General features: G+C 35.8%; 9 protein-coding genes, 2 long non-coding RNA genes and 2 pseudogenes across 15 annotated transcripts; 8 read left to right on the top strand and 5 right to left on the bottom strand.

Annotated features, from left to right (window-relative positions):
* The first annotated feature begins 41434 nt into the window (after window positions 1–41434).
* LOC115983936 lies at window positions 41435–44069 on the top strand. Of its 2 annotated transcripts, none has more exons than XR_004090308.1 (4): window positions 41435–41596; window positions 42124–42197; window positions 42418–42566; window positions 43722–44069. It is a non-coding gene; the product is annotated as an uncharacterized LOC115983936 (long non-coding RNA). The 2 variants fall into 2 exon arrangements; XR_004090307.1 differs by having other exon boundaries at window positions 42119–42197.
* Window positions 44070–46190: 2121 nt separating this feature from the next.
* LOC115986718 lies at window positions 46191–61628 on the top strand. Its single transcript, XM_031109986.1, has 7 exons — window positions 46191–46391; window positions 59977–60084; window positions 60178–60232; window positions 60331–60462; window positions 60550–61158; window positions 61258–61404; window positions 61516–61628. The coding sequence occupies exons 2-6, from the start codon at window positions 59981–59983 to the stop codon at window positions 61312–61314; spliced, it is 957 nt and encodes a 318-aa protein (XP_030965846.1). The 5' UTR covers window positions 46191–46391; window positions 59977–59980; the 3' UTR covers window positions 61315–61404; window positions 61516–61628.
* Window positions 61629–61797: 169 nt separating this feature from the next.
* On the top strand, window positions 61798–63149 carry LOC115986125. The gene is made up of 4 exons (XM_031108982.1): window positions 61798–62514; window positions 62617–62790; window positions 62879–62982; window positions 63074–63149. The coding sequence occupies exons 1-4, from the start codon at window positions 61798–61800 to the stop codon at window positions 63147–63149; spliced, it is 1071 nt and encodes a 356-aa protein (XP_030964842.1).
* On the top strand, window positions 62837–64997 carry LOC115986719 (ubiquitin-like-specific protease ESD4). The gene is made up of 8 exons (XM_031109987.1): window positions 62837–62982; window positions 63655–63739; window positions 63825–63911; window positions 64060–64161; window positions 64233–64376; window positions 64475–64584; window positions 64674–64743; window positions 64830–64997. Exons 2-8 carry the CDS (start codon window positions 63671–63673, stop codon window positions 64962–64964), a joined length of 717 nt encoding a protein of 238 aa, XP_030965847.1. The 5' UTR covers window positions 62837–62982; window positions 63655–63670; the 3' UTR covers window positions 64965–64997.
* Window positions 64998–65436: 439 nt separating this feature from the next.
* Window positions 65437–67238, top strand: LOC115986124 (pentatricopeptide repeat-containing protein At4g31850, chloroplastic-like). Its single transcript, XM_031108981.1, has 2 exons — window positions 65437–65493; window positions 65751–67238. Exons 1-2 carry the CDS (start codon window positions 65437–65439, stop codon window positions 67113–67115), a joined length of 1422 nt encoding a protein of 473 aa, XP_030964841.1. The 3' UTR covers window positions 67116–67238.
* Window positions 67239–71628: 4390 nt separating this feature from the next.
* On the bottom strand, window positions 71629–73379 carry LOC115986123 (pentatricopeptide repeat-containing protein At4g31850, chloroplastic-like). The gene is made up of 2 exons (XM_031108980.1): window positions 72972–73379; window positions 71629–72255 (listed from the first exon to the last, which is right to left on the bottom strand). The coding sequence occupies exons 1-2, from the start codon at window positions 73377–73379 to the stop codon at window positions 71629–71631; spliced, it is 1035 nt and encodes a 344-aa protein (XP_030964840.1).
* Window positions 73380–75165, bottom strand: LOC115986122 (protein FAR1-RELATED SEQUENCE 5-like). The gene is made up of 2 exons (XM_031108979.1): window positions 74544–75165; window positions 73380–74440 (listed from the first exon to the last, which is right to left on the bottom strand). Exons 1-2 carry the CDS (start codon window positions 75163–75165, stop codon window positions 73380–73382), a joined length of 1683 nt encoding a protein of 560 aa, XP_030964839.1.
* Window positions 75166–82782: 7617 nt separating this feature from the next.
* Window positions 82783–87406, top strand: LOC115986120 (cyclic nucleotide-gated ion channel 1-like). Its single transcript, XM_031108978.1, has 8 exons — window positions 82783–82811; window positions 83212–83635; window positions 84194–84394; window positions 84469–84764; window positions 85100–85211; window positions 86077–86322; window positions 86407–86801; window positions 87217–87406. The coding sequence occupies exons 1-8, from the start codon at window positions 82783–82785 to the stop codon at window positions 87404–87406; spliced, it is 1893 nt and encodes a 630-aa protein (XP_030964838.1).
* A 9794-nt stretch (window positions 87407–97200) lies between these two features.
* LOC115986119 lies at window positions 97201–97979 on the bottom strand (annotated as a pseudogene).
* A 98-nt stretch (window positions 97980–98077) lies between these two features.
* On the bottom strand, window positions 98078–98374 carry LOC115984332 (SNF1-related protein kinase regulatory subunit beta-3-like). Its single transcript, XM_031107334.1, has 2 exons — window positions 98348–98374; window positions 98078–98275 (listed from the first exon to the last, which is right to left on the bottom strand). Exons 1-2 carry the CDS (start codon window positions 98372–98374, stop codon window positions 98078–98080), a joined length of 225 nt encoding a protein of 74 aa, XP_030963194.1.
* A 26305-nt stretch (window positions 98375–124679) lies between these two features.
* On the top strand, window positions 124680–127367 carry LOC115988088 (annotated as a pseudogene).
* Window positions 127368–128445: 1078 nt separating this feature from the next.
* On the top strand, window positions 128446–134368 carry LOC115987928. 4 transcript variants are annotated; one of them, XR_004091257.1, is made up of 6 exons: window positions 128446–129027; window positions 129621–129674; window positions 130749–130866; window positions 132224–133461; window positions 133663–133712; window positions 133818–134368. It is a non-coding gene; the product is annotated as an uncharacterized LOC115987928 (long non-coding RNA). The 4 variants fall into 4 exon arrangements; XR_004091258.1 differs by having other exon boundaries at window positions 130749–132283; window positions 133254–133461; XR_004091255.1 differs by having other exon boundaries at window positions 130749–133461.
* Window positions 134369–136713: 2345 nt separating this feature from the next.
* Window positions 136714–140870, bottom strand: LOC115986118 (putative receptor-like protein kinase At3g47110). Its single transcript, XM_031108977.1, has 3 exons — window positions 138176–140870; window positions 137055–137527; window positions 136714–136740 (listed from the first exon to the last, which is right to left on the bottom strand). Exons 1-3 carry the CDS (start codon window positions 140868–140870, stop codon window positions 136714–136716), a joined length of 3195 nt encoding a protein of 1064 aa, XP_030964837.1.
* Between the last annotated feature and the right edge of the window lie 3309 nt (window positions 140871–144179).

The following is a 144179-nucleotide window of genomic DNA, read 5'->3' as shown; positions in this document are numbered from 1 at the left end:
AAGCATGCTGTCAAGTTTCTTAGTGGAAATGCGCTCAACTTTGACATTTTCTTGAATTATTTCAAGTTCAAGAAACTTGATTTTAGAGTAGGTATTCAGCAACTCTTCCTTCAACTTTTCAACTTCACATTTAGCTTCCTTAAGTTGCACAAGATTGGACTTATGCTCTTCTTCAATTTTCTTCATCTTTTTAATAGCACTATTAGCAATTTTGGCATATTTGCTACAATCTTAAAGCAATGCATCGTACACTTCTTGAATATTCCCTCGTTAAGGTACACACCTCATCATCTGAAACATCAACTTCTTCTCCTTTGGAATGTACACCAAGATCATTAACCAACTCGCTCAATTCATCTCTAGAATCAACAGTGGTAATCTCCATGAAAGCTAAATAGTTTCTGTAAGGTTGAATTTATTCAACCATCTTATTGGCTTTATTCCGTGCCAAATTTGCTTGTAATTCAGCATTTAGTAACCCTGTATTTAGGTGGGTTTGATGTAAGGGTAGTGAGTGAGATAGAGTGAAGTTTGCTCAAGAGTGTGCAAGAAAACAGAGTGTCGCGGCTGGGACTCGCGGGTGACTCGCGGCTGCAAGCCGCCAGAAGCTGCACACGTGCCAAGCATGCTGGAAGATGAACAGTCATGCTAACTGGAGCACTACAGGACAAAACAGGACAACTGGCCATACGGTTATCTCGCGACTGGATCTCGCGACTTAGTCAAGCCGCGAGGTCAAGCCGCGAGCCACCCCTGTTTTGTAAAAACCTGACGTTTCACATTCCTCTCCACTCCAGTATAAATACCCTTATTACCCACGATTGAAAGAGAGCTTCCAGAGAGAATTTTGAGAGAGAAACCCTAGAGAAAAACTAGATTGATTCACACACAATCTATACCTTAGAGACTCTTCAAATTCCTCAACTCTCTTCCTCTCCATTGTCAAATCCTTGAGAGGCTTTATACCAAACCAGGTTCTCACCATCATCATCATTGTGAGACTGCTGTTTTGGATTTCTGGGAAGCAGTTAGGAAGGAACCAATCTTCATTGGTTAATGCTACGGTCTAGTAGCGGAATCCGGGAAGCTAGAAAAGAAAAAGGTTCGGCGTAACCTCGTTGGAGCAAGAAGCTTGGAAGGCTTAGGTGCACTGGGTAGATTAGGCTTGGAGGGTCTATTGCTGTCCTTGTATCCCAACTATATTTTCTAGTGGATTGATTACCGCTTGGAGGGCGGCGGAGAGGTTTTTCGCCGAGGGCTTCGGTTTCCTCTTCGATAACACATCGCGTGTTGTCTTTGTGTTTGCATCTTCCTTCCTATCTATCTTTGCCTTTTTATTTATCTGCTGTGGATATTAATCTGTTATGGCTTAGATAGTATTTAATCAATTTCGTTTGATAGCATATGTTAAGTTTCCGCACACTAGTTGTTTGACATATTGCTTGAATTGATTAAGTTGTTATTTGGGGGTCTAAACGTTCAAAGGTGTTTTTGTACACGTTTTTGAACTTTCAATTGGTATCAGAGCAGGTACACTTGTTGTGGTTTTATTACCTTAGTGTGATCCTAGACCCCTGTGTTGTGATTGATTGTTTTGGTTTATACCATGCTGAATTGTAGCTTAAGTGTTTGTGAAAATGACTCTATGCATATGTCTGAAAGGTGTCTTACTGATGTGTTTGTAGAGTTGTTAAAAACTAAGAAACATGCTAGAGCTTTTGTTCACATGCTGGAATATCTAGAAAATCATAATTATGTCTTACACAGGAGCATATCTGAATCTAAATCATTGATTAAGAAATATAAAAGAAAGAATAGAATGTTGTGTGAGATGATTGAGAATCTGAAAATGAAAAATCAAACTGAAAGAAGCATAAAAACTGATGATGAGTTTGTGTTTGAAGGTCAAGAATGTCTATCACATGTGAACCTATTTGTGCATACCTCTTTGAAGGTGTTTAATGCGTGTTTGTGGTATCTTGACAGTGGGTGCTCTCGCCATATGACAGGGGATAAGTCTCTGTTCAAGATACTCAAAGAAAAGGTTGGTGACTATGTGACCTTTGGTGATGGAAGCCATGCTCAAGTCCTAGGCAAAGGAACCATTGAGATACCTGGTTTGCCGCTTTTGAAAGATGTGTTGTACATAAAAGGGCTGAAGGCGAATTTGCTGAGCATCACTCAAATTTGTGATGATGATTTTCTGGTACAATTCTCTAAGAAGGGATGTTTGATCATCAATGAAGAAGGGATTCAGGTCTTGGAAGGAAATCGGACTACTGATAACTGCTATGGAATTGTTCCCACGGCACCCATATCGTGTAGAAGTGCTCGTGTGGATACGTTGGAGTTGTGGCATCACAGATTTGGGCATGCCAACTTCAAACAAGTAGCGAAAGTTTCAAAACTTGAAGCAGTCGAGGGACTTCCTAAGTTTGGAAAAGTGAAGAAGACCGTTTGTGGTGCATGTCAAATGGGGAAACAAACTAAGGCAAGTCATCACAAGGTGAATGTGATAGCCACCTCTCGGTGCTTGGAGTTACTTCATGTTGATCTAATGGGGCCTACCAGAACAGAAAGCCTAGGGGGTAAGAGATACATTATGGTTGTTGTGGACGACTACTCAAGATACACTTGGGTTGATTTCCTTAGAGAAAAATCAGAGGCTTGTGAGAGGTTGGAGATTCTATGCAAGAAACTACAAAACGAAAAAGGGATTCCGATAGCCAAAGTTAGAAGTGATCATGGGAGGGAATTTGAGAATGCAAAATTCGAGTCCTTCTGTGAGAAGAATGGAGTTAAAAGAGAATTTTCAGCTCCCAAAACTCCACAACAAAACGGAGTGGTAGAGAGAAAAAATCGTGTGATTCAGGAGATGGCAAGAGTCATGTTGCTTAACAAGCAAATACCTCAAAGATTTTGGGGAGAAGCTGTCAACACCTCGTGTCACATTGGCAATAGGATTTTCTTTCGAGTTGGTACAAAAAAGACTGCCTATGAGATATGGAATGGGAAGAAGCCAAAATTGAAGTATTTCCGGGTGTTTGGAAGTAAATGCTATATCCTAAATGATCGAGAGAATCTTGGGAAGTTTGATGCGAGAAGTGATGAGGGTATTTTTCTTGGCTACTCTACTACAAGTCGAGCGTATAGAGTGTTTAACAAGAGAACAAAAACTGTGATGGAATCCATAAATGTCAAGATTGATGATGCCTTACCTAAGGTGGAAATGATTGATGATGTAGAAGGGCCAAGCACCAAAAAGGCCGATGTTGAGGTAGAAGCTTTAGATATAGAAGGAGAAGAACCTATACTAGAAGTAGAAACGACTCCCATCAACCCAAGAATGGAAACGAGATCGATGTCTAGAACATCAAGCCCTCTTACTCCTCCGGAAGTCCATCCTCCTATCTCTCGTAGTGATGAAGTTTCCACTTCAAAAAGGCCATCTTCAAGAGTTATCAAGAATCATCCGGAAAGTAATATCATAGGATCTCTTGATGACGGTCTTCGCCTCAGGAAAGGAAACGTTCTGCTAGCCAATCATGTAACATATCACTGTTATCTTGCACAATTTGAACCAAAAAGGGTTGAAGAGGCTCTTCAAGATGAGAATTGGGTCGAGTCAATGCATGAAGAGCTGAATCAGTTTGTGAGGAATGATGTGTGGGAACTTGCTCCACGGCCCGAGAACGTTCATGTTATAGGCACAAAATGGATTTTTAAAAACAAAACTGATGAAGATGGAGAAATAATTCGAAACAAATCTCGGTTAGTAGCCCAAGGATACACTCAAGTTGAAGGAGTGGATTTTGATGAATCTTTTGCTCCGGTGGCAAGACTCGAATCCATTCGTATCCTCATGTCCATTGCGTGCACCTTGAATTTCAAACTTTATCAAATGGATGTAAAGTGTGCGTTCCTGAATGGATATCTAAATGAAGAAGTATTTGTTGAGCAACCAAAAGGATTTGAAGATCCTCATTTTCCAGATCATGTACTAAGATTGAAGAAAGCCCTTTATGGCTTAAAACAAGCGCCTAGAGCCTGGTACGATCGTCTTACACATTATCTTCTAGACAGAGGTTTCAAGAGAGGGTATGCAGATCGAACTCTGTTTGTCAAAAATGATGAAGATTATCTCCTTGTGGCACAAGTCTATGTTGATGACATAGTGTTTGGGGCAACCATCGAAGATCGCGCTACTGAATTTTCTGAAGAGATGAAGAAGGAGTTTGAGATGAGTATGGTGGGGGAGCTCACATTTTTCTTGGGTCTTCAAGTCAAACAACAGAAGGAGGGTATTTTTGTATCTCAAGAAAAGTATGCCAGAAACATTGTCAAGAAGTTTGGACTAGATTCCAAAAAACACGCCTCCACCCCCATGAGCTCTTCCACTAAACTGAATGTGGATTCGTCGGGAGTTGAAGTAAGTCCTACATTGTATAGGAGCATCATAGGAAGTTTGCTCTACCTTACAGCCAGTAGACCGGACATTGCCTTCAGTGTGGGCGTATGTGCCAGGTACCAAGCTAATCCGAAAGAATCTCATCTGACTGCTGCTAAGAGAATCATTCGATATGTGAATGGTACTGCAAACTATGGTCTGTGGTATTCAAAAGACTCAAATGATTGTCTTGCTGGGTATTCAGATGCTGATTGGGCTGGCAGTGTAGACGATCGGAAAAGCACTTCAGGCGGCTGTTTTTATCTTGGTAACAACCTTGTCTCGTGGATGAGCAAGAAGCAGAATTCAGTGTCTCTATCTACTGCAGAAGCAGAATACATCGCTGCTGGAAGTTGCTGCACTCAGCTTCTTTGGATGAAGAAATTACTTCATGACTATGGAATTCCTCAAGAAACGATGTGTGTCTTCTGTGACAACACCAGTGCCATCAATCTCTCCAAGAATCCTGTCCAGCATTCAAAGTCTAAACACATAGAGATACGCTATCATTTCATTCGGGATTTGGTAGAGGAAAGAGTTGTGTGTCTTGAGTTCATACACACCGACAATCAAAAGACGGACATCTTCACCAAGCCTCTCGATGGTCCACGGTTTGAATCACTCCGTAAGACCATTGGTGTCGGTACAATTCCTTGATCCTCTTGTGTGTTGTGTGCTTCACATATTTATAATTTGATATGTTTGCTTGTGATGTGGCACACACTTCTTTGTTAGCCTTTTGTGCAACATGTTTATTGTTTGTTTGTCCTTCTGATTAATTCTGTCGGTTCCTTTCTTTGATTGTTATATCATATATTTTTTTTATGTCAAAAATCCAAAAATCACATAAAAAAAATAGAAAATCAAAAAGCTTGATTGACTTTGTTGAGCTTTTGTCTCAAAACTTGTTTTGCCTTGTACCTTTGTGCTAATGGCTTTGTGCATTTTTGAGCATTGCTTGTCTTTATGCACTTATATCACTGTGGGAAAAATCTTGAAATCTTTGTGATTGTTGTAAATAGATCTTCAAACTTGTCATGAATGATTAGTGAATGGTTTTGTTGATCTTGAGACTTGCATAGACTTGTGTCTATATATCTTCCCACTCTTTATTTTTGTTTTGCTAAAAAGAGCTCTCCAAATGTAAATCTCCAAATGAAAAGAGATATTGAGCTGCAAAAGCCTGTCGCACACTCTAGTATTTGACTAGGAAAAAGGGTAAGCGACCTTATATTGAAGTGATTGTTCATTCAAAAAGCCAAAGGCCTATTCATTAAAGTGAAATATCCTATATCACTCTCACAATGAGAGGTGATTGACTCAAAAGATCAAAAAGGTCAATTGTTATGTTTGAAAGTGGAGTCAAATGTAAAGCTCCAAATCATGTTATCAAGTTTTGTGGGAGGTCATATATACATACTTCTATAATTGAGATAGGTCACATGATCTAGTGCTAATTGTGTATGCCTTGGTTGAATTGATCATTGAAGCTTCATATCAGACGACGGACTATCTCATTGTTGTTATCCACACACAACACACAAGTTTATGTTCAATAAATGCCATATTCATTTGTGTGATTGTACTTGATGAAATGTGTTTTCACATGCTCAATCTTTGTTATTTCAAGCACAAAAAGATTTTTGAGTGTTTTAGGTGATTTTGGAAAGTATTTTGTTTGAAAAATCTGAAACTTTCAAAATTCCAGTTTTGCCCTGTTTTGGCGGCTCAGTCGCGGGTATGTCAAGTCGCGAGCCTCAGTCGCATCTTCGCTGGTCATTTTTGGCGACTTGTTCGCGAGTGGAAGGTCCAGTCGCGAGGTTCACTCAGAGATTTTCGCGGCTCAGCTCGCGACTTACTCGCGGGTAGACCTTCCAGTCGCGAAAAACACTTAGAAAAATTTTCAAATTTTCGTCCTAGGGTGTTTTGGCGGCTCGATCTGGCGGCTTTTTAGCGACTCGTCTCAGTCGCGAAAATCGCGTGTTTTAGACATACAGGGGCAGTTTTTTTTAAAACTTTTTGTTTTTCCCTCGATCTTTTTGTGACTGTTCATTGTCTTTCTCATTTGCTCTTACCCTTTCTCACCGTGCCTCCATTTTCGATCTCCGTTGTTTGCCTCTTGTCAGCTCAAAATCGTCGACTAACAGGTATGTTTGTTCTGACTTGAACTCTATTTCACTTGGTGTGATGGTTTTCCCTCTGGATTTTTCACATTTTATTGTGATTTTGTGATGGGTTTTAGCTCAACTTTTACTCTTTGTCCTTGTTTAGCCTTTGGTAGCTTGTGTTTCTGTTTTTTGAGCTAGTTTATTTTGGGTGATTTTGTTCTTCATCATGTGCTTAGCTAGGGTTAGCTAATATTTTGTCTGATCTGCTGTTAATGACGTGTTTCTCTATGATCCTGTGTAGTATCCTGTTGTTGTGTTGTTGAATGTGGGTCCTTTTTCAGCTGATTTTGTGGTTCTCTTTGGACTCCTTATTCTGTGTAGTTCAATTTGAGCAATTTGTGTCCCTCATTACAATTTTCTGTCCATGTTCATCCAGCTATTAGGGTTTCTACACTGTCCCTACATTTCCCCTAACCCACTGCTAATAAAGTTTGTTGGATTGTGTTCTGTCGTTTCCCCTGTTCATAATGCAGACTGGTCATGTCACCATTCAAAAAGGCTGTTGTAAAAGGAGGTAGTTCCAAAGGGAAGGAACCGGTAATAGATGTTGATGATCTCTCTCCTCAACCAAAAGGGACTCGCTCTTCATCAAAGAGATTCGATCCCGACAGGTTCAGATCATATGCAGCCTATCAGACTTATGAGAATTTCTTTCTTCATGCCAAACCTCTACTAGAAAGAGCTTTGGATCAGCCATCACTTCATGACACTGACATTCCGAAATGGTTTGCTCACAAGGATTGGAATTACCTTCTCTCTGATCCGGATGACGCGTATGAAGAGTTGGTAAAAGAATTTTATGCCAACGCTATTGTGGAAGGAGATGAACTTAAGTGCTGGGTTCGGAAAAAGAGCTTTTCTGTCTCTCCTGCATATCTGGCAAAAATTCTTCACATCAACAGACCCATTTTTCGACATTCGCCGGTTTACGATGATCTCTGTCCTGATGAGGAGCTTCTTAAAGAAAGTCTTGGTCAAGACTTGGAGTTCTCGCCAAATGGCAAATCCATCAGTGTTTCCTCTCTCTCTCCAAAGCTGAGAGTGCTTACAATTGTAATGTTTCACAATTTGTACCCTTTGTCAAGCACTGGGTATATGAACCTTGGACGGGCTTTATTTCTTCATGATCTAATCTCTGATGTGGAAATGGACATCTGTGCTCATATCTTTCATGTTCTGCGCAAAACGGTTCTTCGAACTGAGTCTCGGATATGCGTTCCTTTCTGCAGTCTCATTTCCCTGATCTTGAAGCTCAAGGGAATTTATCCAATGGCTGATGAATCCCCTATGCCCAAACCAAGTCCAATCAACATGCGTACATTCAATGCCAGCATTGGACATAGTCGGAAGAGAGCCAAACCAGAAACTTCTGCATCTCACAATGACTCTCAGTTTGGCACTCTCTCCCTGGATGAGAAACTTGATCGCATTGTCTCCTCTGTCCACGAGTTGAATACAAAGATGTCTGGACTCACTGCTTCTCTTCACCATCAAAACACTCGGTGGGATATGAAGTTTACTTCTCTTCAAACTCAAATGGATCAAATTCAGAGAAAGCTGGAAGAGGATGACTAGCCTATTCCATGACAAAAAGGGGGAGAGATAGGCATGATCAAAGGGGGAGTGTCTTTACATTCTTCTTCTCTTTAAGTTGATGTTTTGTGTTTTGTACCCATGTGCTTATGTAAGCTTTTAGGGTTTTGTTTTTATGCATATTTGTAGGCTTTATGGTATGTACCTTGCTTAATGCAGCCTTTATGCTATGTTGAAATCAGTACTTTAATCTAAATGGTATGCATTTTGGTTTATGTACTGTCACTCTTGTGCCCTTGTAGGATTGTTCCTAGATGCATATGACTTGTGTGATATGCATTGGTTGAGTGTTGAGCATACAAGTGTCTTGCCTTGTGCTTGTTAACTTGTATGTCCTTGTGTTCATTCCAAGTGTGAATGAGCATTGTGATCACTACCTTGTGGTGTTCACTTGGTTGATCAAGCCATGGTTTGTTTCATAACTCCATCTTTGCTTGATCACTTATTGCCTGTTTCATATGCATTTTATAATTCTCTGCTTACAATGATCATGGTGTATTGTTGTGTTTCAGGAGTATTATGTTCATATGATTCAAGTGCTTCACAGCTTCTAGAGTTAGGCGTGAGTGAGTTTTGTTCAACTGTTCCCAACTCACATGTTAAGTCTAGAGTCTGTTTTAGGGTTTTGTCACGGAATAGCCAAAGGGGGAGATTGTAAGGTTGAATTTATTCAACCATCTTATTGGCTTTATTCCGTGCCAAATTTGCTTGTAATTCAGCATTTAGTAACCCTGTATTTAGGTGGGTTTGATGTAAGGGTAGTGAGTGAGATAGAGTGAAGTTTGCTCAAGAGTGTGCAAGAAAACAGAGTGTCGCGGCTGGGACTCGCGGGTGACTCGCGGCTGCAAGCCGCCAGAAGCTGCACACGTGCCAAGCATGCTGGAAGATGAACAGTCATGTAGCTGGAGCACTACAGGACAAAACAGGACAAACTGGCCATACGGTTATCTCGCGACTGGATCTCGCGACTTAGTCAAGCCGCAAGGTCAAGCCGCGAGCCACCCCTGTTTTGTAAAAACCTGACGTTTCACATTCCTCTCCACTCCAGTATAAATACCCCTATTACCCACGATTGAAAGAGAGCTTCCAGAGAGAATTTTGAGAGAGAAACCCTAGAGAAAAACTAGATTGATTCACACACAATCTATACCTTAGAGACTCTTCAAATTCCTCAACTCTCTTCCTCTCCATTGTCAAATCCTTGAGAGGCTTTATACCAAACCAGGTTCTCACCATCATCATCATTGTGAGACTGCTGTTTGGATTTCTGGGAAGTAGTTAGGAAGGAACCAATCTTCATTGGTTGATGCTACGGTCTAGTAGCGGAATCCGGGAAGCTAGAAAAGAAAAAGGTTCGGCGTAACCTCGTTGGAGCAAGAAGCTTGGAGGGCTTAGGTACACTGGGTAGATTAGGCTTGGAGGGTCTATTGCTGTCCTTGTATCCCAACTATATTTTCTAGTGGATTGATTACCGCTTGGAGGGCGGCGGAGAGGTTTTTCGCCGAGGGTTTCGGTTTCCTCTTCGATAACACATCGCGTGTTGTCTTTGTGTTTGCATCTTCCTTCCTATCTATCTTTGCCTTTTTATTTATCTGCTGTGGATATTAATCTGTTATGGCTTAGATAGTATTTAATCAATTTCGTTTGATAGCATATGTTAAGTTTCCGCACACAAGTTGTTTGACATATTGCTTGAATTGATTAAGTTGTTATTTGGGGGTCTAAACGTTCAAAGGTGTTTTTGTACACGTTTTTGAACTTTCAGTTTCCATCACTATCACACTCTCATTCTACATCGGAATTTAAGTTCTTCGAGTCACTAAGGGTAGTAGCCAGCACTTTACCCTTTTTTCTCATGTAGTTTGGACATTCTTTCTTTAGATGCCCATGCTCATTACATTTATAGCACACAATTCCTTGAGTTGATGATGATTCTTTCCCATCCTTTTTCTTGAATTCTCTTTTATCATTTTTGGATGATGAGAATCTCCCTTTGCTGAATGACTTCCCATTATTCTTTATCTTAAGAAACTTCTGGAAGTTCTTAGCAAGATACACCACCTCCTTTTCAACATCATCTTCATCGGAGGAATCACTGGTTCTCTCATCTATGGTTTTGAGAACTAGTGATTTGCTTGACTTGTGGGAGGGCAGTTCGAGCTCCTAGGTTTAAAGAGAGCCAACAAGTTCTTGAATCTTGATCTTGTCCAAATCCTTGCTCCCCTCAATGGTAGTTACCTTAGCCCAAAAACTCTCGGTTAAAGATCTCAAGACTTTCCTCACCACTTTGGTGTCTTCAATCTTCTCTCCAAGATTTAGCTTTGCAATAACAATCTCGTTGAGTCTCCCATAAAAGGAATCAAATGACTCATCGTCACTCATCTTTACTTTCTCGAATCGAGTAGTGAGCATTTGAAGCTTGGTGTCCTTAACCTTCTTGGTACCTTTGTAGGTTGTCTCAAGAATGGTCCACGCCTCTTTGGTGGTCTTCACATGTGATATCTTGTGGAATTCATCATAAGAGACATCACAAAAAATAGCATTAATAGCTTTGGAGTTTGCCAAAGCAACAGTAGCCTTATCCCATTTGGATTTGGGTGTTGTGGGTCTTACCCAACCATTTTCAACAAAATCCCACATTGTCTCATCAATAGCACAAAGAAAAGCATGCATACGCACTTTCCAAAAAGCATAATTACTCCCATCAAAGTAGGAGGAGCATTAAGGGATTAAGATCTATCCATCTCACATGGGGTCTTGTATCACACAAGGATATTGAAATTCGACAAGTGTACCCACTCTGATACCAATTGAAAGCTCAGATTTGTGCTAAAAAACAAGAGCTTGTTCAGGATCCCAATTAAAAATTACAGCTAGATTACTTTTACTCTAACTTAAACAAAGTGTGAAACAAGAGTAAATATGCACAATGAATCGATAACACAACTCTAAGCCATATCCATCCACAATAAACAATTAAATGAAAGCTTAAAGAGCAAGGAAGAGAAATGCAAACATAAGATAACACCAAGATGTATTATCGAAGAGGAAATTGAAAAACTCGGTGAACCTCTCCGCGATCCTCCAAGTGGAAATTGATCCACTAAAGAATAAAGTTGGAGTACACGAATAACAAAAGACCCTCCAAGCCTAGTCTACCACATGTACTTGAGCCTTCCAAGCTCCTGCTACCAACGGACTTCATGAAGTCTTGTCTTCTCTAACTTTTCGGATCTCGCAATTCAGCTTGATCGCATCTGCCAATGAATGGCTCCTTCCAAAACCTCACTTAACATTCAGATCTAGAGTGGTAAGTGTTTGGGCTAACAACCTCTTAAGGATCTAGAGATGGAGAGGTAGGAGTTGAGGAAAACCACAAGAAAATGTGTAGATGGTTATGGGTATAACAATCTCTAACTCTCAGGTGTATTTGCTAGGGTTTTCTCTCTGAAAAGAATTACTTACAATTCATGGGTAATGAGGGTATTGACAGCCTGGCACGACTCTTCATCTAATGGGAAATAAGTGTGCTAAGGTTTCATGAGTACTTCACTCGCGAAATTGACAGCTTGGCACGACTCTTTGGCTTCCAATCATGTACTCCACACGTGGCCTTTTCGCAGGTTACTTCTTGCGAGCTACACATGATATAGTCGCGAATTCCACTAATTCATCTTTGGAAGCTTGATTCTTTACCGATCTTTCACACTCATCTCTTACAAATACAAGGAAAATGATTGAAGAAATTACAATCAAATTTGGCACGGAATTAAAACACAAGTTAGTTAGAGATAACAAGTTTACACCAAAAAAATGAAAAAAGCAAAAAGAGACAAATAAGAGAATTTTAATATGATAATATTTGTAAAATGTCTTTTATATGTTCTAGAATCCTAGTGCACGAATTCCTAGAAAGACAATCTTGGTATCGAGATAATTTTAATATTTAGTTTTCTTGAATTTCGATAGATCAAGCATGTCGAGCTTAGTATCGAGATTCATTAACTTTTGATAGATTGACAAGTATCGAGTCAAGTATTGAGACTTGTTGATGCAGTTTTTCCTGAGTAGTTTCTTGAATAGTTTTGTGTCTTTAATAATACTACTTGTTGTACTTTTTTGAACACATCATAAATTAAGACTTAATTAAAAGTACGTTTTGATCTTGGATATGAAAATACAAAAAAATATGACCCTTACAATTAGAAGACAGTAGAATCCATCAAGTTAAGTCTCTTATTTTAAGATTCTACCATAGTTTCCAACTAACACTTTTTAGAACAAATTAAATGAATTTCAAATCCTTTTTCATCCATGTAAGGGACAGATCACATGTTAGTGGAAAATATACATTATTACTGGCTTTAACCAACATTAAAGCCATTTCAAGAATTCCTATCCCACGGAGAAAGAGTCCTGACAAGCTAATATACACTAAGGATCACAAAGGTATGTTCTCAGTTAATTCTGCCTATAGTGTAAGTCTAGCTCATAAAATTGTAGTTGTGGTCTGATATGCCATGAGTCTAAAATTAGTTGTGGTATATAAATAAATAATTAGCCTCTTTCGTGGAAACTAGGGGCATAAGATTTGGAATTAGTCTAATGCCACATATTTTGGCACAAAAAATGCCATAACTCTGTACGTGGTGAGTTATGGTTGGTGGAAGGGTGATGGTAGATCCTTGTGAGGACATTCCTTTACCAATCACAACTCACCTGATAAGTTGTGGCATTTGTTGTGTCAAAATGTGTGACATTAGACTTATTTTAAGATTTGTCACGGGTTGAACAACCTCCATTATACGGACGTGACATGACTATTCATGGTGATGTGAAGTGAAAAAAACAAATTTCTTATTGGATAAGAAATGAACGGTTGTTGCATGATTTTGATCATCTTAAATGAATGGTAGTTCCAAGGCCTACATGGGGTAGTTTGGTGTAGGAGTCTGTTGAAGGCTAGCCTGAACCCTTCCTACTCTTATATATTTTAATTTAACGTGAATTTTAAAATTTTAATTATTAGAATGTATGTTTTTTATTTTATCCTTAACATGCATATTAAATTTTGTTCAAATCAAATATTATTTACTATTTGAAAACTAAACTTATTTTTTATAAATAATTTTAGATCAAAAAAACTTTAAATTTAAACATCTTTTGATAAGATAGCTATTGATCTTTGAATTTTTTATTTTTTATTTTGAAATTTTGCAAACATAGAGGATATAATAAAAACATGTAATCCAACTGTTAAATTTTTAAATTTTATATACAACAAAAATATATAAGAGGGGTTTGAAGGGCTTCTTGTTAAAAAAAAAAAAAATTGGACAAAATTTGGCAACAAACTTTGGTTGTTGTCAATATCATTTTATTAGTTACATCTCTACTTAATATCATTTTATTGGATGTAAATTTTGACTAATCCATCATTGAATTACATTTTCTTCTTAAATATATATTCTATGCTTGAAAATTTTCCAGAAAATCAAAGACCAATAGCTATATTATCAATCAAATGTTTAAATTTAAAGGTTTTGTAATAAAAATTATACATAAAAAATAAGCCAATGGATTGTATAATAAACAACATCTGATTGATATAAATTTTGACTTGTGCGTTAAGAACATAAAAAACATACAGTTTAACAGTTGGATTTTCAAAATATGTTAATTTTATTAGTGAAAATTATAATCTTAAACTACAACCAAATTTATAGCCAAATTTTATTACTATTTTAATTTGACTAGTCTGTAATTGGTCCATGCGATACACGAGGCTTTTTTTATTAATACAATTTAATTTACACTCCCCTCACTTGAGTTTTGGAAGAATGACACCCACACCTAAACTTAAAAGGAAAAAACACTCACATTCCTTGAGTTTGAAGAAAATGGCACTCACCCCTGCCCCCTCCCCCACTTCCATTAATATCATTAATGGAATATTCCAAATTTTTAACAAATTCATTTAACCAAAGTTTAACTATGGTTAGTAATGAAAGCTCGAAAATGTGTTAAAAACACAAGAGCTTTTTAGACCCCCAAATTAAAGTTACGGCTCGATAGATTTTACACTAACTTAGTTCTAAGTGCGAAATAGTGTAAATGTGAGCGGATAAACAAACAAACTACTCTAATCCATAATCAAAACAACACAACAGTAAAATGGAATGTAAAAGAGTAGGGAAGAGAGATGCAAACACAAGATAACACGCCGATGTGTTATCGAAGAGGAAACCGAAGAACTCAGCAAAAAACCTCTCCGCCGCCCTCTAAGTGATAATCGATCCACTAGATAATCAGCTGGGATACATGGGTTAGCAAGTGACCCTCCAAACCTAATCTACCCGATGTACCTAAGCCCTCTAAGCTCCTACTCCAACAAGGCTTCTCGGAACCATGTCTTGTCTAGCTCTCCAGATCCCGCAACAAGCTCCATGTTGCATCTGCCATCTTTGTCTTCTTCTAATACTTCCCAGCAGCACCAAACTATCACTTAACACTCTGAAAGGGTGTGGTAAGTGTTTGGGCTATCAACTTCTCAATGGTATTGAAATGGAGAGGTAGGAGTCGAGGAAAATCCATAAGCAATTGTGTAGAGGATTGTGGGTATAACAATCTCTAACTCTCAAGGTGTTTGGCTAGGGTTTCCTCTCAGAAGCACTCCTCAACATTTGTGGGTAATGTGGGTATAAATAGTGTAGGCATAAAAAGTGTGTATCAGAATTGACAGTCTGGCAAAACAGAATGTCTTGCGGGTGTCTCGCGGATGTCTTGCACAAAGGCCTTACCCGCGAGATACTCCTGAGACACAGTTGTCTCCATCCTGTCTTGACTCTTCGCATTCTACCATGTGCAAGTCAGATGGGTCACTTTGCAGGATGCTTAGTCGCGTGATACCTGCGAAAACTCTTCAGTCTTCAATTGCTTGAGTCTTCACGCTCTCTCTTTATCACACAACCCTTACAATCAAATCCAACAATAAATACAGGGTACAAAAGATTGAATAAAATTACAATCAAATTTGGCACGGAATTAAAGCAACAAAACACATATTTGTAAATTACGACTTTAAAATCTCCCCCTTTGGCTATTCCGTGACAAAAACCCCTAAAACAAACTCTAGACTTAAACGTGAGTTTGGGAATAGTGGCAAAACTCACTCACACCTAATCTAAGTGAAGCACTTGCACGTATATACCTGTAACCTGAAACGCTTGCACACAAACAAAATTTTCATTAAGCTTATGACAAGTTGAAATCATGGTACGTATATGAGCAAGTAAAATGTAATCAAGTTAGGAAACACAATAGAACATGTAAGCATATCTTGATCAAACAGGATCAGTCATTAAAGAATGACTATAATGAACATTTGGCAAGTAAATACTCATCTGGACATGCAATGCAATTAAGAGCAATCTCACGGATCAATTGCTTGTCCAACACTCAACCAATGCAAAATACATGAAGCATTTGCATCTAGGATACAAAATCCTACTAAGGGCACAAGAGTGAAGTACTCAAGACATAATATCAATATCTAAAAGTACTAAAAAAAATGCTACAAAGCAATAAGGTAAACACAAACTCAAGTACTGAATATAAGACTGAATTAATAAAAGCAAAGTGTACTGAAGTTTCAAACAAAAGCAGTAAAACCATAAACATAAACCAGCTGTTATAAAAGCTAAAAATAAACAAAAGTAAAATGCCTGTGGACCAATAACCAATGTTTCTAAGCCTAAACCTATGCTCCCCCTAATACTGTGCAAGCTCCCCCTCAAAATTTTCTCCCCTTTTTTGATCGGAATGGCCAAAGAGGCTAGAACTGATCGGACTTTGAATCTGATCCCTGGTCCATGGATAAATCATCGATCTATGAGGATAAAGCTATGATCTAACCCTAGATATAAGCAAACTAGGCCACGGTGTGCTACACGTGGGAGTTAAGCATGGTGTACATCTGCTCTACTTTGGCTAGAAGACAATCGAATTTGTCTGGTCCTCATTCGAGTGTTAAGGATGATGGTTGAGCTAAGGGCTGAGCTGATGGCTCTGGAGCAGTAGTAAATCTCTCTATCTCATCCTCTGTATCACCTCCCTCCTCCTCAACTCGGGACTGTGGTATCGTGTGCACACCTGTTCTGGAGCCCTTGATGTGAGCCGTGCTCCTAGTGAGTGTATCTGTACCAATGGGATAGTCCCTCTGAACTACTTTGAGGCCACTTGGAATTTTAAGGCGCTCCTTTGCAATGAGGCCCATAATGAAAGAAGGAAAGGGCATTATAGTCCTTGAATTCTGCTTCATAATGCTATTTTCAACAAGTAGAGAATGTGTCCACAAATATCAATTTCCTTGTGGGTGAAAAGATCGTACAAAAACATTGTCCTTAGAGCTAACAATGTAGTGAGGTTGGTGACTGGGTACAAGTTATGAATAATCACATAGGCCAAAGTCCTCATCTCTGGTGAAAATGGTATTGTGTTCATTAATGACTTCTTTGGTGTACCCCCGAGCATTTGCACCATCTCCTCAGTGGACCCTAATCTGTCTTCATATTGGACTGAGATTGGCTGAGATAGAGGATGAATCTCCAAAAAGTCTTGTATGATCTCCCTTGTAATCACAAATTCTTTGTGCCTTACCCAGCACTCTATACGATCTCCGTCCACAGCAGCATTGGAGAAAAACTCCTTTATGATCTCTGAGTAGACAACCCAACCGGGTTCAACAGCTTGGTCCAAGTCCTTTCTTTGAACACCTCAGGGATGAAGGTGTCCTTAAGAGTATCCAACTGAACCACCCTTTCCATGATAATGGTGGCTTTGTTGTAATAGTCATTGTACTTCATATCAGCCTCAGCAGACTTGAAGTTATCAAAATCAGTGTGTGCACATTTGGAAGTTGGTCTCTTGGTGGCTGCATGCTTAGTAGGAGCCATCTGTGCAAAGGAACACAAAACAGAAAAGAACTAAATGTGGAAACACAAAACAGAACACAAAACATGATTAGAAACATGTTAGGTCAAAGTATAAGTAAAAAGGGCTTAAAAACATAGTAAAACCAACTTAAAACAGAGTAAATAAACTCAAATAGCATGCTAAAGTGTTAAACCAAGTAAGCATAAACACAATGCATGAATTAAGTGACTATGTCTGTGTGTGCCTAGGCAGTGCATGTGTGTGCATCATGAGATGCATGAGGTGTGCTTAAAGGGCCCTAGTGTGTGCCTAGTGTGTGCAACATAAACTCAGAGAAACATAAAGAAAATGTTTTAGAAATCATACCTTGAAATTGGAAATGTAGAAAATAAGCTTGAGAGTGATGGGGTTTTGAAGAACAATGAGATTTGGGTTGAAGGGGGTTCGAGAGACTTTGCGAGGGAAGTGAAGTGATTTTGAAAATATGTCACATCTGCTACAAAAAAACTAAAAACACGCGTTTTTTGCGGGTTAGGCAATAGCGAGGCACTCGTGATACAATCACGAAATGGACCACTGAAGCTCAAAAGCTTTCACAAGAAGCTTTTAGTTATGAAACAATCGCGAGACAGTCACAATAGCCTCTATATGAACTTGAAAAAAATTCCAGTTTTTGCCTAAAAATATTTTGCAAGAAGAGTTTAGTCGCGAAATACTCGCGAGGCAGTAGCGAGATTTTCTATATGAAAATGTGACTTTGTAATTTCCCTTAAGCACATTTTGCGGGAAGCTCTAAGTCGCGAGCTTCTTGTGAAAAGACCTCTGAACCAGTTTTTGAAGAAAAACACAAAAATTGCATTTTGAACAAAAACTAAAGGCACGAAAGTATAAAATCACTTTCAAAAACAAATAAAACACTCAAAAATATTTTTGGATTTGATCGACAAGTAATTGAGCATATGCATCACATTTGAACATGTACAATCACATAAATGAGATAAGCATTATTTGAACAAATTCTTGTGTGTTGTGGGTGAGTATCAAATGTGGAATAGACCTTAGACCAGAGTGAAGTTTCAATGATTAATTCAATCAATTCATACACAACTGGTACAAAATCAAGTGGACTATCTCAATTATAGAAATGAGCATATATGACCTCCCACAAGAGAATGATTACAAATCAAAGAAGCTTTATTTGGCTTTTGCATAAATCATAACATTTGGTCCTTTTTGGATAATACATCTCTTTTTGAGATCGGTGCTTGAAATTTTTGATATTTCAACTTTTAAATTTAGCCTTTGGCTTTTTGAGCACCATACATTATAATACAAAAGTCGCTTTCCCTTTTTCCTAGTCAAATACTAGTATGTGCAACAGGCTTTTGCAGCTCATTATCTCTTTTCATTTGGAGATTTACATTTGGTAAGCTCTATAGCAAAAACATAAAAATAAAGTGAGAAAAGATATAGGCACAAGTCTATGCAAGTATCAAGACCATCAAGACTATTGACCAATCATTCATAACAAGCTTGAAGATCTATTTACAACAATCACACATAATTTTCAAGATTTCTCCCACAAAGATATATGTGCATACATAACAAGCTAAGCTCGTAAATGCACTACGCCATTAGTACGAAGGTACTAGGCCAAACTCATATGTGATATACACAACACAAGCGATCAAACTTTTTGAAGATTTTTCAATTTTTAGGGGTTTTGAATTTTTTGAACACACTAAAAATAGAACAGGAAAAGTAAGATCAACAAAAATAGGTATAAACCAAAACCAAAAAAAAATGCTAATAACTAGAAGTAGTAGACACAAATAGAATTATGCATGTCAAGATGCATGAACAAATGTCCCTAAGCATAGGAAGTATTAATGCATGGACATAGGTGGTGATCATGCATGAGTACCCTTCTTCACCCATATGGCACATGTGTTTGGCGTGATATCCCTATAGGATTGGGTACGAGTGTTATGGCCTTCAAACCTTTTGGAAAAGCTTGCCAAATAGGTGGTGAATGCATCGATCATGTTCATCACATCCATCACTCCAGAATCACCATCTTGACCTCTTGATTGCTCAACAGCCTAATTCCTTTTGTCATTTCTTGGTCCACTTGACCTCTGATCACTTGCATTCTTCAATGCCCTTAGCTTATGACAATTTGGTCTGGTGTGTCCTTGAAGTCCGCAATGATGGCAGAAATGGTTCGTTCTAGGACCTCTTTGTGATCTTAGGAGTGATTTCCCTCTGGCTTCAGACCTAACCATAGATAGGTTACGGGGCTTGTTCAATACCTGTTGGTCAGCCACATTCTTCTTTTTCTCAACCTTTGCCTTCTCCACAGTAGGGGCAACTACAACTGGCTCTTTGGCCTTCACAAACTTCACTTCTTTGAAGATTCACAGCTGAACTACTTTCTCTGATGTATCCTAATCCGGTTTTGTCGGAGAAGGGTTTTTGATGAAAGAGGACATCATCAAGCTTCTTTGTGGATACTTGCTCTACCTTGGCATTTACTTGAACCACCTCAAGCTCAAGGAATTTCACCTTGGTGTAAGCTTCGGTTAGCTCACCATTTAGCGTCTCAATCTCACACTTGGCCTCCTTATATCTTACTAGGAGACTTCTATATTCATCCTCTACTTTCTTCATCATCTTCACAGCCGCCTTGGCCACCCTTGCATACTCTTCCGACTTCTCAAGGAGAGAGTTGTAATTCTCTTGAAGACCGGCTGTATCTTTGTCTACTTTAGCATTTGATTCTTCTACAATTCCCATGGATTTCTTATCACTATGCTCCCCAAGTTCTTACACAAGCAAATTCAAGTCCTCTGAAGATTCAACATAAGCAATAGTCATAAATGCTGAGAAGTTCCCTTCTTCATCATAGCTATCCTCTGAATTTGAATTGGCAGAGTCCGAATCACTGAGAGTTGTGGCATATGCCTTGCCCTTCATTCTCAAATAATTATGACATTCTCTCTTGACATGTCCATGTCCATTGCACTCGAAGCAAGTGATTCTTTGAGTAGATTGAGACTCCTTCCTATCTTTCTTCCTAAATTCCTTTTTATCACCCTTGGGAGATGAAAACTTTCTTTTGTTGAAAGGCTTCCCACTGTTGTTCATCTTAAGAAATTTTTGGAAGTTTTTTGCAAGGAATTCTACTTCTTTCTCCACATCATCCTCTTCGAAGTAGTTGTCCATTCTCTCGGTGATGGTTTTGAGAGCCAGCGATTTGCTCGATTTATTAGAAGGCAGTCTCAGCTCATATGTTTGGAGAGATCCAATTAGCTCTTGGATTTTGATCTTATCCAAGTCTTTACTCTCTTCAATAGCTGTGACTTTTGCTCGGAAACTCTCCGGTAAAGACCTTAAAATCTTTCTCACCACCTTAGAATCTTCAATCTCCTCTCCAAGATTGAGCTTGGCAATTACAATTTCATTGAGCTTTCCATAGAAAGAATCAAAAGCCTCATCATCTCCCATCTTAAGTTCTTCAAATTTGGTGGTAAGCATTTGAAGCTTCATGTCCTTGACCTTTTTGGTACCCTCATAGGTCGTTTCAAGGATCATCCAAGCTTCCATAGCTGTCTCCACGTGCGATATCCTATGAAACTCATCAGGGGACACACCACAGAATATAGTATTAATGGCCTTACTATTTGCATTAGCTAATGCAAGAGTTGCCTTGTCCCATTCTTACATGGCAGTTGTGGGTTTAACATACCCATTCTCAACGGAATCCCATATGGACTCATCTATAGCACACAAGAAAGCCCTCATTCAGACCTTCCAAAAGGCATAGTTGCCTCTATTAAAGAATGGTGGGGCATTAAGAGATTGTGACCGGTCCATCATAAAGGGTCAAGGAACACACTCAGGTATTTAAACCACAATGAGTGTACCCACTCTGATACTAATTGGAAGTTCGAAAATGTGTTAAAAACATAAGAGCTATTTAGATCCCCAAATTAAAGTTACAGCTCGATAGATTTTACACTAGCTTAGTTCTAAGTGCGGAATAGTGTAAATGCGAGCGGATAAACAAACAAGCTACTCTAATCCATAATCAAAAAAACACAGCAGTAAAATGGAATGTAAAAGAGTAGGGAAGAGAGATGCAAATACAAGATAATATACCGATGTGTTATTGAAGAGGAAACCGAAGAACTCGGCGAAAAACCTCTCCACCGCCCTTTAAGCGGTAATCGATCCACTAGACAATCAGTTGGGATACATGGATTAGCAAGAGACCCTCAAAGCCTAATCTACCCAATGTACCTAAGCCCTCCAAGCTCCTACTCCAACATGGCTTCTCGGAATCGTGTCTTGTCTAGCTCTCTGAATCCCGCAACAAGCTCCATGTTGCATCTGCCATCTTTGGCTTCTTCCAATGCTTCCCGGCAGCACCAAACTATCACTTGACACTCTAAAAGGGTGTGGTAAGTGTTTGAGCTATCAACCTCTCAATGGTATGGAAATGGAGAGGTAGGAGTTGAGGAAAATCCATAAGCAATTGTGTAGAGGATTGTACGTATAACAATCTCTAACTCTCAAGGTGTTTTCTCTCAAAAGCACTCCTCAACATTTGTGGGTAATGTGGGTATAAATAGTGTAAGCACAGAAAGTGTGTATTAGAATTGACAGTCTGGCAAAATAGAATGTCTCGCGGGTGTCTCGCGGGAAGGCCTTACCCGCGAGACACAGCTGTCTCCATCTTGTTCTGACTCTTCGCATTCTAGCATGTGCAAGTCACATGGGTCACTTCGCAGGATGCTTAGTCGCGAGATACCCGCGAAAACTCTTCAGTCTTCAATTGCTTGAGTCTTCACACTCTCTCTCTCTATCACACAACCCTTACAATCAAATCCGATAATAAATACAGGGTACAAAAGATTGAATAAAATTATAATCAAATTTGCAACGGAATTAAAGCCAACAAAACACATATTTGTAAATTACAACTTTACAAGTAAAAACAACATTCACATAAAAAAAAAAATGAAAAGAGCATATTATACAGCATGTTGCTAAAGTAGATTTTTTTAGTTGCTTTTTGTTGCACCTTACCAATTAATATATAAGTTTGCAGATTCTTGAATTTTTTTTAATTGTACCCCTCACCAATACTTTGCATCAAAATTTATGAAATAAACATGGAGGGTAATTTTGGGTTTAGAAATTTTTTTAAGGATAAATGGGGGATAATGTTGGAAATTTGCCCTTAACCAAAGGGCAAATTAATACAACATTTTTAACTTTAATATAACATAGTTTGGTCAAATGAATGTTAAGGGGGAAAATGTTTTTTTCTTTCAAGTTTGGGAGGGAGTATCATTTCATCAAACCTCAAGAAAAGGTAGTGTAATTTGCCACATTTTTTTTTTTTTTTTTTACAAAATCCTGATATGGTAGGTTGTTATTAGTAAGTGAAAAGATAAAATTAGAGGTTGGCTCAGATTAGAACTAATAAAAATTTATTATATTAATTGTAAAAATATTGTAAAATAATTTGTAATTTTATCATTGATAGATAATACCATTATACCCATGAAGAAAAAAAATCCATGATTAGTACAACCCAATTTTAATCTGATAGGATTTAGACTGGAGTATCTTCTTCTTCTTTTTCGAAAGATAGATGGTACGATTTCAAACGCGAATGGGCTCAATTAACTGAGAAGACTTTGAATTTATGTTAATACTAGTCGCTAACCCGTGCGATGCACGGGATAATTTTTATAATTTGGCTCAAAGCATATTATAATTTTTTTTTTAACCCATAATAGTACAGAATGTTAAACCAAGAGCAAAATGGGGGAAAATATAAGGAGAATACAAATTGACTAAAAAAGGGATGAGAATCTTAACAAATTTAAGTTAAGAATAAGCAGTTGCCAATGTAAATCCTTCAATTTAAGAACTTTCATGGCCTTGCAATTAATGCCCAAAAACCAAGTCTTGTCTGGTTGAAAATAGCTACGGAATAAATAAAAAAATTTAAAAAGGGGGGCTCTCTCCTTTTCTTCTAACCTCAAAAGTGTCAAGCAAGGATCATAGGATGGATTATGGGCAATAATAAAAGTCCACAACACAAATTTGGGTAAAAGAAACCACCTGCAACATTTAACATTTTGTGAGGCAAAAGATATGACAATCCAACTACAAATTTGAGTTAAAAAATTAATTGCAAGTAATATAGAAAAGCATGATTCCAATCCAAAATTTGGATTCTAAAACAGTAATAGGTTCAGGAACAAAATATGATCCAACTCAGATTTTCAACAAAGATGAAAAAATTGATGTGTAACCCCAAAGTCTTAGGGCATAAAGTTCAACTTAAGCAATCTATAAATTAAACTCTAGGAGTTTAAACTTTCTTTTTCAGTTTTAGATGTCTTTGTGATTCTCATTAAAAAAAAAGCTTTAAATGTAAATAATCACCCTTTCATCAACATGTTTAATATAAACACAGGCTAGGGAAAAAAACCATAACCAAAAAAGAAAAAAAAAAGAAAAAAGAAGAGAATCCTATAGAGTTGAGAACAATTACATCTCAGCGAAGAAGCAATTAACAATAAAAGTACTAAATTTCTAAACTTTGTTTTATCAACATAGTACAACTTTTTCATTAAAAAAATTAAATTAAAAAAAAAAAAACATAGTACAACTTAAAATGATGAACCATAGAACAATGGAGAACTTTGTTCTGTTTTTTTTTAATAGTAGAAAAAGGAACAAAACGGAATAGTAGAAGAATTAAAACCTTCTAGGTTGTGTTCCTTGCAATCCTCCAAAACCAAAGGAAACCCATCAAACAAAAAAAAAAAACATGAAAAATAATCAAGCAATAGGGAACCAAACGAAATAAAAGAAAAATCCATATGGAAAAAAGAGAGGAAAAAATAGGGATGTACAAAGATTCAATGGTGGAGTTTACAAACAAATAGAGAGACAAACGGATATAATTTAGGAAAACAAATTTGAAAAGAATTGGGAGAATTACCTGACATGAGAAACCAATCAAAATCTCATCCTGATTGTATTTTTGCTGAATAAAACTTTGGATGCTGTACTTATTTTGCTAAATCTTGTCTTTGCCATTGCAAGGTGAAAACAACACAACTTTCTTATATCCTTTATGCAACATAAATTTCAATGAGGTTGATGGCATGCTAAGCATGGCTGTAGCTCTGTACCTGCAATTACATATATGTACTTACATATTTGTATTGTAAGAGTTCCAATTAAAACAAATTAGAGATTAATTATAGTAAAAAGTTTCTCCTCTATGTGATAAAAAATCAAATGAAACATAAATGATCATAATGCATCATGAAATGGTACAGCTGAAATTCGTGCACTTCAAACAACTTATAAGAAGCTGTCCAATACATAGCAAATAGATTAATGACACAAACACATGCAGTGCCAAACAACCAATGCACCATTCCAAGTCAACCAATTCACCATTCCAAGTTCTCTCCAAATCAAAATCAAAACAAAATAAATACCCAAAAGACAAAAATCCTCAGCAACAAATCTCAACAGAAATCTAGGAAATTAAACAGACCCACTTCCCAAATCCCATTGATTTCACCTCAATCCCCAGAAATTGGAAAGAGAAATTGTTAGAGATCATGAAGTTCATGAACAAAAGCTAACATAAAATGCAAACCAAAGAATACATTGTTAAGTTATAGTAACTCATTTAACACAAACCCAAAACTTAATCCATAAGTTTATTTTTTCCATATGTATTATATTAGGATTTGGAATTAGGAAAATAGAATGATGCAAAATGCTTATCTGAATATTATTGGTCACTATCATCTGATTATATACATCAACAGAGTACTTAACCAACTAACTGAAAGATAACTAACTAACTTCAAAGTCACGTGCACATCACATGCTCACTTAATAGACTAAACTACTTGCAGCATATCTACCTAACATTGAACTACATGTAGCACAGCACCCTGCTTATAGCTCTTCAACAGCAACATCAGTTTCTGCATTAACTGCATCTGCAGAATCCTTCTTCAACATATTACATAATAGAAGTAAAAGTATTAGGACATACCATATGCATACTTATTGCTGGTGAGTTTTGGGTCGGGTCCAATAATGTGAAAACTTTGTGCCAAACCTATATATAAATAGATATATAAAACCCAAGTATACAGATATCCCCAATTAACAAAGCAAAATTCACAATTCACAAAGGTATCTAAAAGGAACCTTCACAATTGATTGTGCTTCCATTTACTTTTGCTTCATTGTTGTTTTTTTCCTCAACACCCAAACAGATGCTCAACTTGGTTAAGTTTGTCTGATTGTGAAAATACTTTGGAAGCTTTATATCAATATTTATCAAACATTGAATCTTTTGCTGGAGAGAAACAAAATGGAGAAGATTCTAGGGAGGATGGTAACTTGGCAACTTAGTGCCAATTACTGATGCTACAGTCAAATATTATAAAGATCACAACTCTTGCGACATCAAAAGCCTTGTCTTTGTCTCTCTCTCACACTCGCTAGTAGATTTTTTTTTTTTTTTTTAACAAACAATAAGGATTTATTAACTGAGACCCATCATCAAACACCTACCACGCACTATAACTGAAATTTTGAAAACCCTAACTTTAAACTAAACGGATTAAATTTAGAATGAAAAGAAGTTGGAGAATTACCAGAAAAAAAAAAGTGTCAATGTAGGACTGCAAAGCACAAAATAAAAGAATTTTGAAAATTAGAGAGAGATTCAAATAACAATGAATGAATTTGAAAGAGAGAACAGGTACCTGCAGCAATAGAAGGGGAGGCGCTTGAAGGTGGGTGCGAGACTCTTTGTATCTGATCAGCTCTACCTTTGATCGCTTACTTGTTTCTCATCTGAGTTTTGGATTTTGATTTTGGGGGAAGGAGAGAGTTTTGTTTTTTGGGTTTCTGAGAAGAGAGAGCAGGATGGGGGAAGGAGAGAGTTTCGTTTTTTGGGTTTCTGAGAAGAGAGAGGCAGAGAGCAGGACGGGTTTTAGTTTTAGAAGAGAATTGGGTTTTGTTTTGTTTGGCGTAGAATTTTTTTTAAAATATATTTGCTGTTTTGGAAAAATATGTTTATGAGGGCTACTCTGATTTTGCGTTTAAGTATTTTTTGGGATTTAGAAAAGTTTTTTTTTTTTTGGCTTCTGATTTTTTTTTTTTTAATATTGTGCTGATGTGGAAATTTGTGGGAGCTTCAAAAGCTTCGGTTTTATATATATATATAGATTAATACGTGGATGTGAAATGTCCAGACACCTTTCGAAAAATTCTAGGTGGTTGTTTACCGAATGTGATACATTAATAGCAGGTCAAGTCTAGAACAAGAGATTCGTCTTTCTTTTCTTTAAAAATAATAAATGTTTTTTTTTTATAAGATAAAAATAATAAATGTTGATAACCACTTTATGTCGAGCAGTTGAGGACTTGGCTAATAATTTGATTCCCATTTAATTTGATTTGGATTTAATGTGTTGGCTCTGTGTGGTTTAGGAGAAACTCTTAAATGTTTCCTGTACATGTTGCCTCTCTCTCTCTCTCACAAGAGAGAGGTAACATGCACCAGAAACATGTAACACCTTCTCGTCGTTTAGAATCAACGTACGTGTTGCATGGCTTTTATAGTTATGTCCCAAACGTTTAATTTGTTTTGTTTTGTTAGAAAATAGAGCACTCAGTAGCTATAGGGTGAGCTGCCATATCAGCTCATGATTAGCATCATGACAGATCTTAGAATCTTTCTCAATAATAACATTCTCGGACTCCAACTCAACAACCAGTAATAAAGCCCATCTAACATAAAGGGTAGCCACCAGGAGTTTTTCTTAGAATAGTCAATAAGGAACTTTCTTAAAAAAAAAATAAATAAATAAAATCAGTAAGAAACTTAAATTATACAAATTTTATTTTAAAAAAATTTGAATATATTAATTTAAATTTTTTTAAAAAAATAAAAAACCTATAAATACATGAAATTTTACAATTTCCGTTTACCAACAAAATGAAAAAAGAAAAAAGAGACAAATAATAGAATTTTGGAAAAAATGCAAAACTGACCCTCTAACTTTCACTGTTTTTCATTTCAGTCCTCTAACTTTCAGTTTTGTCAATTCAGTTCTCCAAATTTCAATTTTTGTCAATTCAAGGCTCCGTTAGTGTTGCTGTTAGATATGCTTGAAACGACGCCATTTTACTCTCTTTTTTCTTTTTTCTTTTTTATAAACTCGAAATTAAAATAAAATAAGAAAAATCTAAAAAAAATAAAAAATAAAAAATTAAGGGAACGACGTCGTCTTTCCCCTTCCCTGAATCAAAACAAAGAAAGTTCATAAAGAGGGTTTGAAACAGAGAGTATTAATCTTAAAACAGAGAGTAAATTAGATAGAACTACAACGTTTGATGCTCCTATAAATCTAAGTTTTAATACTCAACAGAAAAAGACACCAAACACACAGCAATTCATTGTTCTGCTACTACTTATACCCAAAAAAACACACTAAAAAAACTGGGTTTTCATCATACCCAAAACTTGGCTGGAGCTGGAGCTACGAAGTACACCCATCACCGATTCAGAACTCCATCACTGATTTAGTCAATATAGGGATTCTCGGTCTAAATTTCTCGGCCTCAATCTCTGCAAATCGGTCTTCATCAGAACTCAATCATCGATTATGTCAAACTGATTCATAATATCTCTGCAAATCGGTCTCGAACAGTCAACGGACTCAGTTTCCTACTCGGTCTCTCTCTCTCAGTCCAACTCAGTTTCTCTCTCAAACAGACTCAGTCTCTCTCTCAAATCGTTTCCCCAATTACTCTAAGTTAGGGATTTGGGTCGGGTGATTTCTTTGTTTTGATTCAGGGAAGGGGAACGACAACGTCGTTCCCTTAATGTTTTTTTTTTTTTTTTTTTTTTTAAGATTTTTCTTATTTTATTTTAATTCAGAATTATTTAAAAAAAAAAAAAACAGAGAGCAAAACGGTGTCATTTCAAGCATATCTAACGGCAACACTAACTGAGTTGTAATGGAGTCTTGAATTGACAAAAATTAAAAGTTAAAGGATTGAATTGACAAAACTAAAAGTTAGAAGACTGAAATGAAAAACAGTGAAAGTCAGAGGGTTAGTTTTGCATTTTTCCCTAGAATTTTTAATATGATGATGCTTGTAAAATATGTCTTTTATATGCATGTTTTGAAATCCTAGTGCATGAATTTCTAAAATGACAAGCTTGGTATAAAGATAATTTCATGTGACGTTTGGTACGGGGAATCCACATTACTCCTAACATCTAGATTCCTGAAAATGTGATTCCTTGCAATCTGGATGCCTAGGAACGTAGTTATTCCTATGTTTAGTTTCATTGGGAATCTCTTAAGATTCTTAGGAATATGAGATGATAATGTTTGGCTTATTTCTAGGAATCTTAAATGAATTATTTATTATTCCCATTCTATCCTTAGATTTGAATATGAACTACTAAGTCCTTTAAAAAAAAATCTTCCTCTAAATAAATAACGAAAAACAAAATATAAACTATTAATTATGACAAATTCATTAAAATTGTAGTCTAACATTTCAAAATGACTAGTACAATACAAAAATAACTATTTAAATTCTCAAATGCTTTATTCTTAATAATAATTTTTAAAAGAACTTAATCCATACTAGCAATAATGGAGGGTCCACTTCAAGGATTTTTTTTTTTTTTTTCCACACGTGAAACCTAAATAAAACTTTGTTAAAGAATATATCAACAAAGTTGTCTATCTTGTTTATATTGTTTTGTTGGGAAAAGATAAAAATAGGGGAAAAGATATTGATGATTTGTTTTATATTTTATCTTAATTGCTTAAATGATAAGGAAAAAGGGTTAAAATTGTCAATTTATAAAAAATACAATTTCTTTTAAGCTTAGGAATCTAAATATTCACATGTTTTAAACAGAATCCACATTCCTACTGAGAGGGGATTAAAGGGGAATCCAAATTCTCCTGATATCTGATTTCCTAGCGTGATTTGCAACCAAGCATGAGAGTCAATAAACATTCCTGAAAATCCTAAAATATTATCCCGTACCGAACGCCACATTAATGTTCAGTTTTCTCGAAGTTCGATAGATCGAGTGTGTCGAGCTTAATATCAAGATTTTTTTTAACTCTTGATAGATTGACATGTATCAAGTGGTTTTTCCTGAATAGTTTCTTGAACAACTTTGTGTCTTTAATAATATCACTTGTTATACTTTTTAAACACATCATAAACTAAGACTTAATTACACATAAAGTACGTTTTGATCATGGACATGTAAATACACAGAAATATGATCCTTACAGTTAGAAGACAGTAGAATCCATCAAGCATCTGGCCAACAGTTGTTTTTTAACTACCCTGTGGCAAGGGCAATATGGTTTGGATGTTTGGGCATATATGCTGATAAGCTGAATGTATCTAACAATTTAGATATAGTGAAGGTGAATCTAGATCCTCCAATCCAGCCTATGCCTCCCAGACACCAATCTAAGGAAGTGGTAGAGTTGTGTACTTTGCAAATGGCCTTAACAATGGAATCCATTTGGATACTTAGAAATAAGATAATGCACGATGGTGGACAGTTTAATATCACATCCCATATTTGCAATCTCAAAAACAGAGTCAAAGAGTTTGTGCTAGCCTTAAAACAATCTAAGGATTTAGAAGCTAGCAAGGTAACCTCTTGGAAACGTCCACCTGCTGGAGTTATCAAACATAAAGTTGATGCAGCTGTTCAAAACAATTTTACTACCTTAGCTGCCGTTGCCCATAATGATATTGGTAAGGTCATTAAAGGCTGGGCTAAATGTTAATACGTGGATGTGAAATGTCCAGACACCGTTTGAAAAATTCAAGGTGGTTGTTTACTGATAGTTTTTAGACCCCTTAAAACACAATTGGATTAACCTAGGTAATTAGCCAAGTTGTTACTTAGTCCAAATTCTAAATCTAGGTTATCATGCAAAGCAGCGGAAAAATAAATAACACAACGATATGATAACCTAGGAAAACCAAACTGGTAAAAAACCAGGGGAGGATTTAACCTAGCTATCCTCAAGGTAAAAAGCAAATCCACTAGAAAGAATCGAAGTTCATACAATAAGACTTACAAGCCCCCACGCTCGACTTCTTATTGCTACCAACCAGAAGAACTTACTGACACGACCATGTGCAAGCTCCGAATCCACGGACTCCTTCTTTCTTTGGCCTTTGCAAAACACAAACACCCCCATTTGTGACTTTGAGATCCCACTCAAAGGTTTAGCAACACAAACTCTCCTGTTTGTGACTCCAAGACCACCTTTGAAGGTTTAGATCATCAACACCTTTGATGACAAGAGAAGGCAGCAACTTCTACAATACCGGATCTTGAGATTCTTCAAGGAATAGCACCGGTAGAAGACATAAGAGAGCTTTTTAGGAATAAAACCCTAAATACAAAAGAGGCACACTCTTTTCTTTCTGAAAAGCCTAATAAAAACGTGCTTAGGGTTTCCTTTATATACTGGGAGAAGTAGATTAGAAACCCTAATCCTAAATGGGCTTGAACTGCTGTTTGGGCTTAATTAAAAATCTGCAGATACGACTTTTGATCAATCGAGCCTGTCTTTCGATCGATCGAACTAGACAGATTATGAAATCTCCTTCCTGTAGCTTGTATGTTTTTGAATCTTGACTTGAATCACCTTGAGCATTGTCTAATAATACCTATAGACTCTAAGATCTATATCTAGACAAGTTTGTGTTCACAATTTGCCAATTGTTCTAAACATTTAGAACCTAACAAACTCCCCCTTTGGCAATTCGTGACAAAACTTTCATACAAAATGAAATGCTCAAATACAAGAACAACCCAATACAATAAAATGCCCAATTACATCACAAATCCCAATCTAAGACTCCTAACCTAGAAGTTGCAAGAAGAGGTAGAAGGTCTTGATCAGAATGCACCTGTCTTTCCTGAAACTCTCAACAAACACATCACCGCATGTGTGGAAAGAAAGACATATAAACAATAATATGAAACAGAATATAAAAAACAAAAGAAAATTCTAACTCTCCCCCTAAGTTAGATACATCAAAAAGTTTTTATATTCTCCCCCTTTGACAAACAATTTTATCTCCCCCTAAACAAAACAAACAGGTCATCTTTGTCTCCCCCTTTTTGTCACGTATTGACAAAGACTACCTAATCAGAAGGTAGACAGAAAACATACGTAACAGAGTAAGAGAAAATAGAGACAACTCCCCCTATGAAGAGCAACAACTCCCCCTAAGAACCACAAAGGTTAAAAAAAAATTCTCCCCCTATAAAAATAGGAAAAACAAAACAAGTTTTGGGAAAAACAGTTTTGGGGAAAAATAAAGGGGTTGGGGATAAATAAAAAGACACAAACCAAATTTTAAAAAAAAAACTAAGTTGAGGATACATATGAAGAAAAAAAATATTTTCACTTTCAATAAAATGCAAACATGGCACTATGTGACCCATAAACAGTTGCATGAGTAGAGAAAATATTTGCACATTGATTATCCGTCATAACTCTTAAGAAAATAATTTTCTACAATTCACACATAAAAATAGCATATACTAGAAAGTACATAACTCAAGAATTAATCAATCAATTTTTAAATCAAATTGAGTGCCCAATTTAGCAAAGTGTATGCATATTATGTGTGAAAACAATGAGAGATATGACTGCAAAATTGCAAGATGGATACAAAAAGCAATGCAATGCATGTGAATCCTAAACATAAATGATGCATGGAAAAATCAAACTTTTGAAAAAAACAGAGCAATTTAATGCAGAAACTCCTCAAAGCACAATATTTCATGAATGAAATGCATGAGTATGAGATTAAAAGTTAAAAAAAAAAAAAAAAAAAAACATTTGAATTCAACCTAGATCTTCCAAAAACAAGATTTTCAATCAATTTGTTCTCAAATCTCAAACTTTAAACACATTTTGCATTAAAATCAAGGAACTTTTAATCTTGGATGGCCACAACAAGATCACACACAATATAATGTACTAAGTTTAGCAAAGAGTAACTCGTGTAGTGTGTGCAACTAGCAAAAGCTTGAGATACATGTGGTGATATGTGAATAGCAATCAATCACAAAGTCTACAAAATTCATCACAAAGAATTTAAAAGAGACTATCACCTAAAGAGTTACATCATATAACTGCCACATCTCCTAGATCATAAGCTTGCAATCATGTAAGTTTCTTGAATTTATGCCTCATAATATACACACCAATTTTAAGTCATGTGATTTTGGCATCAAGCCTAATAGTACACACCAATTTTAAGTATTAATCAATTTAAACTAAGGCTTCACCTTATATTCTTTTCGTGCATGTGTTACACTTTCTCGAGCACTAAATCTTACGATATGCACTAAGGTGTTCATGATTGGCTAGTGAACAGTGGTGAGATGGTTATTTATGCCTTTCTCTAAAGGTTCAAGTCCGACAGTCAAAGACATGTGACTTCAAGATCAAGACAAATTGATCAAAAACTATAAACATCTCCCACACAACATGCACTACAAAGCTTTAACTAGTAAAGTGCAATAAGTAAGCTCATCAAAGCTAAATAAGGTACATAAAATTGTTATGTAAAGATAATATAGCCAATCCTTGATTATAAATCCAAGATGTGAAATACAAAACACAAAAATCTTTTTGGTTTTTAAAAATTTATAATCAAAAACAAAAAATACACATTATGCTAAATGAACAATGCAAATGCAATGCATGATAGTGCTTAACTAAGTTATAGAGGGTACACAAATAAGAAATATCAATTTCTTAATTAACCCTTGAGTACATGTACAAACTAGTACATACTCATACAAAATCAAAAATAGCTTAGTACTTATATAACACATACTATTCAAGTTTCTCCACAATGTCAAGCATGTTCTAAATCAAGAGAGAGATATCATAACTCATGTAATCCTCAAGAAAAATAAAATTAGACACAAAATAAAATATTTTTGTCTTTTTGAAAATTTTCAATGTTTTTGGATTTTTTTTTAATAAAAAAAAACTAAAAAACAAAACAACAAAAACAAAATATGTCCACAAACAATTGAAAGAATTAAATCAGGGACAAGTCAGCAACATTCACCTTAGAGAATTTTTTCTCACCCATATAGCACGAGTCTTTGGCTTTGTAGGTGAATATCCATGAGAAGCAGAGTGTATTTGAGAAATTACACCAATCTTCTGAGAGAGACTGAAATCCTGCAAATTCCTTTCACAAGCCAACAAGCTCAAATTTTTCAAAAGAATATGAAACAATTTTTATGGACTTATGGTAGGAGAAATATCATCACAAATCCTAGACTGAAACACAGAATGCTTAAATTTCAATTTATGACAATTAGAACAAATGTGACCACGGACACCACAAAAATGGCAGACAGGAACAAATTTAGGAACATTAGTATTCCTAGTAACAAATCTAGTCTCAGATTTTGGTTTTTGCCTCAACAAAGAGTAATTTGGTCTAATATGACCAACAACACCACAAAGGTGACAGGTAGGTGCAAAAACAGATTTATTGTGCTCTCTAATAGTAGGTTTAGACATATATTTAGAAATTTCAGCGTCTACATTAGAACTTTTACCTTTGTCTAACCTAGCAAAATAAACATTTTCTTTATTATTCTTCTTGAAAGGAAGGATATAAATTTTCTCAGTTTTAGGCTTAAGAGAAACAGAAACACTTCTGTTATCAATAGCAGGCTTGGTATTAGTCAAATTTTCAATTTTAGCTTTAGATTCATTTAACTCTTGTTCCAAGCTTTTCATCTTCTCATCTTGAGAGGAAATTTGATTTCTCAAAAATTCATTCTTTTTATTAGATTCATCTAATCTAACAATCAATTCCTCTTTTTCAAGATTAGCCAATTTTAAATCTTCCTTAAATTTCTTAGCAATTTTCATAGATTTCAATAATTCCTTACGAAGAGTTTCATAGGCATCAATAAAATCAACAGATGCATGAGCAGAAACATGATCAAAAAGACACTTCAAATTATCCATGACAACAGGGGTCAAGGATCAGGTCAAAGATCAAAAGATCTAAAATAAAAGAGTAACTCGCTCTGATACCACTTTATAGTTTTTAGACCCCTTAAAACACAATTGGATTAACCTAGGTAATTAGCCAAGTTGTTACTTAGTCCAAATTTCAAATCTAGGTTATCACAATCAAACAATCATATCATGCAAAGTAGCGAAAAAATAAATAACACAACGATATGATAACCCAGGAAAACCAAACCAGTAAAAAACCCAGGGAGGATTTAACCTAGCTATCCTCAAGGTAAAAAGCAAATCCACTAGAAAGAATCGAAGTTCATACAATAAGACTTACAAGCCCCCATGCTCGACTTCTTATTGCTACCAACCAGTAGAACTTACTGACACGACCACGTGCAAGCTCCGAATCCACGGACTCCTTCTTTCTTTAGCCTTTGCAAAACACAAACATCCCCGTTTGTGACTTTGAGATCCCATTCAAAGGTTTAGCAACACAAACTCTCCTGTTTGTGACTCCAAGACCACCTTTGAAGGTTTAGATCATCAACACCTTTGATGACAAGAGAAGGCATCAACTTCTACAATACCGGATCTTGAGATTCTTCAAGGAATAGCACCGGTAGAAAACATAAGAGAGCTTTTTAGGAATAAAACCCTAAATACAAAAGAGGCACACTCTTTTCTTTCTGAAAAGCCTAATAAAAACGTGCTTAGGGTTTCCTTTATATACTGGGAGAATTAGATTAGAAACCCTAATCCTAAATGGGCTTGAACTGCTGTTTGGGCTTAATTAAAAATTTGTAGATATGACTTTCAATCGATTGAGCCTGTCTTTCGATCGATCGAACTAGACAGATTATGAAATCTCCTTCTTGCAGCTTGTATGTTCTTGAATCTTGACTTGAATCATCTTGAGCATTGTCTAATAATACCTATATACTCTAAGATCTATATCTAGACAAGTTTGTGTTCACGATTTGCCACTTATTATAAACATTTAGAACCTAACATTTACAGAATGTGATATATTAATTGCAAGTCAAGTCCAGGACAAGAGATTCGTCTTCTTTCTTTTTTCTTTTCTTTTCTTTTTTTTTTTTTCAAAATAATAAGTGTTGATAGCCACTTTACGTCAAGGAGGTGAGGACTTGACTAATAATTTAATTCTCATTTAATTTGATTTGGATTTAACGTGTTGGCTCTGTGTGGTTTAGAGTCAACGTACATGTTGCATGGCTTTTATAATTACAATGTACGTGTTTTTTTGTTAGAAAATAGAGCATGCCTGTTTAGATATTGCTTATTTCACTTAAAATTAAAAATTAAAAAAATTGTACCAAAATAATTTTTAAATGTGTGAATAGTACTGTGGGACTTAGTTTTAAAGTTTTTTTTTTTATAAAGTACTTGCAGGTCCTGTGAACAATGCACAGACCCACTAGAAAAGCATAATCTCACGTCTGAAAATGTGAAATGCTCTTCTCAAAAAAAAAAAAAAAAGTGAAACGTAGACGTAGTGCTTTTCAGCACTATCCAAACAGATACTCAGTTGTTAGATGGTGAGCTGCCATATTAGCTAGCCTAGAATTGAAGCAACTCTCTAAGAGTATTTGCATCCGCAACTTTCATCTTATTCCATTTTATCATCTCAAAAAACTATTTTATCAATTATACCATATCATTTTACAACACAACCAACATTCTAAGTTTTATTTTCCTATTCTACTTATTAAAATCATATATATTACCCACTAAAATAATATAATATATAATTTTTGTGCTGCTACTACAGTGCTATAGTGATCTTTTGGAATTAAAATATATTACAATTTTTACAATTGTGTAGGATGGCACTGTAGCGCAATTGCAAAAAAATTTGTAATTATCAGATTTTACAAGTCCGGCTGCTAGGCTCTTTTTGTGCCTTGATGCTAAATTTCCCCTACATTTCCCATTTACAATTGCCAATGGGAATGCTCTAAGGCGGGTAAAATCAGCTCATGAATAGCATCATGACAAATCTTAGAATCTTTCTCAATAATAACATGCTCAAACTCCAACTCAACAGCCAATGATAAAGCCCATCTAATAGCTTCGACTTCTACCTGGAAAGGGAATGTGGTTTGCACTTTTGGAGAGCAAGCGAAAACTAAATCTCCTCTCTAGATTGTAGCCACCAAGTGTTTTTCTTAGTATAGTCAATAAGAAACTTTCTTTTTTTAAATAAAAAAAAAGTCAATAAAAAATTTTAAATTATACGAAGTCTATTAAAAAAAGAACTTGAATATATCAACATAAAAATTAAAAAAAAAAAACTATAAATACGTGAAACTTTACAATTTCCATTTACCAACAAAATGAAAAAAAGAAAAAAGGGATAAATAAGAGAATTTAATATGATGATGTTTGTAAAATATGTCTTTTATATGTTTTGGAATCCTAGTGCACGAATTCCTAAAAAGACAAGTTTGGTATTGAGATAACTTTAATGTTCAGTTTTCTCGAAGTTCAATAAATCAAGCATGTCGAGCTTAGTATCAAGATTCATTAACTCTCAATAAATTGATAGGAATCAAGTCAAGTATTGAGACCTACCAACGCAGTTTTTCCTAAGTAGTTTCTTGAACAGTTTTGTGTTTTCAATAATACCACTTGTTGTACTTCTTGAACACATCATAAACTAAGACTTAATTACACATACAATACGTTTTGATCTTGGATATGAAAATACAATATGACCCTTACAGTTACAAGACAGTAGAATCCATCAAGCTTAGTCTCGTATATTAAGTGTTAGGACACATGTGATTCATATTAGGAACATATATCATCATGTATTGGCGAATTCTTTGACAAAATGCACTTTACTTGTAATTGGGTAGATCTGGGATGTCTTTAATGCTTCAAGGAATAAGGTTTCAAGTTCAAGTGTTAAAGTCATGCAAGTCTGTCCAAGAATCAAGTGATGAAGTGCTGGATTTTAAATCTCGACAGCTAGTATCTGTCGAGGTTTAAAAAGTTGTTTAAGCCCGAAACTCGATAACTGTTCGACAGATAGGGTATCTATTGAGATTTATGAAAATCAGATTTTCAGTTTTGATTTCATTCCAATCCGTGAGTATGTGTTTAGGCTTTCTTTTCTCATAACCCTAAACATATATAAGGATTATTTTAAGGGCCGTCACAAGTAGCATAGTTGCACGAGTGTGAAGAAAAGATTTTATTCATGCAAATTGTGACTGGAAACCCAGTTTGCCCTAGTTCTTCTTTTTCTTGAAGAAGCTGCTGTGTTTATACACCATAGGGTTTTGTGACCAAGCAACTTCATGATCTTCATCGTGTGATGAACTAAAGAACATTGCAGCCAACATCCTTCTTAAGTTGGTGATTAAGTCGCGTATTGGGATTCACGCATCTATTGGTTAGTCACGTATTAGGAGCCGTGCATTAAAAGGGGAGATTGTCACTACAGAACAAGTCCAATTGGGTATTATAGAATTTAGAAGTATAAAAGCGACATGATAATTCCAAAAAATTTGTCTTATTAGATACATCTAAATGGACTATTAATCGCCAATTCAACCTCAAGTATAGACATTGTTTGTAACAAGGAAAAAACAAATAGAGATTCAAGCTTATGGATTAAGATTGGCCCAAGGATTAGATTTGGAAATTTTTGTAACATCAGACTCCATAAATCCTAAAGTGGGAGAAGAAAAAATAGTAAAATTAGAATTAGGAAATAAATAGAAGTGGTTCATAAAAAGTAAAATGTACAACCAATCAATAATGTTCGGGCTTTTAGTACTTATCGGGTTAGGAAAGAGACGCATCCCCTGTTTTAAGACAGTGATATGTAATGTGACTTTACTTTATTATTGTAATTCCTTTTACAATAATACAGTCCAGTTGATGAGGTTGCTATAGATCTTCTGTTAATTACTGTCTTTTATTCATTCTCTTCTTAAATAATTTCTCTTTTATAGTCCCACAATGTATGTAAACTCCAAAAAATCTACTTCCTTTTATAATCCCTGTACCAAATGTATGTACGCTTCCAAAAAGGTAAGAATAATTTTGGGGTGAAAATAGCCAAATACCACGTTTTGGCAAAGTTTGTGGCAAACTAGCACTGTTTCGAAAATATTTAGCAATGTATCATTTTTTTAGTACTCGAGTTTCACAAAATCGAGTTCTAAATAGTACTCAAGTTCAATAAACTCGAGTTTCCAGTGAGTCACCAGTGTGGCACTGGCTGAGCTGAATTTTGAACATTAAAAAATGCCACTTGGTACTCGAGTTTGCTAAGCTCCAGTAGTGTATGTTCTGAACTCGAACTTATCATTCTACATTGCTAAAAGTAAATTGTTTAAGCAATCCTGACATCCTATCCAATGGTGTTCCTTGGAAAATTCTCTTCACATTCACAGATGGTGTGTCATTAGGGAATCTGGAGAAAGCAGGTGGAGGAAGATTTATCCGTGATTATAGGGGAGAATGGTTGAAAGGATTTAGTCGTGGCATAGGCAGCACCCTATTGACAGTTAGTCATGATGGAGCTAACATTCACTGTTGCATGACTAACACATAACAATCTTCATGATGAGGTTGAAAATTGAAATTCCTCACAATCAAAGTAATCACCTAATTTCTCAACAAAAAAAAAAAAGTCATCACCTAATTAATATTACACATTTTACGACAGATTCTCTTTACATTACAATTTAATGACATATGACATATAGTTGAATACTTTTGTTTTATTTTATTTATTACATCAACATCACCCAATAAAGCCACCAACAAACTTTCAAATTATCCACTTCACTTTCAAACTGTTCTAGATTTCCCAAGTTTGACAAATCTTTAAGTTCCTCTTTTTCCTCTGGAAGAACCAAGTTATTACACTAACACTGTACTCGGAGTTTCCAGAACTTGAGTTCCGAACACACAGTATTCCTACTTGAGTACCAGGTGGCATTTTTTAATGTCCAATATCTAGCTCAGCTAGTGCCACGTTAGCAGACTCACTAGGAATTTGAGTTCACTGAATTCGAATACTATTTAGAACTCGATTTTGTGAAACTCAGATACTAAAAAAGTGATAAATCGCTAAATATTTTCAAAACAGTACTATATTGCCACAAATTTTATCAAAATGTGATATTTGGCTATTTTCACCATAATTTTGGGCTATCTTGTGCTCTTTAAGTAAATGTTTAATTTGGCCTGCTTGTATTAAAAAAATGGGGTTCGTTATAATGCGTGGAAACTGGAAAGTTATCAAGGCATGTTACATGTTTGAAGTTGAGTCTTTTGACATGATTGTAGGGATTGACTAGATGATGGTCAATGATCTATACATAGAAGTAATATCACACTAGTTATTACTCTTACTTATCTCTCGGCTTACACATTTAGCATGCACCATTCTTGTCATGCCCCAAACTCATAAGGGTCCAAAGCATGAGAAATACATCACAAGGGTACCTATAGAATTTTCCTTTTTGGACAACCAAACTATAGGAGATTTTTATTTTCCTTTCATTTCCACATGATAAGAATATATAACCATAAATCTCCACATTACAAGTCAGAGTTCTGTAACACATTTACGAACAAAAACTAAAAATCATGTGCTTCCACATAATACATGAATATATATTACAAAACTCTTGGATAACATAAAGTCACAATCTTATCAAGAATAAGGAATCTTAATATTGAGTCTAGGCCTACCACACCTAAGGCTAACAAACCTCAAGTGACCAACCTCTAATAGAATTAATTAATGTCTTGGTGAACATAGCAAAGTCGAGTCACCAACCATTTACAGCAAAAGTCTCCAAATTTAATATAGCACTTCAATCATCACCAACGAAGTAAGCTTCATATCCAAGGTAAAGCTAATTATTTTGAAAAAGAGGGTGGGATGAGCTAAAACCCAGTAAGTAGCATAATTAATGGTGGTGCGGGAAATACAAGTTTCATCTTTAATAATAATAATATGATATGACAAGAATGATTGAATATTGAAACACAAAGTTTTTTAAAGTAGATACCTTGAAACTATATACCATAATCTGTGAGCACCAACAATATAATTTTCAAAGCCATAATATCTAACATAGGGTAAATTATCACAAATATACCATACTACCACATAGACTGGTCAAGGGATCCACCCATTCACAACTGACATGATATTATCCTCTTTGGTATGCAGACTCTTGGCCCCATGGACAACAGCCTCACCCATACTCTCAAGGTTTTTCTCTCCCCCCATGGGAAGCAGAGAGAGCGCGTCAAATAGGACCTCTCTTGCATGTGGTCTCTTGGCCCCATGGCCATAAAACTCACCCACACACAATCAAGGAACCTCTTCCCCCCCCCCCCCCCAATGGGTAGCAGGGAAGAATGCGTCATTCAAAGTGAAAAGGTACTGACCTGGATTTGATTCCATTGTCACAAAGACTATGGAGACCAAATCGGGTGATCACCGGGAAATCACACATGGCATGGTGTCAAAACCACATAAAACTCACAATTATATATACTTTGAAACACATAATTTTTGTCTAGGTAATTTCAGAAAAACCTTAAATAATCTAACTTCTACAAAGTTTGTAAGGTTTTCAACTTCATTCTTGTCAAGAGAGTTTCTATAATTTCCCACGTAATACAAGACAAGATAAACATCTTTGAATTTTCTAATATATCATAAAATTCATGATTTTCTTGTCAAAGATTACATAAAAGATGCTTATTTTTCCATATCAACAATTCATGCATTTCCCCAAATGCCATACCAAATATGATGTATTTTTTATATATAATCAATATATTACTAAAAGCTGAGACGTAGCATTTAATGTTGCTACTCTCACATTGAGCCACATCAGCAGCCATGTCATTTTTATCTTCTTTTCTAAATTTATCCTACAATTTTAAAATAATTTTTATCAATTTTGAATACAGATAATTATAAAATAATTTTCATCCTTATCTTCACCATAAAGCCCACTTCTTACAAATTTAATATCACATAAAGCCCAAACCCTATGCTTTCACGGTTGCAACTTTTTGTTTTTCCTTTCCTTTTGTTGCACACGGTTTTAATTTCTTGTCTCCCACGTTTTAGTTCTTTACCCTTCCCCACCTTCTCTGTTCTACGGTTTCACATTTAATCATCGCCAGCCTCTCTCCCTTCTAACGGCAACCTCTCTGTTTTCCTTCCTTCTTGTCTTCCTCTCCTTACAATATATAAATACTGATAGCAGCTAGACGATTCAGTTGAGGTATCTCTAAATCCAAGTTTCTTTTGTGCTCTATTCTTTTGCATTATTTTTTTTTCCCTTTTTATTGCGTCTTTCGTGCTGTGGTGTGGATGATTGTTATGTTGAATTTAATTACTTTATAAATCATTTTTCTTAGTGTGTTGAATTTTTGATTGCTGGGTCTTATCTTGTGCGATTCCAACGACTTAGTGTGACTCTGATTTATTACTGTAGTGTTGTGGTGTTTGCTTCCACTGTTTGTTTTGTATGATTGTATAATATATTGATTGGGTTTTAGAATCAAAGAAAATTGTTTTCCTGGTGTTTGAATTTTCTGCATAATTGTGTTTATCATGGTCTTTGGTTTAGACATGGTTTGATATTCATGGTTTCAATTTTAAGAATGTGTGAATTTCTTTTATCAGATTCGTGAAACTTAAGTCACTGTGCAAGCATTTTTAAGTTGTGCTATGATTGTGTGCATACTTCTAAAGATTGTAAAATCAATTAATATATTTAGGTGTATTTTATTTTTATTTTAAGTATAGGGATTTTGGAGTATTCATGCTTCTGAGGCTGCGCAAGTTGATGATGAAGATACAGCAATGATGAACATTATCAGGTTTGATGATTGGGTCACCATTAAAATCTCAAACTAGACAATGATGGTGAATCTCTTATCCACATCTCTCATTGTTTAGGTTTTTCTTATTCACTTTCAATTTTAAGTGGTGAATCCCTTATCCACATCTCTCATTGTTTAGGTTTTTCTTATTCACTTTCAATTTTAAATAAATTTTTACTTAAAACTTTGAAGAAACATTCAATGCTTTTTACAACAGGAATCAACTATGCTGATATAACAAATTAGCTTTGGCGTCATTGGCTCCATCTGACGAATCAGTACCTAGCAGCTCTAGAAAGAAGAAGTCCAAGTGATCACTGCCATGTTCATGCAATACAAAATACACCATTGTTTCTGCCAGAAAGGGTATGATCAATTTGAAAATATTACATGCTTTTAATACTGTTGGAATCATAGACAGTGATTCAGGCTTGAAATATGTTTATTAGAAATTCTATTTACATCATGTATAGAAAGTAATTTGTACAAGGAAAAGTTATAAAGTAAATGTATAATATATTCCTAAGGTAATTGCAAAGAACAAAGTCAAACATTGGGCGTGATATTAGGGGGCAATCTGTCATGCTTTATCTGTGGTAAATTAGCTCCTTGATTTAAGCATTGAGGCTGAGAATTTGGCTTCTGTTTGTTGCCATATTGGAATTGAGGCATGGGCTGCAAGTGTGCTTCATTACTTAATATAAATCTTTCTTCTTCTAATTTATATTTGATATTTGAATTGCCAATTATGTTGCTCCTTAAATGTTTTTGAAGTGACGTGGTTATACATTTTTTTTAATCTTTTATAGGATTAAATTAATTTTGATCTTATTGATACCCTTCAGACTTCACTGTGAAGCTTAGAAAGATTAATGGGTTTGAGACTTTCTGTCAAATTTCTATACTCTCACTGTGACTTGAAATGTGTGAAGATCATTAGTAGGACAGAATAACTTACACAAAAAAACCATCAAGAGAGACGACCAATTATCCAAAAAAATTAACAATTTAAACTAAATTCCTCCCTTCCCTGCCTATTTTTTATGTGAATATTTATCTTTCAAGTGGTTTGTTCTTTAAAATGGAATTAAAAATTCAATGATTGAAGTGTGTTTAAGGGCCACTCTCACTTGATTATTTAGCAAAAAAGAATGTGGGTCTTACTTAACTTTATTCAATGTGAGTTTAATCTTTGTGCAATTAGGGTCAAGGACTTATCATCTGTGCAAAATGAACAATGTTGTATGTCGAATCGTTGAGATGAAAAAATATAGCATTTTTATTTTTATACAATATTGTCTAATAGTTGCTTCTTCTTTTCTACGGCAATAGATTTAAACAATAATTCAATAAGTATGGGCACAGCTAACTAAACGGAAACTAAGAGATTTTATTAATCATTCAATTTCTTATTGGGGTGTACCTCTCTGTTGTTGCCTTTGGAAGGAGAAGCAAACATTTTTTTTTTATTGATCATATTTTATTAGAGAAGATGTCTAATAGAATGTTGTCTTTATGTAGTGCTTTTGGAAGGAGAGAAATGCTAAGAAACAAAGTCTGCAACAACATTGAAACAGATGAAAAATTTTCCTATTCTCAGGCAAATCATGGTCCTCACGGAAGCTTCAAAGTCTAAGAAAGGCAAATGGATTGGTGTTTCATTTTAGTGTAAGAATTTGAAAAAGTTCCAATATGTTCATGGGCTGTCAAAGTTGAAAAGTGCATAGGAAGACTACTGCTATATTGTTATCTTTGAGGGTTCTCCCTATCAAAGTCATGAGAGAATTTGTAGAACAAGCTTCTTTATTTTTTATTCTATATATATATATATATATATATTTTTTGGACTTTAGGTTTCATGTAAGGTATTTATTTTGTCTCATAGATGTTTGTTGTACTCTGCTTGGCATATTTTTAAATTGGTACAAATTGCTGAAACATAAACTATTAGGACCTATAATACTTTTCAAAGTTGCTGTGTCAGGGCCTTAGGCCTTCACTTGGTATCAATTTGGTGGGCAACAGGTGTTTGTTGAAAGTTGAGTATTGGCACTTGGCAGCTAAGTGATTTGTAATGTTGTAAGTGGAACCTAAGTTTAATCAAGCACCATGGTCTTCTCTTTTGGTTCTTTGGGCGTCTCTTCAAGTCTTAATTCTTTGCTGACACGCTCTTGCACTTTTGTTCCTAAGAGTTGGTTTATCTCTGCCTCTCTTTCTATATTGCATTCTGTAGGAATTTTGTTTCATTTTTGATTTCTCTGTCTCCATCTAAATGATTTTTAGTTTTGATATTTGGCTCAAATAGTTATGATTGGTAGGAATAATTGTATTTGGTGAGTGATTAGTTTGTCAGATCTTATTGTCAAATTAGAGGCATTTATATTTTATGGTGATGACCTTATTATTTCAATTTGAGTTTTGATTCCAGGAGTCATGTGGATAAAACAAAGTATTTGAAGTAGTTGAGGTCTCAAAGGATATGCATGATTCTAAAGAGAATTTACCATCTATCAATTTCAATGTCAAAATTCTAAACTGCAAGTATAGGTGCATAATCCAAACTCCGTATGAGTAACAATGATTGTAGTTTGTGAACCAAATATGCTATGAGAGATTGTAATAGAACTTGAAATTTCACTTTTAACTTTTAATTACAATTGCATTTTTGGTCCATTTTATTGGTTTTTTTTAAAAACTATTTCTGTTAATAATATTATACTCAATCCATCTTTATTTAATCATCCTACTGTTTGAGACTTCCTGTTATAGAAAACACACAAATTTGAAATTCATACTTAAATTTAAGACCCTTGATAGGAAAAAATTATATTGGTTTAATTAATCATTAGCTTTTAGCTTTATTATTTGAGTTCTTAAAAGAGAAATAGTATTTTTCACTACAGTAAATAGTTTTTTTCCCTGCGCATTGCGCGGGTCTGCGTCTAGTAATAATATATAATAGAGTCACAATACAATGCTTTTAAGAAAACATATATCCGTATATAATTTTCCAAAATGTGTTTGACCCAAAAACAACATTTATAAAATATGGTTATTTTCCAAAAATCCCATTAAAAAGCTACTTACCTTGCAAAAGCAAAAGCCTAATTCTCCAAGCTCCAAAGGAGATTGGCTAGAACCTCAACAATATCAAGCAAGCCTAACACAATAAGCATAAAGGTTAAAATTGTATCTAGCTACAATTTAGGAATTGCTAAATAACCACTTAATTAGGTAAGTCTAATATTTAGCCTCATCAATAATACATTCCTCTTCCAAAATTTCTCAACAACTTGATTCTCAAGGCATAAACTCCAATTTATAAAGTTAACCAATTTAATATCATTTCCAACATTATGACTAGCTTCCATAAATTTACACTACATCATTAAGAGACCCATGAAAGTAAAATCAAAATATCATTCAAGACAAGAAATTTAGAACTTTAACTAACTCCAAATAAACCCAATAGCAATGGAAAAATTAAATTTACCAACCATCACATGTTATAACTCAAAACCCTTAAATTTTCCACTATACATAAATCTTAGATAGTAATCATTAACCAAACCATGAACTCACTCATCAAATAATGGGTCATTCTACTGTACCCCCCAAAAAAAAAGGGGGGTACGGTACCCACCTATATCTGGGCCGTTAATTTCTTATGGTTTTGATCATGTCCGTTAATATAATTTTAAAGGTTTTTGGTTACCGGTTAAACAGGTTTTAAATATAAACAAAAAAAATTAAAACATTGATCAGCCTTTTCCGCCTTTCTCCTGTCTCACGTTTGCGTATCTACCCATTGCTCTGTTTGCCTCTCTAAACAAAACCCTTACAGAGCCTCTCTAAACAAAACCCTCAAATCGTTTGCTCTGTTTGCCTCTCTAAACAAAACCCTCAAATCGTTGATACCACATCTGTGGCGCAACCCACAAAACCCTCAGAGCCCGGCGCACCGACAAACACTCAGAGCCCGAGGCACCCACAACCTCAAATCGGAGGCGGTCCTTCTCATCCAATCCACTTGTCGGCGCCGCTCTCTAGCTTATTCGCTTCCAATCCATATTCAAATCAGCGGCGCACTCATATCCAATCCAACTCAACGGTGCTTCATCTCTTCCCAGACGACTCGGCGGTGCTTCTTCTCTTCCATTCTAAATCGGCGGCGCCACCCACAATCTTCAGGTTCTCTCTTTACATATGATTAACGCTGATATGGGTTTATATTATTTCTCTAAACTTTGTGGGTTTATGATATTATTGTTTTGTTTGAGTTTCAGTTCTTATATATTTGACAAATTAATCTTTACATCGAAGGGCTTGTTAGTCCACCATTGATTGCCTAGATCGCTACTGCCATGTGAAACGAAATTGTAATAAGGTTGCCGATGCTTTGGCAAAGAAATCCCGGGTTGGGCTAGAATTAGAATGTCAGGTTTGGGTTGAAGACTTACTTGGGGACATTATCCCCCTTGCTCTGTTTGATTAGTTTTCTTATGTTTTAATAATAAAAGCATCGGTCTGTCTCACAGGCCGGTTTATCAAAAAAAAGAAAAAAAAAAGTCTTTACACTTTTGAGTTTGGAATGTGAGACGTGGGAACCCTTATCCATAAGTTGGGATACGATTAGATTTGGTTGGGAGTGTGGGGAGGACACGATACTATGGACCTACAGATTTAGGAGTTTTTTTTTTTTTTTTTTTTTTTTTTTTTTTTTTTTCCGACCACCTTGGCAGTAAGAACACCAATTTCAGTGTTGGTTTGTGCTATTTTTTTGAGTTGGTTTCCTATTTTAGAGTTGATTTCTCTAAAATTTAGAATTTGAAAGAAGCCTGGTGAGTTTGCTCAGAGTTTTAGTTGCAGATATTTTATCTGTCTGATGTTCACCATAAATTGAAGTTGTAATAAAAACAGCCTTCCTAATTAGATCATCTCCTGTATCAAAAATGTGTCCCTCTTTTATCTTACATGCCAACAGGACAGGTATTGGAGTCACTAAACATCTAAACCAAACCAAGCTGCCACATTAAGCTAATACCAACCGGCACCAACCCTTCATTTCCTGTTTTTTGACTAGTGCCTCCCCTTCTAATTATTCAACACAACCCAAACCAAACCAGTCTAGACCATGCCTAGTCAAAACAGAACTTAACCAACCACTAGCTCTAACTTATACTAGTTTGCCAAAAGCCTATAGACATTTACTTTATTGGTAAGTTACAGATGGACCCATTGAGTTTTCAACCCATAATCGAGACATTTACAATCAAAAAACTTGGGGAATCATAGGCTTCAAATTGATTTGTCAACGGAGGATGCCTTTCAAGGAAAAATCCATGATAATGCATTTTACCACTCATCTATCTCTTACATGAGTAAGGCATGAATGATACCAAAGGCCTAAGGATAAACTTAAGGATTAGGATTAAAATCCCCTGGTGGACCCTAGTGGAATGGCATTAAAAAATATAAATGTGCAAATGAGACACTTGAAGGAATGTTTTGTTTTTAATAAGTGATACTTGAAGGAAAATTGTTTAAACCTAGGTAACAACCAACAAAAAGCTGGGAAATTTACATCAGAAAATTCCTTTAGAAAAAGATCCACAAAAAACCCTCTCTAATGTAGTTCTTCAAATAGAACCATCCAACTGAGAACAAATTAACCAAAACTACACCCAACGGTGGAGGCTGCTTTACAAGGAACTGAGAGAATGAGGGAATCCCTTTTCTCCCAAAAAAAAGGGAGAAGAAGAAAAAAGGAAAATGTCCAACTAACTTGCATCCAAAAATTATGATAAACATTCTCACAATTGAATGATGAAACTCCTGAGTCCTGTCTGGATTTAATGACTCTTGACTTTGTACAAGCCCTAGAAACTTATACAAAACAAATAATTGATTTTAGAAATGGATGTCAAGTTGCATTAAGTGCAGTCCATCTCCACAATCACCCCACTCATTAGTCATCACATTGGAATTCAACTATTAAACTACCTTTATGTGTCAGCCTATATAATATGTCAAGTAGAAATAGAAAATTCATTAAAGAAAATGTCAATGTGCAGTAGTAAACAGTATAAAAAAGAATTAATATAGAACACGAGCATGCAAAAAATAAATGCATAATCTAAACTAGCAATTTTCAGTTAGTCACATGTAAAGTAATATAAAACAAGAACCATGATAAGTCGAACACAGGTGGAGTTAGATAAATGCAAGACCAAGCAAAAGTTATACATACATCATCCTGCGCCTTTCTACTTTCTAGCAGTGTGGCTCTGCAAAGTCCCTTGAGAATTCTTCTGTCTTTTATAAATTTTAATATCAAAGCGCTCTGTTCTACATCAATTATTTTCTTTCAAATAAGAGTATTTGGCAACTCAAACTTACATTATTGAAAGAGGGAGTACATGGGAGTCATTCTCTAAGTCAATTCAAGAAGATCAAACAAAAATGGGATGAATTTGTTATTGATGCCACCTCTATTTGATTCCTTGCTCAACTTTCTCATTCCTTGGCCCTGCTTATTTGGATATTTGTTGATGCCTTTTTTTTTTTTTTTTTAAATTTAATTTTTTTATATTATTTTAAAACTACATTATCAGCTATTAAATATCATTTTATTACCTTTTTTTTTTTCCTTTCAAATTTTAAATTTTAAATTTTTTAAAGTTGAAAAATCATTTCAACGCTTTTTTCTCTACTTGATGAAAAAGCTACTACTAAGCCAAGGCCTAGGGGTGTTGAATACTGCATAGATTTTGATGATTTAGCAGGTTTTGCATAGGTTGATGCTTTGGCTAAAGCAAGTGCATTGTAGTGAACATCAACTAGTTTATAGCTACAATTAGATTCGAAACAAGTTTGTGGGGAGTAAAATTAGCAGTTGTAAATTTTTGAGAATATGGTTTTATTCAAAAACACTTCTTGATTGACTTCACTGCATTTCCTTAGTTACTCTTCTAATTAAAGAAGTATTATTTTAATTTTTTCACTTATTATCTCCATTTTTTTTTTTTGGGGTATAAAAGGAATTCATTCATAACTTGGTTCTTGTGCCAGGCATGCTTATGTTATCATAGTGGATTGTTGTTGTATGTGTAAGCAAGCTGGGGAGTCTATGATCACTTATTGTTAAATTGTTCTATGGATAGAGATTCGTAGTCTTTCATTTTATGCCTCTTTGGGGTGCAGTGGGTTATGCCAAAGAGGGTGTAGATTTGTTGGCATGTTGGAAGGGGTAGTTTTCTAGGCAGAAAAATGGTGATATTTGGAATGCAATCCCTATGTCATGGGGATTGTTTGGAAGGAACAAAATAACTGGACATTTGAAGTCCTTGAATGATTAATGTTGGCTGTGAAGTTGATTTTTCTACATTGTATGATTGGATGGCTCCCACAAGTGGTCATTCTGTCTCTAGTTTGCTGGATTCAGATGCACCTTCAGTTCACAACCTGTGTATTTGATGGTGTTTCATCTTTGCTCTTTTTTATGTGAATAAAAACTAACTTAAAGAAAAAAAAAATCTTGATAATCTTTTGGGACTCTATTTTTTGAGCTCCTAATCACTTTTTGTAAGGTTGAATTTATTCAACCATCTAATTGGCTTTATTCCGTGCCAAATTTGCTTGTAATTCAGCATTTAGTAACCCTGTATTTAGGTGGGTTTGATGTAAGGGTAGTGAGTGAGATAGAGTGAAGATTGCTCAAGAGTGTGCAAGAAAACAGAGACTCGCGGCTGGGACTCGCGGGTGACTCGCGGCTGCAAGCCGCCAGAAGCAGCACACGTGCCAAGCATGCTGGAAGATGAACAGTCATGCTAGCTGGAGCACTACAGGACAAAACAGGACAACTGGCCTTACGGTTATCTCGCGACTGGAACTCGCGACTTGGTCAAGCCGCGAGCCACCCCTGTTTTGTAAAAACCTGACGTTTCACATTCCTCTCCACTCCAGTATAAATACCCCTTTTACCCACAATTGAAAGAGAGCTTCCAGAGAGAATTTTGAGAGAGAAACCCTAAAGAAAAACCAGATTGTTTCACCCACAATCTCTACCTTAGAATCTCTTCAAATTCCTCAACTCTCTTCCTCTCCATTGTTAAATCCTTGAGAGGCATTATACCAAACCTGGTTCTCACCATCATCATCACTGTGAGACAGTCGTTTGGATTTCTGGGAAGCAGTTAGGAAGGAACCAATCTTCATTGGTTGATGCTATGGTCTAGTAGCGGAATCCGGGAAGCTAGAAAAGAAAAAGGTTCGGCGCAACCTCGTTGGAGCAAGAAGCTTGGAGGGCTTAGGTGCACTGGGTAGATTAGGCTTGGAGGGTCTATTGCTGTCCTTGTATCCCAACTGTATTTTCTAGTGGATTGTTTACCGTTTGGAGGGTGGCAGAGAGGTTTTACGCCGAGGGCTTCGGTTTCCTCTTCGATAACACATCGCGTGTTGTCTTTGTGTTTGCATCTTCCTTCCTCTCTATCTTTGCCTTTTCATTTATCTGCTGTGGATATTAATCTGTTATGGCTTAGATAGTATTTAATCAATTTCATATTATAGCATATGTTAAGTTTCCGCACACTAGTTGTTTGACATATTGCTTGAATTGATTAAGTTTTAATTTGGGGGTCTAAACGTTCAAAGGTGTTTTTACACGTTTTTGAACTTTCAATTGGTATCAGAGCAGGTACACTTGTTGTGGTTTTATTACCTAAGTGTGATCCTAGACCCCTGTGTTGTGGTTGATTGTTTTGGTTTATACCATGCTGAATTGTAGCTTAAGTGTTTGTGAAAATGACTCTATGCATATGTCTGAAAGGTGTCTTACTGATGATCTTGTAGAGTTGTTAAAAACTAAGAAACATGCTAGAGTACTTGTTCACATGCTGGAATATCTTGAAAGTCAGAATCATGTCTTACATAGTAGCATATCTGAATCTAAATCATTGATTAAGAAATATAAAAGAAAGAATAGAACGTTGTGTGAGATGATTGAGAATCTGAAAATGAAAAATCAATCTGAAAGAAGCATGAAAACTGATGATGAGTTTGTGTTTGAAGGTCAAAGATGTCTGTCACATGTGAACCTATTTGTGCATACCTCATTGAAGGTGTTTAATGCATGTTTGTGGTATCTTGACAGTGGGTGTTCTCGCCATATGACAGGGGATAAGTCTCTGTTTAAGACACTCAAAGAAAAGGTTGGTGATTATGTGACCTTCGGTGATGGAAGTCATGCTCAAGTCCTAGGCAAAGGAACCGTTGAGATACCTGGTTTGCCGCTGTTGAAAGATGTGCTGTACATAAAAGGGCTAAAGGCGAATTTGCTGAGCATCACTCAAATTTGTGATGATGATTTTCTGGTACAATTCTCTAAGAAGGGATGTGTGATCATCAATGAAGAGGGGATTCAGGTTTTGGAAGGAAATCGGACTACAGATAACTGTTATGGAATAGTTCCCACGGCACCCATATCGTGTAGAAGTGCTCGTGTGGATATGTTGGAGCTGTGGCATCATAGATTTGGGCATGCCAACTTCAAACAAGTATCAAAAGTCTCCAAACTAGAAGCAGTCGAGGGACGTCCTAAGTTTGGAAAAGTGAAGAAGACCGTTTGTGGTGCGTGTCAAATGGGGAAGCAAACTAAGGTAAGTCATCACAAGGTGAATGTGATAGCCACCTCTCGGTGCTTGGAGTTACTTCATGTTGATCTAATGGGGCCTACCAGAACTGAAAGCCTAGGGGGAAAGAGATACATTATGGTTATTGTGGACGACTACTCAAGATACACTTGGGTTGAATTCCTTAGAGAAAAATCAGAAGCTTGTGAGAGGTTGGAGATTCTGTGCAAGAAACTACAAAATGAAAAAGGGATTCCGATAGCCAAAGTTAGAAGTGATCATGGGAGGGAATTTGAAAATGCAAGATTCGAGTCCTTCTGTGAGAAGAATGGAATTAAGAGAGAATTTTCTGCTCCCAAAACTCCACAACAAAATGGAGTGGTAGAAAGAAAATATCGTGTGATTCAGGAGATGGCAAGAGTCATGTTGCTTAACAAGCAAATTCCTCAAAAATTTTGGGGAGAAGCTGTCAACACCTCGTGTCACATTGGCAATAGGATTTTCTTTCGAGTTGGTACAAAGAAGACTGCCTATGAGATGTGGAATTGGAAGAAGCCAAAAGTGAAGTATTTCCGGGTGTTTGGAAGTAAATGCTATATCCTAAATGATCGAGAGAATCTTGGGAAGTTTGATGCGAGAAGTGATGAGGGTATTTTTCTTGGCTACTCTACTACAAGTCGAGCGTATAGAGTGTTTAACAAGAGAACAAAGACTGTGATGGAGTCCATAAATGTCAAGATTGATGACGCCTTACCTAAGGTGGAAATGATTGATGATGTAGAAGGGCCGAGCACCAAAGAGACAGATGTTGAGGTAGAAGCTTTGGATATAGAAGGTGAAGAACCTATACCAGAAGTAGAATCGACTCCAATCAACCAAAGAATGGAAATGAGATCAATGTCTAGAACATCAAGCCCTCTTACTCCTCCTGAAGTTCATCCTCCTATCTCTCGCAGTGAGGAAGTTTCCACTTCAAAAAGGCCATCTTCAAGAGTTATCAAGAATCATCCAGAAAGTAACATCATAGGATCTCTTGATGACGGTCTTCGCCTCAGGAAAGGAAACATTCTGCTAGCTAATCATGTAACATATCACTGCTATCTTGCACAGTTTGAACCAAAAAGGGTTGAAGAGGCTCTTCAAGATGAGAATTAGGTTGAGTCAATGCATGAAGAGCTGAATCAGTTTGTGAGGAATGATGTGTGGGAACTTGCTCCACGGCCTGAGAACATTCATGTTATAGGGACAAAATGGATTTTTAAGAACAAAACTGATGAAGATGGAGAGATAATCCGAAACAAATCTCGGTTAGTAGCTCAAGGATACACTCAAGTAGAAGGAGTGGATTTTGATGAATCTTTTGCTCCGGTGGCAAGACTCGAATCCATTCGAATCCTCATGTCTATTGCGTGCACCTTGAATTTCAAACTTTATCAAATGGATGTAAAGTGCGCATTTCTGAATGGATATCTAAATGAAGAAGTATTTGTTGAGCAACCGAAAGGATTTGAGGATCCTCATTTTCCAGATCATGTATTAAGATTGAAGAAAGCCCTTTATGGCTTAAAACAAGCGCCTAGAGCCTGGTACGATCGTCTTACACATTATCTTCTAGATAGAGGTTTCAAGAGATGGTATGCCGATCGAACTCTGTTTGTCAAAAATGATGAAGATTATCTCCTTGTGGCACAAGTCTATGTTGATGATATAGTGTTTGGGGCAACCATCGAAGATCGTGCTACTGAATTTTCTGAGGAGATGAAGAAGGAGTTTGAGATGAGTATGGTGTGGGAGCTCACATTTTTCTTGGGTCTTCAAGTCAAACAACAGAAGGAGGGTATATTTGTATCTCAAGAGAAGTATGCCAGAAACATTGTCAAGAAGTTTGGACTAGACTCCAAAAAACATGCCTCCACCCCCATGAGCTCTTCCACTAAACTGAATGTGGATTCGTCGGGAGTTGAAGTAAGTCCTACATTGTATAGGAGCATTATAGGGAGTTTGCTCTACCTTACAGCCAGCAGACCGGACATTGCTTTTAGTGTGGGCGTTTGTGCCAGGTACCAAGCTAATCCGAAGGAATCTCATCTGACTGCTGCTAAGCGAATCATTCGGTATGTGAATGGTACTGCAAACTATGGTCTGTGGTATTCAAAAGACTCAAATGCTTGTCTTGCTGGGTATTCAGATGCTGACTGGGCCGGCAGTGTAGACGATCGGAAAAGCACTTCAGGCGGCTGTTTCTATCTTGGTAACAACCTTGTCTCATGGATGAGCAAGAAGCAGAATTCAGTTTCTCTATCTACTGCAGAAGCAGAATATATCGCTGCTGGAAGTTGCTGCACTCAGCTCCTTTGGATGAAGAAATTACTTCATGACTATGGAATTCCTCAAGAAACGATGTGTGTCTTCTGTGACAACACCAGTGCCATCAACCTTTCCAAGAATCCTGTCCAGCATTCAAAATCTAAACACATAGAGATACGTTACCATTTCATTCGGGATTTGGTAAAGGAAAGAGTTGTGTGTCTTGAGTTCATACACACCGACAATCAAAAGGCGGACATCTTCACCAAGCCTCTCGATGGTCCACGGTTTGAATCACTCCGTAAGACCATTGGTGTTGGTACAATTCCTTGACTCCCTTGTGTGTTGTGTGCTTCACATACTTTTAATATGATAAATTTGCTTGTGTTGAGGCACACACTTCTTTGTTGGCTCTTTGTGCAACATGTTTATTGTTTGTTTGTCCATCTGTGAATTCTGTTGGTTTTTTTTGTCCTTTCAATCTTTTTGCTTCTTGTGTCAAAAATCCAAAAATCACATAAAAAATTTAGAAAATCAAAAAGCCTGATTGACTTTGTTGAGTTTTTGTCTCAAAACTTGTTTTGCCTTGTACCTTTGTGCTAATGGCTTTGTGCATTTTCGAGCATTGCTTGTTTTCATGCACTCATATCCATGTGGGAGAAATCTTGAAATCGTTGTGATTGTTGTAAATAGATCTTCAAACTTGTCATGAATGATTAGTGAATGGTTATGTTGATCTTGAGACATGCATAGACTTGTGTCTATATATCTTCCCACTCTTTATTTTTGTTTTGCTAAAAAGAGCTCACCAAATGTAAATCTCCAAATGAAAAGAGATATTGAGCTGCAAAAGCCTGTCGCACATTCTAGTATTTGACTAGGAAAAAGGGTAAGCGACCTTATATTGAAGTGAATGTTTATTCAAAAAGCCAAAGGCTTATTCATTAAAGTGAAATATCAAATATCACTCTCACAATGAGAGGTGATTGACTCAAAAGATCAAAAGATCAAATGTTATGATTAAAAGTGGAGTCAAATGTAAAGCTTCAAATCATGTTATCAAGTTTTGTGGGAAGTCATATATACATATTTCTATAATTCAGATGGGTCACATGATCTAGTGCTAATTGTGTATGTCTTGGTTGAATTGATCATTGAAGCTTCACATTAGACTAAGGACTATCTCATTGCTGATATCCACACACAACACACAAGTTTATGTTCAAAAAATGCCATATTCATTTGTGTGATTGTACTTGATGAAATGTGTTTTCACATGCTCAATCTTTGTTAATTCAAGCACAAAAAGATTTTTGAGTGTTTTAGGTGTTTTTGGAAAGTATTTTGTTTGAAAAATCTGAAAATTTCAAAAAAAAAAACCTGTTTTGCCCTGTTTTGGCGGCTCAGTCGCGGGTATGTCAAGTCGCGAGCCTCAGTCGCGTCTCCGCGGGTAATTTTTGGCGACTTGTTCGAGAGTGGAAGGTCCAGTCGCGAGGTTACTCAGAGATTTTCGCGGCTCAGCTCGCGACTCACTCGCGGGTAGACCTTCCAGTCGCGAAAAACACTTAGAAAAATTTTTCAAATTTTTGGTCTTGTGTGTTTTGGCGGCTTGAGCTGGCGACTTTTTGGCGACTCGTCTCAGTCGCGAAAATCGCGTGTTTTGGTCATACAAGGACAGTTTTAAACTTTTTTTTTTCCCTCGATCCTTTTGTGACTGTTCATTGTCTTTCTCATCTGTTCTTACCCATCACACCGTGTCTCCATTTTCGATCTCCATTGTTTGCCTCTTTTCAGATCAAAATCGTCGACTAACAGGTATGATATTTCTGTCTTGAACTCTATTTTACTTGTTGTTATGGTTTTCCCTCTGGATTTTTCACTTTTGATTGTGATTTTGTGATGGGTTTTTAGCTCAACTATTTATCTTTGTCCATGCTTTGCTTATGGAAACTTGTGTTTTTGTTTTTGAGCTAGTTTATTTTGGATGGTTTTTGTGTTCTTCATCATGTGCTTAGTTAGGGTTTGCTCATTTTTGTCTGTTCTGCTGTTGATGTCATGTTTCACTTTGATCCTGTGTGGTTTTCTGTTGATGTGTTGATTGAATGTGGGTCCTTTTTCAGCTGATTCTGTGGTTCTTTTTTATCTTCATCTACAGTGTAGTTCAATTTGGGCCTTTTATGTCCCTCATTGATACTGTCTGACCATTTTCATCCAGCTATTAGGGTTTCTTCATTGTCCCTATATTTCCACTAACCCACTGCTAATAAAGCTTGTTGGATTGTGTTCTGTCATTTTCCTTGTTCATATTGCAGACTGGTCATGTCACCATTTAAGAAAGCTGCTGTAAAAGGAGGTAGTTCCAAAGGGAAGGAACCAGTAATTGATGTTGATGATTTCCCATCTCAACCAAAAGGGACTCGCTCTTCATCAAAGAGATTCGATCCCGACAAGTTCAGATCATATGCAACCTATCAGTCTTATGAGAATTTCTTTCTTCATGCCAAACCATTACTAGAGAGAGCTTTGGATCAGCCCTCACTTCATGACACTGACATTCCAAAATGGTTTGCTCACAAGGATTGGAATTACCTTCTCTCTGATCCGGGTGACGCGTATGAAGAGTTGGTAAAAGAATTTTATGCTAACGCAATTGTGGAAGGAGATGAACTTAAGTGCTGGGTTCGGAAAAAGAGTTTTTCTGTCTCTCCCGCATATCTGGCTGAAATTCTTCACATCAACAGACCCATTTTCCGACATTCGCCGGTTTACGACGATCTCTGTCCTGATGAGGAGCTTCTCAAAGAAAGTCTTGGTCAAGACTTGGAGTTCTCGCCAAATGGCAAATCCATCAGTGTTTCCTCTCTTTCTCCAAAACTGCGAGTGCTTACAATTGTAATGTTTCACAATTTGTACCCTTTATCCAGCACTGGGTATATGAACCTCGGACGAGCTTTGTTTCTTCATGATCTAATCTCTGATGTGGAAATAGACATCTGTGCTCATATCTTTCATGTTCTGCGCAAAACGGTTCTTCGAACTGAGTCTCGGATATGCGTTCCTTTCTGCAGTCTCATTTCACGGATCTTGAAGCTCAAGGGAATTTATCCAATGGCTGATGAATCTCCTATGTCCAAACCAAGTCCAATCAACATGCAATGCAAGCATTGGACATAGTCGGAAGAGAGCCAAACCAGAAACTTCTGCATCTCACAGTGACTCTCAGTTTAGCACTCTCTCCCTAGATGAGAAACTTGATCGCATTGTATCCTCTGTCCACGAGTTGAATACAAAGATGTCTGGGCTCACAGCTTCTCTACACCATCAAAGCACTCGGTGGGATATGAAGTTTACTTCTCTTCAAACTCAACTGGATCAAATTCAGAGAAAGCTGGAAGAGGATGACTAGTCTATTCCATGACAAAAAGGGGGAGAGATAGGCATGATCAGAGGGGGAGTGTCTTTACCTAAGGGGGAGTGTCTTTACATTCTTCTTCAGTTTCAGATTTCTCTTTAAGTTGATATATTGTGTTTTGTAAACTGTTATTCAGGATGTTTTGTGGTTTGTACCCATGTGCTTTTGTAAGCTTTTAGGGTTAATGTTTTATGCATAGTTTGTAGGCTTTATGGTTTGTACCTTGCTTAGTGCAGCCTTTATGCTATGTTAAAATCAGTACTTTAATCTAAATGTTATGCATTTTGGTTTATGTACTGTCACTCTTGTGCCCTTGTAGGATTGTTCCTAGATGCATATGCCTTGTGTGATATGCATTGGTTGAGTGTTGAGCATACAAGTGTCTTGCCTTGTGCTTGTTAACTTGTATGTCCTTGTGTTCATTCCAAGTGTGAATGAGCACTGTGATCACTACCTTGTGGTGTTCACTTGGTTGATCAAGCCATGGTTTGTTTCATAACTCCATCTTTGCTTGATCACATATTGCCTGTTTCATATGCATTTTATAATTTTCTGCTTACAATGATCATGGTGTATTGTTGTGTTTCAGGAGTATTATGTTCATATGATTCAAGTACTTCACAGCTTCTAGAGTTAGGTGTGAGTGAGTTTTGTTCAACTGTTCCCAACTCACATGTTAAGTCTAGAGTCTGTTTTAGGGTTTTGTCACGGAATAGCCAAAGGGGGAGATTGTAAGGTTGAATTTATTCAACCATCTAATTGGCTTTATTCCGTGCCAAATTTGCTTGTAATTCAGCATTTAGTAACCCTGTATTTAGGTGGGTTTGATGTAAGGGTAGTGAGTGAGATAGAGTGAAGATTGCTCAAGAGTGTGCAAGAAAACAGAGACTCGCGGGTGACTCGCGGCTGCAAGCCGCCAGAAGCAGCACACGTGCCAAGCATGCTGGAAGATGAACAGTCATGCTAGCTGGAGCACTACAGGACAAAACAGGACAACTGGCCATACGATTATCTCGCGACTGGAACTCGCGACTTGGTCAAGCCGCGGGTCAAGCCGCGAGCCACCCCTGTTTTGTAAAAACCTGACGTTTCACATTCCTCTCCACTCCAGTATAAATACCCCTTTTACCCACGATTGAAAGAGAGCTTCCAGAGAGAATTTTGAGAGAGAAACCCTAAAGAAAAACCAGATTGTTTCACCCACAATCTCTACCTTAGAATCTCTTCAAATTCCTCAACTCTCTTCCTCTCCATTATTAAATCCTTGAGAGACATTATACCAAACCTGGTTCTCACCATCATCATCACTGTGAGACAGTCGTTTGGATTTCTGGGAAGCAGTTAGGAAGGAACCAATCTTCATTGGTTGATGCTATGGTCTAGTAGCGGAATCCGGGAAGCTAGAAAAGAAAAAGGTTCGGCGCAACCTCGTTGGAGCAAGAAGCTTGGAGGGCTTAGGTGCACTGGGTAGATTAGGCTTGGAGGGTCTATTGCTGTCCTTGTATCCCAACTGTATTTTCTAGTGGATTGTTTACCGCTTGGAGGGCGGTGGAGAGGTTTTACGCCGAGGGCTTCGGTTTCCTTTTCGATAACACATCGCGTGTTGTCTTTGTGTTTGCATCTTCCTTCCTCTCTATCTTTGCCTTTTCATTTATCTGCTGTGGATATTAATCTGTTATGGCTTAGATATTATTTAATCAATTTCATATTATAGCATATGTTAAGTTTCCGCACACTAGTTGTTTGACATATTGCTTGAATTGATTAAGTTTTAATTTGGGGGTCTAAACGTTCAAAGGTGTTTTTACACGTTTTTGAACTTTCACTTTTCCTCTTTGTATCTTGAAACCAGTTGGACTTTTTTTCCTCCACTACGAATATGAGTACCTAATGTTCTTTTATAAAGTACACAGTGATGAAAGACAAACGAAAAATTTGCAACAATAAATTCAAGAATAAGAAAATAAAGGATGGGACCTAGGATTTAGCACCTTGGCTTGCTTGGATTCAAAACCAAGTGAAAGAAAATGCTAGGAGTCAACACCTAGGGTTGGCTAGGGTTGGCACCAAACAATTGAAATAACACTAGTGAAAACTTTATTATCAATTAAACTTTGTCTTATAAAATTGAACCCAGGGCTTCTTAATAGAGTTCCAAAACATTGCTTACAAGAAAAGAACTTTAACTCTTGATCCATAAAGGAAATGAAAATTACTAATTAAGAGATTGGGCTTAGGTCTTTAGGCCCAATTGATAGCAAACTCCTTATATCTTGTGTCCACATCACACAAATTTATTTTATGTTTAGTTTCAAAATTCACCTTTTGTCTAGTTTCAAAATTCAACCATGAAATGTATTTACTTTTTAATGCATGTTATTGCTTACCTTTTTTTTTTTTTTTTTTTTTTCATGCTATATTGTGATAGGAGTATGGGGAGAGTGAAGAACATTGAAGAGCAAGATGCCATTGAAGAGCAAGATGCTCTCCAAGTTAGGTCCCCGAAAAGACCACTTGGAGCATTTATAATTTATTAGTAAGATTCACGCAATTCAGTATATATTTACTTGTTTTATTTATCCTAATGTTATATTCAAGAAAGTGAGTTTTGTTCAATTTGGATTTTTAGTAAAAGGCAAGTAGAAATGATGAAAGCTGAAGGCATTGTCAAGATAAGCAAAGCTGTAAGTTGAATAATACTTATATTTTTTTAGGTTATTATTATTTTTTAGTTCACATATTCATGGACATCATACTTGAGTATGAAAATCTAAAATTACAGGTTAAGGATGAGATTACAAAAAAGTGGAATAATCTTGATGACGACTCTAAATTAGAGTATAGGAGGGAAGCACGTGAGAATTGTGAAAATTATGCAAATCTAAAACATAATATTCCTTGCAAACCACGTAAAGTAAGTATTTACCTACGAAACTTTTAGAATGCATCACTATGTATTAAATTTCGTTATAAAACCTTTTTTATTTATTTTATAATGCAGGTTTCATTAGATACTCGGTGTACCCTTGGTCGCGTTCGTTTGATGGTTAACAAATTGAATCTAAGACAAAAATCTGTCATTCAAGAGTTAGGGTTTGGTAGTTTGTTGGATTTAAAGTTTATAAATTTGGATAGAGATTTATGCAAATGGTTAATTGATCATTTTGACCAAAATTCATGTGCATTGGATATTTGTGGTAAGAGGTTACCGATTTCCACTGAAGATGTAGAATATATTTTAGGAATAAGATCAAATGGGGTTGATATATCTATTGTTGGGAGCGCAGAAGAGATAAATCATATGTGCCAACAATATGGATTAAATGTGGAAGGGGATATACCAATTAAGCTCTTAGAGGATGAGTTGAATAAGATGGAAACATTTGGAAATGAATTTGTGAGTTATTTTTTGCTGTTTATAGTGGGTACTTTATTATGTCCCACTACAAAATCTTATATGAAACAGTCTTTTGTTTTAATTTGCCGTAATGTTGAAGAGATTAGAAACTTGAATTGGGCAAAGTTCGTGCTAGATTTTCTCATTCAAGGTGTACGCAAACATAAAGACAATAATCTTATAGCAGTTGATGGTTGCGTGTTGTTATTAATGGTAATATGTAGTAAATAGTTACATTCAAGAATACAATTTTATTTCTTAAATTTCTATGAATCTTGATTATAATTTTATAAACATTTTATACATTTGCAGTTGTTTTATTTTGAACACGTTAACGTTGAAATTGACGTTGAACATGTTTCCAAATGACATCGACCACGTATTTGTTTTGGGGGAAAAGAGGAAGTTAAGCAAAGGATGCTGAAATTACATTCAATTGGAGGTTTTGATAGTCCTAAGGTAACAATTGATTTTTTATAATGTTTGAATACTTATCATTCTATTAAATCTAGTGCTTATTTGAATTTTTACCGTATGTAGTTGACATTATTTATTTTATGTTTATTATAGTTAGTAGTAACACAAATGGAGGGTGGATATGAGACTGTCAATATTCCATTGGAAAAGCAATATATTAATCAGTCTCATGCTATGCCATGTAGGGATGAACACAAGCCAAATATGGTATCGTTTTCACCCAATAAATTTTATGACTTTGATGATTTTTTGATAATGGACATGTTTTTACGATTGTTTCTATAAATTAATCCACAAGATTCTGATGAAGCAACTCATAGATTTGAGCAATCATTAACAAGTATTAGAGATGATATGCTAGTTTTGCATAACACCATGAATGTCATTGCAAAAAATATGGAAACATTTAAGAAAGATATTGTTTTGGAGTTGAAGAATGTCATTGCAAACAATATGGAAACATTTAAGAATGAGATTGTTTTGGAGTTAAAGAATGTAGCAAAAAGGGAATGTACTGGACATACCATTGATTTGGACCTAAATGATATTGTAGAAGACCTTAAAAATGAGACAAAGGTTCTGCCTAAGAAAGAGTCTACATCTCTAGTCCAAGAAAAAATGAACCACGATGATACAGTTCATGTTAAAAAAGAATCTAAGAAAGAGTCTACATTTCCAGTTCAAGACAAAAGGCACCAAGATGATACATCCAAACCTATTTGTTTGGAGTTAAAGAATGTAGCAAAAAGGGAACATACTGGACATACCATTGATTTGGACCTAAATGATATTGTAGAAGAGCTTAAAAATGAGACAAAGGTGCTGCTTAAGAAAGAGTCTACATCTCCAGTCCAAGACAAAATGGACCAAGATGATACAGTTCATGTTAAAAAAGAATCTAAGAAAAAGTCTACATCTCCAGTTCAAGACAAAATGCACCAAGATGATACAGTACCCATTAAAAGAGAATTTAAGATGGTGTCATCATCTCCAATACAAGACACAATAGAGAATGACCGTAATGTTCACATGGTTGGGCTAAGCAAATCCATTAAAGAACCTGGTAGCAAAACAGTCCTATCTCGTAATGTGGTAAGCAGCACAATACTTGCTAGTTAATTATTTTAAAATAGTTTAGAATTTCTATTAGCTACACAATTTTTTAATTTTGTTTATTTGTTATATATTGTGCAGGATGTGGATATGCTACAATTAACTTTCCCACATAACAATAGAATTATTGCATCATGTGTTACACATTCTGCCAAGAGTAAAGTCACTAAATCTCTAAAACGTAGCCCAATTGTCACCTCCCAAGTTGTAGTTCCGAATTTGAAAAAGATGAAAAAAATCAAAGATACGTCTCAGGTGAATCCTTTAATGTGTACATTAATAAATTAGGGTGTAAATACAACATATTTTCCTATGTTAATTATTATATACTATATTGTTTTAGGAATCTAGACTGGTTGATGAGGAGAGTATCAATGAGTTCGCACCATTTACTGAATTGGAGAAGATCATATGCAATTATATTTTCAATAAGGATCTAGATGGGAGGTTTGTCATTTTTGTTTATATATATGTACGGCACCGAGATCCCAGGCCCATACAGGCCCTGGGCCCAGTCCCATACTGGCTTTGGGCGCAGGCCCAGCAGAAAGGTCCAGTTATCCTACGCCCTTCTTGGAGCTTCCTTAAATACACAGACAAGTGTAGGGCATTGAGTTCCAAGAGGTGATCGGTCAAACGTTCCCGGTCAAGTATACGAATCATTCCCAGGAAAATGTGGTATGCACGGGAGACTGGGTTGCCGAACATAATCGGTCCAGAAGAAATCAAGTTCCAAGATCATAAATGCAGCACCGCCCTCTCACCTAAACAACCACTTAAATCAAATAATATTGGACCTTCAATAGCACAAACGGTGACTGTAATCATAATCTCCCCACTAACCTTGGCTATAAATAGAAGAAAGTTGGGAGAAGAAAGGGTTCAGAAAATTTGAGAGAAAATAGTCAAGTGAGTGAATATCAACTGAGCGTTGTTTTGAGTCTCTCTGCCGGGAACGACCCATAGTAGGAAATTCTCAAGCCCACTACAAATAAATTGTAAGCTCAAGTGTTCTAAGGCCCAGAAGTCTTACACCTGGTTCCTACAATATAGAAATTAATATTAATGCATTTTTTGAATAAGATCTAACTAAATAATATGTTAATGAATAATGTTCAGTGAAGTTCTTGCTAGCATGAAATATGAGTATGGTGATCGTGCGGCTTTTTTTTCATTGCTCCCTAACCAATGGATTAGCAGTCAGGTTAGTTTATGAAATTAAAATAGGAAAATATAATATTAATTTTATTTATTTATTCACTAATTCTAACAATAATATTTTATGCTAGATTATTAACTTGACCATTTGCATGATGACTTTGGAAGAGAAAAAGTATGGACAACTATATGCGTGGCATTTGCCAACACATTTCTCGGTAAGTTTGCTTAATTATTTTTGGTTGTGCATATAGTATTTAATTAACATATTACTTTTCATTTTTTATATATGTTTCGGGTTGTGCTTATAGTATTTCATTCCTTAGTTATTTCTATATATATATATATATATATATATGTTTGTAGCAAAAAATGATTGAAGAAGATGGTAATCCCACACTGGAATGGTTTAAAAGGACGTATAGGGACGATGACAAGTATATGTCAAGATTGATGTGTTGTGAACAGGTAAATTTACTTAACACACTTGTGTATTTTAAATTAACACATGCTAATACATTATTTGTTTGTACTTGTAGATTTATATCCCTATGAATGACAATAATAGTCACTGGTACTTATGTGTCATTGACTTTAGTTCAAGAAAAAAATGTATTCATATATTGGACTCTTTGCCAAGCACAACGAGGCAAGACATTCGAATAAAAAACGTGCAAACAGTGGTACTGTATCTTTTTCTATTGATTTCAATAATAATTTTGATATGTGGTTTTCTTAAGTTTTGTACTTAATAATTGCTTATAATCTCACTTTGCGATAGATAAAAGGTCTCGATAAGTTATTGAGTTATCTAGAGAAAGACAGCTATACTAATAGTATTACCAAATTTCCATTGAAATCACCCCCGTTGGATCCTATACAAGATAATGGGTATGTACTAAATTGTAGATTTGCACATACAGATAACTTTTACGTGAATCTGTAGGTTTTTTTATATTTTAACTGTTTTCATATTTCAGGTATGATTGCGGCATGTATGTTATTAAGCACATGCATACAAAAATTATCAAACAGAATCTAACCTTGATGGTAATATATTTATTGGAAGTATATTTTACAGTTTTCGCATAATTTGCTTAAGCCTCTTATTCATCAACAATGTCTACTTTTTTTAGGAGAGTTGGTCGAAACGTATTCGATACAAGTTGGCATCAAGTCTAGTGCTTTCAATGGAAAATGAACAACATTCAAAAATAATAGAAAATGCTAGAAAAACTACACTACAAGATATTTTTCGGTCATTGGAATGACATTGATTTGTATAATTTGATAATTGAATTTTTTGGAAAATGCTACAATTTATTGAATTTTATATTTGATTGAAAGGGAGATTGAATTTCGTGAGTTGCACTACCCTTGTTTATGTGAGTTCTGCATGTTTTTAGATATCAATTTATGTTGTTTGATTGGTGAGGATGCTAAGATGCATATATATATTTGTCAACAACCATCGCAGTTTAAGAGACTTTGTATAGTGTTGATACCTTGATTTCAAACAACTTGAAAGCCCTGGTCGTACTTATCTAGAAGATGAAATGTATAAAAGGGTTCCTTTGTTGCATGTTTATAGGCTCTAAAGTCTAAGAGTCTTAAGTGAATATTTTGTTTTTGAAGCAATATTATAAGGGGCATATAAGGTCTTTCACTAAAAACTTTTTCCTTAAGTGTTGGGACTTGGAAAGTTTGTCTTAGGAATTTATGTTATTCTACAAAAGAATAATGATGCCTCTCTGGGATGTTCTAGAAAGATTTAACTACATGGATTTGGTAGAAGTAGATGTAATTGAGAAGTAAAGAAATGAATGTTAGGATGGTCTTCAAAGAAAACTGCATTTTGCAGTTTTTGTACCTGATAACTGAAAAGGTCCATTACCCACTGTTTATTTTGGCAAAATAGGTTCATTTTTTTTATGGCATAAGATCTCATATGGCCCTAACTTTCATCATTTTTTAAGATGTTCATTTGTGTCACTAGTCACTACAATTGTTTAGGTGCTTCTGACTTGCATTCTAAGATTTCTACTAAGATGATTTAGCTTGCCAACAACATTTTCTTATCAGCTTTTAGTCTATTTGTTTATGTACTTCAATCTGGGTTTTGTAGGGAGGCTTTGGAGGTTTATAGAAGAGCAGTCTCCGAAGGAAATAAGCCTAGTTTGAAGACTTACTCGGCGCTTATGGTGGCATTGGGGAAGAGAAGGGATATTGAAACCATAATGGATTTGTTAAAAGAGATGGAAAGTTTGGGGTTGAGGCCAAATATATACACATTCACTATATGCATTAGAGCACTTGGAAGGGCTGGGAAATTTGATGAAGTGTATGCAATTCTTAAGAGAATGGATGATGAGGGATGTGGACCTGATGTTGTTACTTACACAATTATCCTAGATGCTCTTTGTAATGTGGGGAAACTTGATAATGCCAAGCAATTATTTGCAAAGATGAAAGCTACCCGTCATAAGCCCGACCGAGTAACCTACATTACTTTGCTGAACAAGTTTAGTGACTCCGGAGACTTGGAAACGTTTAAAGAAATTTGGAGTGAAATGGAAGTGGATGGTTATGCTCCTGATGTTGTTACTTTTACCATATTTGTTGATGCCTTATGCAAAGCTGGGAATGTTGACAAAGCATTTAGCATATTGGATGTTATGAAGAAGCAAGGGATCTCACCAAATCTTCATACCTATAATACTTTGATTTGTGGACTTTTAAGGGTAAGTAGGTTGGATGAGGCATTGAAGCTTTTCAGTGATACGGGATCTTTGGGAGTTGAACCTACTGCTTATACATATATACTTTTCATTGACTACTATGGAAAGTCAGGTGATCCTACCAAAGCTTTTCAAACCTTTCAGGAAATGAAAATTCGAGGAATTGTTCCTAATGTTGTTGTTTGTAATGCATCTTTATACAGCCTTGCTGAAATGGGTAGGCTTGGAGAAGCAACAGATATATTTAATGGGCTTAAAAATAGTGGGATTGCTCCAAATTCAGTAACTTATAACATGATGATGAAGTGCCACAGTAAGCTGGGCCAAGTAGATGAAGCCATTAAATTACTCTCTGAGATGATGGAAAACGAATGTGAACCAGATGTTATTGTAATTAATTCTTTGATTGACACACTTTACAAGGCTAACCGGGTTGAGGAAGCATGGCAAATGTTTTGCAGAATAAAGGACATGAAGCTTGCTCCTACAGTTGTGACCTACAATACATTATTAGATGGGCTAGGGAAGAAGGGTGAAGTCCAAAAAGCCATGGAGTTGTTTGAGAGCATGACTAGGCATGGGTGTCCTCCAAACACAATAACTTTCAACATACTCCTGGATTGTCTTGGCAAGAATGAAGAGGTTGATTTGGCCTTGAAAATGCATTTTGAGATGAAAAATTGAAAAATTGTAGTGATGAGCGGTTATTATTGTGATTAACAATGTAGTTGGGATTAAGACCGAAAGTATAGATGAAAACTGTGGAACACCCTTTGATAAGATCAATATAATTGTCTTTATTTCCAACTTCTTATCTTATGCATGTATATTATTTAATTGCCAAGACCTGGAATGTCACGAAGAATTGAAGTTTTTTTCTTTTATTCTCTCTCCTATGATTTCTTAGCAATTAAAAAAAAAAAAAATTCTTAATGGTCCAATTGCATTCTTGATTATGGGTTTGTAACATAATGTTATCATCATTAATGATGTCAACTCATCATGCAATCTCATGTTTGATTTACTTTGTTATCATTATTTCCTGGGGAGGGACTGCAGAAGCAATTTACTTTGGTGATGAATGATAAGTCCTTGTATATATCCGGTAACTTTTGGTTCAATTTTTTTTTTTTTTTTTTGATAGGTAACTTTTGGTTCAAATTGATCACAATGATTATAATTTTAGATGTAATGATTATATGAAGGGGAAAGAGAACTCGAAGGCTTGAAGCCTAAAATTTTTTTGCGTATGTATTATGTAGTGATAGTTTGAGCTCTTCATTTCATTTGGCCCCTACTCTGTATTTTAACTGATCAGATGACCATAGCAGGAACCCTCATCTTCCACAAAGGAGAGATCGGGAAGCAAATGAACTTTATATTTAGGGAGAGGATGGACATTTGATGAGAAGAAATAGTATGAGCTTTGTTGTACATTCATGAAAAGAAATAGAATATGGACATTGATGGGATCTCTATAAACAAACAAATATAGCCAAATATTAAAACATAATACTGATAATTCTACATTCCAAGCCGGAATTGGGAGTAACAAACTTTTCTGAACTACTTAGGGAAATTGAATTTACTTATTTACATATGAAATTAGCAAAAATCAAAATGTGCTACTTCCTCACAACACATCTTCTAGCTTCTTGCTAGTGGAAATCGTTTTTCCCCATTATCTCCATTAGCAATTAGAATCCTTATGGAATCTTAACCTCTAGGTAGAGTTTATTGATTATTACACAATCTTCAGATCCATTCTCTACATCTCTTCCAAGACAATCTTCAGCTTCATACTTTGCAACTTAAACTTTGGACATGAAAAAACAGAGTGACCAGGCAGTGTAGCATATTCTTTTCGGTTCTGTCCTCCAAATATTTTACTTGGAACATCATAAAAACATTCGATGAAATGCAACCAGAACCATATCAGATATTGATTATCATCCCACGTCAAAATTTGTCCTGCAGCATAGGTAGGGAAGAGACAATTTATCCACTGGAAGCCTGTTGAGATAGGCTCTACTGGTTGAATAATCACGGGCACATTATCATGGCATTGGATGACCCCTATCATACTTAGAGTGCTCCCATCTTTGATGAGCCTGATAGACAACTTTCTTTCCATTATAAAGTATTAAAATTTTAAAATAACAAAGTTTGAAAATACAAAAAATCAAAGTCATCAACTTCTATACCGTTCTATATATATATATATATATATATATATATATATATGACATGGAGAAGCATGACACTAAGAGAACTCAAAACAAAACAATCGGGAGCATACCCTTCTCTGAGACCCTACAGAGAGGTGGGCTCAACTAGTATCGTGAAAGCTTAGACAAAAGTCTATTTTCCTTTGTTACATCAAGTATAGTTATTGGCTTAACAAATGGAGCTACCTTAGGCCCATAAACTTTTACTGGTGCTCTTAGTCAAGACTAGAAGTTTGACATGTAAAAAGAAGTCAAATTGCAAAGTATATTGCAGAAACTTCTACAACAAATAAAATTCCAAACCAGTTTTCTATATTCTAATGCAGCAAATGAATTTAGAGATACATGATAAATCATAACAACAAGCCTAAGAATACTAGCTGATAAGAAAATTCCATAAACTTGATGAACTCATTCTTTATAAATGCAATACTATCTGAAGTATGTACTATTCATATAGAACTTTTGAATGAATTCACATCAAAATTTCATTTGAGACATACCTAATTCGTTGACTATATAGAATACATGTGCTATGAGTATCCAACACTCAATAAGAACAAGGAAAAATGAATCTCAATATGTGATTGCAATTTTAAAATAAATCTACTCCTAAGTTGGTCAGAAGGTGCAGGGAAAAATCGACAAAAACCAAAGAAGCAAGATTAGAGGGAAGAATTCAACCTCGCACAAGGATGAAAATCTTTGCATATGATTATCATGTATGTACAGTGATTCAAAGCATTTAATTATCTACACCATTGCTAAGAAAATTGAAGCTACCAAAATTTGATTGCCTCAACTAAACATACTATTTTTCTTATTTTGTATTCCATCTATCACTATACCCATATGGTGATGCTTGTTTCAGTTCCATAATCCGATAGAAACTTGGTTCCCTAGATCAAAACAAATAAAAGATCTAATATTCGAAGTCTGAATTCCTTTTCGCTTCCTTAAATTCTATCACCAAACAAAGATCCAAATGTGCACAACCCACTCCCAACAAAATAAACAATCTTCAAGGAGGGGAAAACCCAATTACCTTCACTAACCAACAGCCACATTTTCTCAACAACCAAACACCCCGACAAAGACTAAAAAAACTGCATCCACAAATCAAGGATAAAAAATAAGACCAAGCAAATCACTAACCTCAGTAAATGGGAGTGCCGATACTGATACGCTCAAAAACTGGAGATGGACTTGAAAGCTTGGGCTTGTCTCAGCTACTTTGACTGACCTTGCGGAACCCATACTTGGGTTGCTGGGTTTGATTTGAAATTTTGGATGTGAGAGAATTAGGAATCATTTGGAGAGGAGGGTGATCTGACACTCCGACAGAGACAGATTTGAACTTTGGATTTGAATTTTGAGATTAAAATTTTTCTGAGCTATTCTGAAAATGCTCAAACATTCATTCCAACGGTGTTAAACAGAATTGGATTTTCCTTGTCATGCTTTATTAGGATCTGACTCAGAAATTTAAGCACAGATGAAGGCTTCTTATTGGCTGAGAGGACCATTGGACTAGAGTGATGCGGTGCTCCGGGGAACAAACTTTATTTAAGCGCAAATAATTTCTCAAGTGATATGAAACACTTTTTTTTTTTTTTTTTGATAGATAAGAAAGAAAATATTATTAAAAAATGAATAGAAGGAAAGATACACAGAGTTCACAATAATGAACAAGGAGCAAACAGAAACAAATAGGAACAAACAATCACTAAACTATTCCAAGAGACAAAAGAAAATCCATAAGAACAAAACAATCCAAGAGACCCCAACATCGAGACCAATCAAAGAGAGTCCATTGGCACAAATTTAGCAACTAAGCCAGAGATTTCTCAGTATCTGAAAAGAACGCCGATTATATTTAGTCCAAATAGTCCACATCAAACAACCTGGAACCAAATTCCAAATATTAGAATTAAGTTTCCAAAGCCAATGATACCAACAAAATAATAAGTCTGCAACTGAACCTGGCATGACCCAATCAATCCCAAACAACTCAAGCATATACATCCACATAAAATGAACTACCGGACCAAAAATCAGCAGGCGATCCACAGATTCTTCTTTACAATAGCACATACTACAACGATATGCCAATATTTACATATGTTTTGATTGGTCCCTATAAAATTTTAAATTAAAGATTAGAATTTTCCTCCAAACAGGTTTTGAGAAAAATTCCTTTATCACATTATCTATTTAATGTGACTATTCATGTATCTATTTAATAATCTGTAACATGAATACTTGTTCCAAAAAGAAAAAGGAAAAAAAACACACACACACACACAATAATACTATTTTAAATCACCACATAATGGGTTGGAGAAGAGAAAATATGTCCAAATTGATATTGGTAGAGTAAAAGTGGTGTAGACATAGTATAACATAAATGTAATGTTTTAGTTTACAAAATGATGACAAGGTCAATGATGACACAAGAAATAGTAGTTACACTTCAAAATCACTGTATTGCATTACTATCTTACATACATAGCATACAAAAGTAAGATACTCACAGTTCTCAGGCTCAAAAGTTTTAGAAGACTTCAAACAGACCTAACAAGCAACTTCTATATTAGGACCAAATATTATAAAAACCGTTCCATACCAGGACATATTTCTTACCACCAACCTTGCAGATACATCTAATAGAAGGACAAAGTTGTTTCCACAACATTCATTGTCAGTTGGTACTGACCAAACCCATTTACTGCTGTTAGGGTAAAGCATCGCTGAAAAACCCAAGTTAACAGACATAAGTAAAAGGGAGAACCCCAACACATACTCATATAGATCCATCAAAAGATGATGGCCAAACTTTTATTAGTGACATTTAAAGAAGATTTTCAGTGCTTCAAGGAGAGTGAAAAAAAAGTTATACCTGGTATTCCTCAAGTACAGAGATCACCAAACATGTACAGTTGAGTGGCCCCGTGAGTATCTCAATAAAGTCAAGACTGATTAGGAAGCTGTGCAAATGTTCCCTTGTTAGGGCTGCAGCCCCGAACCATCATTTTCTTGTAGACTGCATAGGCATGGTCTGGGTTTCCTGACGTACAGTATCCTCGAATGAGAGCATTATGGGTGAACACATCAGGTTCAAGACCTATAAGTTGTAGTTCTTCATACATATTCCCAGCTTGCTCCACCATTCCAACAATCCCAAGATTGAAGATTAATGAATTATAAGTGTAAAGATCAGGAGTAATGCCCTTATTTCGCATTCCATTGAAAAGAGAGAGAGCTTCCTCTAACCTCTGTGATCTTCCAAGTCCATCAATTATAAGATTGTAAGAGACCAAGTCAGGATCAATGCCAGAAAACTTTAGTTCCTCAAAGTAATGCAAGGCATCATCAACTCTCCGTGCCATGCACAGGCAATCCACAAGAATAGTGTAAGACTTCAAGTCTGGTCTTATACCTTCTTTGATCATCCTTTTGAACAACTTACAGGCAGTTTCCAAGTCACCAGTCTTCCCAAATCCATTTATAAGAACATTGTAAATAGCACAATTAGGTTTGCATCCATAATCCAGCATCTCTTCAAAGAACCGTATTGCTTCCTCCGGTTTCCCTGACTTCAAAAGTCCATCCAGGAGAGGACCATATGTAAAAGGTGTGGGAGAAAAATCACCACTTATGAGATCATATTATAAATCCATAGCCTTATCTAAACAATTAGATTTCACAAGACCAGAGATTGCAATATTATGAGTGATGGTGTTAGGAATACATACACAATATTGCTACCGTGGAACATCATATTGCTACCAATAATCGTGTGGCCCTCTTGAGAAAAATATTTCAGTGTCCAAGGACGTATGAATTACTAGAAATACATACACATCTATCTCATAAGGATTTCAATATCATTGCAATTCATTAATGGTCCCAATATAGATATAAAACTAACAGTACTAGTCCTGGAATACAGAATTAGAATATCAAAATAAAAAACAGAACCTAGAACAGAAAATTTCTAACCATTAAGCCACATGACTAAGAACTCGGGGTTTGCTTCTAACATCAGTACTCAAAGAGTTTTTCATATTAGAAAACATAAAGCAAGCAACTAAAAAGAACCGGTGATAACAAGATGAACTTAATACCAACTCCAATCCAGTAACTCTATTCCAAAAACTAACAATGTGATAACAATAACCAAAAATGAAGTTTAACCAAAAAAGTTAAAAGTCGGAAGAAAAAAATTCATATGTTGTCTAGTAAATATCCCATCGACATTTCACTATTAAAGAAAATTATAATAATTTGTTTCCAAATCAGGTGAGCCAACAGCTGGATGTTCCATGGATTCAGTGACGTTGTCACCATCAACATGTTCACCTTGTTGAATATGTGTAGATGGACATGAGCGCCTTGTGTGTCCAACATCTTTACAACTGCTGCATCGCCTAACTTTCGCATGGCTGTGGCTGTTGCTCGTGCTACCATGGTCGCCTTTAGTCTTGACAATGGCTGGATCACGAACATTTAAGTTTGCTTTATTGGACGCAGTGCGTATCCCATCTTCAACAGCTTCTTTACTTGAATTATAAAGTTCTTCCATGCGGCGTGTCAACCTTGCTATTTCAACCTTCAATTCTTCGAAGCCTTGTGTTGTTCTTGAACCAAAGTAACACATCTGACTACAACTAGCAGACAATGCACTAAACCGTGCCATACGTATGATATCAGGAGACATTTAGGATTCAAGTTTGTAAGGCAGGTCGGACTTTGCTGTTTTCAGCCATCTGTTCATTATACATGTCGGTGGAATCTGTTTCAAATGTTCAACCTTCATAATAGCAAATAGGTGCCCACAAGGATATCCATATGACTCAAATAGCAAACAAGAGCACTTCATAGATTGATCAGCTTGACAATACACAACCTCCCATCTTGAGTCAGGGGATGCATACTGAGATAACGTGTACGTACGATAACCTTCCTTATCTATGTAGTAAAGCACAATGAATTTTTGTTCATTCAATAATTCTTCTTGAACCATGCTGAATATCTCCCTTGTGAATATAGTAGCAGCATGTTTCTCTATTTCAGCTAACCCAGTAATCAGAATAGGTTCAGTATAATTTGAAGAAAAATCTGCCCCCATCTCATTGTGTCTAATATGTGAAAGTGCTCTATCAACTTGCTGGAACAACTCATAAAGCCTAGTCTTCCTATCCAAAAATCTATTCAAGAATGCATTCATGGCTTCACAACGTTGTGTACTCCTGCAGCCAGAAAAAAAATGACCTCTCATGTAAGCTTCAGCCCATTTCATTTTTTTAGCATACATTTCATGCAACCATTCATGGTTATGTAAATTGTGATTGTCGACCATTTTATTCCACATGTCTTCAAATTCATCTGGTGTAACATATCGTACCATACACCTAATAAAACTTTCATATACTTTATCATGTAGATTTGCAAAAGCATTCCTTTCAAGATGCCACACACATAAACGATGTCGAGACTTTGGAAAAACTGTTTTAATAGCTTTACTCATTGCTTTGTCCCCATTTGTCACGACTGAAATAGGGGTCTTATTGTTCATTGCTACAAGCATATTTTGCAACACCCAAGTATATGTTTCAACGGTCTCATCAACCAATAATCCAAAACCAAATACTATAGTTTGCCGATGGTGGTTGACTCCTACCAATATAACAAGGGGTTTTTTGTATATATTTGTCTTATATGTTGTATCAAACGCGACTACATCTCCAAAACATGCATAATCTAAACGACTTTGAGAATCTGTCCAAAACAGATTAGCCAAATAGCTTTCTTCATCAACAGTGTATTTAAAAAAAAAATGAGGAGTCCATGTCTACTTTTGCTTGTAAATATCCCAAAGCACATTCAGCATCACCATCTCGCATATTGTTGTTGCGAATTGCCGCTACATAATTGTAGAGATCTTTTGAAGTGAACCCTATATTCTCGTATCCTCCAGCTTGTTGGATCATATGATCCATGATTTGATTTGATTTGACCCCAACATTATGCAATGCTATAATCTGAGCCTTATCAGAATCCTTAATAGTCCTATGTGAACGGAGAAATTGAGTCTCAAATTGCGGAACTAAGTCATGATTATGCTCCCTTTTAAACTCTCCTACCACCCATTCACCTAACTTTCGTTCAAACCTAATACGAAAAGCGGCCTTGCAACCACTTCTTGTTTTTGGTCTCTCACGCATGCAATTTACATTGGACTCATTTTTCCTAATTTGCAACCCTTCCTTTGCACAAACCCATCTTCTAGAGGTCACAATGTTATCTTTATTATGCTTTATCTCATCTTTACGAATACTAAACCCAACCAACTTTGCATATGTGTTATAAAACTCTCCACCATCATCTAGGGAACTGAATTTCAAACCAGTTATTTGGGCATCAGTCAACTGATCTCTTCCTTTTTCGAGAATAGTACTCCAATGTTTTTCCAAATCAATAAAATCCTTCGTTCTCCGTATCATGATCCATGTGAACCAATATATTATTCCTAAACAAAGAAGATGTACAATTTTCAATTTAAAAAAAAAAAAAGAAATAAAGAGGACCAATATATTATTCTTGTATCATGATCCCTTGTAAACATCTCTATAATGTTCTGAGTTTCCACTATTATTTTAATAAATTTGTGTGACAATTTATTATCTATACTACTATTTAAGGGGTTTCATCTGCTTGGATTTCTCAATTTTTTTCTAAGTAATTGCAAAAATGAAATTGTCTACAACTTTTTATCGCTAAACGGTTTAACAAATTTCAAAAGTTTGACACATTTTTTTCCTAAAAATCTGCCTACATTATCTCTATTCCACACACTTTTTACATATCCTATACATATCCTAAATTAAAAAAAAAAAAAAAAAAAAAAAAAAAAAAAATCCCACTTTCACCTATCTTCCTAAAATTTAGCATACCTCTTCAAATCCCAGTTACACGTTCTCCTATTTGAATTCAATATTTTTTTTTCCTAATTTCAATTGAAGCTTTACTCTTAACTTCTAATCATTGTCTTTTATTTTTATTTAAAAAAATTAATTGTTCAAAATTCTTTCTTATTCCTTAAATAACCACCAATATTCCCAACAAAAATTTTATCAAAATATATATATATATATATATATATATATTCCCAGCAAAAAATAAAAAGAAGAAGTTAACAATTGGATAAGATTAGCTACGATCAACTATCGCTTTAAAAAAAATCTGTCTACAAATTCTCACAAACACAACTTCAAACTTCCGCCCATTATCATTAAGCAGTTATAATGTTCTCCCTCTATCCCTATCCTTCATAGCAACAACTATTTTTGTATGTAGCCTCTGTAATGAACGTTGTTGTATGTTTTCAAGATAAAAGTTTGCAATCAAAGGGTAGGGGACGTGAAGTCCGTGCTACAAATGATATGCCACCATTTTGAAGTCCCTTCATGTTGACAACCTGGCTACTAAAGTTCATTATAAAGTCTACATTCCTAACAAAGCAACATCATCTCTGGAGGTAATTATTTCATGTTGTCTGGATCTAAATATATGTTAGAATGTATTGTGGGAGTTGGATTTGGGAAGTGTCTTCCTGAGTTTAGTAAGCCCAGATTCACATTTTTAATTTTTTTAGTACATTATGTGTAAAGAGATCAAAAAATAATTAAAATTTATCCAAAAAATAAAAGAGTCTATAAGCACACACGTGAGCACGTGCTCAGAGTCTAGTATTATATGATTTATGTTTGTCTTTTGTCTTTTATCTTTTGTCTCTTTGCCATTATCTTTCTTCTTCTTTTCTTTTTTCTGACACTGACCCATTCACCAATCCTACTACCGACACAATGAACTTATTATCCACTACCGACAAACACTTTTACCATTTTTATTCTTTGAAAGTTGATTCAATTTTCCTTTTGCTGTGAGCCTTTAACTTGTCCTTATTTTGTTGCCCAACTACCACACAACAAACAGTCAAACACTGATATTTTCTCTAATCTCTAGAGACTCTACTCTCTCTCTTATCTATCTAATATAGTCACACAGAGTCACAATTCACAAAGACAAACACAGACTCATCAGTGAGATAGTCACAGAGCCAAAAAGCCAAAGAAAAATAACACAGGCACAGATTCCTCATCAGTAAAAACACAAAAACCACAAGCACAGATTCTGAGATTTTGAAGGATAGATTAAATACTTGACTGTGAAGGCTGGAGCAGATCAAAGCCAGCAGCGGCGTCATGGCGAGATGGGTGTCGCGTGGTGGGTGTGGTCGTGTGGGTGTCGCGTGGGTCTGCGAGATGGGCCTCGCCGCTCTCGCGAGGTGGGGCAAATCAAAGCCAGCAGCGGCGTCATGGCGAGATGGATGTCGCGTGGTGGGTGTGGCTGTGTGGGTGTTGCATGGTGCGTGTAGCCGTGTGGGTGTCGCGTGGGTCTGCGAGATGGGCCTCGCCGCTCTCGCGAGGTGGTGGCGTCACGGTGTGGGCAGCAGCAAGATTTCAAGCTCTTACCTCGCGTTTTGGCAGCTTCACTCACGGCGTGGGCAGCGGCAAAGTCTCTCCCCTCTCACTGTCTTTTTTTTTTTGAAAAGCCTGTCACTCTGTCTTGCCTCAGCCTTCTTTTCTTTTCTTTTTTTTTTTCTTTTGTTTTTCTGTTTGGACTTCGGAGACAGGCGGCTGGGTTTACATTTTTGGACTAAACCCCTTGTCTTTTTACATGTGGGCTGGCTGGCTGGGAGGGGTCCAAGCTTTTTGTAAGGGGCTCAAGTCTTTTTTTTTTTTTTTTTTTTTTTCCTGAAAATTAACCTACTTAATTAATTTTTTTTATTTTTACATGTGGGCTGGCCGGCTGGGTTACAATTTCAGAGGGGGCCCAAGCTTTTTGTAAGGGACCCAAGTCTTTTTTTTTTTTTTTGAAAATTAACCTACTTAATTTTATTTATTTATTTATTTATTTTTATATTTACATGTGACTAGCAGGCTGGGTTACAATTTCAAAGGGGGCTAAGCTTTTTGTAAGGGGGCCCAAGTCTTTTTTTTTTTTTGAAAATTAACCTACTAAAAAAAAAAATGGCCCAGAGGAGCCCAGGCCCCCACCTGTGTCTATCCCTAGCCTTGTGAAACCAAAAGGAAAACAAAAACAAAACAAGATTAATAACAATTCAGCAATACAAAAGTCAAACAGCCAAAACCCCAAATGGAAAACTAAAGAATAAGGATGAGATGTACTGAGATTTTAGTGACGAGAAACGGTGGAGACTTCAAACAAAAGGACATAGAAAGAGAGGAAAATCGGTGGCTGTTATCACCGACATTGAAGGAAAGAAGATTTGGGATGAACTAGGGTTTTTCTTGGATGTAGGATCTTGTGGGCTTTTTAGCTTATGGACCGAAAATTGAAAATTCAAAAAAATAAAATTGCAGGCATGAAGGATTTGAACCAGAGTTGTTCGACAAAAAATATACCGATATGCCACCATGCTGATTCGAACAAAGTATAGAGATGAAAATTGACCTTTTAATAGACAATTATGTTCAAATTACACTGTTTTCATATTTTATACGAACAAATACCAAATGGTTTTAGAATGACAAGTTTGTATAAATTTTGCGAAACCCTGAGAGAGAGAGAGAGAGAGAGGTGTTTTGTGGCATCGATAAGTCTTCAACAACAAAAACATTTCATTGTTATTACGGCTCTCTTAGACTTAGCTAGTGTAGGCTTTGCTAACTCAAATAAGGCTCACACTTATCACTGTGGTCAATATGCTGAACTCTCAATGACAAAATTATTTTGATAATTTTTTTAAAAAATGACTAGGTTATTCGTTTTTGGTAAAATCGGCCAATTGTCCTTAATTGTTTGTAGCTTTTTTATTGGTAATTTTTGTTATTGTTGAAATTTTTTGGGATGTTTATTTTGTTTTGGATGGGTCTAAATGTAATAATAATTTTATGATACAAAATTGCATAGACACTTTAGTTGGGGTGGTTATACCCGTGTTGGATACAGTCATTTGACATTTTCGCACATGTGGATCTAATGAAAATGCCTAAAAAATATAAAACCTGGTATAGTAGCCTTGATTGATGACTATTTCATACTAGATCTGTAGTTTTAATTCAAGTGTTTACTAAAAATTTTAAAATCATTAACAATCTTTGTATTGGATTTTTTGCATAACTTGTTAATTGTATAGTCACCCTATTTCCAACCTTAGACACCACAATGAACACACAACTGTGATTAAGTTGCAGATGTTGTATAAGAACAATTAGAAAGCACATAAGGTTATACATCTTCAGTTTTATAGTATATATTGATGACGCATAGAAAACCAGTAGGCTGAATGCTTCGGGTTTCAATGGGCTTGAGATTGCTTGGAAGGCCTGAAAAGAAAGAAGCACAAGATCAAAGATGATTGGCGTGAATTGGCCAAGAACCCTCCAATACTTAAGTTAGTTTTCTGTCTTGAAATCAAGAATTCCAACTCTATGAGTGGTGAAAAACTTACTTTGATTTCATATGGCTGAGTCCTTTTATAGTGAGCTTTGGAGTGGTTACTTGTTTAGTAACTTCCTCAACGTGGATGGAAGTTAGAAGGTTCAGATTTAATTGGTCACAACTGTCATTAGAAGTTAAGAACTTAGTGGGAAGTTAGAGTGATGAATAAGAATTTTGCTCCTACTTTTGAATAGTAGAACATGGTTTGAATCATAAACTTTTGGATATAGATTTACTCCGAAAAATTTGAAGTGTTTGGAGATAGTCTAATTTTTGGTTTACCATCATATATAAATAATAAAAATATAAACATCAAGAACATGACCTCAACTATGTTATTTTATAGGGAGGTATGACCTTGAATGTGATGGAAGCTACCAAGGGAGATACGTAGGAAGTTAATTGGTATATTCAAATATTTGTGGAAGAAACCAAGATAATTCCAGCTGATTTTTTTTGTGAAGAGTAATTATTGTGGTTGGGCTAAATTCATGGGATGCCTTTTTTTTTTTTGTTTTTGATTTTAGATCTAAATTTTTAATAACTTTAAAAAAATTATTATTGTGATGAACGGTTATTAGTAAGTAAAAAAGTGACCTCAATAATAAGCCTAAATGTAAAATTATGGTCAGATGTGATATTGGTAGTGCTTACAATGACGATTGAACTGTCAATTGTAAGGAAAAAAATTAGGGTACCACCGAATGTGAAAAAAATACGGTAAGAAGTAATGTGGGTACTACCCTATGTAATAACGGAAGGATCGAATTTGACAATAAAAAAAATAGGGTGCCACTGAATGTGACAAAAATAAAGTCAGATGCAATGTTGGTACTACTTAATGTAATAGTGGAACCATTAAATGTGAGAAAAAAGTAAGGGAACAACCAAATGTGAGAAAAGAATTGTCACATATGATGTTGGAACTGCACAATGTGAGGATGAAACGGTCAAATGTGAGGAAAAAAAAGTAAGGAAACTACCAAATATGAGAAAAGAATTGTCACATGTGATATTAGAACTGCACAATGTGAGGATGGAACCATCAAGTATGAGAAAAAATTAAGGGAACCACTCAATGTAACAAAAGAACTGTCATATATAATGTTGGAACCGCATAATGTGAGGATGGAACCGTCAAATGTGAGAAAAAAAAAGTAAGAGAACCACCAAATGTGAGAAAAGAACTGTCACATGTGATGTTGGAACTGTACAATGTGAGGATAGAACCATCAAGTATGAAAAGAAATTAAGGGAACCACTCAATGTGACAAAAGAATTATAATATGTGATGTTGAAACCATACAATGTGAGGATGGAACTGTCAAATGTGAGAAAAAAGTAAAGTAACCACCAAATGTGAGAAAAGAACTGTCACATGTGATATTGGAATTACATAATGTGAGGATGGTACTGTCAAACGTGAGAAAAAAGTAAGGGAACCATGAAATGTGAGAAAAGAACTATCACATGTAATGTTGGAACTGTATAATGTGAGAATGAAATTGTCAAATGTGAGAAAAAAAGTAAGGGAACTATCGAATGTGAGAAAAGAACTGTCACATGTGATGTTGGAACTGCACAATGTGAGGATGGAACCATCAAGTATGAAAAAAAAATTAAGGGAACCACTTAGTGTGACAAAAGAACTGTCATATGTGATGTTGGAACCGCACAATGTGAGGATGAAACCCTCAAATGTGAGAAAAAAAGTAAGGGAACCACCAAATGTGAGAAAAAAATTGTCACATGTGATGTTGGAACTGCACAATGTGAGGATGGAACCTTCAAGTGTGAGAAAAAAGTAAAGGAACCACCCAATATGACAAAAGAACTGTCATGTGTAATGTTGGAACCGCACAATGTGAGGATGAAACTGTCAAGTGTGAGAAAAAAGTAAGGAACCACCCAATATGACAAAAGAGGTGTCATATGTAATGTTGGAACCGCACAATGTGAGATGAAACCGTTAAGTGTGAGAAAAAAGTAAGGGAACCACTAAATGTGAGGAAATAACTGTCACATGTGATGTTGGAATTGTACAATGTGAGAATGGAATCATCAAGTATGAGAAAAAATTAAGGGAACCACTCAATGTAACAAAAGAACTGTCATATGTGATGTTTGAACTGCACAATGTGAGGATGAAACCGTCAAATGTGAGGAAAAAGTGAGGGAACCATCAAATGTGAGAAAAGAACTGTCACATGTGATGTTGAAACTGCATAATGTGAGAATGGAACCGTCAAATGTGAGGAAAAAAAGTAAGGGAACCATCAAATATGAAAAAAGAACTGTCACATGTGATGTTAGAACTACACAATGTGAGGATAGAACCATCAAGTATGAGAAAAAATTAAGGGAACTACTCAATGTGACAAAAGAACTGTCATATGTGACGTTGGAACCGCACAATGTGAGGATGGAACCGTCAAATGTGAGAAAAAAAAGTAAGGGAACCACCAAATGTGAGAAAAGAACTGTCACATGTGATGCTGGAACTGCATAATGTGAGGATGGAACCGTCAAATGTGAGAAAAAAGTAAGGGAACCATCAAATGTGAGAAAAGAACTGTCACATGTGATGTTGGAACTGCATAATGTGAGAATGGAACCGTCAAATGTGAGAAAAAATTAAGGGAACCACTCAATGTGACAAAAGAACTATCATATGTGATGTTGGAACTGCACAATGTGAGGATGGAACCGTCAAATGTGAGAAAAAAAAGTAAGAGAACCACCAAATGTGAGAAAAGAACTGTTACATGTGATGTTGGAACTGCATAATGTGAGGATGGAACCGTCAAATGTGAGAAAAAAGTAAGGGAACCATCAAATGTGAGAAAAGAACTGTCACATGTGATGTTGGAACTGCATAATGTGAGAATAGAATCGTCAAATGTGAGAAAAAAGTAACTTGGTATAGCAGGTTACCTACTAGTGGGTACCGTACCCCCCTTTTTTTGGGGGTACCGTAGAATTACTCTAAAATAATTCCACCAATACAAAGCCCATACATATAAACACATAAATATCACTTCCAATGCTCATAAATCAAATGAATTTCATTATCAAAGTTTAGACTAAAGAACCTCAAGTAAAAACATATAAATCCACCAAAAAGATTAGAAATATTTACCTCAAATAAAATATGTGAAGGTGCTTAGAGGTTCCTAAGGATTTTCTGGTGATATTACCGGAAAAATGATGGTGGAGATGGTGGTATGGAGGTACCGGTGAGAGAGTGATGGGGAGGAGTTTATGAGAGAAAAGAAAAGAAAGAAAAGAAAATAAGAAGAGGGGGCTGGCCGGCCAAGAGGATAAGAGGTAATGTGAGAGATGTGTGATGGGGGTTAGTGAGTTAGGTGAGGTACGTGTGTCTTAAAAAAAATCTGATCTTTATCTTCTTCTTCTTCCTTTTTTTTTTTTTTTTTTTTTTTCTGGGTCTGACTAGGACGTTACAATTCTGGTTTAATTTTCGTTAAAAGGAATTTCAGATTTGAAGTTCTGCTTTTAGCACTTCCTAACTATAAATAAAGTGTCCAAAATACAGGTTTATCTCTTCACATTGGAAGATTATTTGGATGAAGGAAATGGATTCCAAGCGGCTTAAATTTTTAAGGTTAGTTTGTTTAAGCCTGAATGTTAACACTTCCTCCTTCTGCTGCTGTTGTTTCCGTAAATTTTCAACCAACTTTCTCGCACACAATTTTTATCACTATGTCTCTGTTACTTTGAATGTGTGCGAATAGTCAGACCGTGAAACTATCCTTGAAATTCCTAAATGGAGCCACTTAATTTTATAGTACCATTGTAATGCATTCTAGTTTAGGAGGTAAAAAGACCAGATTTGGTGATTGGTAGTATTGCAAATAGGTGAACTACTGAATAGTCACTTGTTCTCCAATATTCAGTTTTAGTGCACAATTTCATACTTGGGGTCCAATCATATGTGTCACCGACAATTCCATTGTTCCTTACACTTGCTTATGCTACTTAATCGATTTATTGCTTTCATCCAGGTTTAAAAGATTTAAAAATCGAAAAAGCATCCTTCCCGTGAGTGATCAGCAAGAGTCAGCTCCTAGGAGGACGTATATTGATCCAGAGGGTCAATTTCTACAAACTTGGAATAAAATATTTATGCTCTCTTGTGTGATATCTATGGCCCTGGATCCATTGTTCTTTTACATCCCAGTGATCCATGACAAGCATAAATGCCTTGATTCCGACTTCAAACTGGTGATAATTGCTTGTGTTCTTCGTTCACTCTTTGATGCTTTCTATGTACTTCATATTATCTTTCAGTTCCGTACTGGGTTTATTGCCCCTTCTTCTCAAGTCTTCGGAAGGGGTGAGAGGGTTACAGATCCAATGGCTTTGGCAAAAAGATACTTATCCACATACTTCCTCGTTGACATTCTGTCAATTCTTCCATTGCCACAGGTATGTATGTGACATTTGATCAATAAAAAAAGTATAAAAAATCTAGAACCCTATGGTCTTTGTGCATTCATAACAACATTCAGTTCAAAGTGCAGTCATAGATTCACAATTATATAGTAAATACCATTTAGTGAGGGACTTGCTTCCCTACTTGTTACTTTGCAATCAGTCGGGGCATTGATTCTAATCATACATTTCATTTTGCTTCCAATTTTGCTGCAGCTATACCAGTTGAAGAAATAATGAAAACAAATTTCTCTAGGGAGAATCACCACTTAATTAGTACTATAATCATGCCCTTACAACCGTGCATGTGATAGGCTAAGAGGTTAGAATATACGGGCCCAAATAAATTTTTGGCATTTCAATTATCAATGGTAGAACTGATTTAGTAGTTCAGTTCAAACTGATACTTTAGACACGCAAGGACACATAATCCATACATAAATTATATGTCTTGTGCTGAAATTGTATTATATTGCTTGATGACCTAAAAGAATGAACCGAGTAAGGGAATGTCAGTTTTACAGTTACTGATATGAACTGCTTACTTTTCAGGTCGTAGTTTTTGTTATCATTCCCTCAATCAAAACTCAAGCCCTATTATTCATGAAGCTCGTAATCTTCTCCCAGTATGTGCCTAGAATTATTCGGATCTGTATACTATACAGGGAAGAAACAAGAAACTCCGGCGTATTAATTCAGACACCATGGACTGGAGCTGCTTATAATCTTTTTCTTTATATGCTAGCCAGTCACGTAAGTTGATTTTGAATTATTAGCGATATTAATTTCCAAGATTTTCATTATCACAACTAAATGTGACAAAGCAGGTAGTTGGAGCTTTTTGGTACTTTTATGCCATTGAACGAGAGGGAACATGCTGGCAAAAGCACTGTAAAAACTCCACTGGTTGTGAAGATAAAGATTTTTACTGTGGAGATCACCGTAATGAAAGCTTTGCACATCTATATTATGAGTGCCCTTTTATCAAACCTGATGATATTGAAAATACAACGGTCTTCAACTTTGGAATGTTTACTGATGTTCTGAAGTCTGGTATGGTGGAAACAAAAGATTTTCAAGTGAAATTGTTTTACTGCTTTTGGTGGGGTTTTCGTAGTCTTGGGTAAGTAAATATATATAATTCTCAAACATTATTTCAAATGTCATCCGTATTCTTAATTTACAAGAGCGAAAATTTTCTCATTAAAATTACTTTCCTAAGTTCCTATATATAAATCAAGGCTTGTTGGCTTATAACAATATCTTACACATTGCGAGTTTAAGATTTAGTGCTAAAGGCATTTTTGAGTTCAACCACTTTATTAAGAATTTTGTAATTCAGTGACATGATCTACTCTTTTTTACTAGGAGAACTAGGGAATCTCTCTTTCCCCATTTTTGTAGCCATCAAATTAAAAAAGAAAAAGAAAAAAAGAATTACTCTGTTTTTTTTCTCAGCTCTCTTGGCCAAAACCTTCAAACAAGCACCGGTATTGGGGAAATAATATTTGCGGTCTTCATATCTACCTTTGGGTTGGTTTTATTCTCATTCCTTATTGGCAATATGCAGGTAACTCTCTGATTCTCATCAGTTCTCTTTGCCACCTAATGTTTTAGCATTAGCATTAAATCAAACTCTATATCTACAGAAGCATAATATACAGCCCAGCTCAAGTAGGGATGTAAATGAGCTGATCAAGGCGTCAAGCCAGTCTGATTATTAAAAGTTAAAAGTTCAAACTCGTTCATTTTGTTTATTTTGAACACGAATTGAGCTCAAGCTTATTACTAAATAAGATTATATGTTTCAAACTTGATTCATTTTCTTAATGAACAAGCTCGAATTTATACACGAGTTACTTGATTAGCTTTTCATTATTATTTTTTCTTCATTATGTAGTAAAACCATGATTAAAATTTTTACCTCTTCACAAATTTATGAATTTCACTACAATTGGATTGTTTATTATCAATAAACTGTAAACAATAATTTAATATTATATGTACTTATATACAAGCTTACAATAATGTCTTTAATAAATTAAATTCTATTGTATTACACTTCAAAATTTATATTATGCGTGTTATATTATAATTTAAGTGGATTAGCAATTATTAATGGCAAAGGAGATATTAATAAAAATAAGGTATAAAACGAAATTATTATAATATTAATTGCATCTAAAAACCAAGACTTCCAGCTAACTCATCCAATCCAATAAACTGTTTCAATTTCTCTGTGATATATTTATTCTTAAAGATCCGCAGTTCTATATTAACTTTTCCAATTGTCTTATATTCAATAGAAACATGATGTTGGATCTGTTCTCACTAATTCTATCCACTCTTGTGACTAGAAACTTTTTCACAGAACCCTCATAGTCCTAAGTTCTGATTAACTGAAGTGCTATATTATGAATCTTTTGCTGGTATAGAAATATCTGCAATCCACATCAATGAGAATAGAAGAAATGACTCAAATGAGAGTGGAAAGGACTGGTGCAGAACGGTGGATGTCCCACCATAAATTCCCTGATTCTTTGAGGGCACGAGTTAGAAAATACCAACAGTACAAATGGAAATTAACTAGAGGTGTTGAGGAAGAGAATCTACTTCATAGCCTTCCTAAAGACCTAAGGAGGGACATAAAGCGACATCGTTGCTTAAATCTTCTCAAGAGGGTGAGTGTTTTTCTTTGATTTTTTTTTCCCCTTCATGTCCAACATCTAGCTCTTGCATTCATTAAGTCAATTAGATCTTTTTAGGTGCCAATGTTTGAAAAAATGGATGAACAACTATTCGATGTGCTTTGTGATCATCTCAAGCCAGTACTATACACAGCAAAGAGCTGCATTGTCCGTGAGGGGGATCCAGTGGATGAGATGCTTTTTATCATGAGAGGAACCCTAGCCACTATGACTACCAATGGTGGAAGGACTGGTTTATTTAACTCTTATGAACTCAAAGCTGGTGACTTCTGTGGAGAAGAGCTTCTTACTTGGGCATTGGATCCTCACCCCTCTACAAATCTCCCCATCTCAACTAGAACAGTGGTAGCTATAATAGAGGTTGAAGCCTTTGCTTTAATGACCTATGACTTGAAGCTTGTGGCATCTCAGTTTCGGCGTCTTCATAGCAAGCAGCTCCAGCACACTTTCAGGCAAGGATTGAAGCCATGCTTATCAACTTTTTATATAATTTTTATCACGGCTGTCTAAAAAATGCAGGTCTATAGAAACAAAAACTTCTACATAAATTGTAGTAAAGGATGGACCATCAATTTTTGCTTCAATTTTAGAACAGTATAATCTAATCATCCGATTAAAATCTATAGATTTGATAGGTTTTCCTTACATAAAAGCAAGTCACATTGTTTTTTTTCTTTAATAGAATTAACTTGAAGCGACATTTTAGGCTTGCCCTGCTTTTTGGTATTGTTAGGATGGGGCATTGATGCTACTAGCTTGGAAGAAATTTGAAAATGTATAATCAAAAGAAAGAAATAATGGCTATTAAAACTCTGATGAGCACTTTGATTAGCCCTCATAATGCATTTTTGCGATGATGACTTCTAGGTTCTACTCCCTACAATGGAGGACGTGGGGAGCCTGTTTTATCCAAGTAGCTTGGCGCTGGTATTGTAAGAGAAAGCTTGATAAGTCTTTGCATGAAGCAGAAAACAGACTGCAAGATGCTTTGGCAAATGAAGCTGTGACCTTGCCACAGAAGCCTGCTGAACCCAATTTTGATGCTGAAAATCGTTAGTAGCATGGTGTTTCAAGTGAATTATAAGCACGTGTAACATATATATAGCACGTGTAACATGTGTTATAAGCAAATATCCTACTTTATATATATATATATGTATTTCGCTGGTCTTGTTTCTAAGACAGCAATGTTACCGTTACTTTCCTTTATGCCTTGTGCGATTCCCTTTTATACTATACTATTACAGTAAATTTGAATAGCTTTCTCTGGACTTCAATTATTTACTGTCTTTTATTTTTTCTCCTCATAAATAATATCTCTTTCTCCCTCTTTTCCTTTATGGTCTCAAAATGTAAGAAAAGTTTTGGACGAGCTTTTGTAAGTGTTCCTTTAATGAATGTTCAATTTGGTAAAGAAAATATAGAATAAAGGATAATATTAAAAAAAAGATGGGTAAAATACAATTAACACCTTCAAAATTTCATTTTTAGATTTGGACTGTTCAAAAAACTGAAAAAAAGAAGTTTAAGGTTTCTAAGATCAAACCAAAATTCAATTAAAATCGAACTGTAATGACATTATAATTAATTTAATAATTATTTAAAAGATAAATATATATATATATTAAATCAGTAAAAATTGAAAAATTTATTAAAATAATCCATAAATTTAAAGATCTATATTTCAAATATATTTTTTATGTCATAAATTTTCATAGTACAAATAAAATATATTAAATTCTAAGCATAATTCACAACCCAATATTTTCTTTTTTTAGGCCCATTTGAATAGTAAAAAATAAAAATAAAAAAATAAAAAAAATAAAAAAACTAACAAACAAACAAACTACAAGAGTGGGCGGACATTGTTTTGTCCGCCCATTAAAAAATGGGTTAATAAAAGAACAAGTGCCCATCAAATTTAAGAAGTGCTTGACTGCAAGCATAAGTGGTTGACAGTAAAAGCATGCCCCAATGGTTGAGAGTAAAAGCAAGTAACCAAGCAGTCCGTGCAGTACATCATCTACAAAGAACTAAAGAAGCAAAAATGCAGATACAACATCGGTTAAAACCCTGAGAGAGAGCGAGACATAGAAGAAGAAGAAGATGGCAGTGCGATCTCAAGTCTAATAGTCTCGCAGTCACGATGAGTGGTTGAAGTTGAAGGCTTGAAGCTTCAACAATAGCTATAAACTTGTAAGCTGTAAGTGCAAAAAAAAAAAAAAGACTGACCTGTGAGAACCGCTTACAAATTTTAAAACCGAGTGGTTTAACCGCAGTTTTTATGGGGGAATGGGCCGACTAGCAGTGTGCAGCTCTTCTATGTAGTAAGTTAGGTAACGTGTGAAAGAATAATGGAAAGTAGCATCTCGAGTTTTTAAAACTCGAGATCTACATTAAAAATCAAGTCTCAAAGACTCACTTTCTGCTTGTTTAGTGTTGGCTGAGTTGGACAAAATGACACATGGATCTCGAGTCTTAAAGACTTGTTTTGCACAAAATAAAAACCGAGTCTTAAAGATTCGATTTTCTTAAACAAAATATTTGATTAACATTAGATGGATCTCAAGTCTTAAAGACTCGTTTTGCACAAAATAAAAATCAAGTCTTTAAAACTCAATTTTCTTAGAGGAAAACGTGTTATCAACTAAACAAAATATTTGATTAACATTACAAGGAACTTGAGTTCCATTGGGCAAAATAATTATAACATCACACGCTTAACACTCAGCTCGTATAACACAAGTGCTAACACAAATAGCTCCTCTACACAGCCTTCTCACCCAAAAACAGAGCATCCTTACTAAGTCTCTCACAAGTGCTAACACAGATAGCTCCTCTACACAGCCTTCTCACTCAAAAACAGAGCATCCTCACTAAGTCTCTCACAAGTGCTAACATAGATAGCTCCTCTACACAGCCTTCTCACCTAAAAACAGAGCATCCTCACTAAGTCTCTCAGCCTCACTAACTCTCACCCTTACTAACTCTCACTCACCCATAACTCTCACACCACATTGCCTCTCACTCTCACTCACCACACTGCCTCTCTCACTGCTCTTCCCTTTGATCAAATTCATATCTCAAGTAAGGGTTTGGTAAATTTGATTGTCATTGTAGTTGGGTATTAGTTGTCTATGGGTGTGGGTTAAGGAGTTTGACTATTTATTTTGTAGATAGTTGACATAACTTAGTTAATTTACCAATATTGTGAATTATAGAACTTTGTTTTGTCAGTGTTAATTTTTTGAGTATTTATTTGCCCATTTTGTTATCAAAATTTTATTCATCATTTCTAGGCTTTTTTTTTTTTATCATGATCTTACAAGTTTTTTTGACTTTAGTCATCATTATTTTGGGTATGAAATGGGTAGTGAATGAATGTAATGAATGGGTATCATAATCAAACTCTTGAAAGTAATTCTTAAAATGCACTAACCTACAATACATGACTGTATAAGGAATTGATCATTATTTAAAAAAAAAAAAAAAAGTATAAGAATCGGTCATTTTGGAAACAATTTGGTATCTGGTAATGACATTTAAGCCTTAAGGATATGGAATACTCTGGTCTTGTTAATTTAATATGTTTTGTTAATGCTACATCATCTTTGTAAAGTCTCCTCTCGTTCTATGTATTCTTTAAATATATATATATTTTACTTACATTTTATTTTTCGGGGTTGCCCCACTAGATATGTTTCAAATTTGCTTCTGAACCCAAACTTAGAACCATGGGTACCACAAGTTACATAATGGCTATAAAACTAGTAATTATCTATGAAAATTCTGGCTTGAATATGTTCAGCCTTAAGATCACATTACTTTTTTTTCCCCCACTTTACAACTATGTGATTTAACTAACATAGTAACTTAACTTGAACAGGTTCACAATTCCTGAAATTGATATAATCTTATACCACAGTGGTCCGCTTAAGAATGCCAATCCGAACAAGGGATTGCTATTTGAAGGGCCGGGTATAAAGACCTATTATACCCAAATTGATCGTAGGTTGAAGACCCTTGACGAATTGAAGAAGATTGTCATGGAAGAGTTGTGGGAGAATCCTGTTGTGCACAACATACAAATTACTTATCATATGCCAAATGAAATCCTGAAGCATCAGATTAATTGCAAGTATATGGTGATAGAAACAAACAAACATGTAAAGATCATGTTTGACAAGTTGGAGAGAATAGCTGAAGTAACTAACATTGAGTTGTACATACAGTTGGAGCCACATGTAGTTTGGCAAAAGGATATCCAACAAACAACCACAAGCTTACAGGTTACCATTCCGGATGCTCAATATGAGTATTCTACACATGTAGAGGATGATGATGTTCATGCCGATGGTGATGTTCATGCCAATGGTGATCATGATGATGATGATGATGATGACGACAACTATGTTGATGAGACTACTACCATTAACAATGATGATGACGATGATGATGACGACTATGTTGATGAGAATATTGCCATTAATGGTGAAGATTTTGCCGATAGAGATGAGTATGAAGACATGATTGGTAGAGGGGACTTTGGGAACTTTGAGAGGGACATTGATGACGATGAGACATTGGATGGTAGTGAACCTTATGTAGACAATGTTATTAGTGTCCAAAACATTACGAACACAATCCCTACCTACGCACCTCCTCAATTGTCATTCTCTGCAAATACTTGGGAAAATATGGTTGATTCTTCACATATTTTTCTGCCATTTGTGTCTACTTGGAGAGAGGGAATGAATTTGTGCAAAGGGTTGACTTTTGCCAATAAAGAGGAGGTGAAGCGCGTATTAACAATTTGTGCCCTCAAGGAAAACAAACATTATACGATCAGTAGGTCGACGACAAAAAACCTTTGTGCGAAATGTATGCATAAGTCATGCAAGTGGTATGTCTGTGTAGTTATGAAGCCTAATCTCCACCAACAATGGATGGTCGCCGTGTATGTGGGTCCTCACACGTGTATACCGATTGGGGTGCGAAATGATGGTAGAATGATGAGTTGTAATTTTATTGCATCAGACATCCATCAGAAGTTATGTAAGGATCACACTACTCCAGTTAAGCATCTCAGATCTATGATAGAGATGAAATATAATGGCCATAAGCTTTCTTACTACAAGGTATGGGATGTGAAACTAAAGGCGATTGCGAAGATGTTTGGGAATTGGGAAGAGTCTTACCAAAGGTTGCAAAAGTTACTAATGGCATATATTGATCAAGACCCGACTACCCAAGTGTTCTATCATATCACATCCACTGATGAAGATCACACCGTATTGTTGCATTATGTGTTTTGGTCTTTCGGTCCATGCATATCAGGATTCAAATACTGCAAGCCGGTTATCAGTATTGATGGGACCCATCTGTATGGGAAATATCAGGGAAAGTTATTGGTTGCAATGGCAACCGATGCTAACAACAAGGTATTCCCTCTCACATTTGCTGTTGTGGATTGTGAGTCAGGGTTTAGTTGGAGGTGGATTTTATAGTGCCTTAGAGAAACGATTGGCCATGTGATACCTGACGAAGACATTTGCATAATTTCTGATCTGACGAAGACATTTGCATAATTTCTGACCGACATCTCAGTATCAAAAACGCCATTGCAAACTGGCCTAGAGGGGATGATGGGCAGACATGGGTATTTCATAGATATTGCCTTCGGCATGTTGCTAGCAATTTCAACACCCATTTTCAGAACTCAACTCTAAAGTCAGCGGTGTTGAAAGCGGGATATGCTAGTCAGATAGTTAAATTTGATACCATAATGGAGTCCATTAAGCAGGTGGAAATTGAGACCATTAGGAATAAGAAGAAGGTGACAGGGAAGGATGGCAAGGAAAAGAATCAAGATTATCTTCCATACACATACCTAATGAGCGAGTTTATGTATATGTGGACCCAGTAACATGATGGTGGGAGACGTTTTGGGGCAATGACAACCAATATATCAAAGTGCTTCAATGGTGTACTGAAAGGTGCACGGGGCTTTCCTATTTCCGCGTTAGTTGAGTTCACTTGGAACAAATTTGTTCAATATTTCCACGACCGGCGCAAAGAATACTATTTTGAGTTGTCAGAGGGTAAGAAATGGAGTGAATATGCCTTATCCACGTGGGATGGAAATAAGCGTAAATCTGAGAAACAATATCTCAAGCCATTTAGCAATGAAGAGCTGATATTTCAAGTAGTTACCCAACTCAACACGTGTAGTGCAGGAGGGGGAAACCACAGTTATGAAGTTCGGTTACAGGAAAGAACATGCAGTTGTGGGAAATGGTAAAACATAGGGATCCCGTGTTCACATGCAATTAGAGTATGTGACTATTTACGTATTGATTCGACCACATATATTCACCCATGTTATGGTTTGAACAATGCCCTTAACACTTATAAGCATGCATTTGTGGTTCCTAAGTCATAGTCATTGTGGAGAGATCCCATGGGGCCAAAGTGGTTGCCTAATCCAGCCTTATTGCGGCCAAAGGTCAACTAGTGAAGTCAAGAGTAAGGAATGAGATGGATGGAGTGAGGAATAAGGATCGAGAACTGGGATGGAGGAGGGAGGATGCAGATTTGATAGAGAGTCAACCCAAGTAGACATGTGGACTATGTCTTGCTTCCGGGCATAACCGCAGAAAATGTCTGCAGTCCCATGGCGCATCCACAAGCGGTCATGTTCCACACTAGGTAGGTAGATGGCAAAAAGTTATGCATCAATTAAATAATTGTTGTTCATTCAATGTTAACCTAATGTGTACTATCTTGTCTCCTAACGTGATTACTCTATGTTTTGCAGGCATGCTTCCATGGACAACGTTTTTGTCGTGCGGACTGCCGATCTTAGGAAAAGTGACTATGTTCTATTGGCTCTATGTGAACTTTTTGGTTTTTGTTGAATGTACTTATAATTCTCTATCCAATGTACCTCTATGAAGATTGTGATTTGACTAGTATGGTTAGAACTGCAAATTAAGCGTGGTTAGGCATGTTTAGAATGTTGATATATTGAGAATGCCTTTTGCTGTGATGTAAGTGCATTTGCATTTTAAAACCATGTTTATGCAGAGAGCATAACAGTTTCTATAGTTTGCTGCTTATTGAGAACGCGTTTTGATGTAATTTAAGTGTATTTACATTCTCAGCTTCTCCGCCTCTCAATGAGTGTTTATGGATTACATTCTCAGCTTCTCTATCTTTGTTTCTCAGCAGGTGCATGCACACATTTCAGTTTCTGGTTTACCTGCATATCTAGGGGGAAAAAAAATTCCTAGTGAATGGTTTGAGGAATGAGCAGAGCAAAAAAAAAAAAAAAAAAATTTCCCAGTAAAACTTGAGTCTATGAAACTCGAGTTCCACTCGGAAAAACAGAGCAAATTAGAGGAATGCTCTCGGACTAAACAGAGCAAAACAAAAAATTCCCAGTAGAACTTGAGTCTATGAAACTCGAGTTCCACTGGGAAAAACAGAGTAAAACAGAGCAATACTCTCGGACTAAACAGTGCAAAAAAAAAAAAAAATTCCCAGTAGAACTCGAGTCTATGAAACTCGAGTTCCATTGGGAAAAACAGAGCAAAACAAAAAAAAAAATTTCCCAATAGAACTCGAGTCTATGAAACTCGAGTTCCACTGGAAAAAACAGATCAAAATAGAGCAATGCTCTCGGACTAAACAGAGTAAAACAAAAAAAAATTTCCCAGTAGAACTCGAGTCTATGAAACTCGAGTTCCACTGGATTTTTTTTTTTTTTTAATTATTGAACTCTAATTGATTGAGCTCCTGTGTTACCCAAATGCCAATGCCAATACTAAAACCAATACTAGTAGCTCTAAATATAGAAACAAATGAGTGCTTTTGGCAATATAGTGAAATGATCTTAACTCCAAATAATATGAGACACATAAGCTTTTGATATAAAAAATGTGTCAAGTACCGTTATTTTCTGGGAGTCACCTAACAAAACATAAAATCTCTGCCAATCAAGGCTTAAATATCTAGAGCTCAATACATAGTTCTCTCTATCAAAAATTTGCAATCACACAAAGAAATGGCACAGAAAAGAAAGTTATCCATCCTTTTAAGACGGTAACCAAAGCAAGATATGTGCCAATGACAGTGCCGGTCTCAAATATTTCATTTAGCTTCCAGCTGTCAGGCATTGGAGATGGCTTTACCCGGTCCTTTGAAATCGTCATGATGGTCCCTAATACAAATCACAAACAGAATTTGATCACATTTCCCATATATGGTAGTAAAAAAAATCTATCATTCAAATCTTTATCAATTTAATTTATTATATATTTTTTGCAAAGTCTTTTGTTTCTTTAGAAAGAAAACGAGGCCAAGAATACCAGCTAAGTATTAGAAAAAAGAAAGAAATATTTGCAAGAGGCTCTTTGAAATAATACCATCATTCAGTATTGCTCTTATCAGAGCCATGAAAGGTGGGAAGTTATATTCCCATATCAAAGCTAGGAGCACGAAACCAAGTTGCAAAAAGGTTGCGTTGAAGAATTATATGAAAGTTGAAACAAAAAAGCAAGAATTAAACCTTTAGCACTTAAGCTAGTGAAAATGAAGTAAAAAAAAAAAAAAAAAATTGCAAAATAACCCTAGCTTACCACTGTCCTTATTGAAAGTTCAAAAACGTGTATAAACACCCTTGAACGTTTAGACCCCCAAATACAAAATAACCAATTCAAGCTTTATGACAAACAACTAGTGTGCGGAAAATGAACGTAAGCTATAAACAGAATTGGAAATCAATCTAAGCCAATTATAAATCACATCCACAGCAGAAAATAAAAGGCAAAGATAAAGGGAAGAGAGATGCAAACACAAGGACAACACACGATGTGTTATCGAAGAGAAAACCGAAGCCCTCGGCGTAAAACCTCTCCGCCGCCCTCCAAGCGGTCAATAATCCACTAGAAAATGTAGTTGGGATACATGAACAGCAATAGACCCTCCAAGCCTAATCTACCCGATGTACCTAAGCCCTCCAAGCTTCTTGCTCCAACGAGGTTGCGCCGAACCTTTTTCTTTTCTAGCTTACCGGATTCCGCTACTAGACCGTAGCATCCGCCATCCTTGGCATCTTCCAATGCTTCCCAAAACTCCAAAAACACTCAACACTTTGAATGGGTGTGGGTAGTGTTTGGATAGAAATCTCCTCTCAATAGGTATGACAATGAGAGAGGGAATGAGAAGAGACTACAAAGATTTCTCTCTAAGAATGAATAGCTCTCTCTAATTGGGTGGGTGTTTTGAAGAAACCTCTCTTAGGGTTTTTCTTTCTGAATAGCCACCCATATCTTGTGGGAATGAGGGGTATTTATACTGGTGTGAGAAAAGAATGCAAAGAGTCAGTTTTTCAAAAACAGGGTTGGCTGGCAACTTGACCTCGCGACTTAACTAAGTCGCGAGTTCAAGTCGCGAGCTAGCTAAATGGCCAGTCTGGGTTTTTGTCCTATAGTGCTCCAGCTGGCATGACTGTTCAGCTCCCCTGCATGCTCTGCACGTGTGCAACTTTTGGCGGCTTGCAAGCCGCGAGCCAGCCGCGAGGCCAAGCCGCGAGTCTCTGCTTCACTGCACTGTCTTGAGCATTTCTTCACACTCTCTCACACACTACCCTTACATGATTCCCACCTAAATACAAGGTTTCTAAGTGCTGTATTACAAGCAAATTTGTCATGGAATAAAGACAACACATGGTTGATTAAATTCAACCTTACACTTATGGTTATGGAGACAGCATATATTTGTATATTCATGCAAGCTAATTAGTTTTACCATTAAACAACATAAATATAGAAACAAAACTATGAAGAAAACACATGGAGCAACTTTGAGTCTGGGAATCAACCTTCTAGGGTGATGTTGAGAAGCAAGTTCTTGTTAGAGATTATGACATGGCAAAAGCAGTTGCTTTTCAGCAAAGGATCCTGAATTTGAAGGAGGTTCACACTGACAGATGGATATCAAATGTAAGTCCAAATTAGATTATTTATCTCTTTATCAATTTTCTCTTGATCGATGCATCTTTTGCTCTCATGCATACGATGCTAAAGCAAATGCATCTTCTGCATCGAATGTTGACGAGCTTCATCAAGAAATCTCAATTTGTTCACTAATACTCATAATTCCATTGACTATTGTGTGGAGACACACACAAATTCCTTGGAGTATTTTCTGCAAAATCCATAGAGGAGGTACAAGAGAAGAAGATGTTGCTGGAAAAGCTACAAGTCAGAATGAATGAAGCAGAAGCAAATGCCAACAAGCTTAAACCGTCATTTGAGAATCTATGTGGTATAGCAACAAGGTTTTTACATTTCATATTTCGTGTTCATTATAAATAATTCCAATTATACATTATTTTTTCTTCCATAATAATATGTTAGAGTCAGCAAAATGGGAAATTGAAAGTAGGAAAAAGAAAAAAAATGATCTGATAAAGCTTGAACAAGCCCTGCATGATGAAGAAGCGGTCTGCCTTCTTTTCCTGGAATCTTCACTTTCCAATGCTTCAAGAGGTTTGATATAACAATGATATCTATGTGTCTACAAATAAAGCAATAATTATAATCAAAACCCAATGCAATTGAAAATTTGAAAATGTATTTGATAATAACTTTTTTTTTTCAAAACATATAATCTAATACTTGCCTAAAACGAGTATGTTTCTCAATGAAGGGATACAACTGGCTGCAAGGTCGTAGTACTAAGTGCACAAAGCTTTCACTATTTGTGGGGTTTCAGAGTGGTCAAGGCAGCTGTCCTAGCATTAACTAAATAAAATAAGTAAAGCTTTCATGATAAAATCCTTATGAGTTACTTATCACCACCATTCTATGCACTGCGCTCTATTACAAACTTTTTAAACCAAGGTAAAATGAGGTACTTCACATACTCCAAGCATGGATTCCCTTCCACAATATCTGGATGATAGTATGCTCTCTTTATCTTCAAATTTACTTTGGCCTACAACATGGAGGCAGAATAAATCTAAGGTTAACCTAGTTTTATAATCCACTATCCTTATGTTATGCGCAACTAATAAAAAAAACACAATGCAACCCCTAAATGGCAATTTGATACCCCTTTTCATGCACCCTACCTCGTCATCTTCCATAAAAATGGAAGATAGTGGATCACTTTTCGACATCTTCTCCTGACCTTGTTGTAAACTAGGTAACATGTTTGTAAATTACCAGTAAGCAAAACAAATAAAGACCACACAACTATACACAAAATGTTACATGATACAAAAATAATTAGAGAAATAGTCAATATAAAGAATTAGGAACATACGGTGTGACAAAATAATAGGCTTCTTTTTCCTCTTGATGTGATCATAGTACTCTCTTGCAAGTACATTCACCTTTCGTTGATCCATTCCCAGTTGACAAATGTCAGCCTATTTATTTTATAAAAAATTCATACAATTCAAAAAAAAAAATTTGTTTTTCCCCCAAAATCAAATGATCTATTGACAAACTAGAAGTGAAAAAGGAAGCACCTTCAAGAAAAACACATCAGCACATTGCATGCATGGGTAGAAAATTTGTGCTGCAGTCAACTCTTCCTCATCACTTCGACCCATAATTTGACCACACTTACAGCAAAATATAATATAAGTAAAAATAACGACCACATCACCAACATGTTAAAGTAATAATAATAATCATCATACAATAATTCACCTTTATTAGTTGACAATCACATTCTGTGGTAATGGAATAGTTCCAGCAGCATATATGTTTGTTGGGTAGCTAAGCAAGGTGTTTTGCAGATGTGTAGGGACAACAGGTGGGTCCCGTGCCTCATCTTCATTACCAGGGTACACATCGTTGTAACTTGAATCTGGTGAGTTTGGAACTTCGAACCCCGCAACAGTTGCTTCACCCTGCACAAAGGATTTAATTTGTTTAAGAGTCTTTTGATATTAGTAATCAAACACCCAGGTTCCATGGCTTACATGCTCTTCACCGTACTGGTTGTTCATCTTGAAACAAGAACCCAACTAACAGCAGAAAATCATTGACTGAGGAAGATTATGGTGACTGTTGTACTGATGAGCCTAGAAAGAGGGCAATTTCTCTTGGAAGCATACCAAGATATACTGGTAGTGAATTGAATAATATTTACATAAACTATTTTCTACAACTACCATATCCATTCCATTCAGCAAAACTTTGTATCAACTATTCAAAATCAGCCAGACAGAGATATTTGTGTTCTTGTTAGAATTCTTTCTCATAAAGATCAACAGAAGGTTATATGCTAGTGGTTTGCGTAAAATAACTTTCTTTCTTTGTGTTAGAAACTTTGTTACAAAAATATATATATAAATTTTCACACAACAAAGGTGGAGTTCAATTGCATCCTATTATATAAAGGACATGCTATTTCTGCACTTATAATGTCTATTTCCATACCCACCTCTCACATGGAGGGTCCCAGCCATTATGGTTCTGGAAATTGTAGCTCCCTAATATTGTTTGCAATAAATTTGGTCAAAAAGCAATTAAATTTTTTTTTTTTTTTTTAATAATTCAATAGTTACAATGGGGGATGGGAGATTTAAACTTTGGACATATCCGTTGGAAACACCAGGAGGCCCTAGTTGAGCTACAAGGCACTTGGCTAAAAAGCAACCAAACAATTTTACATCATGGGATCAACAGCATTAAATCCAAAGCCCACATAACAAATCATATGTTTCTTCCCCTAGTTTGGTGATTATCAGAAACAAATCAATATTACAATTTTCAAAGCCTGTTTAGTTCTCCTAAGAGCCACATTTAAGAAAAAAAAAAATTAGCCATTTCAATTTTCAACTTTTAACTTATCCATGCAAAATTCAAAATAAATCTTATTTCAAGCATAGTTTTTGTGGAACTGTATTTGAATTCTACCCAAATCATAGTGTAACCTTTGATGCTATCTTTGGAGCAAAAGGATATTCAATCAAGAAAGCAAAAAAGGAGTCTCCAAAGCTCCAGGTCAATTTGAAGGATAACTTTTGAATCAATAGTATTTAAAGTCTATTCAAATCAGTCTTTGAAGCCTCCTCTATCTCTTTTCTGAGATCATACAGCCCCCCTTCCCCAACCCCCACAGCTCTCTGTTCCTCTCTATCTCTCTATTTGCTATAAAGAATTCCTAAGAAGAATGTGAGGTGGTGAGAAGGGTTGGAATCAGCACCCATATATATTTGAAAAAAAAACAAATAAGAAAATAAAAGGAACATGCAACAAAAAAACAGTCATTCATTACTTATAAAAAAAAAAAAAAAAACAGTCATTCATGCTTTAAGTGTTGACATTGCCCACAAGCAGAAAGTCTTCACTTAGTAGTTGGCATTCTATAAGCATTCACCATTTCATTTTCTTTTTTACAATTACAAAAAAGAACAAGTCAAATAGAGCATCAACAACAGTAATGTATCCTTTAAATTTTGTTATACCTTTTTGTTTTTTTTTTTTTTGAGAATAAAAAGTGAAGCTGAAATAACTGGCTTCTTGTTTATTTCAAGATCCTGTGGAACTCGAGTTACAATCCACCAAACATCAAAACTTCTATTATTTGACCATTTCGTTTAAATATTCCTTTTTTATTCTTTCTTTTTATGTTTTCAAATAACTACCATTAAACAAATATTAATTTTTTTCAAATATTAAACTTCGGGTTTCTTTTTTGAGAAGATTCTCAAATGACACTTTAAGCTTGTTGGCCTTTGCTTCTGCTTCATTCATTCTGACTTGTAGCTTTTCCAACAACATCTTCTTCTCTTGTACCTCCTCTATGGATTTTGTAGAAAATACTCCAAGGAGTTTGTGTGTGTGTCCACACAATAATCAATGGGATTATGAGTATCAGTGAACAAACTGAGATTTCTTGATGAAGCTCGTCAACATTCAATGCAGAAGATGCATTTGAGCAGCATCTGATCATAGAAGATACAGTATAAGGTTTCTGGAAAGTGCATCAAAATGATGTTCATTTGTTTAAACTATTTGGCAGATAAATGTGACTAAAGATCTAAAATAAGAACCATACCATTGATATAATTACTGCATCAGCTTCCCGGCCTTGGAATAGTCAATGGTTGCTACCTCAATACCTACAGCCCCCGGAAGCTCATCAAGTCTGTCCCTCAGGAGTTTTACCTGAGCTACATAAGGAGACTGAACAGCAATAGCTGCTGGGCTAACACCTGTAGAAATTATTTAAAATATATATGAATGTCCTTGTTTACTCAACAATTAGATATGGGAGCCATAAAAACCATTCAACCAGTACAAATGCTTGACTAGGTACACTTTACAAAACAAATACAGAGATCCACAACAGTATCAGCAGATCAAGGTGTTAGTTTAGCTAATAAGATAGGAATATAGGGCTATGAAAGGCATAAAGTTGAAAAGAGGCTACAACAGAAATAACTTGAAAGCTCATTACAGATGTAAACTGCTACAAGTGCACGGTAGATGGATACTCAAACAGGATAGAAGATTTCTACAAAGAATGATGATCATGAGTTAAACTACCTTGGTTGTGTCATTTCAGGCTAGTCAACCAGGTTACATGGTATCAAGTAGAGGTAATAGTGGTGTTGTTGGTTATAGTACTAGAGTTAACATTGAAATGGTGCACATAAATGAGCAAATTTTGAACCTACCTTTTCAGCCTTAGTTTCATTTCTCTTTAAGCCATCAGATAAGAAGGTATGCATATAATATGTGCATTCCAAATAATAATTTGCAAAGTTTGAGTACTTCTCATATGAAAAGTAAAGCTTCAGTAAAATACTCTCATATGAAATGCAACACTTCAGTAAAATATTCTCATATGAAATGCAAAGCTTCAGTAAAATATTCATCTTTAACAGGCATGGTTCATCATACAACTGAGTTTTAGGTTAACATAGATAATAGAGTAATAATATATAGCACTTAATCCCAATTGACAAGAATATTTACCAGCATAAATCAAAGAAAAGACATGTTGCACAACAATATCAGCTTCCCCTTCATTGTAAAATGAGGCTGTGCCAGCTGGATCTAAATGCTCTTCGCAACCAACTGACAAACTTCCATACGACATTCTTGTATCAAGCAACAGCAGTGGACATTGAGTTATCCAGGTGGGCTGCATAAATTTATAGAAAATGTTACTGATACTAGGCACATTTAAAGTAAAAGATACAAGGATGATACTAAAACAGACAAGATAAAAACCTTCTATCAACAATAACTATGGCAATGATGTAGTCAAAGGCTTTGAGAAGATAATGGTCCATATGGGATCATAATTGTGATTCTAAATCACTACCATATTATATATAAAAATTCCTACAGGATGAAAGCAACCAAGAGTGTTAGGTTCTAAAGACTTAGGTATTTATGTATTTAGAACTCTAATGTGTATTGTTGGCAAACCATGATCAAAACAATGTGTTTAGAAGTGTTTTAGTCTTGCTCAAAGTTGTGTATTTTATGTAAAGTTGGAATCGAGCTAATGTAGAAAAGATTAATGCATTTCGGCCTGGCTCGATCGATCAAAGCTTAGGCTCGATCGATTGAATCTCGGGCAGAATGTTTTTTTTTTGTAGATTTCCAACTTAGCCCTAGTTGTTTAAAACGTTTTAGGGTTTTCTAATTTGTCCTAAGTATAAAAAGCAAACCCTAACCACGTTTTAGTGTTGCTCATATTGCGGTTTGTGTAAATCTCTTGTGAGATCTAGAGGAGCTTTCCTTTACACAAACTTAGGGTTTTCAAGAAGAAGATTTTATCTACACCTTGATGATCAACTCGGTTGCTGCCATTGAAGCTTAAAGAAAACATAAGCGGGTGTGCTTGTATCTGGTGGTGAATCTAAGAAAGAAGGAGTCCGTGGATTCGGAGTTTACACGTGGTCATGTCAGTACGTTCTACTGGTTGGTAGTAATAAGAAGTCGAGCGTGGGGGCTTGTAAGTCTTATTATATGAACTTTGATTCTTTCAAGATAGTGGATTCAGGTTTACCTTGAGGATAGCTAGGTCAAATCCTCCCCAGGTTTTTACTAATTTGATTTCCTGGGTGATCATATCTTTGTGTTATTTATTTTTTTGCTGCTTTGCATGATATGATTGTTTTGATTGTGATAACCTAGATTTGTTAAATTGGACTAAGTAACAACTTGGCTAATCCTAGGTTAATTCTATCAAGTGGTATCAGAGTAGGTTGCTCTCTTGTTGTTGATCTGTTGATCACTGAGTTGATCATTGACCCCTGTTGTCATGAAACACGGACACTCTCTAGTTATTCATCCACACTTTGATGGGAATAATTATGTTTATTGGAAAGTAAGGATGAAAGCATTCCTGAAATCGATTGATAAGAGAGTTTGGAACTCCGTTGAATACGGATGGGAGAAGCCCACTACTTCTGTTAGTGAGTGGGAAACTTCTAAAAAAGAAGCAGTTGCGTTCAATAGCAAGGCTATGAATGCTATCTTTAACGCTGTTTCTATGGAGGAATTTAAGAGAATCTCTAATGTTGGGGTTGCTCATACTGCTTGGAATATCCTCCTGATTGTGCATGAAGGCACAAAGGCTGTCAAAATCAATAAATTGCAGCAATTGACTTCTAAATTTGAAAGCATTAGGATGTCTGATGATGAATCTTTTAATGAATTCTATGCTAAATTGAATGATATTGTTAATTATGCTTTTAACTTGGGTGAAATCTATGATCAACCTAAAATTGTTAGGAAGATTCTTAGATCTTTAACTGAAGACTTTAGACCTAAGGTGACTGCCATTATTGAAAGCAAGAATGTGGACTTCATCCCTGTTGATGAACTTGTAGGATCTCTTCAATCCTATGAGTTGGATCTACCCAAAACTACCAAATCCAAATCAATGGCTCTTAAGTCAGTTGATGAAGTTAAAGGAGGTGGATTTGATGATGATCTCTCTGTTACCTTGCCAAGAACTTTAGAAACTTTATCAAGAATAGTAACAGAAAGGCAAGAGGCACGAACACTGCTGAACCTAGAAACTTTAGGAAGCATGATCCTACTAAGGTTAACAATAATGATAAACCTAGAGAAAAAGTAAGTCAATCTTCTAATAACTCTTTGGGGTTTTAGTGTTTTGGATGTTAAGGGTATGGTCACATGAAATCTGAATGTCCTACCTATTTGAAGTTTAAGGGCAAGGCTATGGCTGTAACCTTTAGTGATGGTGAAATTTCTGATAATGAGTCTGATTGTGATGAGGATGGAAACTTCATTGCTTTCACTACTACTACTATAGTCAATGAGAGTATATCTGTTAAAGAGAACCCTTCTGATGGAGAACTCTCTGAAGATGCAGATCTTCAGGAGGCCTATAATAAACTTTGCAAAGTTGCTGCAAAGGATGCTATGAATGTTGAACTTGGTCTGAAGAAAATTGAATCTCTTGAGCTTGAAAAGAAGAATTTGCTTGTAAAACTGTTTGATGCTAATGATCTTTTGAACAATGTGAAAACTAAGAATATGCTTTTACTTGATAAAATTAAATCTTTGGAACTTGATTTATCTGCTGCTAGATCTGTTAGTTCCAAACTTGATCAAATGTTAAGTGTTCAAAAGTCTCCTTCTGACAAATTTGGTTTAGGTTATGTTGAAAACATCTCTGTGTCTGCTCTCCATTCCACTAACTTCGTCCCTTCATCTTCTACTGAACCTTCTATGAGTGAGATTGTGAGTGAAACTGTCAAACCCCTTGTGAGTGAGGTTGTCAAACCCATAGAAGTTTCATTATCTAGAAAGATTAGGGTTGATCTGAAAGAGTCTAAGTCTAAGAAGCCTACCTTATCTAAGGACAAGACACATGATAAGCCTGCATGGGTTTGTCACTTTTGTGGAAAGTTTGGACACATACGTCCAAACTGTTACAAGTTGCAAGCTGCAAAGAGAGCAAACAAACCAAAAGTACTTGTGCCTCAAGCACATGATCCTATGGTACTTATTGGAGAATTGGTAAAGGTTTTCAACCTTTATTCCAATCTTGGAGTTGGTAATCATTCCCATGTGAATAAGAACTCTAATACTCATGGTGCATCTAAAAGGTTTTGGATGCAAAAGATTCGAACTAACTGAGTCTTTCTAACATGGTCCTTGTGCTTCATTGCTCTATCCTTTGTGACCATTGTTCTTTGGTTTTTTTTTTTTTGTTTTCTAGGATTTGCATTGCATAACATTCATGCATTTCATTCTAGGTGTTTTTTTTTTTTTTTTTTGATAAATTAAAAAAAAAAAAAAAAAGGAAAAAGGGAAGAAAAAGGAAGCAAATTGTGTTTTGTACTATTCTTCTTGGTTTTTGAGAACAAGGTTGGTCAATTTATTTTTACATAACATGTCGTTTGTACCTTGTTTAGCTTTGAGGAGCTTACTTTTTGCACTTTACTAGTTGAAACTTTGTAGTGCATGTTGTGTGTGAAAGATGTAAATGGTTTTTAATTACTTGGTCTTAATCTTGAAGTCACATGTTTTTTACTGTCGGACTTGAACTTTTAGAGAAAGGGATAAATAACCATCTCACCACTGTTCACTAGCCAATCATGAATACCTTAGTGCATATCATAAGATTTTGTGCTCAAGAAAGTGTAGCACATACACAAAAAGAACATAAGGTGAAGCCTCGGTTTAAATTGCTTAATACTTAAAATTGGTGTGTACTATTAGGCTTGATGCCAAAATCAAATGACTTAAAATTAGTATGTATATTATGAGGCATAAATTCAAGAAACTTATATGATTGCAAGCTTATGATCTAGGAGATGTGGGAGTTATATGATGTAACTCTTTAGGTGTTAGTCTCTTTTAAATTCTATGTGATGAATTTTGTAGATTTTGTGATTGATTGCTATTCACATATCATCTCACATGTATCTCAAACTTTTGCTAGTTACACACACTACACAAGTTACTCTTTGCTAAACATTGTACATGTTATTGTCTGTGTTTATGGTCAGACCAACCAAGTTTTTGCAATTACCTTGAATTTTGTGCAAAATAAATTTGATGCTTGAAAATTTATGGAGAATGCAAGAAATTTTGATTTTGGGAATTTTGGGCTTAAATTCTTGTTTTTGAAAATCACATCATCACATACTCATGCATTTGGTTCTTCAATTTCAATGCTTTGAGTTGTTTCTGATTTTTTTTTCAAAAACTGTGTTTTTTCCTTAAATTTAGTGAGCCTCTGCCCATTTCGATCGATCCATTCTATTTTTCGATTGATCTAAATTTTTTTAAAATTGTTTTGTTAAAGTCTCTGTCTGTTTCGATCGATCGAAGCTGTTTTTCGATCGATCAAAGCTGTTTTTCGATCGATCGAAACTCGTGAATCAAGTTTTTTTAAAACTCAGATTGGATTGTTTCAAACTTACTTTTTCAAACTTTTTCAAACTTTCCTCTCTCTCTCCGACTTGGCAAGGCTCCACTGAGGATTTTTTGTCGTTTTCGACCAAATGTTTTGCAAGGTTTTTGTCTCCCAAGGCCGGTAAGACCTTTATACCATTCCTTTTGCATTTATTTTCATGTTTTCATGCATAAACTCATGCATTTTAAGGGGATTTTTGGAACTTTTCACTTTTGGGATTTTTGTTCAATCAATCCTCTTTTTCTGAAATTGATCATTGGGTTTTGCTCCTATATTGTTATATTTATGTTATGTGGTGGTTAATTTGATCAATTTGGGGCTTTGTGAAAAATTGAAAATTCTAGGGCTTGTAATTACCTGGAATTGGGGATTTTGTTCAAATTTGGCTAAGTTGATGAAATTGGCTTGTTCAATTGATGTAATTGGTCATTATTTACTGCACTCTTTCTTGTATGAAGATCAATTAGTCCATATCTTTCAAATTGATCAAGTGGTTTTTCAAAATTTTGGGGTTTTTGTGTTAAGAACTCTATTCTCAAGCCAATTTTGTGAATTTGAACTTAATTGCACTACATTAGGACATGTATCATGCCATTTAAATTGGTCATGAATCATATAGATTTTTGTTCTATATTTTTTTATGTGCTAACTTGCAGTCTGCCCTTGGTATTTCTTTTGTATTTTTGTTCCTTTGCTTTGTGTTTTGGTCCTTATCCTAGCACCATGCCTAGGAAAACTAGAGCCCATAAGACCCCTTCCACTTCCTCTGAGTCTCCCTCTAGGAGTGAGGTGTTTAGGAATGATAAAAGCAGAGAGGCCTTTGAGAATTTGAACCATAAGCGTAAGATTTGGGCTGAGCGTGCTGTGATTTTAGATGAGATTGATCTGGCCATTAGGGCTAACTTTGAGTCTAGAGGTTGGTTGCCTCTCTTAGAGATAGATCATCTACCCCCGACCGCCCTGATTAGAGAGTTCTTATCGAACCTCTCTTGCCACGTCTATGATTCCAACACCCTTGTTAGGAGTTGGATATGAGGTGTTGAGTTCACCATTACCCCTCGAGTAGTGGCTGAGGCTCTTGGGGTTCTGATTGTTCGGGAGCCTGACTATCCCTATGATGAGTCTCCTTCCTTAGATGTTGTCATGTCATACATCACTGGGTCATCTATCCAGTGGGGTTCTGATCCTCGGATCATGTCCACTAAGCTTACTAATACTGCCTATCTTTTCTTTAGGATAGCATGTCATTCGTTGTGGCCTATTTCTCATTTCCACACCATCCCTTTAAAGTGATGTGTGTTTTTGTATGCGTTCGTTTCTGGTGCATCTATCAGTTTCCCTCATCTGTTCCTTCATTCTTTGAACGAGGTTCATAGGAGTTCTGCCGTAGGGCATGCGCTTATTCATCCTATTTTCATTCATAAGATTCTACTGTTTTTGGGGCTAGATGGTTTCCCTTCTGGTGAGCCTGTTGATGTCTTTGCTCCCATAGGTGCCACCTTTCTTAGACAGAGGGCTGCTCACTTGAGAGTTCCTCCTTCGCGTCCTGAAGGTGCATCATCTAGTGCTGTTCCCCCTCCTCCCTCTTCTACAGGTGTTGATGCTGCTAAGACATTGGGTGCTGCTGCTGCTACTAATGCTGATATTCCTCCATCGACTGCTTCGGATGATTCAGACATTCGACGTATGTTGGATCATGTCTTGACCGTTCAGGCGGCTCATGGACAGATTTTGGTGGACGTGCTCGATGAGATCCGTGCCTGGCGTGCAGAGTTCGCACAGTTTAGACGCTCTTCCACACCATCTCCCTTTTGATGATGGATTTTGTTTGCCCTTTTGCATTCCATCACAAAAAGAGGGAGTACATTGTAGAGTTTTTGTTTTCAGGGGGAGAGTATTTTGTTGGTTGCAGCTTGTGGCACAGAGGTTCCTCAGGATAAGGCAGCTTCTCAAAGTTTCGAGCAGGTTTTAGCTTCAACTACCATACCTACTGGAGAAGTCCCCAAGGAAAAAGAAAAAGTGGTTCCTCCTGAAGCAGCTGACAAAGCCCCTAAGAACAAGCTCCAGATAAAGTTAAAGCCATAACTCTTTAATGTAATGAAATTCCATTAGTTACATTTAATGTAATGAAATTCCCCCCCCCCCCCTCTTTTTTAAGACAAGTTTTAATGAGATGTACACTTTACCTTTCTAAATTTACATGGGTTATTATTACTTTATCTTTTATTTATGCAATTTTCATTTTGACTGTTCTTTGTTCGTACCTAACCATATGCCATAAAAGAGCGAAGTTGCTGATACGAGGGAAAACACAGTTTTACATATTTTAACTGAGAATCCGAGTGGATTATGACTATTAAATCCATAGCACTATCAAGACATACTTTTAATCTATCAATTCTAATAAGTTTCCAAATCTGAGTAAATATCCAAACGTTTAAATAATAGGAAAGTCCTGGGTACCTTAAGATGCTTTAAGTGATGCTCATGGATTTTACTTCGGCTTATAAACTTGGTCATAACTCGGTTCAAGGGGTATTAATTTCCACTAAGTTTGTGGTCTGAGGAACCTGACATAATTTAGTTTTCGTTTAATACTTCAATAAATGTCAAAAGGTATTAATTTCCACTAAGTTTGTGGTCCGAGGAATCTGACATAACTTAGTTTCTGTTTAATACTTCAATAGATGTCAAAGGATATTAATTTCACTAAGTTTGTGGTCTGAGGAACCTGACATAACTTAATTTCTGTTTAATATTTCAATAGATGTCAAAGGGTATTAATTTCCACTAAGTTTGTGGTCCAAGGAACCTGACATAACTTATTTTTTGTTTAATACTTCAATAGATGTCAAAGGGTATTAATTTCCACTAAGTTTATGCTCCGAGGAACCTGACATAACTTAGTTTCTGTTTAATACTTCAATAGATGGGGAAACACATGATACATGATTGGAATAAATTAAAGAGAAACTAAATAGGACTATTTTTATTAATAGTAATACCTTTTTAGATTGTTTACATTCCAAGGATGGAGTACAGTTTTTTTATCTAGATCCTCCAAATAGTATGCACCTATTCCTGCCACCGAAGTTATTCGATACGGTCCTTCCCAACTAGGCCCTAATTTTCCCCAGGCTGGATTCTTGATGGTTCCCAAAACTTTCCTCAATACCAGATCTCCTATGGCCAACGGCCTCAGCTTTACATTGGTATCGTAATCTTGCTTGAGCTTATGCTGGTAGTAGGCCAGTTGGACCCTTACATTCTCCCTTCGCTCTTCGATCAAGTCCAGATTTTTTTCTAGCAACCCATCATTACCTTCTGGGGTAAATGCATTTGTTCTTAATGTCGGGAAACCTATTTCCAAAGGGATTACAACCTCGGCTCCATATGTCATTGAGAAAAGGGTCTCTCCTGTCAACCGTTGAGGCGTCGTTCGATATGTCCAAAGAACATGTAGTAATTCCTCCACCCATTTTCCCTTTGCATCGTCCAACCTCTTTTTAAGTCCATTCACCATAACCTTATTGACAACTTCAGCTTGCCCATTTCCTTGCGGATAGGCTGGAGTGGAATATCTATTCTTTATCCCCAGATCAGAATAGTATTGCCTGAAGGTTTTGCTGTCAACTTGAAGGCCATTATTCGAGATGAGGGTATGGGGAACCCCAAATCGAGTAACGATATTCTTCTAGATAAACCTTTTGACATCCACGTCTCTGATATTAGCTAAAGGTTCAGCTTCGACCCACTTAGTAAAATAATCTGTGCCGACTAGTAGGTACTTTTTATTTCCTATTGCTTTAGGGAAAGGACCTACAATATCAAAACCCCATTGAGCAAAATGCTAAGGGCTGGAAAGAGGATTAAGAACTCCTCCAGGCTGGTGAATGTTTGGCGTGAATCTCTGACATTGATCACACTTTCTAACATATTCTTGTGCTTCCTTTTGCATGCTTGGCCACCGGTATCCTTAAGTAATGGCCCGATGAGATAAGGATCTTCCCCCTGTGTGACTTCCGCAGATTCCTTCATGTAGTTCTTCTAGGAGTGATTCTGATGCCTTGGGATGTACGCAAAGCAGATATGGTCCAGAAAATGAACGTTTATACAACTTTTTATCCTCGGACAACCAAAACCGAGAAGCTTTCCTTCGTATTTTCTCAGCTTTTGACTTTTCTTCAGACAATATATCCCTTTCAAGGAACAGCAATATAAGATCCATCCAGCTCGGCCCTAACTTGACTTGATGGACCTGGAGCAAGTAGGGGTGCATAAGTCTTCGACAAGTATCACTCGGGGCAAATCCTGTGCCGAGAAAGTGGCAAGGGTAGCCAAAGAGTCTGCATGGGAGTCTGCATGGGTATTTCCACTTCTGGGGATATGCGATAAGTCAAAGAATTCAAATTTCGTTTATACACGCCTAACTTGACCCAAATATTCTTGCATTCTTGTATCCCGAGCTTCCAGTTCCCCTTTTACCTAGCCTATGGCCAGTCTTGAATCTGAGAACATTTCCACTGCCTTTCCACCCATTTTCTGGACCATCGCCATTCCTACCAACAAAGCTTCATATTCTGCTTTGTTGTTTGTCGCCGAGAATCCCAACCTCAAGGACTTTTCAATGTTGATCTTTTCAAGGGATACCAGAACTAGCTCCACTCTTGATCCCCGCTGGTTTGCGGCTCCATCCAAATATACTTTCCAGGGTGTGGGATATTGGGCGGAGATTAAGCCAACTGATTTTTCATCCATGCCATGCTACTTCATTTCTTCAGGAAATTCAGCAAACTCGGCTACTAGATCGACGAGGACTTGGCTTTTTACAGAGGTACGAGGCACGTACCTGATATCAAAAGCCCCTAGAATCGTGCCCCATTTAGCAATCCTCCCGGTATAATCTGCGCTTCAAAATACTGATTTGAGTGGTAATTGAGTTAGAACAACCATGGTGTGCACTTGAAAATAGTGGGGGAGTTTCCGTGTAGCATGCACTACTGCCAAAATAGCCTTCTCCAGTGATAAATACCGAACCTCGGCTTCGTGAAGCGAGTTACTTACGCAATAGACTGGTCTTTGGATACCACCGTCTACTCGTATCAAAACAAAACTTACCGTATGAGAGGCCACAACTAGGTAAGCAAACAGAACCTTGTCCACCTCGGGACTAGACATGATGGGTGGCTGAGATAGGTATTTTTTAAGCTATTGAAATGCTACAGCATACTCCTCGGTCCATTCAAATCCTTTCCATTTATGTAACAAAAGGAAAAAGGGTCTACACCTATTTGCTGACTTGGAAATAAATCAGTTCATAGCAGCAGCCATCCCTGTCAACTTCTGGACCTCCTTGGGATTCCGAGGTGCTTGCAAGCCGTTAATGGCCTAAATCTGATCTGCATTTACCTCAATTCTCCTGTGAGTCACCATGTAACCCAAAAACTTTCCCGAACCTACACCAAACGAACACTTGGAAGCATTCAGGCATAACTTGTGCTTTCTCAGAATTTCAAAAATGTTCGCAAGTTCACCCACATGCTCAGACACCACCCTACTCTTTACAACCATATCATCAATATAGACCTCAATGGTCAAGTCAAGATTCCAAACCTTCTTCTTGTAGCAACTTCCAAGGTTCATATCTTTTAGACTAGGCTTATTTATTATGTAATTTTGAGTAGAATGTATTCTAGGACATTCAATGTACTCTTATAGTTTTGTCATGGATTGCCAAATGGGGAGATTGTTAAGGACATATTTTTATGTAATTGGCATATCCTTTGACAAAACGCACTTTACTTGTATTTGGGTATATCTAAATAGATTCAAGATGATCATTACAGGTGGTTATATTGAAGACATGAAGATTACTCAAGAACTGTTCAAGTGCAATCTGTAAGTCTCGATACCTCATCGATAGAAGCTTGATCTGTCGAGATTCATTAAAGCTCAACACATGTCTTGATCTATCGAGCTTACGGGATTCCGTCTATAGCCAACAACGTTTTTACTCTAAAAGGCTATTTGTTTATAGGTTTGTATAATCCTCATAGGACTAGGAAAACCCAAGGTTTGTGGGTTTGTATAATCCTTATTGGACTAAGAAAGCCCAAGGTTTGTGTCAACCTCTTTGGAATAGGAGAGCCCATTAAGCTCCTATTTAAAGGAGGTGGAAAAAGAAAAACCTAACCCTAGAGAGCTTCATAAGGTTTTCTTTTTGAAACCCTAGCCTCCTCCTACAGAAGAAAGAGTTCTTGCTGCTTTTCTTGTATGTCTTTGGGTTCTATAACCAAGCAAAGTCTCTTGCACCAACATTGAAGATCTTATTGGTGTTTCTATGTAAAGCTGCTGCAGATCAACTACAATAATCAAAGGGTTTGCTGTGGAGTTAGTCACGTACTGGGATTCGTGCAAAGGAGTAAGCCGCGTACTAGGATCCGTGCATCAATTGGTTAGTCACGTATTGGGAGCCGTGCATTACAAGGAGAGATTGTTACTACAGAACAAGTCCAATTGGGTATTGGGATAAGGGTTTAATTGTAGGTTGGTATAAGGTACTGAGATCCCTTTACTTGTAATCGCTTGTTTTGATAATAGTGGATTCTTGGGAGTGGTAACCTTAAATTCACCCGGTGGGGTTTTGCCTTGGTGGTTTTCCCCATTCGTAAACAAATCACCCATGTCAAATTTATTTTCCGTTGCATTTAGTTAATTGGTGATTTGTTTGTGTTACCATGCTTATTGCATGTTAATTAACTTAATTAATTCACTTGGCTAATTAATTGGTTAATTTATCACAAGGGGTCAATTCATTTTTGGCCTATCAAAATGAATTCCAAGCAACTTAAAATTTTCAGGTTAGTTTGCTTAAGCCTAAATTTTGGCAGTTCTTTCTTCTGTTACTTTTATTTCTTGTACACAATTTTGGCAGCATGTCTTTGTTACTTTCTTGGAGTACTGTATGTGCGTGTCACAAATACTATCATGCAACAATTTGTATGGTCGGATTGAGTGAAACTATCTTAAAATATCCTAATGAAGGAATCTAATGTTATACTATCAGTCTGTCATTTTAGGGCACTCTAGCTTAGGAAGTAAAGAGACCAGAATTGGTAATTGGAAGTGTTGCAAAAGGCTGAATTACTGAAGTGCAGAATTCCATAGGTAGGGGCCATTCAGATGTGTCAGTTTATGGAAGAGACTTATAGTAGACTAAATTGCAATTAGTTATTTGATATTGTGCTACTTACACTTGCTTTATGCTGCTTTAAACTATATATTGTGTTCATCCAAGTTTAAGGATCGGACTTCAGAACCATCTTTGAGTTCTGGGCAGAAATATGACTTTGAACATGGACTAAGTCCAAGAAGCTTTAGAACAACATTTGGCAGAGTTTTGGAGAGGCTTTGGGGAAGATTTGATAGGGGTTCTGAGAATATTAAAAACTTCAAAAAACTAAAAAGCATCCCCTATGTAGTGATCAGCCAAAAAAAGAGCCAGGTCCTCCTCCTTAGAAGACAATTCTTGATCCTCGATCAATTTCTTCAAACTTGGAACAAAGTATTTGTGCTCTCCTGTATGATATCTGTGGTCGTGGACCCTTTGTTCTTTTACATCCCAGTGATCCATGAGAATCATATTAATGACAAGAACGACAAATACAAAAGCCTTGATGCGGACTAAAAACTTGCAACAATTGCTTGTGTTCTTCGATCACTCTTTGATGCCTTTTATGTACATATAATCTTTCAGTTCTGTGCTGGGTTTATTGCGCCAGTCTTTGGAAGTGGTGAGACGATTACTGATCCGGTGGCTATAGCAAAGTGATACTTATCCACATACTTCCTCATTGACATTCTATCAATTCTTCCATTGCCACATGTATGCAGGACATTTCATGAAGTCTTATTTAGTGCATTTTGATATAGCTTTTTACTGAAAGCTTATTGGTTTAAAAATGGAAGTACGGTAAAAATGAGATTTTTAAAAAGTTGTATATAGGCAAAGAAACTAAAAAGTGAATAGAGAAAGCTCTTACCAAACAAATACACGTCTTTGTGCGTTCATAACAACATTCAGTTCAAATCCCACTGTATTCATAGGTTCACAATTTTATAGTAACAGACTTGCTTCCATACTTGCTACTTTGCAATTAGTCGAGGAAGTGATTTTAATCATACATTTCATTTGGCTTCCATTTTTGCTGCTGTTAAACTAGTTATGGAAATAATGGAAACTAGTCTCTCAAGGGAGAATTACCACAGTATGAGTACTATACTTATGCCTTTACAACTATGTGTGTGGAGAGATTAAGGTTGGATTTTATATGGCCCAACAATTATTATTATTTACTTACTGTAATTTGATAGATAGGTCCTAGAAGTCTATTGAAAACATTAAAAAGTGTCAATTAAACATAAGACTTTTGACAATAACTAGTTCAAAGTGATACTTATGACACACAAAAACACATAATGCATCTATCAATCTATATTGTTGGGAAATTTTGATCCCGATTGATAGAATTAACAAGTTTTAAACCCAAGTTGTTAATTATATTTATTATGAGTAAACCTTGTTAAAACAAATAAACATCAATATCATGTCAATATTATGCAGCGGAAAAAATAAATAAGACAAAATATGATGACCCAGGAAAACCAATGAAACAAAGTAGTCTCATAGTAAAAAACCTGGGGGGGAAACCTTCTCGAAAAGCAACCCACTATAATAAAGAGAAGTTTCAGATCTAGTACAAAACCTTTATCCTTAGACTCTACAATTATCGTAGATGAACTTACAGCAAAAACCTTCCACCGCTTCAGAACCTTTGAACTCTTCAATATATGAACGCCACCCTTTTTGCACGGATCCAAGTACGTGACTAACCAATGATGCACAGCTCCCAGTACGTGACTAACTCACCAACTTGAAGAAGATGTTGGCTACAAAGTTCTTTAGTTCATCTAGACGATGAAGATCAAGAAGCACTTGGTTACAAAACCCTAAGGTGCAAAGACGTAGTAGCTTCTTTCAGAGAGAATAAGGCATCAGTCAATTTTTGCATGTGTTCTCCTTGTATTCTCTTATGTAACGACTTTTAAAATAAGCCTTATATATGTCTAGGGTTGTGAGAAAAGAAAACCTACATATACATGTTAGCATGGGCCGAAAATTAGATTTGAAAATTCTAATTTCGTAATTCTCGATAGATAGCTATCTGTCCACAGCTGTCAAGACCTTGATAGATAGCTATCTATCGAGAGCTGTCGAGACTCATTAAACCTCAATAGATAGCTATCTGTCGAGCTATCTGTCCAGCGTTAATGAGCAACCCTTCTTCACTTGTTTCTTGGTCCAATCTTCATGACTTTAATACTTGGCTTGAACAACATGTTTCTTGAAGTATTAAACACATCATAGATCTACCTAATTACAAGTAAAGTGCGTTTTGTTAAAAGATTAGCTAATTATATAAAATAGTGACATATGTTCCTAACATTAAATCACATATGTCCTAACATTCTCCCCTTTTGGAAATCTGTGACAAAATCACAACAAACAAATGAACATATGATAGAACTCATAAATCACTTAACTCAATTCACTTTCTGCAATGCTCGATCAACCAAAAATTAGATTGATCGATTGAAGCTCGTGCAGATTGTTTTTTTGCAGATTTTTCCAACCTAGCCCAAGCTCATATGACGTGTAGGGTTTTATGTTTTGCTTTCAATATAAAAGAAAAAACCTTAGCCACGTTTTATAGTTGTTGTTTATGCTGTGTGTATGAATCTTTTGTGAGATCTAGAGGTGTTTGCCTTCATACATACTTAGGGTTATCAAGATCGAGATTGATGTCGAGAGCTTGGTGATTGTTTCAGTTGTTGCATAAAGAGCTTAAAGAAAACACAAGTGGGAGTACTTGTGGTTGCTGTGGATCAAGAAAAGAAGTAGTCCGTGGACTCGAAACTGTCACGTGGTCGTGGTAGTAAGTTTTCTACTCGAGGTAACAATAGGATGTTAGTGGTCTAAGTCGCTATTGTAAAATTTCAATTCTTTCATAGTGGATATGTTTTACCTTGAGGATAGCTAAGTTAAATCCTCCCCAGATTTTTTACCGGTTTGGTTTTCTTGGGTTATCATATCGTTATATTCTTTATTTTTCTGTTGCTTTACATGATATGATTTACTTGTGTTAACCTAGATTTGAATAATTTACCTAAGTTAATCACTTGGCTAAATAACTGGGTTAATCTGTTTGTGTTTAAGGGGTTTAAAAACATATAAAAGATTTGAACCCTAATGGTAGGCAGCTTTCCAACCTACCTCTATATGTTCATTTTGATAAAAGAGACCACAACAATACCAATTGAATTACAAGACTCTTGGCAATATTTAGTCTCTTTAGTTTTTTTTTTTTCTTTTTTTCATGAAAAGGTGTCTACTCCTTTAACTCAATTGCATCACCTCAAATATTATTTCAAATGTCATCTGCATAGGTTTTAATGCCAAGAGTGAATGTTTCCCTATTAAAATTTGGTTACCTAAGTTACTATATATAAATTGTAAGGTTGAATTTAATCAACCATCTTATTGGCTTTATTTCGTACCAAATTTGCTTGTATTTCAGCATTTAGTAACCCTGTATTTAGGTGGGTTTGTTGTAAGGGTAGTGAGTGAGATAGAGTGTTGATTGCTCAAGAGTGTGCAAGAAAACAGAGACTCGCGGCTTGTTCTCGCGGGTGGCTCGTGGCTTCAAGCCGCCAGATGCAGCACACGTGCCAAGCGTGCCAGAAGGTGAACAGTCATGCTAGCTGGAGCACTACAGGACAAAACAGGACAACTGGCCATACGATTATCTCGTGAATGGATCTCGCGACTCAGTCAAGTTGCGAGCCACCCCTATTTTGTAAAATCTGACGTTTCACATTTCTCTCTCACTCCAGTATAAATACCCCTTATACCCACAAATGAAATAGAGCTTCCAGAGAGAATTTTTAGAGAGAAACCCTAAAGAAAAACAAGATTGATTCACCTACAATCTATACATTAGAGTCTTTTCAAATTCCTCAACTCTCTTCCTCTCCATTGTCAAATCCTTGAGAGACATTTTACCAAAACCTTATTCTCACCATATTCATCACTGTGAGAGGGCTGTTTGGTTTTCTAGGAAACAGTTAGGAAGGAACCAATCTACATTGGTTGATGCTACGGTCTAGTAGCGGAATCTGGGAAGTTAGAAAAGAAAAAGGTTCGGCGCAACCTCGTTGGAGCAAGAAGCTTGGAGGGCTTAGGTGCACTGGGTAGATTAGGCTTGGAGGATCTATTGTTGTCCATGTATTCCAACTATATTTTCTAGTGGATTGTTTACCGCTTGGAGGGCGGCGGAGAGGTTTTACACCGAGGGCTTCGGTTTCCTCTTCGATAACACATCGCGTGTTGTCTTTGTGTTTGCATCTTCCTTCCCTTTTATCTTTGCCTTTTAATTATCTGCTGTGGGTTGTGATTTTTATTTGGCTTAGATAGTTTTTCCAATTCTATATTATAGCTTATGTTCATTTTCCGCACACTAGTTGTTTGACATAATACTTGAATTGGTTAAGTTGTAAATTGGGGGTCTAAACGTTCAAAGGTGTTTATACACATATTTGAATTTTCAATTGGTATCAGAGCAGGTACACATCTTGTGGTTTCATTACCAATGTGTGATCCTTGACTCCCTTTTGAGATGGATCGGTCTTAATCCCTAAATGCACCTCCATATTTTGATGGTAGTAATTATGCTTTTTGGAAAGTTCGCATGAGAGCTTTTCTGTGTTCTATTGATGAGTCTGTTTGGGATGCTGTTGAGATAGGTTGGACCAGGCCTGAGGAAGCCAAATTCACATGGGATAAGGCAGCACTTGCTGCATCTAATGCTAACAGTAAAGCACTCAATGCTATTTTCTGTGGTGTCTCTTCAGATGAATTTCACAGGATCTCTCACATTACCGTTGCTAAAGAAGCATGGGAGATATTGGAGACCACTTACGAAGGCACGAAGAAGGTAAAAGACACCAAGCTGCAGATGCTAACCACTCGGTTTGAGGAGCTAAAAATGAATGAGGATGAGTCCTTTGACTCTTTCTATAGCAAGCTGAATGAGGTGATTGTCAGCAAGTTCAATTTGGAAGAGAAAACGGAGGACTCTAAAATTGTAAGGAAGATCCTTCGATCATTGCCGGAAATTTTTCGTGCTAAAGTGACAGCGATTGAAGAGAGCAAGGAACTTGATGACATCAAAGTCCAGGAGCTGGTTGGTTCTCTTCAGACCTATGAGATGTCGCTGCCCAATTAATGGAAGAGTAAATCTCTTGCTCTTAAGACCATTAATGAGAAGGTGGAAGATCATGACTCATCAGGAGAAGATGTGGTTGACAAAGATCTTGCTTACCTTGTAAAAAATTTCAGAAAATTCTTGAAATTCAAAAATAATGGCAAATTTGGTGATAAAGGAAAATTCCAAAGTTCAGGAAGGGAGAAAAGGGAATTCAAAAAGAGAAATGGAAAAGAATCCCAACTTACACAAGGTGTCACTTGTTTCGAATGTAACGGGCATGGACACTTTAAGAAAGAATGTCCGAATTATTTGAAATCGAAAGGCAAAGTGTATGCCACGACATTGAGTGACTCGGATTCATCCGACTCAGAATCTAAAGAAAGCTGTGATGGAGAGGGGAACTACTCAGCTTTTATGACTATTGCTTATGTTGAGTCTTCAGACGAGTTGAATCTGCTTGTGCGAGACCTTGGAGAACATAGTGATGAAGAATCATTGGGAATTATTGAAGAATCAAATGCTGAAGAAGATGAAAGCACAGCCAATCTTCAAGAGAATTATAACTCACTCCTAGAGAAGTCGGGTGAGTACACAAGGGTGGCCAAGGCAGCTGTGAGAAAAATGAAGAAGGCAGAGGAGGATTATAAAAGTCTCCTAATTCGATATAGGGAGGCCAAATGTGAGATAGAAACACTGAATGGTGAGCTGTCAGAAGCTTACACAAAAGTGAGATTTCTTGAGTAAGAGGTTGTGCAAGCAAATGCTAAAATTAAGAGAGTCACCACCAAGAAGCTAGATGATGTTATTTCATCGCAAAAGAGCTTTTCAGACAAATCCGGGTTGGGATATACCGTAGGAAATAGCTCATCTGGAAATGTCACTAAAGAAGTGAAGTTTATAAAGGCCAAAGAATCAGCTGATGTTGGTCCTACTGCTGAGAAGCCCAAGATAGAGGAGAAGAGAAATGTGGGGAATGAACGGTTGTTGAATTCCCGTAATCAATCTGTGGGCAGGTCTGAATCTCGAGCCAAGTCCCGTCCACGACCACAAAGAGGTCCTAGATCAACTTATGTGTGTCATCATTGCGGACTTCAAGGGCATACTCGATCAAATTGCCAAAAGCTGAGAGTAAAGAATAGTGCAACTCCTCAAAGGTCACGAGGACCTAGAAATGATAGAAGAAATTGGGCAGGTGAACAATCGAGAGATCAAAATGGTGATCCCGGAATGATGAACGTGATGAAGATGATTGATGCATTCACCAACTGCTTGGAAAGCTTCTCACGAAGGTTTGAAAGCCCTAACTCTCGTACCCAATCCTATAAGGAAATCACCCCAAACGCAAGTGACGTGTGAGTGAAAAAGGGTACTCATGCATAATTATTACAACATGTCCATGCATTAATACTTCCTATACTTTGCGACGATGTTTGATTGTTTGCTTGTTGTTTATGCTGATGGTTGTTTGCTTGTCTACTTGTGCATACTTTTGATTTTGTTTTTGTTTTTGATCAATATTTTTCTTTTTGTCAAAAAATCCAAAAATCACATAAAAATTAGAAAATCAAAAAGTTTGATTGACAATGTTGAGTTTTTGTCTCAAAACTTGTTTTGCCTTGTACCTTTGTGCTAATGGCTTTGTGCATTTTCGAGCATAGCTTGTTTCATTGCACTCATATTACTGTGGGAGAAATCTTGAAATCTATGTGATTGTTGTAAATAGATCTTCAAACTTGTCATGAATGATTAGTGAATGGTTATGATGATCTTGAGACATGCATAGACTTGTGTCTATATATCTTCCCACTCTTTATTTTTGTTTTTGCTAAAAAGAGCTCACCAAATGTAAATTTCCAAATGAAAAGAGATTTTGAACTGCAAAAGCCTGTCGCACACTCTAGTATTTGACTAGAAAAAATGGTAAGCGACCTAAAATTAAAGTGAATGTTTATTCAAAAAGCCAAAGGCTAGTTCATTAAAGTGAAATATCAAATATCACTCTCACAATGAGAGGTGATTGTCTCAAAAAGGATCAAAAAGATCAAATGTTATGATTGAAAGTGGAGTCAAATGTAAAGCCCCAAGATATGTTATCAAGTTTTGTGGGAGGTCATATATACATATTTCTATAATTGAGATGGACCACATGATCTAGTGCTAATTGTGTATGCCTTGGTTGAATTGATCGTTGAAGCTTCACATTAGACTAAGGACTATCTCATTGTTAATATCCACACACAACACACAAGTTTATATTCAATAAATGCCATATTCATTTGTGTGATTGTACTTGATGAAATGTGTTTTCACATGCTCAATCTTTGTTAATTTAAGCACAAAATTTTTTTTGAGTGTTTTAGGTGTTTTTGGAAAGTATTTTGTTTTAAAAATCTGAGAATTTCAAAAATCCATTTTTGCCCTATTCGGCGACTCAGTCGCGGGTAAGTCAAGTCGCGAGCCTCAGTCGCGTCTTCGCGGGTCATTTTTGGTGACTTGTTCGGGAGTGGAAGGTCCAGTCGCGGGGGTTACTCAAAGATTTTCTCGGCTCAGCTTGCGACTCCCTCGCGGGTTGACTTTCCAGTCACGAAAAACACTTAGAAAATTTTTTTCAAAATTCTGTCTTTGAGTGTTTTGGCGGCTTGACCTGGCGACTTGTTGGCGACTCACCTCAGTCGCGAAAAATGCGTGTTTGGCAAAAATAGGGGCAGTTTTTAAATCTTTTTCAGTTTTTCCCTCGAACTTTTGTGACTATTCATCTTTTTTCTCAACTGTCTCCTTCCCAAACACTCCGTGCACCCATTTTTCAAACTCCATTGTTGCTTCTTTTCAGCTCAAAATCTTCAAGTAACAGGTATGGGTTTTCTATCTTGAACTCTATTTCACTTGATTTTGTGTTTTTCCCTCTGGATTATTCACATTTGTTTATGATTTTGAGATGGGTTTTTGGTTCGACAGTTACTCTTTGTCCATGCTTAGCCTATGGTAGCTATTCTTTCAGTTTGAGCTTTATTAAGTTGTTGGTTTTGTTCTTCATCTTGTGCTTAACTAGGGTTTGTTTATTGGTTACTCATCTTGTCTGATCTTATGGTGTTATGTTGATTCATAATGTTTTTTTTTTTTTTTTTTTTTTAATGTGTGGTTTACTATGCTGAATATGCCTGTTCCTCTATTGTGTGAATCTATCTTTTGTTCTCTAAGTCATGTCATTCTCATCATAATGTATGTCTCATTAACATATATCTGTCTTTAGGTTTTTTTCAATCTCTGTTGCTTTAATGCTACCCTGCATTTTACCTTTTGATCTTATGTATCCTCTTTTAGGCTTGTTCATCAGTGTGGTTGATTTAAGTAGCATAAGGTTTTAGTGTTCAAGTTCATCTGTGTGGCTGTAATTTCTTTGTTAATTACATAGTATTGATTAGTTCTTCACATGTATTGTTCTATGTTGTTGTGGCCTTTTCTGATTGCTCACAGATGGCACCTTCATCCCCAAAGAAGAAAACACCTGCAAAGAAGGCAGATAAGAGAATGAAAATGAACCCTAATTTGTTCAAGTCTGTTTCTCACTTTGAGAGATACAAGGACTTCTTCTTGAAAGCAGGAATTATTCAAGAAAGATTTGTGGATTTGGAGGATTTAAAGAACACTTTTATCCCCAGCTGTTTTGAAGGAAGAGGATGGGAAAAGCTTCTGAGTGATCTCCCTGTAGTGTGTGAACCCCTGATTAAAGAGTTTTATTCAAATGCTGTGATAAGGGAGGATGATCTAAGCTGCTGGGTTAGAGGTAAAGAGTTCACCTTGGATGCACATGACATTGATGATGTGCTAGATCTTGAAGGATTAGAAGATCAGGAGTTTGTCAATTACAAAGATAGGATTGTGTCTATTGAAACTGCTCAACAGAGGATAGGTGGACAGAGAGAAGGGAAATGTCTGAATACCACATCTTTTCCAATAGACATGAGGTGTCTCACAATAATCATGATGTTTAACCTTTATCCCATAAGGAAGTTGACTACAATCAACTGTGCAAGAGCAATTTTTCTGATGGATCTCAAAGAAAAGTCATTCATTGACATAAGTTCCCACATATATGACACTATTGTGGATGAGACTAGAACCACTTCTAGGCCAAAACTGATCTTTCCTAGTCTGCTCATGAGGATTTTTAAAAAGAAGGGTGTTCCAATTCCTAGAGACATCAGTCCCATGTCCACACCTTTTGCAATTAACAAACTGACCTTCAAAAGGATAAGTGTTCGGCTTCCAGGTGAAGAAGATGAAGGTGATGAAGGAGAGGGTGTCCCTATGGAGACTGAGGCAGAGGCAGCAGGGCATGCATCAACCTCAACACCCAGGAGGACTGGCAAAAGGACTAGAGCATCAACTTCTTCAGATACACCTCCAGATGCATTTCAAGTCATTCTAGAACGACTTGATGGGATTAGAGGGGTCCAGACCAAGCACTCTGAGAGAATGAGAGCCATGCAGGACCAGATAGACATTTTGTCTGTAAAACTTGACAGCTTCACCACCCAGCATGGACAGTGACCATTTGGCCATTCCGGTCAAAAAGGGGGAGATTTTTGTTGATGAGAAGCAGAAAAGTAACTCTTAAGGGGGAGTAATATGTTGAGGGGGAGCAGTCAAAATCAGACATTATCTATCTGTGGTTATTTTGTTTTGGATATTTTGTTTATATGGGTTGATACACTGTGGTTTTGGTGTACTCTTGTTTCTAACTCATAACTTATAATCTTGGTTTAATCTTTTATATATATTGTTGATGTTATTCAGTTTATGTTGATATATTGTGTTTTGTACCCATGTTGCTTTTGTAAGCTTTTAGGGTTATGTTTTTATGCATATTCTGTAGGCTTTATGGTTTGTACCTTGCTTAATGCAGCCTTTTATGCTTTGTTTAAATCAGTACTTCTATCTAAATGTCTTGCATTTTGTTTTAAGTACTGTCACTCTTGTGCCCTTATAGGATTGTTCCTAGATGCATATACTTAGTGTATTATGCATTGGTTGAGTGTTGGGCATACAAGTATCTTGTTTTGTTCTTGTTTAACTTGTATGTTCAAGTGTTCATTCCAAATGTGAATGAGCACTGTGATCACTACCTTATGGTGATTACTTGGTTGATCAAGCCATGATTTGAATCTTCACGTCATCTTTGCTTGATCACCTTAAACTTGTTTCATATGCATTTCATGCTTTTCTGCATACAATGATCATGGTGTATTGTTGTGTTTCAGGAGTTTCATGTTCTTATGATTCAAGTGCTTCACAGTTTCTAGAGTTAGGTGTGAGTGAGTTTTGTTCAACTGTTCCCAACTCACATGTTAAGTCTAGAGTCTGTTTTAGGGTTTTGTCACGGAATAGCCAAAGGGGGAGATTGTAAGGTTGAATTTAATCAACCATCTTATTGGCTTTATTCCGTGCCAAATTTGCTTGTATTTCAGCATTTAGTAACCCTGTATTTAGGTGGGTTTGTTGTAAGGGTAGTGAGTGAGATAGAGTGTTGATTGCTTAAGAGTATGCAAGAAAACAGAGACTTGCGGTTTGTTCTTGCGGGTGGCTCGCGGCTTCAAGCCGCCAGACGCAGCACACGTGCCAAGCGTGCCAGAAGGTGAACAATCATGCTAGCTGGAGCACTACAGGACAAAACAGGATAACTGGCCATACGGTTATCTCGCGACTGGATCTCACGACTCAGTCAAGTCGCGAGGTCAAGCCGCGAGCCACCCCTGTTTTGTAAAACCTGACGTTTCACATTCCTCTCTCACTCCAGTATAAATACCCCTTATACTCACAAATGAAATAGAGCTTCTAGAGAGAATTTTTAGAGAGAAACCCTAAAGAAAAACAAGATTGATTCACCTACAATCTATACATTAGAGTCTCTTCAAATTCCTCAACTCTCTTCATCTCCATTGTCAAATCCTTAAGAGGCATTTTACCAAAACCTTGTTCTCACCATATTCATCACTGTGAGAGGGCTGTTTGGTTTTCTGGGAAGCAGTTAGGAAGGAACCAATCTACATTGGTTGATGCTACGGTCTAGTAGTGGAATCTGGGAAGCTAGAAAAGAAAAAGGTTCGGCGCAACCTTGTTGAAGCAAGAAGCTTGGAGGGCTTAGGTGCACTGGGTAGATTAGGCTTGGAGAGTCTATTGCTGTCCATGTATCCCAACTACATTTTTTAGTGGATTGTTTACCGCTTGGAGGGTAGCGGAAAGGTTTTACGCCGAGGGCTTCGGTTTCCTCTTCGATAACACATCGCGTGTTGTCTTTGTGTTTGCATCTTCCTTCCCTTTTATCTTTGCCTTTTTATTATCTGCTGTGGGTTGTGATTTTTATTTGGCTTAGATAGTTTTTCCAATTCTATATTATAGCTTATGTTCATTTTCCGCACACTAGTTGTTTGACATAATGCTTGAATTGGTTAAGCTGTAAATTGGAGGTCTAAACGTTCAAAGATGTTTATACACATATTTGAATTTTCATAAATCAAGGCCTGTCAACTTATAACAAGATCTAACACATTGTGAGTTACAGTTTAGGAGCTAAAGGCATTTCTATATTGAACCATTTTGTTTTTTCTCAGCTCTGCTGGCCAAAACCTTCAAACAAGCACTTATATTGGGGAGATAGTATTTGCTGTCGCAATATCCACCTTTGGGTTGGTTTTATTCTCGTTACTTATTGGCAATATGCAAGTGACTCTGATTCTTACCAGTTCTCTTTCTAACCTATTGTTTTAGCAATATGAGATTATTATGTAAATAGATATTGTTTGAGTCAGTCTGACTTTTTGTTTTGGTTTTCTTGTTTTTTGTTTTTTTTCCTTTTTTATACAACATAGAAATTTTAGTTACATTCCAGCATAAAAAATAATAATAATAACAATAACAATAAAGAAGTTCACATAAGTGTTTAGTGCTTGTTTAACTCAGTTTACAACCGAACCTAAAGTCCTACACAACTACCAGACATTCAAAAACGAGTCTTTCTATTCTCTGGTGGTTTCAGGTCTTCCATGAAAGAGCAAATTCAGGGGGCTTTGGCAACCCGGGTTATCATGCCTTGAGCCTCCATGGTCTCTGTTAGAACCATTGCCTTTTGAAATCCCCCCTTCTTTGCTTGGTATAGGTCTTCTCTGACTGCTGCTATTGTGCCATGGACTGTGTTGTAGACCTGTAATGAATGGCATACTTCAAAAACTGGTCTCCCATATCTACTTTGCCTGATATGCTATGCCTCCCCTGTTTGTGTTTTTACTTTTATGTACCCCCCCACCCCCCGCGTTGTTGTGGCCTCCCAACAGTCAGTATTAATTGTTAATACTCTGATTTGTCGTTGTAGAGCTGTGTAAGTCATCCTAGCCATTGCTATCTCCTTCTCCTTCCTTTGATTGAAAGCCATATACCTGTGATATCCTCAAAGTACATAATATGCTAATTTATCCAATAAACGTGCAAACATTATTGTTTTAATTTCTCTGTGGTGTATTTATTCTTAAGGATCTGATGTTCTATTTTAGCTTCAATTAAAATTTGATGTTGGTCTGTTCTCACTAACTCTATCCACTCTTATGAGTAGAAAACTTTCCACAGATGGTCATAAGATTCGATTAACAAAAGTGCTATATTATGAATGTTACAGAGATATCTGCAGTCCACAACAATGAGAGTAGAAGAAATGAGAGTGAAAAGGACTGATGCAGAACGGTGGATGTCCCACCGTATGCTCCCTGAGGAATTAAGGGCACGAGTTAGACGATACCAACAGTATAAATGGCAACTAACCAGAGGTGTTGAGGAAGAGAATCTACTTAAAAGCCTTCCTAAGGACCTCCGAAGGGACATAACACGCCATCTTTGCTTAAGTCTTCTCAAGAGTGTGAGAATTTTTCTTTTGATTTTTTTTTTCCATACATCTTTTTGTCCGACTTCTAGCTATTTTGTTCATCAAATCAATTTTATCTTTTAGTGCCAATGTTTGAAAAAATGGATAGTCAACTGTTTGATGCACTTTGTGATCGTCTCAAACCAGTTCTTCACACAGAGAAGAGCTGCATTATTCTTGAGGGGGATCCAGTGGATGAGATGCTCTTTATCATGCGAGGAAACCTGACCACTATCACTACTAATGCTGGAGAAAAAGGTAACGCTGGTGATTTGAAGGCCGGTGACTCTGTGGAGAAGAACTTTTTGCATGGGCCTTGAATCCCCACTCTTCTACCAGTCTTCCCATTTCAACAAGAACAGTAATAGCTCAGACAGAGGTTGAAGCCTTTGTGCTAAGGGCGGCTGATTTGAAGTTTGTGGCCTCTCAGTTTCGGCGTCTTCATAGCAAGCAGTTCCAGCATATTTTCAGGCAAGTCTTTAAGCTAAGCTTATCAACATTTTGGATGATTATTGTCAACATTCTCCAAACAAAGTGAGGCTATACAAAATATATATATATATATATATATATATTGTTCAGAAATTGTACAAAAAGATGCGGCCATCAATTCTTCGTTTAATTTTAAATCGAAACACCACGGTTATCCCACCAAAATCTACAATGCCCGTTGCATTGGATTTCTAAACAAAAAATTTTAAAAAGAATATGATATCTTTTCCTTGGTTTGTGATATCATTATTAGAATTAAATATTCATAGTGACTTTGAAGAAAAATTACTTTAGAACTCTGATTACCTTTATTTTTCCAAGTGGAATGATCCCCAAGTGTAATTGTGCAATGATGACTTTCAGGTATTACTCCTTACAATGGAAAACGTGGGCAGCTCGTCGCATCCAAGCAGTTTGGCGCAGGTACCATGAGAGAAAGCTTTATAAGTCTTTGCATGAAGCAGAAGACAGATTGCAAGATGGTGTGACAGATGAAGCAGGGACCTCAAAGGTTGAACACAATGTTGAAGGCAAAGCACCAAAAAGGTTGCTTCTACTGCCACAGAAGCCTGATGAACCCAATTTCATTGGTGAAGATTAATAGAAGTATGGTGTTTCAAGTGATTATTATGTAAGTTTTGTTTTAATAAACAAGGTTGACATGCAATAGGTTTCTGTGTATGGCATATGTAACATGTACTAAGCAATTAAACTTCAGACAACATAATTTAGAACTTTCACTGTGTGTCACTGAGAAACTTCAAACACATACATGAGGAATGTCTTGTGATAAGCTTTTCTCGTATAATTCCTTCTTCAACCAACGCAAGGAAGACATTTTCATGCCACTTTGTGCCTAGCTCCTATTAAATACAACATTATTTAGTGGTGCAAGTCAAAAAAGAATAAAATAAAATTTTATTTTTAAACACAGTCCACTCACAGAACAAGTAGCAAATTAACATTAATTGATCTCATAAACCATGCGTTCAAAAAAAAAAAAAAAGTATTAGAATATGTAGAAAATAAATGAGAAGCAAGAAACAAATCAAGTAGTGCAACCAGAGACTCAGGAGTGTGATTGTTAATTCTTTGGCGAAATTGGTGCGAGTGCGAGGAACCAAATCGAAGTCAGTGTGACTTTAGACTCAAATTTAAAGGAAATGGGCAAAAACGATTCGCATCGGTCTGGATAGGCAATCTAAGAGATGGGTTAATGGGTTCAGTCCCAGATGTGGAGGCCCAATTGCAATTTTCGATTTTTATTATACCCAAAATAATGGAAATTGGATTTAGCTTTAACTGTGATGACTCTTGTTGTTGTTGTTGTTTATTTATTTATTTTTGATAATTCGATAGTTTCCCATGAGAGGATTTGAGATCAAGATATTTCTACTGAAAAAAGCAGAAAGTATCAAACTCATTATTAAACTTGGAAAAATGGGGGTTTGATCTTGATGAATTTGAATATGACGGAAAAGTTTAACTTTGAGGGTTTAATTTGTCTGGGGAGACATACTTTTTTTTTTAAATAAATTTACTTTTATTTTAATAAAAATTAAGATTTAAGTCTCTATGAGGGAGTTTCACACGTATATATACACTAAAATTATGTTAGACTAAAAATTCTATTTTGTATATAAAAAATATATATATAAAAAAAATAAAAGACTATCACATCCCCATTAATCATTAATCAATCAATAACTAATCCTATACATAAAAACAGAAGCCTTTCCTACACTGTTTGAATAGGATAGTGTTCTTACTTCAAACATCTTAGAAACTTGCCACGGTTGAAAACATCTTAAGGCTGTGTTGCCACGTTTGGAAAAAAAGTCCCCTTAAAAACTTGTCATGTTTACCATTAAGGCTCCGTTTATTAAGTTATTAAAATATTTTCAGTTTGACGAAGTGCATAAAAACTTGTAAAATATTTTACCAAAAAATCAATGGTAAAACATTTTACAAAACGCTCACTCCCTCTCACCCGATCCTATCTCCCTCTTCTTCTCGGTTCTTCTCTCCCTCTCTCAAACTCTCTCCCCAGCCAAACCAGTGAGACCAGCGACAACACCCACCAGCGACAAGCCACTGGTGGCGCCACTCCCTACCGAATCCGACCCAGTTCTTCAGCTTCGAAAATTGCCCTTCAAGACCCAGATTGAAGAGATTAAAACCATTCATCTAAGATTGTTGAGTTGAGTTGAGTTGATTTTCTGGAGGTCGGATTGTGGTGGAGCTGCTTTTGGTGGGTCGAATTACGTTGGATAAAACACTACATTAGAATAAAAAGAAGAGAAAGCATCCTTCTTTTTCTCTCTCTCTCCCAAAACAAAAAGGAAAAAAAAAAAAAATCTCTCCCTCATCGGCGAAGAAGAGGAAGTTGAGGCAGAAGTAGAAGCGGTGCAAGCAGTGTACGGAGACGATTGCGTGGTTCTCCAATCCTACCCTCCCCACCTCCACCTCCTCCTCAAGCCTCGCACCGCCGATGTCACCTCCCAACAGGTCTCTCTCTCTCTCTACTATTTTCTATATCTGTTTGGTTGCCCAGAAAACAATGGAAAGTAAAACCAAAACCCAGAAAAGATAAAAGAAAAACCTTCGAAACCGAATCAAAAGACCACACCTTTTGCTTTACCCAAATAAGTTGTGCTAATTTCTTCCTTTTGCAATCACTTATCACATTTCTCTTTTATTAAGATTTTAATGGGTTTCGAAGTCATACCCTACGACACAATCACACCGCTTAAAAAGAAAAACCTACGTTCAAATTCCTTTCAATATCTTTCACTCTACTTTGTGATTAAGGAAAACAAAAACTTCGATTGATATATATCCATAGTTTGCAATTAGACTTCACCATCTTGATTCTAACAAGGCCTCCGACTGGGTTCCTATTCATTCTCCGACTTTTCCCCCACAAATTAGATCTGTTATATGTTTCAAACTTTTACAATTACAGTTGGGTTTGGTTCCAGAAATAAGGGTTAAGCAATTCGAAATTCTGATATGGGAGTATTAATTTAGATATTTTAAGTAATGGGTTTGTTTAAATTCGTCTCTTTTGGATTTAAAACATTCAATTTCTTTCTCTGTAGAGATGAAGTGGAACTTTTCTTCAATCTGGAGTCTCTAATTTCATCAAAGCAAAGGTACCAATTTCTTTGCCTAATATTCTCCTAACTTTTCCTCTCTATTTGTTGAAATCAGGGAAAACCTCCGCAAAATGAAATCTTTCTAATCCTTTAAACTTAATCATTTCACTTTAATTTTCAAGTTTTGTTTTCTCTCTTACATGTTCTGTTATGTGTAAGGGGGATTGAAATTGTGGGGTTTTGGAATCTGAAAATATTTTGTTATTTTGTTTATACATTGTAGATTTTAGACCATATTTTTTTTAAAGATACTTTTAAGTCATGATTTTGTTATTTTTGATGTTGGGTTTTTCTGGGTTTTGCATGTTTTAAATTGTTAAATCTGAAATTATAATGTTCTTTGTACAAAATTGATTACTTTGTATGTTATGGTAGAGAATAACTTTCTCAGAGATTTACTTATCAAAAAAAAAAAAAAAAAATTTTTTTCTCAGAGATTCCTAGGTGTTGGTTCTGGTGTGTACAATATTTGGTTTTTTGGGTTTTTCATGTTGTATGTCATTCTTGAAAATTCATTGAGAATCTTTTTAGTAGTAAGAAACAAAAGCGAAACAATAGTAAAAGGAATTGTAACCAGTTTTGAAGGTTTTAAATTGTTTTGTTTAAATTACATTTGTTAGTTTACTTTGCTAATTTGTGAATTGTGGTGATAAGTAGAGAATTGCAACCAGTTATGATATTTAAATACCATGAAATTTCAGCAAGTTGAGATGATTAGTAGAGAATCTGTCATGCAATCACACGAGAAAATTTAATAATTCAAGGCTTTGTACAGTACTAACTCAATGGAGATGATTTCTTTTCAATTTGTGAATGATGGAAGTATTTGTTTTGCCTAATTTATAGTGTAATGTACCAAGTTTCTTTGGTCAGTTTTCTTAATCCTCTTTTACTTTTAAGGTCTATTTTGGAAGAGAATTATGGGTGGAAAAAGCTTATAAATAAAGGAGTCACACATTGAAGAAGCCACAATATTGGTTTATGTTTTTAGTAAACTATGGTATTTGGTCTTGCTACATTTTGAAAGTACTACAATTTGACAGTGGGCATGATATTCTGTTTTTGTTTCAGGCTTTCAGTTGTGTTATATTGATCCTGGAGTTTCCAGTGGGGAGGAGATGAAACCACTGAAGAGAATATATAGTGCACAATTATAAAGTATTGTGTTCTCTGTTAGTGCTTCTTTTAGGTACTATTTATCCTTTTCATTATGTTATTTATTCGATACCTTTTCTGTTGTACTGTATGAAAAAAATATATTTAAAGGTTATTACTTGAACACCAAATGAAAAAAATTACAGCTGTATGTTTGTTTTGTAATTTTGTTTAGCAAGTCAATATATTGAAGTTTTGTGATAGCTAATCTGCAAGATTAGCAATCTCACAATCCGATTACGTAATTCTCAACTTAAATTACAAAAGGTATCCATCCATGACTAGAGTAACCAACTAAAGCACAATTGCAATTTAATTCCACTCACAAACTTGAGTTGCATTGAGTATCTCATTTAGAACCTATAGTTTGTCATTATAGCATTACAAAAAATGTATAGACACACACTCTCTTAGAGAAAGAACATCATTATCAGAAACATCAGAACATTTCTCCCTGCATTCTCTCAATTTTTTTTTTTTTCCCAAGTCCAAGAAAATCCTCTCAGCTCCAAAAACTTTTTGCAGATTAAACCCATTAGTCAAGAAAAGTAATTCTTATCTAAGTTCTGAAGAATATATTCATTGAAATGGTTCAAGGTCATCATGGACGGATTTTTTTGGAAAAATTCATTCATAATTGAGAAGTTTCTAAGGCATATCTATACAGTGCAATTGGTTAGGTAGATTAGGTAATGATAATCATGAATTAACTAAAAATTTCCATAATGATTATTATTGCTTAAAAGCTAATCGATATTTAATATACATTTCAGTTGATTTAAGGATCATCTAGATCTATTATTGCTTAAATTCTATGAAATTTTTGTGGTTTTAGATAGTGCAATTGTTATGGATGCTTGACTTTTATACCCAACTTTAATGGCTACATTATAGTGATTTTTAGTTAATTAAGTTGAATACCTCTATTTATCCTAGCCGGGGACAAATGATTTATTATTTGGATAGAGAATAAAAGGATGATTCAAAGAGCTACAAAGATAGGATAGCAACAGATTGGTAATTGAATTAAAAATTGGCATGCATAATTATATTAGAAATGCGTTATATTTAATAGATGGCTTGGTCAATTAGGAATCACACCAAAGCTCTAGATGCAGTTAGATATGTGTGTGTGTGTGTGTGTGTGTGTGTACATTTGTGTTTTAACATTTGATAGCAGTACAATGCTTACGGCAGAGCTGTTTTTGGGTTTGATTAACTCAAAGATATGTAACTATAAATATCTTTCTTAATAGTTCAATGATTGATGTCCAAATCAATTGAAAACAATTATAAAGAATTAGGTAGATGGTAAAGAGTAAAGCACCCTGCAGTTTGCATTGCTCTATACCAGGAAAGGGATTTCAATTGGATTAATATGCATGTTGCAGGAAGTGTAAGGATTCAAAGAGGAAAGCTTTAAGACAAATAGCTTAAACTCAACAACAAAAGTAAGATGGAATATTGTAAGCAATTATTATGTTGTACATTGAGGATATTTTTATTGAATTATGAAGTAACTATTCAATTTATTTGTTTTTATTTTCTGCAAAAAAAAATTGTCTAACAGTATATGGAGTTATGGTAATTTTTGTGATGTTAAAGTGATAGAATGACTTTGTATATTTTGTGGTGTTAAAAGTGATAGAATGACTTTGTATATAGAAAGTAGACACTTCTCTCTACATGGTCTAAAATTTTGCCAGTTGGTGCAGTCCTTGCAATATTCTTTTTTTTTAAATTAATTTTTTAAAGTTTCTGTGAGACTACTTACTACTGTAGTCTGATGTAATTCATTACTACTATAGGGTTTGAATTTCATGATATTTTAATTATTAATTATTGTTAGTTGAAGACACTGATTCTTGCTTCTAGCAAAAACAAATACACCTATTACATGCTTGAGTGCATGTGTGATGAAGAAAGACGATTTTTTTTTGGTCTATTTCAAATTTTGTTGAATGAACAAGAAATTTCAAGATTAGATTTCATAGTTTTCTTTCCTGCAAGTTTTTTTTTTTGGTATTATCTAACTATAAAATGTTTAAATTTTCACCTACAATTTGTCTTTTGTAATAAATAAAAGTGTCCCGCACATTGTGCGGATTATAAGCTAGTATATATAAAAGCAGAGACCTCATGCGGAAAAGCATGAGGTCTTGCCATGTGGCGCTCTAATCTTGAATTTAGCCTTCACATTAACTTCTTTTCTCACTTCTCCAAAAAATGAGCTGTCCTCCGAAATTATACAAAAGGTTTTAAAAACCCCAGCCCACTTATTATATTACAAATTACTAGTATTTGAAAAGCCCAAGCCTCCCCCAAGTGTAATGTAAGCAATGACCTTACCCTCAGACAGCACTCTTTGACTTCTTTGAATTCCAGTCCACATTTACTGATTATTTGAAGTGATAAATGCAGAGAAGCTTTAAGAGATTTCAGTATTTGGTCTTTTGGCCTTCAATCCAGTCACTTTCCCTTATCCTTTTAGCCAATTATATAGCACACTCAAGCATTTTACTCCTTTGATGCCATTCTGCTTGGAGTGTTTTATCTTCTTCTCACAGCTATTTTCCCTGACACAATTGGAGCATGTTTTGGTCACACTGATTTCACCTTCTAATTCAAGGTTTGATTAGCTTCTATTCTTTAAAGTTTAATTTGTTTGTTTCTCTCTGCCAATCATCCCCTTTTCTCAAAAAAATTTGCTATTGCTGGGGTGGACTTAACTAACAAACTTTTTATTACATGCATAGAAATTGTTTGATAAAATACCCAAATGTTTTCTTCTTTTTGTAGAATCTAACTTTGTAAAATTTCCATTTTGCAGGTCTATTACGTGGACATGTTTATTTCTTCCTACAGTATATGCAAGATCTGGTAAGGCCCAGTAATTTAGCTCCGGGTTTTCTTCCTTTTTTCAATTTTGTATCAACTTATTTTTTATCTTATTTTTATGTAATGTACTTTTATGTGAAAAAGTAGGAGCAAGCGTGGACAAGTTAGAAAAGCTAAGGTCCTTCCCCACTTAGTTGATTGTTTAGACACTCATTAGCTTGGACTCAAGCTCAATGTCTAACAAGCAGTACACACACCAATTCATGTTCCCTGTTTTAGAAATAACCAATATGAAAATTCATTTGCAATCTCTCAACTCATTTTTTATCTATAGCGTTAGGTGAAAGCTATTTTATTCTTGGTCTCAAGTTTTTAAATTGTTCTTCAAATTGTCTGTATAAAATATTTTTGTAAAAATGCTCTCTAATTTTATAAAGAACATTCTGGTTTGCTTGATCAGAGTTGAAATGTATGTAGTCTGATTTAAATCTAACAAGCATATGTTAGAGGTTTGTGATGTTGCCTTCTTAGTTCTTAGTGTCATGTTATTTTCTTTGGAAAGTAGAGGAGACACCTAGGCTACAGGGATTAGACCAAAAAGTTGAAGACCAAAATGAATTTGGTGAAAGTTGTGAAACAGTTGATGTCTTGTAAGTTGTAACTTAACAAATTTTATCCCAAAGTGATGATGCCTTCAATGTTCTCTATTTGTGTTTAATTTGTTATCCTTATTAGGCACATTATTACTAGAGGCATAATAGGGTAAAAAACAAAAGAAAGAAAGAAACAGGGAACAAACATACAATAACAAAACTCAATAGTAAGATTAACAGCTTTGATCTAATAATTGATTGATGTGCACCTAATGATACCTAACATTTAAAATGGAAATTTACTAAATAGAGAAGCAAATCTGCAGGACCAAAGTGATTGCAAAAATATTTTAGAAACATAGTCAAGTCAGGGATAAAGACTTTTAGAGATAAAAGCTGTTTAAAAATCAAATAGATGAACCACCATACAATGAAAAGTCAAATTCCCAAATTTTGATGGTAATTTTACCAATGCAGATTGAATTCAAACTTTGTAATTCAAGAATAATATCATTACAAATTAATTGAATTTCAAATTCATATTCAAGTCTCTGTACTGTTTATTTATAATTGCCAAAAATGTTGAAAGGTTTTCCCAAATTGCTAAAGTTTGTTAGAGTTAACAAATTTTATATACCTTGGGGAAACCCTTACTTGGTTCTTATTATCAAACACTTATAGGAATCTAATTCTTTTAAATTCAATCAAAGAATTAGACAAACAAACAAAAAGAAAAGGAAGATATAATACCTATTTCCAAAGTTTTCAAGGGCTTTAGCTAATTCCTCATATTTATGCTCCATCTCCACCTCTACCTCTACCTTGTCCACTACTCCTGTACTTTCTAAAATGCCAAAATAACCCAACGACAAGTAAACAGAAATAATGAACAAATATAGATTCCATAAATAAAACTATCTGCATTAGACAAATGGTGCAATACATGTATTAGTAGTAAAGTATACATGCCTTTATGGCAAACACCATTCAAAACCATTCAGAATTTAAATATACACATAACACCAACTATTCTTTCGTCACTAATTTTGCAAGGTCACCTAGTTATTAACATTTGTTATTATTAAAAAAAAGAAAAAAGAATTAAAACAAAAATACACAAGTAACACAACTTATTGACAAATTGAACAGCTCCTGTAATGCAACAAATAACACAACAAACAGGCAGAACAAACAAATTGAAAGTATTAAATATATGGAACTACATAACTAATAAAATTCTGCCATGAATAATATAAAGCCAGAAACCCAACTCTTCCATGGCTTTTATATTTTTCACCAACATGTCTAACATTTGTTTTTATATCACCAAAGTAAACGTGGTGTAATTCAGAAAATTGACTAAAGTTGTCTACATCAAAACATATAACGGAAAAACAATATTTCTATTAAATTTGTGGAAGGAACTAAAAAGACAATAGCGTGATAGTGAAGAAGAGATTGAGCAATAACAGTAGCGTGATAGTAAACAATGAAAGGGAAGAATGAAAGAAATCAATTTACCGTGGTGATTTTGCTGGCAGATCGGTGGTGCAAGGCTACTTTGTTCTTTCTCCTCAACCTTCGCTAGGTTTCTTCTTGCAGAGGGAAAAGAGAAGAGAGAAAACGAAAAAAATGAAAAGTTAACAATGTATACAAACAATAATAAGTAGTTACCCACTGAAATGGTGTGGGTTTGAAAGAGTTAGACCAAGTTTTTGGTGAATGTGTGTGGATGAGGGTTTAAAAAAAATTATTGGGCCTAATTGTCTTTTTTTTTTTTTTTTTTTTTTTTTTTTTTTTAAATTTTTCCTAAAAGGCCTACTTGGTAATTTATCACAATTAAAATTTTTTTTTTTTTAAATCTTGTATTTATCACGATTTTTAAATTTTTTTTTAAAAATCTTGTAACTACTGCCCAAGAGCAATACAATTGAACACCAATTGTAAAAGTCACAACTGTTTGGTTTTTAAATATAGGTGTGTGGCAGAAATTTGTGTTGCCACTTGGTGCAATGAAGCGCGATCAACAAAAAGTCAAATGTTTCGGCTATTAATTATTATATATATATATATATATATATATATATATATATATATATAGATTATATAGATTAAACGAAACATCCATTTTTATTTGTATACTAAAATAATGTTGCATAAAGCATCTAAATTTCTAAACTAACATGGCATCTTTGATACATTCCCTTCTTATAAAGACTTTTAGGAATTGAATTGATTATTAGTACAAACACATAATCACACATTACAGTAGTAGAATCCAACACAGTAAATGAAGACGACTACTACATATGAAGAGAAAGAAAATCATGATTCCTACACTAGAAGAGAAAGATCTTCCATTGATCATTTCAACAAGGGATATTAAACTAGCTTGAAATTAAGATCACGCCTCCTAATCCCTTGCATAATCCAAGCATTATTAAGGACATTTAATCTCTTCTACTTGTTCCAGGCCTCTGCAATTCATAAAAAACGTTCGTTAGCTCACCATTCTATACCTTGAGAACATAAAAAACAATAACTATTACATGGTTATAAGGTTGTGGGTATTAATAAGATGACAATTTCTGTTTAGCAATTGACCACGAGTGAGAAATGAAAATCTAATTTTAAAATTAGCTATGACAATCTACTCAAGATTAATAAAAATGTAAACATAAAATCTCCATGCTTTTTTAAAAGAAGTATTTGGGAATTGAATGAAATCAAAGTAAGTGACTAGGACACACTACTCAGAGTAGTCTTATATTCAAAACGAAAAATTTCTTACTTGAGCTTTACTTGGTCTACCTCTGCGGATCCCCAAACTAACAAAAGTACTTTTTATCAATTGTAGTTCCTTAATGACTTCCTCCATACTGATTCTCTCTTTTGGAGACTCCAATGAACATAAGATTCCAATATTAAGGATTGAGAGTAAGCATTTTTGCATGTCAACATCAATATGCCTAGAGTCCTCAATATTATTAGCTTCTTCTACAATTTCACTATCATTGTCATCTTCTTCTGTTGCCATCATTGCTGTAGTTGCTACTCCCATTTCTTCAACTTCTCTTGGCAAAAGTAGTGGGTCAACAACTTGAATGAGCCTTTTTGGTAAGGTCATCTTAACGAAGTTATGGAGATCAAGACCATCTTTAAACATATCATCAGTGGGTCTCTTTCCTGTAAACATTTCCAATAAAAGAACCCCATAACTGTATACATCCCCCTCAGTTGATGCCTCACCACCCATGCCATACTCTACAACTCATGAAATGGAGGGAAATTAAGCAATATTCTATCTATTTACAAAAATATGAATTTAGGTTCTACAGAATGCAAAGTCAAGAAAATAAAACAAATCTATATTAAAAAAAATAATGACATATGCTATTACTTTTGAAATTAAAGGAAACAGTAATAACTTTATTAAGAGGGTCCAAACCACTTTCCCCCCTCTTGTTGATTTATTTTGATTAAGAAAATACATCTGTACAAAGAAAGTACAAATTTTAGTCAAAGAATATAAAATTTAACATTTCTCAAAGATTAAATCATATTTGAATGTTATTTTTGAATTAAAACTTGCAGTTTTACTAAAAAAAAAAAAGATTAATTACGTGCTTGTGCGGTACAAACATGAACGTGTTTTAACTTATAAAAGAAAAACAAATACTAAGCGAGAGTAACTTAGCAAATGAATAAATAAAAATTACTAAGTGAGAGTTTATGTTAATAAGCTAATTATGTGTACACCCATATGCGAATATGTTGATGATACGAAAATTAAAAAGCATATATGACAAGAAAATCAAGGAGTTAAAAATCCTATCATTTGATAAAGTGACAAAAAGAAAATGAATACATTAGAATACATAAGGATTTAAAACAAAAGAAGAAAGATAATACCTGGAGCAACATAACCAATAGATCCCTTTAATCCAATTGTGCTAGTACACGTTTGGGAAGAATCATTCAAAGTTGTGAGGAGCCTTGATAAGCCAAAATCACTTACATGAGCAATCATATCACTATCAAGAAGAATATTGCTTGGCTTTAAATCACAATGAATGATTTTTTGCTCACAGTGATTGTGAAGATAATTTAAAGCAAATGCCACGTCAATTGCAATAATTAGTCTTTGAAGAACACTCAAATTTTTTGACTGATTGTCGCTATTTTCTATCGAATGCAGCCACATGTCCAAGCTCCCATTTGTCATGAATTGAAAAACTAGAGCTTTGAAATCATCGCCATTATAATTTATACTGGAGCAACATGTTAAGATCTTTATAAGATTTCGATGCCGAACGTTTCTTAATACGTTGCATTCTGCCATAAAACTCTTCGAAGCATCTTTGTTTTGAAGGTTAAGAACCTTTACAGCAACTAATCTTTCTTCTTGGTCAAGAACTCCTTTATATACTGATCCAAAACTGCCAGATCCAATCAAATTGTTGGGAGAAAATCCATTAGTCGCTTGATGGAGCATTTTGTATGAAATTGTTGGAAGGAGTTCCATCTTTGAGTCTATTGAAGATGGTTTCTTTTTTGATCTTTTCCTCCAATAAAGTGCAAGAAAGGATGCAACTAGAAAGATACATACAACCACACAAATAATTGTGATTGTTACTCCAAAAGTAAAGGACTTTCTCGATTTTGTAACGGTGTGACATGTTGTCAATTGCAATTGTGGAATGCCCCCGCAAAGTTTATTGTTTCCAACAACTGATATTGCATTTATATTTCTGAAAACTCCTTCTGTTGGTAGCTCACCCTCAATATCATTGAATGAAAGGTTCAAATATTTCAAAAATAAAAGTTTCTCTAGGCCCTTTGGAATTAACCCTGACAAGTTGTTTCGTGAAAGATCTAAATGTTCAAGGCCTTTTAAGGAAGCCATGGATGAAGGTATGACCCCTTCAAAGGAATTGCCTTGCAAGTATAAGTGATCTAATTTGAAGCAACTTCCAATTGTCTCAGGAATTTTACCAAATAAATGGTTTTCAGAGAGATCAAGTGAATATATATTTTTCAAATTGCCTACTTGAACTGGTAATTTGCCACTGAATAAGTTGTGTGCTAAATTGAGTAATAGTGACAAGGAATAAAGATCAAAAATTTGCCAGGGTATGACTCCACTGAGGTAATTTTGTGAAACATCTAAACTTTGCAAATTTTGGCAATTACCAAGGCTTGAAGGTATGCTTCCCTCCAAGTTGTTTTGAGACAAATAGAGTTGAATCAATTGAGTGAGATTCCCTAAGGTGTTTGGGATTTTTCCTGAAAAATTGTTTCCCGATAAAGAAAATATTTGCATCTTCGGAAACTTCCCAATATAACTAGGTATCACACCTGTGAAAAGATTCATATCCATATACAAGACAATTAAGTTCATAAGATTCTCCAATGTTTCAGGGATAGTTCCAGATATTTGATTCTCTTCAACATATAATGAATTGAGTTGTGTTGACAAGTTTCCTATAGAATTGGGCAAAACACCTTCAAATTGGTTTCCACCTAAAACCAGCTCTTCCAATTTGCTACAATTTCTTAGAGATGTTAAAAACTCTAAATCCATTCCTAGGTGATTTATACCTAGAGATAGTACTACCAGATCTTGTAGATTTCCCAGATTAGTTGGAACTGATCCCATGAAGTTGTTATATGCGATTTCAAATATTCGAAGTTGAGATGCATTGCATATAGAAATAGGAATTGGCCCAAAAAATTTATTGAGACTTATTTCAAATAATTGGAGATTAGGGAGAGTGAGGCCTATGTTTGTTGGAAGAGTACCACTAAGTTGGTTGTCTGCAATTAGCAATATGCTGATAGATGATATATTGTAGAGAGGGGAAGGGATTGTACCGTTCAATTTATTGGCTCCAATGGCGAAAGTTGATAAGCTTTTCAAACGGCCAAAGCTCTCTGGAATATTTCCCTCTAAATTATTATAAGTTGCCGAAAAAGATTCAAGAAACGAAAGATTTCCCAAGAAAGGTGGGATTTCTCCTGTCAAATTGTTAGACTTGACCCAAAGAACTAAAAGCTTGGTTAAAGAGCCAAGCTCCATGGGAATTTTCCCAATAAGTTTGTTCCACCTTATGTTCATTATCCTGAGTTCAGAGATGTTGCTCAAGCTGGCTGGAAGTTCTCCTCCCAACGTGTTGTTTGAAAGATTGAGATGTCGCAGTCGGAGCAAATGACCAACTTCTTTTGGAATTTCACCATAAAAGCTGTTGTTTTGGAGGTTGATAGCTCTAAGAAAGGTGAGGTTTCCAATGTAAGGTGTAATGGTTCCATGCAATTTTCGGCCTTCTAGTTCTAGGGCTGTGACTCTTTGATGGCGATGGCCACATGTAATTCCATGCCAGTTGCAGAACTGGATAGAATCATTCCATGAGATCAAGATTCCATATGGGTCATTAGCAATGGATTCTTTAAATTTGAGTAAAGCCAAACGATCAGTCTCGTTTGTTGGAGTGGCAGAAGGAGTGGCAGGTTGCAAGCATAGTAGGGTTATAGTAAAAAGTAGAATCATATGAAGGCGTGTAGAACTTAATAATTCAGGAAAATTGGGGTTGTTATAGTGAAGCTTCATTGGTTTGGACAAGCTGGAAAGAAAGCTGGTTTGAAATTTGAGTACGAGGCAGAGCTGGATACGCAAGTTTGTATTATATATAGGCTCCTTTAGTAATGTTGTTGTAGTAAATTGCAAAGAAAGTTTTCAATTAAAGAAAACAAACCTGAGTTGACGTGGGTGGAGCCGAAGTCTTTTCGCTATATTTTGTTACTTTAATTTATTTTTTATTTAAACTTTTATTATTGTTGTATTTACATAAAATCGTCGAGGATTATATATATAAACTTTCACATTATTCATTGATAGACATGAACTCCTCCATTCCGTGGACATAATATTTTGAAGAAATAAAGCTTATGTTAAGTCTCAATGCAGTATCCAGCGTTGGAAGTTGCAATTGTAATAATCCGTATCAATTGTAATAAAACACAATAATTTTACACATAGAGTAGAGGTGTACTGTGCATATACTAGCTACAAGCCACTAAATTTATGTGTGTGAACTGATTGCAAGCATTATGTTAAATTTAAAAGGAAATAGAATTTACTGCAGACCATTTTACTGATGGCCACACTAATATTGCGTACTTCATTTTTTTTTTTTTTTTAATACAAACAAGTAAGTTACCTATGCGACGCAAGGATAATGTTGTAATATTTTAGACAAGATGGTTTTGGAGAATATTGTATATGTATTATAGCATAATTTTTATAGAATTTTATTAGTGATGAGTTCATCATAAAATGCAAAAATTATAAATTGCACACATATATCCATTATAATTATTCAATTGAAGTAATGAGAAATAATTATTAAAAAAAAAAACAAAAAAAAACAAAAACTTTGGAGGACTATTGTAGAATAAAAGGTTATATAGAAAGTATCTTTCTCTTTCTCCTTAATTCTAACACAAAATACACATCTCAAACACCTACAATCAATCACATCATTTACACAATTCACAAATCCACTACATTCAGCCTTAACTTCAAAATTGTAATTGTCGTTGTCACTCAATATAAAATGCAAGCCCTCCCTTCCTTGGTTGTAGCCAACTCATACAAGTTAGGATTAGATGAAATAACAATGTTAGAGCTAGGTAGGTGTTGTCAAAAGATTGAAGGTAAAAGACATCGTTTTTTGTTTATGTGTATTTGACATGGGATGGCATGAATGGCTATGGGTAGGCATATATAAAGGGGTAGAAGTGCAAGAGGTGAAAATTGTGAATTAAAAAGCCAAGAGTTTTGTGTATGTGTGTACATTGCACCACTAAGGCATGAAAGAATGTATATGTGGTTGGATTTGGACCTTACATGCGGAATGGCTGTGAGTAAAGGAAGAGGAAGCGTTGGCTAAAAGATCCTATTCCTAGTCCGTGCCAAAGGCGTGACTGCCTTAGGAAGGAAGTAAGATATGTACTTGACATGGTACTCAAGCACTCACAAAAAGGGAGATAACAGCTTTCTAAGGTCAGCAACTATGAGGACACCTCTTATTGGTTGAATGCATGTTGGACCACTTCAGAGACGTGTATCATTCATAGTACTCCTGATGTCCCTTTCAATGTCTAGGGCTTGTCTCCTAAGCCATGGCAAAGTCACCTACCCATTGGCCCTAGTGCCATGTTGGCACAATTCCTATCTTCTAGTTAGCAGATAATATCACAGCTGTGAAAAGGTTCAAAATAAGAAAATGATGACTTCACACTTGTCTTTATACTTAGCCGTATTCCTCAGATTATAAGAGGAACATGCAGCTGCATTTTAGGGTAAGAACCTAAGTAGATATTTGGAGAAGAGAGTAGAAAGTTGATAAGATAGAAGACAAAGTCTCTCTTTAGGGAAGAACACCCTTATTGTACAAGAGTGACCTCTTTTCCTCACATAATACAAATCTGAGCAAAGTAAGAACATTTCATTTTTGCTCAAACCATGGTTTTTCATCCCTTTACTAAGGTTTTCCACATACATCTTATGTCTTTTTCTTATTCTCACTATCACTTCCTTCTTCTCTAACATGTGTCATGTCAAAGCTAGAATCTGTCACTTAGAAGATTTTTCATGTAGATGTATTGTTAGATAACTTACTTTATTCCTCTATATAAGCTCAGATCTAATTTGCACACACATTTTTGGCAACTCCACAAGGGAATCTCTAGTTATTTCCTTTTTAAGTGTGTTTTTGTTGAGTTGTATACCTTTGTTTTTGCTGTTACTTTCTCTATGCCTCCAAGGAAGAATGTTATCGGGGTACTAACTAGTATGGGTGAAAACCATCGATCAAAACCAAGTGCAGATCACATATACATGCACTCTGAAGGTACCCAGTCCTCTAGTGAGGCTGGTCATCTCGAGAATAGGAATGTCATGGCTGCCATTAAAGATCATCAGTGTTTTCAAGCCGCTATGTGGGTAGAGTTCCAATCTCTGTGTTAGGAGACAACTATACCTCAAGTCCCCCAAGGTGGTTAGGGTCCTCAGGGATCTCCTTATTTGACTAAGAAAGATATTTCCACTATCTTGTTCGAAGCCAAGAAGATGGAGAGTATTGTTTATGTTGATACCAATCCTCCTTATCCTATTAATTACACTCCTTTTATCTTTCCCAAGTATGATGGCATTACAGGGAATGCTAGAGAGCACATCAGGCGATATGTAGATGCACTGATAGCTCACTCCCAAAACCATGAGTTGAGGCTCAGAGAGTTCTCTAAGTCATTAGAAGGCTAGACTTTTACTTGGTATACTAGTCTTGCACTAGGATTGGTCTTGAGTTGGAACAATGAAGTTCATGAAAAAGTTCTTTGCTTTAGAGGAAAAGCTCACATTATCAGATCTGCAACATGAGAAGCAAAGGGTGCCTGAAGGGTTGCTGGAGTACATTCGTAGGTTCAGAGACCTCTCTTTGCTGTACTATGACCTTGTAGAGGAGGAAAGGTTGGTCGATGTTTGTATCGCAGGTATGCTGTATGAATATCGGCCTTATCTAGAGAATCTCCAGATTTCCAAATTTACAAGGCTCGAAGAAGCTTCGAAAAGAACAATTATGTTTGTGAGGAAACCTTTAAAGGGTTCAACTTCTTAGGTTGTGAGTACTTTTAGACAGCCTTGGACGAGAGAAGGCAAGAAGGTAGAAGTCGCTGTAGTAGAGGAGCCTAAGAAAGTAGTCAAAGGTAAGAAGAGGGAGAGAGGTGGTATTCCTCCTCATTTTACTATTTCAACTGAGGAGTTATATAGCATCCTAGAAGCTTGCTTGAAAGATGGTGTAGTGGTGTTGCCTAAATGCAAGCGTGAACCAATAGAGGAAGAAAAGTGAGGTCGCTT

Source organism: Quercus lobata, chromosome 4 (assembly GCF_001633185.2).
Source record: "Quercus lobata isolate SW786 chromosome 4, ValleyOak3.0 Primary Assembly, whole genome shotgun sequence".
Taxonomy (NCBI): domain Eukaryota; kingdom Viridiplantae; phylum Streptophyta; class Magnoliopsida; order Fagales; family Fagaceae; genus Quercus; species Quercus lobata.
Note: the sequence above shows the minus strand (reverse complement) of the source record. Positions and strands in the feature narration are given on the sequence as shown.

Excerpts from the sequence above, each read along its gene's own strand:
- LOC115986120 (XM_031108978.1), top strand. The coding sequence starts at position 82,783 with ATGGATTCCAAGCGGCTTAAATTTTTAAG. Across the intron at positions 83,636-84,193 it reads CAATTCTTCCATTGCCACAG|GTCGTAGTTTTTGTTATCAT; the intron begins GTATGTATGTGA and ends CTTACTTTTCAG. Across the intron at positions 84,395-84,468 it reads TTTATATGCTAGCCAGTCAC|GTAGTTGGAGCTTTTTGGTA; the intron begins GTAAGTTGATTT and ends GTGACAAAGCAG.
- LOC115986124 (XM_031108981.1), top strand. The coding sequence starts at position 65,437 with ATGCCTCTCTGGGATGTTCTAGAAAGATTTAACTACATGGATTTGGTA. Across the intron at positions 65,494-65,750 it reads TGGATTTGGTAGAAGTAGAT|CTTGCCAACAACATTTTCTT; the intron begins GTAATTGAGAAG and ends AAGATGATTTAG.
- LOC115986719 (XM_031109987.1), top strand. The coding sequence starts at position 63,671 with ATGAAATATGAGTATGGTGATCGTGCGGCTTTTTTTTCATTGCTCCCT. Across the intron at positions 63,912-64,059 it reads ATTTGCCAACACATTTCTCG|CAAAAAATGATTGAAGAAGA; the intron begins GTAAGTTTGCTT and ends ATATGTTTGTAG. Across the intron at positions 64,585-64,673 it reads GATCCTATACAAGATAATGG|GTATGATTGCGGCATGTATG; the intron begins GTATGTACTAAA and ends TTCATATTTCAG.
- LOC115986122 (XM_031108979.1), bottom strand. The coding sequence starts at position 75,165 with ATGATACGGAGAACGAAGGATTTTATTGATTTGGAAAAACATTGGAGT. Across the intron at positions 74,441-74,543 it reads GCGAGATGGTGATGCTGAAT|ATTCTCAAAGTCGTTTAGAT; the intron begins GTGCTTTGGGAT and ends TGTTTTGGACAG.
- LOC115986118 (XM_031108977.1), bottom strand. The coding sequence starts at position 140,870 with ATGAAGCTTCACTATAACAACCCCAATTTTCCTGAATTATTAAGTTCT. Across the intron at positions 137,528-138,175 it reads TATTGGTTATGTTGCTCCAG|AGTATGGCATGGGTGGTGAG; the intron begins GTATTATCTTTC and ends CATGAGTTGTAG. Across the intron at positions 136,741-137,054 it reads GTAGACCAAGTAAAGCTCAA|AGGCCTGGAACAAGTAGAAG; the intron begins GTAAGAAATTTT and ends TATGAATTGCAG.
- LOC115984332 (XM_031107334.1), bottom strand. The coding sequence starts at position 98,374 with ATGAACAACCAGTACGGTGAAGAGCAT. Across the intron at positions 98,276-98,347 it reads ACCAGTACGGTGAAGAGCAT|GGTGAAGCAACTGTTGCGGG; the intron begins GTAAGCCATGGA and ends TCCTTTGTGCAG.
- LOC115986718 (XM_031109986.1), top strand. The coding sequence starts at position 59,981 with ATGGGGAGAGTGAAGAACATTGAAGAGCAAGATGCCATTGAAGAGCAA. Across the intron at positions 60,085-60,177 it reads GGAGCATTTATAATTTATTA|TAAAAGGCAAGTAGAAATGA; the intron begins GTAAGATTCACG and ends TTGGATTTTTAG. Across the intron at positions 60,463-60,549 it reads TTCCTTGCAAACCACGTAAA|GTTTCATTAGATACTCGGTG; the intron begins GTAAGTATTTAC and ends TTTATAATGCAG.
- LOC115986125 (XM_031108982.1), top strand. The coding sequence starts at position 61,798 with ATGAATGTCATTGCAAAAAATATGGAAACATTTAAGAAAGATATTGTT. Across the intron at positions 62,515-62,616 it reads CAGTCCTATCTCGTAATGTG|GATGTGGATATGCTACAATT; the intron begins GTAAGCAGCACA and ends TATATTGTGCAG. Across the intron at positions 62,983-63,073 it reads AATAAGGATCTAGATGGGAG|GCCCAGCAGAAAGGTCCAGT; the intron begins GTTTGTCATTTT and ends CTTTGGGCGCAG.
- LOC115986123 (XM_031108980.1), bottom strand. The coding sequence starts at position 73,379 with ATGTCTCCTGATATCATACGTATGGCACGGTTTAGTGCATTGTCTGCT. Across the intron at positions 72,256-72,971 it reads AATCCATGGAACATCCAGCT|TCAGGGAAACCGGAGGAAGC; the intron begins GTTGGCTCACCT and ends GGACTTTTGAAG.